The sequence below is a fragment of the Peromyscus californicus genome, unplaced genomic scaffold (genome assembly GCF_007827085.1).
Source record: "Peromyscus californicus insignis strain IS unplaced genomic scaffold, ASM782708v3 Scaffold_5__1_contigs__length_169319896, whole genome shotgun sequence".
NCBI lineage: Eukaryota > Metazoa > Chordata > Mammalia > Rodentia > Cricetidae > Peromyscus > Peromyscus californicus.
Window position 1 is genome coordinate 154,832,780 of NW_026294573.1, and position 144,179 is coordinate 154,976,958.

Genomic DNA, 144,179 nt, shown 5'->3' on the forward strand with positions numbered 1-144,179 from the left:
ACGAGGATGTCAAAGAGCACTACCAGCTGTGAATCAAGTTTTCAGACATTCGAACCTGTGAGGGCTATTTCACATTCAAACCACAACAGTGATGAAAGATAGTAACCATTCTCTTTAAAACCTGTTAATCATCTGTAAGTTGAACTTTATACCCTGAGTTGTATTTGTTTCTTTCCTTTTTGACTGGGTCTCACTGTGGATCCTAGGCTGTCCTCATACTTAGAGTACTTTGGTCTCAGGGTCCCAAGATCTGAGAAGACAGTCATAAACCTAGCTATGAGTAGGTTTTCTTAAAAATGAAAATTAAATGAAATAATAGACTGAAAATGAAAAAATGTTAGTGATTAACACATTGTAAATGCCAAATATTATATTAAAATAAAGCCCCTATATTATTTTATTTATTTTTTTTAAATAACCACACTAGTAACAACCATGATTTAGCCTAAGGTGGGCATGCAAATTGGAGACATGCACAAATTTTTAAAAATGTTCTACAGAATTGAAAAAACACAAGAACAGTAAATATAAAACAAATATTTACTAAATGAATGGGTAAAGTGGATGGATGTGTGAAGTCACAAGTGTCAAGAGTATGTAGTGACCATTTGTTATTCTAAATTGCTAGAAGTAACAGGCATAGAATCCAAATGAGTGCTGTAGAAAACTCAACAATTTAAGATAGCAGGGAAAATGCTAGAACATAAACTTTCCACAGAACACTGTGCTGTGTTCCTGCTGATAAAGTGGTCTTGTTGCATCATGGGAAGTTCCTGGAGCCCCTTGTAGGAAAGCTCTTTGAATTGGATTAAGGTTAGAGTCTGTCTCACCTTGTCTGGAATTTTATCTAATAATATTGCATACTTTTCTAGCCTCAAATTTCAATTTATGTAATACACATTCAGTGTCTTGCCATAAACAGAACTCATTAAAACAAAGGAAATGTACCAGGACAAGGTGTTCCTCATAAAAGCCAGTGGCTTCCGTAATTCTCTTTCTTTTCTGAGTCTCAAGGCTCTTACTGAGCACAAGCAGAATTCCATCCAGAATTTCATTGACTTCTGATTACAATCTTATCACAACAGTTCTGTATTTTTAAAGGAAAAACGTATCGTTGAAAGATAATATTTTCTTTTGTTCACAGGAAGCACTCAAAAATGTTTTTCACTAAAAAATCCTGGCTTACATACTTTCTGATGTCATCCCTGCCCTCAAGCCCACTTTCCTTTTGGAGTTTTTAAAAGGCTGGATGGCAAGTTTTGTAGATGTTGTAGGTTAAAAAGCAGAACCCAACAGTTAAGTGATCTTGTCTCCTGGAAATGGCAGGGAAGCTTCACTCATGATAGCTCAATAACATGGCTGCCTGCATAAGACCTGAACAAGTACAACCCCAATAGACAAACTAGAAGAAGAAAACCTCATGGGGTCCAATTCCTGCACAAAGAAGTACAAAAGACTAAGAACCAAAGAAATAGTCTTCCCTGTGATGACCCTCCCCAACTGATTATCTAATACCAAGTAGTCAGTTCTGAAATCATATATGTACCAGTAACAATAAAGAGACAGATTAGGTTGTATTTATATATTCAGGCACATCTATCTTCCTTCCTTCTTTGCTTGCTTCCTTTCTTCCTTCTTTGCTTGCTTCCTTCCTTCCTTCTTTCCTTCCCTCCTTCCTTCCTTTCTATCTGTAAAGAAAGAGGGATCATGATTTCGAGAGGGAGCAATGGGGGCACACTGGAGGGGTCAAAAGGAGGAAAGACAAGGGGAAAAATTCATGCAATTATATTTTGTTAAAAACAAGCAGTAGCTGGAAACTGTGATTTTTTTTAATGCTTATTTAGCAGAAAGTTTCTTCAGGTCAGTGTAAGGGAAATGACATAAAGCAATTACTGATTTGTAGGAAGCCCTCTTGAAAGAAGTAGAAAAGTTCTATTTAAATATTTTAAGCTGAAGGCTGAATCTTAGAGCTATGGCTTTGAAGGAATTAATATTGTAGCTCCTCTCACTTCAGAAAAACTGTTGAAAGATTGTGGGCTATTTCTATGGTTCAGGGGGAAAGGTGTTCATGGAACAATGCTATTGAAAAGTCAAAGTCACTGAGTCCCAAGTGCTGGGGAATATTATTTTAAGGTGTGTTACTTTTGTTTATGTTGCATTTGTTTAACTCTGTGAAGCTGTGTTACTGTGCCTGTCTAAAACACCTGATGGTCTAATAAAAAACTGAATGGCCACTAGCAAGGCAGGTGGGGCTGGCAGGCAGAGAGAATATATAGAAGGAGAAATCTGGGAGGAAAAAAGAAATAGTCAGAGAAGGAGGAGGACTCCAGGGGCCAGTCACCCAGCTACACAGCAAGATATGAAGTAAGATATACAGAAGTAAGAGAAAGGAAAAAAGCCCAGAGGTAAAAGACAGATGGGATAATTTAAGAAAAGATGGTTAGCAACAAGCCAAGCTTAGGCCGGGCATTTATAAGTAATAATAAGCTTCTGTGTGCTGTGGGATGTTCTGTATGTCAAGTGTGTTGCTGATTGGTCAATAAATAAATCACTGATTGGCCAGTGACCAGGCAGGAAGTATAGGTGGGACAAGGAGGAGAATAAAGCTGGGAAGTGGAAGGCTGAGTCAGAGAGACACTGCCACCGCAATGACAAACAGCATGTGAAGATGCCGGTAAGCCATGAGCCATGTGGCAAGGTATAGATTAATGGAAATGGATTAATTTAAGCTGTAAGAACAGTTAGCAAGAAGCCTGTCACAGCCATACAGTTTGTAAGCAATATAAGTCTCTGTGTTTACTTGGTTGGGTCTGAGTGACTGTGGGACTGGCAGGTGAGAGAGATTTGTCCTGACTGTGGGCCAAGCAGGAAAACTTTAGCTACATCTGTGTGTATATTTGGGAGCTGGTTGTTGGGCCCACCAAAAGAGCAAAAACAAACAACACCACCCAAGGGACTTTGACATTCATCTACACTGTACATGTACCAGGAATTCCTCTAATTTCTAACCCCACCCCCTTGCTCTTTCCCTTTGAGACAAGGCCTTGCTATGTTGCCCAGAGTCATATGGCATAAAATAAGGGTGCCCAGTGTGTCCCCTCTTATTCAATGTGATATTGATTTTTAATAAGCTTTTATAAATATTCATGAGATGGATAACTTATTCAGAGAGGTAAAATGCCCCCCTCCTTCACCTCCCAAATCACAATGGTCCAAATCTCACTCTTCAAGGAGTTTCTTGCCACAATCTTGTTAAAAAGCCCACAAGGTGGAATGAAAACCACAAAGCACATGATGTCACAATGAGGATGGGTCTTCTGAGGCAGCAAATCCTTCATCTGCATGTGTGGCAATGGGGAAGAATGTACCTGCAACATCAAGGATGTTTAACCACAAAGGTTCATTCTGTCCATCAGAGACACAGCTTCCAAGATGAAGCTACAGTTTTTCTTGGCACCTTGTAGCTAATTCCTTGTCTACCCATTCTCACTATCTGCGACAAAAGTAGACAAACAGATAAATTATGAAATAAGTTATGAAATTTAGAGAAACTGTCCAAGAAGACAATTACCCATTTATCTTTTGTCCTATTCTGATAAACAACAGTGCCTTCTTTTCTGTTCTGGAATTTGACAACTTGTATATATGAATGTATGTATGTATGAAGTATGTATGTATGTATTACGCATGTATGTATTATGTATGTATGTGTGTATGTATGTATGTATGTACATATGACTAGCTTGTGATTCACTGCTCCATCTCATATATTTGTTTGTAACATTGCCACCTGGATTGCTGTCTCTGTTACCAAAAGGTAGCAGTTGGAATTCTTCCTTGAAATCTGTTCTTTAAGCAGTAATTATCCTGTCTAATAAACTCTCAGTCCAATTGAGACCTGACTCGGTCCAAGCATGTAAATATCTATGGCACATGTGTCTGTCTTCTTATTTATGATTGTAAACTTCTAAAATGAAGGGATGCATTTTGTTACAAAGGCGTAACTTTCAAAATGCTAAAACTGTGACTCTTAGCCAAATGTAAAATGAACATGTATTAAAGATTGCACTTATAGCTAATTGGAAATTTGGTAAGATGTGAAAACTCATTCGAGATTGTATGTGTGTTTTCCTGAAACAGGGTCTTATGTTTTAGTCTAGGATATCCTCAAACTCATTCTTCTCCTGAATAAGCATCCCAAGTGCTGGAATTTAAGTGTGTATTACTATGACCAGCCTCTTGAGCTTTAAATACAAAGTAGAAAAAAATGAATTTGTATTGACATTGTGCAGTTCGACTTTTTATTACTATAGTAAACTACCTGAAACAAGCTCTCTATTACAAAGAGTTTATTTATTATAGCTTGTAATTCTGGAAATTCAAAGGGGCCCACATCTGGTGATGGTCTTTTTACTGGCAAGGGCTTCAGGTGGTACACAACATTATGTGCGAAGGATGTGGAGTATGCATTCATGTATGCCCTCCGTCCCTCCGTCCCTCTGTCCCTCTGTCCCTCCATCCCTCCATCCCTCTCAAGCCACCAGGATTGAAACATGGGTGCTACACCCTGATGAACTTATCAAATTCTAGTCACTATTCAGGGCCCCCCACTTCTAATCACCATGGCCAACCAAGTTTCTATCCTTTTAATATTTAACAATAGTAACATATTCAAACTATGTCCAGGATACAGCAACCACAAGCAAAGCAATTTGCAGCATAATCTGTCTTCCACAACTATCCACACAGAGTTATAAAAAGCCTGGACATCAAATAACCAAAAATTTGAATAAATTTCTCCTAATACTTCTGGACAGGTTTTCCAAATTGTGTTTAATTTCTTTGCTAAAGGGATTACTATGAGGTCAAATGTCTTTTAGAAGCTTTTGGATAAGAAAAAATTAGCCGCCCCCCCCCCCCCACACACACACCGCAAATGAATCATTTGGAAGTAGTTTGTTTAGGTTAATGTGGGAACTACCAAATGTTCCTCAAATATACTTTACTCAACATTCAGAGAGGTGGGGGGTGCTAAACCATACTGCAAATCTCTTGGAAAATGTGACCCTTAGTGAAAAAGTCGGCTTCAAAAGACACCATATTTGTGTTTGGCCTTGGAGTTCCTAGCCACAGAACTGCAAGAACCATATTTTCATTGTTTATAAATCACATGGATTCATGGCATTTGATGCAATAGCCCCAGACAGACTAAGAAGGAACCACACCTCTTAATCATAGCATGATCTCTTCCGTTCTTCACTCTTCTCCATGTCAATACCTTTTCCAGCTATGCCATTTATTTTGAAGGAACACTCTTGGCAAGGGTGGGAAAGACTCTAAAAGGGGAAAAATGATCTGTGCTGACACTCCCTAAATAGCTTGGCCAAGTTCATGTTGAACATGAATTTTCCTAGATGGAAAACACTGAAAGTTGAGGAAATGCTACTTTCTTTGCCCTACATGTAATGAGGATCCTATACACACAGACATGCTCACCACGCAAAACTATGCATTAATTTTGACAGCTAGTGAATACCAGTCATGTAACAAACACAAAAGTGTTTTTAATATCTATATATGAATTACCATGGTTTTTGTTGTTATTGTTTTCTTTCTTTCTTTTTTTTTAGGCTATGCCAGAACATTGTCTTTTCTCTCTTCTTTATTTCTAAATGTTCCATTTAAACAGCAAATTCTGTTACTCCATAAAAGTCCTGCTGTGGCTCTAAGATGACTCTAAGTTCTATAGGGGTGGTGGAGAAGTATTAGTCTATGTCTTAGTTAGGGTTTCTATTGCTGTGAAGAGACATCTCGATCACAACAAGTCTTTTAAAGAAAACATTTAACTGGGGCTGGCTTACAGTTCAGAGGTTTAGTCCAGCATCATTCTGGAGGGAAGCATGGTGGAAAGCATGGAGGCACACAGGCAGACTTGGTGCTAGAGAGGTAGATGAGAGTTGTACATCCCAATCAGCAGGCAGGAGAGAGAGAGAGAGAGAGAGAGAGAGAGAGAGAGAGAGAGAGAGAGAGAGAGAGAGAGAGAGAGAGAGAGAGAGAGAGAGAGAGAGAGAAACTCTAGGCCTGGCTTGGGCTCTTGAAACCTCAACTCCCACCCCCAGTGACGTACTTCCTCTTACAAGGCCACACTTACTCCAACAAGGTCACACCTCCTAGTCCCTGTCAAGTAGCACCACTCCCTAATGACCAAGCATTCAAATCTATGAGCCTAAGAGAGCTGTTCCTACTCACACCACCATAGTCTAGTTACCTCTTGCTCCTCAGATACATTTTTGTAAACAATTATTCTGGAGAATGACTCATCCACTTGTTCATATATTCAGTAATACTGACTATTATTATGTGCTACTTGGTGTCCCAAGGAAATATAAATATAGTCATGATATAATTTCAGTCTACGAATACCTCACAAAATAACTAGCTTTAACAGTATGTCAAAAGTGTCAAAGAGCCAGACGGAGACAAAGACCAGCAGACATGATTGTTGACTTCTGGTAGGCTCAGGATTCTTCCTCTTCCCCCAACCAGGTTTGCTAGCTCCTCCTACTCGTCCTATTTCTTCACCTTCTTTGGATACCTGCATTAAGCCAATTATGTTCCAACTGACACCTCTATAAAATTCGATGTTCTAAGCGAGCAAGCCCAGAAGTACTACTGCAAGAGGGAACGAAGGAAGCAGAGAAAGGACACTTCAGAGCCTGGCTCTCAACCCCTGGCTCTGACTAGGAGCCCACCTTCCAGGGGCTCCTGCTCTCTGCGGAAGGAGAAGCCTGAAGACTTTAGGGGCTGGCTCCTAGGTGACTTACTCATTGGAGAGGGAAGACTTAGTGGGGACAGACACTCCAGAGGCTTGCTGCACAGTCTCATCCCTGCTTCACCTCCCCCGGACTCCACCAGGGGCTGCAGAAGAGGGATTCTTCCCTGCCTCAGCCTCCAGGAGTCTGCATTTAGCGTCAAGACAGAATTCATCCCTACAGCTGCTCCCAGTTTTCAAGATCTGCTGCTCCTGAGATATTCAACGGGATTCAGACCTGCTGCTCTGGAAGCTTCCATCCTGACCTGAAAGCTGCAAGGGGCTGCTCTGAGCTGGCACCTCAAAGCTCCTGAGAGCTCTTGAGTTGAAACACTTTCTCAGAAAGCATCTCACTGCTGTTTCTTTTAAATCCTGCCTGGCAGTCTGTTTTCCATCATTTTGTCACTTTAAAGCCTGTCCTTCCTGAAGTGACAAATAAAATACCTCCTGTTTGTACTGTTTGCTGTCTGTGCACACCACCCTTGAAGGAGGTGGGATGGGGATCTGTAAGAGGCAGAAGACAGTCTTCACTGACTGCCTCAGGTTAAGAAATTTTGGTGCTAAAGGTCTGACAGTATTTGAATCTATGTGGGTCTGGGTCTGGACTTTTTATATAGGAATTTTTATTTATTATTGCTTCAATCTTGTTACTTGTTATAGATCTGTTTAAATTATTTATTTCATCTCAGTTTAATTTTGGTAGGTCATAACCATCTAGAAAATTATCTATTTCTTTTAGGGTTCTCTAATTAGTCAAAATAAAATATGTTCTAAACTTTTCTCAGTTTCTTTGATGTCTGTTATAATGTTACCCTTTTCATATCCAATTTTATTGTTTTGCATCTTTTTTATGTTTTGGTTAATTTTGTTGATCTTGTTTATCTTTTCAAAGATTCAGCTCTATTTCATTAATTCTTTTTAGTTTGCTTTTTCCATTTCATTGACTTCTGCGATGATCTTAATTGTTTCTTTTTGTTTACTGACTTTGGATTTGGTTTGCTCATGTTTTTTCAAGTCTCTAATAGGCACTGCTATTTATTTGAAACACCCCTCTCTCTTAAATACAGGTGCTTGCACCCATAAATGTCTTCCTTAGACTGCCTTCATCGGATTGCATCAGTTTCAGTACACTGTTTTCATTTTTATTTGATTGTACTATTTTTAAAATTCCCTTATTGTTTCTTTGAACAAGCTATCATCATTCAAGAGCGTGTCATTCAGTCTCCATGGCTTTGTATACATTCTGCATTTTCTCTAGCTGTTGGTTTCTCTTTATTCTATTGTGGTCAGGTAGAACATTTTTTTTAAAAAATTCAGTTTTCCTATATTTGTCAAGACTAGCTTTGTGTCCTTTATGTGATCTGTTTTAGAAGAAGTTCCATGAGCTGCTGAGAAGAATATGTATTCTACATTGTTTGTATGGTATATTCTGTCAATGTCGATGTCTCTTGTCTTGTGTGCATTTAATCTATGGTGTCACTTAACTGAGATAGTTCTCTCTTGATTTTTTTTTTTTTGGTTGGGGTGATTTGTCTATTGATGAGAGTTGGGTTGAGGTTTCTCACTTTATTGTATTGAGTGAATCTGTGTCTTTATATCCATATTTGTTTTATGAAATTTATGAAATTGGGTGTATCTGTATTTGGTGTCTTATTTAAAATTGTAATAGCCTCTTGATGGACTGCTGTCTTAATAATGTGAAGTGAGCTTCTTCATCACTTCTTGTTAATTCTGTTTTGAAGTCTTGCTCAGTTAGGGTTGCTGCTAACTGTGATGAAACACTGTGACTAAAGCAGTTTGAGGAGGAAAGAGTTTATTTGGCTTACACTGTTCATCATTGAAGGAAGTCAGGACAGGAACTCAAACAGGCCAGGAACTTGGAGGCATGAGCTGATGCAGGGACCATGGAGGAAGAAATGCTGCTTACTGGCTTGCCCTCTGTGGCTTGCTCAGCCTACTTTTATAGAACTCAGCTCATGAGTGGTCCCGCCCAAAATGGACTGGGGCATCAATCACTAATTAAGAAAATGCCCCTCAGGCTTGTCTGCAGCCTGATCTTATGGAGGCATTTTCTCAGTTGAGGTTCCTTCTCAGATGACTGTAGCTTGTGTCACATTGACATAAAACTAGCCAGCACAAATCTCATTTGTCACCTATTAGAACAATCACTCCTGCTTGCTTTCTAGTCTCCTCTAGGGCTTGGAGATGGAACTCAGGTCTGGTTCTTCTGACTAGTAATTGAAGTCCTACAGTTTCAACCTTTAGTTTTACAGGCTATTGATTGTGGGGTAGGGGTCCAGTCCCAGTGCCATTCAAACTTCCTAGCATCTAATTAGGTGCTTTCTGGAATCCATTTACCCCTACTTCCTTAGTGAAACAGAACTGCCTACACTTCCAGCCTCTGTTGAAGTCAGCTAAAGCCCCAGGGTGAAGTGCTGCCGATTAACTATAAGTAGAATAGCTGAGTAAAGATCTTTAAAGGGATATTGTTCTCCTTACCCCTGGGTCGGATCTCCAGGAGGATCTTAGACTATAAGATGCAGAGTAGGATGTAAAAGGAATCAGATGATGACAGAGCCTGGTACAGGGACCAGCTGCTTAACTCCACACTTATTCTATGAGAGGAAGAACTGTCACCGGCTGCTATATCTAATCCTAGCTGAGGGATACATTTTTTTTGAAACCTACTTCCCATTCCTCTGCTTGCTTCTGTGAGTCTCTTCCTCACTGTTCTACTGTTCTTCCTATTATTCTTGATCCTCCAACTCAATTTTCTTTTATCTGTCCCTTAATCATTATCTCCAAGGATCCTTCCATCATCTGTGCTTACTCTAAGTGTTGTATATCAATGCCCACCCTTTGGACAGCTATATTGTACTGTTGACACAGAAATACAAAACTCCATCCTTTCTTCAGCACAAATTCACGCATATACTTGGCCTCTGAATGAATTCAGCATTCTCCTTGGTTCTTTAACTCAATTAATGGCCTCACTAAGCAGTCTTTTACCAAGAGAGAAAAATCACTTTTCTTCATCCCTTCAGCGGTCTTAGCTCCAGTCTTCATTTATTCAAGCAGTCTTCTACATTTCTGCTGACATCGTTATTCCGAAACTAAGCTCATACTTTCGGCTGTGAGCCTAGCCTTTATTGGCTGAGCCATCTCTCCAGCCCTCCAAAACTATCTTGATCATATCACTTCCGTAGATCTAAACCCTACAAAGGCTTTACATTGTCTAAAACTTCAAGCCCATTCATTTTCATGATGCATAATAGAAACTTGAGAAACTGTGTTGTGTCTCCCTCCAGGTTCATGTTTTATAATCTTCTTCAAATTTCAAAGCTCCACCAGTGTTGAATTATTTGAGGCTCCAAAATCAGCTGTCGTCTTTCCTTGTATGTAGTATGCTCTGTAATGCAGTTTTTCTATAGGGCACATAATCTTTCCATTTCAGAAAAAAAAAATCCACATATCCTGAATTCAACCCAAACACTCTTCCCTTAGGAAAAATTTCCCTGAAAAGAGCATATATGCTGACATTTGTCATCAAAGGTCCTAATGACTTCTTCAGTATATGCAAAGCCTCATTATATCTGCTCTGGTGTCCACCACTACTGCTTCTGCCTCTCCTATTTCAGTAGGAGGCAATCCTCCCATACTAGGCGTGCCATCTTCTTCCAGGCACACTTATGTCCTTCCATAAAATGTGGAAAGTGATCATTTGAAAAGGTGGAGAGACAAGAAAAAACATTGTTCTGCTTTCAGCTACATGGAGCTAGAGCAGAGTTATGCGCTCACCAATAATGATTACCCCAAATTGGAGTTGCCTTGAGGCCACCATTACTTTCTGAGAGGCCTTGTTGATATTGCCTTCCCTTGTATGGTCTGCTCAAGTCCTTGGCATTTAATCCAAGGGCAGAGATGCTAAATATATCTTGGCCAAAAGGATATTCCTTTCCCAAGCATTTGAAAATGAATCGAGGTGTGAAGAAACGAAGGTTTCTTAAACTGAGTCATTGATGTCCAACAGAGAAATTCCAAACAAACAATTGTGATCATGTCTCTAGATCTGTTTCCATTTCTTTTCTCTTCATTGACTATGTATCCTGCTTTTCCTTTTTTTTAAAAAAAAAATTGTTTGTCTACCTTTGAGATTGTAATTTAATTACAACATTTCTTCCTCTCCTTTCCTCCCTCCAAACTCTCCCATATACTCTTCCCCATTATCCTTCAAATTCATGACCTCTTTTTTCATCAACTGTTATTTTCATCAATTTTTATTTGCATGTAAATATATATTCCCAAAAAGGAACTGTTGAGTCCATATAATGTCACTTGTATGTATGTTTTCATGGCTGACTGTTTGGCACTGGACAACCAATCATTCTGAAAGCAGCCCTTTTTAGCACACTCCCTTGCTTCCCTAAGTTGAGTTAAAGTCAATTTCTTTGACTTACAGATAAAGCAATCTTAATCTAAGCATTAACTACAAAAGAACTACATCACTGGCTGATTTTGTGCTGTGAGAATTAGTGTTAGAGTCTTATTAACCTATAGTGTGAAGCTCATTGAGCAGAGATTTCATATCTATTAAATTAGATTTAACAGAAACAGAAACACAGCACAGATAGAAATTCACAACAGTATTTCCCCACAAATCACACAGACTCAAGTTGAATAGTTTATTCTAAGTGTCGTTTATTTAATGATTTTCACAAAAGAATACATTTTTCCCTTTCAGAAAATAGACTTTCTATTTGGACATACCTGTAATTCTAGCACTTGGGAGGGAGATTGAGAGTTTGAGGTAGTGATTTATGAGTTTGAGGCCACACTGTGGCTATATAGAGAGATCCTGTCCCAAAAAAGTGGGAGGGGGGAGGAAGAAAGATACTAATAGACTTTCCATTTCAAATTTAATGTTCTATGTCAACTTAGCAAATAATTTTGGCTTATATTGGTCTCTCAGTAACAATCAGGACAAGTTAGTCTGACTTACATAGTATCTGATGTTTCCGTAAGAGCCAGCAGTGAGCCTTTCCTCACTAATTAGCTTAGAGGAGCACTGTGACTTTTCCTTCTACACAATAAGGAGAGGTTTTAAGTTATGGTCCTTTGTAAATATAACCATGTGTGATAGTGTACTGGCAGCATTCTACAAACTAGAGTCATCTGGGAAGAGGGATTATCAATTGAGAAGATGTCTCCACCAGATTGACCTGTAGACAAGATTGTGGGGCATTTTTTAAATTAATGATTGACGTGGGAGGGCCTGATCTACTGGGAGCTATGACTTCCCTTGGCAAGCAGTACTGTGTTGTATAGAAAAACAGAGTGAGCCACAAGAAGCAAGCTATTAAGTAGCATTCCTCCACAGCCTCTATTCTAGTTCCTACTTTCAGCTTCCTGCCCTGCTTGAGTTCCTGCCTTGGTTTCCTTCAGTGGTAGACAGTGATCCAGGATGTGTAATCCAAATAAACTCTTTCCTCTCTAAGTTGTTTTTGGTTATGCTTTCTATCACAGCTGTATAAAGCAAACTAGAACAAATAGGAACCTCCAAATTTATCCAAATAAAAGAGAAAGGAGAAATGCATTCAGACAAATTGTTAACTTCAAACTGAGATTTGGCAGAACATTGGGAAGAAAATATCTTCCACTCTTTTGATATCACACACATATTCAGCAGACAGAAGCAATCCAAGGTTTTGTAATACAGTTTGCAGTAGGGGACGTCCGGCACCCAAGCTTGCTGTATATTGTCACAAGATATTTTTAAATACCTATTTAGAGGACATATCTGTCTGTTGATTCAGCTCCTCTACTTCCTGTCAACAAGGATATTATTCCAATTCTTCACATACTCAGCAGCTATTTAACAAAGTAAATGCAACTCCCAAGAAACAATAATCCATCAAGCTAAAAAGTACACTGAGAATTCAAAGCAACATGACAAAGTGCAGGTGCTATCGCCTGCTCTGATCCCTGGGCACTCTTATTTTAGAAACGATTCTAAGTAAAAACTCAGTCTTATGGCACCCAGTAAACAACATCTAATGGGATGCAATTGGCAAAGGGAAGGAGAAAACTTATAAATAGTTAACTACTATAACACTGACAGTGAGGATCCACTGATAACACTTTTAAAAAGATGGATTAGACTACTTTTGTAGACAAATGAGTGCTTGTCCACAGTCATTTAGACACAAGCAAGCTGCTATGGACAGCTTAGTAAACTCAGAAGCAACCTTGTTTTATTTATGTGAGTGGGGCATACTGACCAATTAGGAAGAATTCATATTCTGTGTAGAGGCTTGTGTTCAAGAAAGTAATGAGACAGTCATTTAAATTTTTATAAGAGAGAGACTGGAGAGATGCTTAGCGGTCAAGAGCCTTTGCTACTCTTCAGAAGACACAAATTTGGTTCTCAGCACTCATGTCAGGCAGCTCACAACTGCCTGCTACCCCAGTGCCTAAGATCCTCCCCACTCCCTGGCTTCTGTGGACACCCACATGCATGTGTACATACACACATAAATTAAAAAAATTAAAACCCTTAAATTTCTATGAGAATACACTATATTTAAAATTCTATCAGATTTATTTGAGGCATAGAAGGGAAGGAGAGTGAAAGAAAAGGAGCCATGAGTCCCAGGAAATAAAACAGATGTAACTAAGGGCTTAGTTGTCATGGTAGCATATAGTGTCATGAAGGACTTGAGAGTGCAGAGAGGAAGGAGAACTGGAAGATAAATAACCGGAATTGCAAGAGAAGCTCAGAAACAGCCCCAGGGTGTTTAGGAAAGGAGGCCTAGACTAGTGACAGGAAAAATCATTGTGCAAAGGGAACGGGGGCAGCATGATGCAGGTGGATAAGGAAGATGGAGTTCTCACTGTTTAGAATTAATCTACAATACCTGTAAGTTTGGAATAAGCTGAAATAATTTTATTCTAAATAAATCATTCGACCAACCAATCATATATATCAATTATGTATGTGTCTATTTGCAATATCAACATCAAGCTTACCATTTTTCTTAACAAGTAGGTATAATTCTTTGAGCAGTGCCATGCTATGAACTAGAGGAGATACAGACCAGAAAGGAGGCAATGTTCCCTTTCTTGGTATGTTTAGCTGAATGAGTGAAATTGCCACAAGTCCTTGTAATGCGAGGCTATCCCAAGTGGGTACAAATGGGTCCTTTACTGAGCACCTACTTTATGCTAGGCTGTGTTCTAGCCTTTAAACATATTATTTAATTCTGATATGCTAGAAATCTCAAAACCTATACATACTTATGTCACTTTCACAGATGGAGAAACTGAATCCAAAATATTCAATAACTCTCCTTAGGCCTCATGGCTACTGAAATCAGAAGTGAAAGATCCAAATTCCTCTGATTCATAGATTCGCTTTCCTTTCCATTCTAATCAATTAATTTATTGGAGTTTGGTTGTATTTATTTGCTTCCTAGCCAACAAGAGCTGAAGTATTTATTATAAGGACTTTATCAGCTGGGCTTTGCCTGGCAGAGTGAGGGCAGTTCGTTTTGAAAGATGGATCAGTGAGAGGCTGAGAAGAGAGAGGCTGCTCTGAGATTGGACATCTTCCAGTTACCGTAAAAGGAGACTGTGAAGAGAGGTTCTGTTCTCTGAAGTAATCAGTGCTTTGGTCTTTCAAACCTCTGTTCTTCTATATAACGAAGAAAACAGTGTTTTTGAGGTATTCCCCTATTGGGATATTTTGCCATGGCTATCAAGTAGATTCTAGTGAGTACATGAAGAGATATATAAGCACACATCCAAAATACTTTCATCTTTTACGACTCAGGCCCCATTCCATAGGCCTTCCTGTTTATGTATATACCACAGAATTGGAGTCACTCAACTGGTTCATTAGGGAATGGCCTTCTCGAAGCTCTTGGCTTGCAATGAGGCCTATGGAACTGGTTTATTATTAAGGTGCTTAAGCAAAGAGGATGCCATTGAGAAAATAGTGCTGATACATGATCTGTGTAGTTCAAGCATTCCTTACCCTGAAAGAAAATTGCAGTTACAGAGTTCACAGGACTGCATCCATGTGACGTTCAGCTTGTATTGGAACATTGCTTTTTAATCATAGCCTATGCCTAAATGAGTTCATATTGAAATCTCCTCCCTTTTCCCTTCCCTCCTTCCCCAAGAGTTCCTTATTTAAGTGAACAAAACCGTTCATTGATGTGTTTCTAGCTAACACATCTCTCCACAAAATCCTAGTTGGCAGGGGTAACGTCAAATTTACTGCAGATGCAGAGTGATTGGGCTATTGTCCCCACTCCTACCCACCCAACTCAGAGACTACTGTGCTTAAGGCAGGCCCTGAGTCCCACTTTTGCCTCCTCTGGGGCAGTGGTCATTTGTGGTGCTGATGAAGTTATTGCCCCAGATGGGAATTTGTTTACTCAACAGACAAACAAACAAAAATGATTAAATGTTACCTAATAATCAAAAGAGATTGACAGCACATAGTAAACATGAGACTCCCAGAACACTTATCTATGGAAATCTTGATACATATTCCTCTAGCTCAAAAGCATCCTGTCTGTACATCTGTTCTTGATGGAAGGAAAGGTTTGTGGCTTTGAGTTGGTGCACAAACATTGGACTAAGTGATATCAAGGGCTTTGGAATTAACCTTAAATGCCATTTGCAAATGTTTGAAATAATGTCTATCCTTCTCTTTTTTCTTACATCATTTGTCTTTTGCTCCTTAATATATTCATTAATTGTTAATACTGAAAGCTTCTGCTCCAATCTGCTTGCCTGGAACACTTTGAAAGAGAGATAATATAATTCACTGAATAAACAGTGCAGGCAATGTAAATCTCTCTTGAGAATTCACTCTTCCCCTTCCCCACTTTAAATGGATTCAATCAGAGGGAGAGTTAACCAGTTATTTACATATTTTAGAGTCCTGTGAGGTTTTTTCTTTTTTCTTTAGCTTGTACTCTTCTCTCATACATTATATCAGACCACAGTTTCCCCTCCCTCCATTCCTCCCAGTCCTTCCCCTCCCCTCCCCTTTCCCCCACATCAATTCCCCCTCTGTTTCTCTAGAGGGTCCATAGTTGCTGCTTCAGGCTTGGTGAGCCCCTATGAGCCCTGCTTAGTTGATTCTGTGGGCTGTGTTTTCCTAGTATTCTAGACCCCTCTGGATCCTACAATCCTGCCTCTTCTGTGGGGTTCCTCTGGCTCTGCCTAGTGTTTGGCTATGGGTCTTTGTGTCTGCTCCCATCAGTTTTTTGTGGTGGATGTTGAGTGTTTGAACAGGCAAGCAAACTAGATTGAGGGTCCTTGTCAATTTTGGATTGGTATTTGCAGAAGGGGTGAGACATCATGAAGCACTCTCAATGAATTTACCTGTTCTTTCAGTGATCTTCTGCAGATACTTGTGTTTGTAGATCATGGGAATAAGGCTTTACTTAGTTGAATAGTTTCTAGCTAACTCATTTCTATTGAATCTTGACTGGTAGGATGTTGTCAAATGTCCCTGTAGATACAGAGTGATCTGGTTATCCCCAACCCCCACACTCAGTGAATACCATGCTTAAGGGAGATGCTTGATGCAGTGGTCAGTTGTGATGCTGGTGAAGTAATTGGCCCAGATGGGAATTTGTTCACTCAACAAACACATGATAGATGCTTACTTTGTGGTGAGCGGTGTAGTAATTTGCAGTTATTCATCAGTAAAGAAAACAGTGGGGTCCTATGGCAAACCATCCTGGGGTCCCGAGGATGTATTTCTCTGTGGGCACTGAGTAGGAGAGTGGTAATCTTTGGGTTTCAGTTCCTTTGCCTTCCCTACATGGGGGCAGCAAAACGTTTGTATGCCAATAGAAATGTATAGGTCCATTTGCCTAGCTATGCTTTTGCCTTTTCTTCTATGATTTAAATTAAACTTTATAGTGGGAGTAATCTGTCCATTGTTCATTAAAATATATATTAAATGCTACCAGATACAAGGTTCTGGGCCAAATACTGAGTGTACAGTAGTAATCTAGAATATATATTATCTTCTCTCAAAGAACATGGTTAGATAAGCAAGACCAACACTATAAAGCAAAATACCAGCTTTTACAAACTGAGGTTGGAATTATTAGTCAAAGACAGAGTGTTCTGAGGAAGGTGAGTACAAAATACCTCCTTACAATTGGAGGACTTTTTGAGTGGGCGTTATGCAGTGTTGTTATGTAACTGAGACTTGCACAATTCCGAGACATGAGTGGTATCCTCTAGAGTTGGGCAGCATGGTAACTCAGTGACGCTAAAACCTAAGGGGAGGACTGGGGAGACAGCTCGGCAGATAGAGCTGCTTGCTGTACAAACCTGGGTGATGTGTTTGACCACTAGGGTCTGTGTATAAAGCTGGAAGGAGAGAAACAATCCCATGAAGCTGTGTTCTGACCTCCACACACTTCCCCGGCAGGTATAGCCATCCACCCATGCACAGCCATATGCACACACACACACACACACACACACACATACACACACACACACACACACACACACACACACACACACACACACACACCAAAACCCCCTTAAAAGTGGGGAGAATACAGAGTAAGAAATTCCAACAGAAAAGTGATAAAGAACATGTATGATAGCCACAAAATGAGCTCAGGGGATTGTCAATCTCAGAAAAAAACAGTAAGAGTGAAGGTATGGGCATGGGGAAGCCAAGCGGAGAAGAGAATAAAAATGCAGGCAAAGAACTGACTATTCTTAGCCGTGTTCATTGTGATAAATATTTGATTTGATGTTAAATAAAATGGGAAGCCATGAAAGAATTTTAAATAAGGAAGTGACAGAATATTGGTTTTTTAAAATTCCTCTTGGGTGTAAAGAGGACAATGCGTTGAAAAAAGAAAGAATAGACACTACTTAGAATTCTGTGGCCCTAATTTAGGCAAAAGATGGTAAAGAATTGGATTTAGGTGCTAGATTAAATAAACATTTTGGAGGCTGAAAAGATGGCTCAGCAGTGACTGCTCTTGCAGAGGACCTGGGTTTGATTCCCAGCACCCGCACGGTGGCCACAACCATCTATGACTGCAATTCCAGGTGATCCGATGCTTTCTCCTAGCCTCTGCGGTCACTGTACATACACAGTGCACAGCTGTACTTGCAGGCAAAACATCCATACACATAAGAAAAAAAAACAAAGAAAAAACAATTAAAAAATGAAAATTTTTTTGTTAGTAGAATTGAGAGCACGGTGGATTTTATATGTTGTGTTTATTGTTGACATTTTGTCAATGTGATATAAGCTAGGGTCATCTGGGAAGAGGAAATCTTAATTGAGAAAATATCTTCATCAGCCTGGTCTATAGGCAAGCCTGTGGGGCATTTTCTTAATGACTGATTTGGGAGACTTCAGCCCACTGCAGACAGCCCCACCCATGGACAGGTAGTCTGGGATGCTATGAGAAAGCAGGCTGAGCAAGCAATGGGGAGCAAGCCAGTAAGCAGCACTCCTCCATGGCCTCTGCAACAGCTCCTGTCTCCAGGTTCCTGATTTTCTGGAGTTCCTGCCCTGACTTCCCTCAATGATGGACTGTTACCTGGAAGTTGAAATAAAATAAACCCTTTCCTCCCAAATTGTTTTGGTCATGGAGTTTACTTCATCAATAGAAACCATAACTAAGACATATGGTTAGTAAGAGAGATTTATGTCATAGCATAATTCTTAATATTTACAACTTAAAAACTCAATAAACCATTTTTTGTAGCTAGCATTACACAAAAAATTATGGTTGAGCAGTTAGAACATTGTTCTGAACTAGAAGTCCTCAGTTATACTTGGCATATACCCAGTGCTCAGCAAATGCACAAATATTTGTGAGGTGAATAATTAAAGTTAGTAATATCCCTATCACTCTAGTAATTTACAAGAAAAAGTTAAGATCATATTAAATAATTATTCCTGAATTCTTAAATATTAGTGGACTAATAAATATCACGATTGGAAAGGCTTATCTGAGATGCTTTGGCAGCCCCATTACCAGCAAATCTGCATTTTTGTTGCTATTGGATGCGAGGGACTCCTCCCACTGGGCTGGGTCCTCAGGAGACTGTGAGCTGGACTGCTGCTGACCTCCCTGACACTGTGTGGGAAAGGCAGAGATGATAGTTTTGAAGCCTAGGTCCAACTGTAACATGAGAAAACAATTTTCTCTTTTACTTTAGGTTCATCTAATAGGACGTCTTATTTTTCACAGAATCAATGATCTTTGGAGGCTATGACTTACAGATGAAGTCTACATTAATAAGACTATATTAATATTTACATTTGGAAGAGTCAAAACACTTGACATCTAATTTCATGTTAATTAAAAAATCTGTTTATTTTCGTCTAACCTTTGTCTGAATGTTATGTAAAGGTTAAAGTGAACATTCACTACTTGTGCTGTCTGGTGAAACTGTCCTTCTGGGTGTTCAAGGGCCAAATCCTGGAGGTCAAACAGGATAAAGGGACTGGAAGGATGGCCAGTACTTGGCCTCTTTCCTTGTAAAAATAGGAGGGACCCAGGAGATGACAGAACTCCTCTAAAGGGGTCCTAAAATTCTGATTTCACCAGAGAGGCAGTAGAGACCCCAGAGGCTGAACTTACAAGTGCACACCCTGAAAACCAGTCTCTGGAGGGAGAAATGCGCCCCCACCCCAAGGTGAACCACATGGTCAGCAAACTGCTGATCCATTCCAGTCAATGGCATGACTAGTGGAGGAAGCATTAAAGGAGCCAATATGGGTTCCCAACAGTAACCCCTCTTGGAGACCTGACTGACAACAGAACAAAAGAAGTGTTGGTTTGGCTCCTGTCTTAGTTACCTTTAAAAATTTTTTTATTGATTTTTGTGGATTTCATATCATACATCCAGATCCCATCCATCTCTTTGTCCCCTTGCTTCTGCCCTTTGCTCTTGCAATTCCATGCCCCCTCAAGCAAAAACCCAAAATTTAAAAATAAAACCAAAAAACCAAAATGAAAAAACAAAATGAACAAATTAGAAAGAAATCTCGGCATGGAAGCCGTAGTGTGGCCTAGTGAGTCACAATATTCCCCTAATCTATACATCTTTACTTGTAAGTGCTCATTGCAATGAGTCATTGGTCTGGCTTTTGCTACACCTTGTCGTTCTCACTGGGGCTCCTCTTAGATATCCTATTGTTGCCTTGTGTCATGGAGATCATGCAGCTTTTGATCTGCAGGTCCAGCCCCTTCACAAACTCCAGCAGTTCACAGATCAGGTGGATGTTGGGGTAGGCTTCCTCATAGTCCTGGATCTGGGCCTGGGCGGTAGCTGGGTTGGTCAGTCTGCTAGCTTTTCCTTATTGTCACCACCCAGGCCAGCTCTCCAGAACTGCCTTGGCTAGCTCACCAAGTGCAGCAGACAGCAAGGAGCAGGGCCAGCTCTCCTGCTCTCACACCCTCAGGTCCAGCTCACCACACTCACACCACCAGGGCTGTGGCAGTCTGTTGGAGTCCAGCTCTGACCTGTTGAAGGGTTCTTGGGGAGATGAGAGAATGAGGAAATGATAGATAGAAAGATAGAAAGAGATGATAAGAAAGGCAGAGACACAGGATAGCTTCGGGAGGGCCCTGGGTCAATAGCCAGTCACCTTGAGGTTTATTCCAAAGGGGTTCTTGTATAATGTCAAGGGGAGAGGCAAAAGACCTCCCCATTTCAAGATCAAAGCACAATGCACACCCAAGTGTAGACCCTTCAAAACACCTGGTAACCACGCCCCTGACCAAATCATCCCATTATGCAGCTCTGCTGGGTAGAGCAAGCTCAGATTCTCTGACCTTGAGTAATTAGGGCCTCCACATAAGGCCAGCTCCACCATTTTTCCCAGGTGAGGTGCAGGGCCCTCTCTCTGGATTGCTGAGGTTGGTTCTCATGCTCCTGAAGTCAGCTCTCCTTCCTGTCCAAGGTAGCAAGGGGTGGGTTGGGGGGGCATGTTTCCCTTATCCTTGCTACCCCATGGCATGTGAAGGAGGGGGCAGGAGCAGCTCTTCTGCTCTCATGCCCCCAAGCCTGGCTCATCTGTGCCCCTGCCAACAGGGTCAGCTGTACTGTACAACAGGGTTAGCTGAGGTACAGGGCCTGCTCTCCTGAGTGCTGCTGCCAATGGCAGGCAGTGCCAATTCTCCCATTCTCATGACCTCAGGACCAGCTCTCCCACCTGCCACAGGTTGTGAGGAGGGAGAGAGGAAGGGGGATTGCTCTCCAGAGTGGTGCAGTTGGTGAGGGGCAAGGCCAGTTCTCCCTAATGCTGCAGCCAATTCTGTGCAACCCTGTCCTCCCTGCTTTTGGTGGTAACAGGAGCCACGGACATCGATATAGACCCTGGCTACGGTTAAGCCCTGGACCCAGACATGGCCTATGGCTGCAGTTAGGGACTGGACAACACCTCAGCACAGGTCACCCAGGTCTGTATGGCCCCAGTGGTAGCCTGACCCTCTTAGACTAACATGGCCTCAGGTGTTGGCCTGGACAGCATACCTCTGCATAGCCCTTGGTGGTAACAGGAGCCATGGAAATGAACTCAGAACTACAGCAGGGCCATGAACCCAGACTTGGCCCCCAGCATCAGTCTGGGCCAGATGTCACCATGGTCTTGGGTGGCAGCATGGGAATCCTGGATAGGCATGGCCCCTGTGAAGGAATATCATATCTCAAGGATATGATGGAAACTAGCCAATAGTGATGAAGTTTCCTGGTCAGTACTAGCTTGATTCATCCATGTCCTATGATTCAAGTATGTGGTGTCTTTAGCAGTAGGGTCTTACTATCATATTCTGGATAACCAATAAGCATTGATAATAGTCTGCAAAGTCTGGGAATCCTCATTGGCTGATGTCTCTGAAGTAGGCAACCCATTTCCAGCACTGGGATTTTCATCTGTTAGGCTGTGGTGTTTATTAGGGGTGTTGTTGCCCAGTTATAGGGCAACTTCATTCTCTGTCTTTTTTTTTCTTTCATGTTTTTTGTTTTCATATTTTATTTTTCAAGACAGGGTTTCTCTGTGTAGCCCTAGCTGTCCTGAAATTTCCTTTGTAGACAGGCTGGCCTCAAACCCAGGGATCTACCTGCCTCTACCTCCCAAGTTCTGGGATTAAAGATATGTGCCACTGTACACAGCTAAAGGGTTACTCCATTTTAACTGTCTGTCTGTATATCTGTCTGTCTGTCTGTCTAGCATGGAACTATAACTGGTTGAGAATTACTGGCAGTTGATAGGTGCTAGGAGAAAGAAAGTCAGTTTTCTTTAACATTGCATTCCCTGAGGGGTGGGAGAGATGGCTCACTAGTTAAGAATACTAACTGCTCTTCTAGAAGGCAGGAGTTTGGTTTCCACTATAACATATGAAGCTTTGACCATACTAGTTAAGTTTTCATATGAATTTTTAAAAAGGTATTTTGTATAAATACCCAGAATAAAAGTATAACCAAAAAACAAAAGAAAACAAAACAAAACACGTTATATTACAAAAAGTTCTACTACCTTCCAATCAGAATTCTCATCCTGACTCTCTTCAGCCAGAGAATCACACTCTTAAAGACTCCCAGAGACAATCATCCAGGTGACCAGCTTCAACTTATTTCACAGGGATCTTTTTTCAGGTCATATTAAATACTCCAATGGCTGTCAAATTACCCCAGTGGACTATTGTTTCTAGCTATGATATCCTAAAGACACTCGTCAGCTTCTAATGGTATTATGTTCCATTCAACCAATCTTAAATTGAAAATACTACAAAGCAAAATGTATCTGAACAATGTGGCTTAGCCACAATTCCTGTAGAGTGTTGGCTGTTGACAATGCTGACTGGGAGTTCTAGTTCTGTACCTTGTCTGGCATCATGAGAACTTATCACCCTGGCTGAGAGAATGCCAAAATTCAAAATTTGGTTTATGGCTTCCTTTCATTTTTTTTTTTTTTTTCTGTGCTGGAGATCAAACCCAGGATCTCGTGTAGACTAGGTGTGGGTTTTACCATTGAGACATACCCTAACCCCCAACTCTGTTTTTTCCTGATTGCATATCACTCATAAAGATGGGAAATAACTCCTTCCTTGGTACTGTATCTGACTCTCCAATGCTGCAGGCCATTCAGACAGGTCATTCAGAAGTTCCGACTGCAGTCATAATCAGCAAGCTACAAGAACTTCCAATGTAAATGATCTTGCTAGAGAGCTAGGGAATGCCCTGTTCATGGAGGTTTGAGTTATGGAATGAAAAGCCATAGCAGAGCTTTCCACATTACTTTCTCTTCTCTTTCAGAACACTCTTATTGCAGTGATAGCTGGTCATTTTGCCAAGGACTGTGATCCTTTGGAAGATGCCTGCTTTAAATGTGGTAGAGGCAGTCATATTGCCAAGGACTACAAAGAACTCAAGAGAGAGGAAAGATTGCCACAACTGTGGTGAGTCCATCCATCCGGTTCATGGTCTTGACCACATGGATGAGCAAAAGTGCTATTCTCATGTAGAATTTATACACATTCAAAAAGTTTGAACCAAAAGGAAGTGCTGTGGCTGTGGGGTAATGGAGCAAGGAGCCATCAGTGACTCCGTGCTACCAATGTGGTAAGTTAGGGCACCTTGAACTAGAACGCACAATTGAGACTATAGGCTAATTATTTTCCTTTGCTGCTCTCATATTTCTGACTGATGATTGTATTTTATCATGCTGTTGTCACGGAATCCTGCTCCCTGGTTGAAGTTCAGTAGAGAGAGAGGCTTTATTCAGGTCTGTGGACTTTACTTGCAATGTAAAGAAAAGAAAGGGAAGGGGAGCCTGACTTTCCTTGTTCCACTCTGTCCCACTGTGAATAGAGAGTTTGAATGAGAAGAGAAGAGTTGAATCAGGCCAGTAGCCAGTTCTGTGTTTCTTGACTGTGTTCCTATGTAGGAGGTAAAACCAACTGTGAATCTATGGGTTTCTATAAATAACCCAAGTTTAGCATAATGGTGGCCTTGGGTTGTCTGATTTCGAGCAGCTATTCAATAACAACAAGTAACATATGTCCCAGGTCTTTATAGAAAATGCAGCTTAGTGGTGGTAAACAAATCAGAAAAGCAAACATGCAAGGAAAATGCCAGGTGAGAGGAGTCGGAATCATTGCAGCCTTGATGTGGGACACAATGATGGCAGAGGTTTAGAACATACTGTTTTCAAAGCCTACATCTAATCCCCTGAGTAAACACTGATGCCTAGAGTAGCATAATTTGGATCTACTCAGGAACTGCAGAGAAGTGCATTTTCTCAGAAATCATGATGTTATTTTTGTATACTATATTACTTAGACAACTGTATTTCTTTTTCTGTAATCAATTTTTCAAAGTCAGGTGGAATAAACAACTGAAGTTCTAGAAAAAATGGAAATGTATTTTTAAACTATTCCAATAATACTTAAGTAGGGCAAAAGGTGAAAATTCTAAGTTGAGCATTGTTAAGTAAGATGTTCTCTACATTTCTAAACATCCATTTGTGCCTATATTTCAGCATCCTAATTCAGTTACACAACTTATTTCTTGATTTTGTTATGAAAGATAGCTATGAGGAAATAAAGTTTTTTTTGCAAGCTATATTGAATAAAGAAACAAAAGATACTTGGAGTAGTATACTAAGCTTGTTAGTTCAAGATATGACCATGGGAGCATACTGGTGGATAATAGAAACATTAAGCTATCATGTATATTGGGCATGGGGAGATGGCTCAGTGGTTAAGCACACTTGTTTTTCTTTCAGAGGACCTGGCTTCATTTCTGAGTGCCCACATGGCAGCTTACAACTGTGCATAACTCCAGTTCAGGAGGATCTAATGCCTTCTTCTGGTTTATAAAGGCACTGCACACACATGGTGCACAACCATGCATGTAAAAACACCCATACACATGAAGTAAAAATAAATAAATCTTTTTTTTTTTGAGACAGGATTTTTCTGTGTAGCTCTGGCTGTCATGGAACTCACTCTTTAGACCAGACCAGCCTTGAACTCAGAGATTTGCCTGCTTCTGCCTCCCAAGTGCTGGGCTTAAAGGTGTATGCCATCACTTCCCAGCTAATAAATCATTTTAAAGATGAAATCACGTATGTTAATGTACTCATGGAGATATTTTGTTGGTTTTTAGTTTGATTTTTTGCTATAAGACAAAGAGTGCCTCATTTTGATACAGATAATGTGATGAATGCTAATCTCTCAAGAATGTGCAAACACATTGTGAAGGATGAGTGTTTTGAAGTCCACAAAGGGTATAATAAGAACATAAAAATGGCCCCTGCTGGTCCTGATATCAATCTCTTGGGAGAAAGCCTTGTTATTAATTTCTTATCTTTCTTGGTTGAAATGGCTTGGATGTTTTCCACATCATTGCATATGAATAAAATGATACATTGGTCCAGCACTCTCGGGTGGACACAGAAGGTAATTCAGGTTGGTGGATACTAAAGGCAATAGCATCCTGAGAGCTGCAAGATGAACATCTCTGCACCCTGCAACCCACAGGAGGAACAGCTGTGTGCTTTAACACAACAGCTGAAATACTCTGGATTTAAAAATAAATGTGTCATGTATTTTCCCATTACTGTTTTTTTAATGAATATTTAAAGAGTCCTTTTCTTAAATTCTGACTCTGGGCTTACACTTGACAGTATTACTTGATTCCTAAAAGTTAATGGGGCTGTTTTCACTTTTTTTTTTGTCTAAAAAGAAAACCTCTCAATTTATATCAGTTTATGCAGTAAGTAGACACTTTCTATTTAAAGAGACTGCTGTTCTGTTGTGTCTATAGCCATATCCAGAGGTAGAAATCACTTTCTGTTAGGGTTTTGGATCTGAGATGAGTCTTTCAAGCCCAGCAGAGTGCTCAAGTCCTTGCTTTCAGGGGCCCTTTGATGCTGAGCCACAGCCCTGACCCTGACTTCCTCAGGGGCTGAGTCTGCTTGCTCTCTGACAGTGCCCTTGAGTTACATTTAAAGGTAGCCTTCATTTTCTTGTTCCGAGTATATTCTTCCCTAATTACATAAAGTGCTTACACTGTAATAATTATAGCCTAGGGGATAAATATGTAGGAAAAGCCCAAAACTGTAAGAAAAAGGAAAAGGGAAAAATTATTAAAGTGTTAAGTTGACTTAAAAGAGATTAATGCTTTTCATTTGACATCAATGAGATAGATTTTTGCCTACTTTCTTAAACTATCTCTTCAAGTGGGCAATTCTCACAGATCTAAGCTGGAGTTTTTGTTCTTGTTTTTTGAGTCATGCTCTGCTGAGGTTTCTTCTGAACTGAGCTCTGCTTTCTGTTTTGTTTTTACAGAGGCTTTCCTTTTTTCCTTCCTGCTGGTTTCCACATTTTCAAACCACTCCTGGGTTTAGTTCAGCTTCTCTGTGGGGCTCGGGCGGGGTCAGCAGTGTCCAGCTGCTACCGATTTGGACCAATTACTGTCTCTGCAGTCTTTCCTGAAAGTGGCCTCACCCAGGACAGCAGAGGCCACTTCCTCAACACGGAGGCTTATGCTGCCCTCTGGAAATAGATGGACTGAAGTTTCTAACTGCTTTTCCTAGATTTCTAGTGTTTATTGAGGAGGTCCCGTGTCTGTCCTGACCATGTCCTACTCTCTCACTTGACGCATTTTGCTCAGCTTTAAGCAAATAGATGACTGTTAAGATGGAACTGCTTCATCTCTAGGTTAAAACAAGGCGGCAGGGGAAAGCAACTTTCTTTTTCTACCGACAATAAAGCCCTGAAAGTAATTTTACCCACTTTATTATTCAGTTCTAGAGATAAGCTTAGGAAATATCTCTTATGAGCATTTATCTTAACCAATTCACAAAATTTCATTATTATTCTTGCCAAAACCAGGACCAGTGTATACATCAATTTTAAGCAGCAGCTTGTAAGTACTTTGAATCATAATTTCAATTTAGTTTGAGCTCAAAATGGTTGCGACCTCCGCCCTCCGCCCTCTTCCTGACTGACTTGCTTCCCTTTGTTGGCCAGGTGTGGAGTACTTTTCCACCTACACAGGGGTTTCCTCCTTGAAGCCTGCTTGCTCTGCTCAGTAGATAAGAGCATCTTACCCTCGGTTAAGAAAAGTATATGGAGTGCTTGCATTTGATTTACTTTTGGGTGGGTGGGGGTTACAAATGCCACAGTGCAATCATGGAAGTCAAAAGACAACTTGTGGAGCCCGCTCTCTCCCCACCACCATGTGGGGCCTGGGCATTGAACTCACCCTTGTACCTACTGAGCTCTCTCACAGGCCAATGATTTTTACAACTAAAATCCTTTCCATCCATTTCTTCCTAAAGTGAGATTTTTCTTCCTTCTTCAGCCTCTGCAATTGAGTTTTCTACCCTAGAGTGCATAAATAGGTCAAAGATTTTATGCAAAAATTTGTGGCTATAAAGAAGATATTCATTATTCTAAGAGACTATGTCTTAGTTGTCATCAGATTCCTAAACTACATGTGAATCCAAATTATTAAATTCTAAGGACTGATGTTAAAATGTTCATTGCTAATGTAAGGCTAGTATCTCATAAATTACACCCAGAACAGGGTGTAAACTGTGGTGTTGATTCAGCATGTACTACAGATATCATACAATCAGGGTAAATCAGAGGATCTAGACTGTTGGAGTGAGAGTCATGGTCCTTTGCCTTCCAGGTCTCTTCAAATATTGTGAACTATGCTAATGAATTAAAAATCTATCATGAACGTTACTAAAGTCTGACTGTGGATGCAGCTCTGTGGTGCAGCGCTTGCCTCACATGCACAAAGCTAGTTTGCTCTCCTGCACGGCCATACCAAGACAAAACAAAGCAACAGATAAAATCTAAAATGAAACAAAAACTCTGCAAACCCTCAGCTCTGCTTCCTTTCTCTTTTTAAAATATCTTTTGTCCCAGTGACCTAATGGACAGAGGCCTGGCCTCCTAAACTTTCTTAATTTTAAAAATTCATGATGATATTACAGAGATAACCCAAAAGACATTAGTAACCTCTCTTGAAAAACAAAATTGTTTTAAAATCTAAATTCAAACAACCCCAAATGTAAAGCAGACAGCATATTACATGGTGAGTCATGCATTAATAGCCAAGTTTACTTTGGATAATTGGATGCTTTAGTTTTAGAAAACCTACAAAAGCAAATAGAGTGTGTGTGTGTGTGTGTGTGTGTGTGTGTGTGTGTGTGTGTGTGTGTGTGTAGGGGGGGGGGGTCTCTGCAAACACCATGGCCGACAGCGTAACGATCTGCAAGAGGCAAGAAGGGAATCCAGTTCAATACTACTTAGTTAGCCCTTGTTGGTTCTAACTTCTAGAGTCTGAGGCCAGGCAGTTTATTTTAGCCATGTTGAAGTACAGCACAATTTTGGAGAAAAGCTTCCTAGTGACAATTATCCCAACCCCATGTGCACAAGAAAGTTTGAGGCATGACTATATCAAAACTCTTTTGCAAAGCACATGTGATCTCTTCCATAAAGATGAGTTCTATAGCTTAAGGACCTAGGATGTTGTGTGGTCTCAGTCATACAGATAGTATAGAGGTAGAGTTCACCAAGCTACAAAGTACATGTGACATCTCCCCTAAGCTTGGGCTCTATTGACTGAGAAGCAATGCTCAAGATAAAGGTATGGGATAAACTTAATAGTTTCTGAATTTTGGTGTGGCCTGGCCCTACATATAGCAGATTACCTATTAACTACATCCACTCCCAGCCTTCTAGGTGGAAAAAGGTATACACATCTTTTCCACGGAGACAAGTCTAAATGTTTAACATTCCTGGTTTCCCTAGTGCTATCTATGAGCATGAGGACCCCATGCCCTTTACAAAATAGAAAAGTATAAACTACTGAAAATGTGAAATTACTGCTCAAAAGGTTAAAAAAGGTGTGTGGCTCAGTGGTAGAGCATATGTCTAGCATATAATATCAATTCCCAGCACTGACAAAATAGACGTTAATGATGACTTTCACTGATGAAGATTAGGAGTAGTATTAGTGGCTCTGCTACAGTCATGTTATTGCTTATAAATCTTGTGCTGTGCTATTGTTTGTAAGAAAGCCATGTGCATGTTATTGTTTATAAGAAAGGTACATGCATGCTATAGTTTGTAACTAACCACTAGGACAACTAGTCTTTCAGGAGCCGAAGTCAGCTATTATTGAGGAGTTCCTACTTTGCTTCCCATGTGGTCAGTGATTACAGGTATTAAATGGTACTTGTGAATCTGGTAGACTCATCATTGTCTGAGGAGTATCTCCTTTGTAAAGTACTGGTGCCCACAGTGGGCTCACATGGACCTTCTTACTTATTCTCTTTCCTTTATAAAAACAGTTCCAATTCACTTTCCCTAGTGTAGGTATCCAGGCATCATCCTCACTGAGCCACTTTCTAGTGGGTTGGACTTCAGTTAGCAGTCAAACCCTTAGTCAGTGGTAGAAACTGGAAACTACATCACAAGGTGACTGAGGACAGAAAAACAGGTGAGAAATAATTAATGAGAGCCCAGATGAAATGAGATGTGAAGAAGAAATGATTTAGGAAAGAAGATTTGTCCCTTAGTGTAAATTTTGTGTTTTCTTTTTGTGTATATAGAAGATATGTTTTATGACAATGTTATCATCCAAAATGACATCAAAAGTCCTGGACTCAACTGTTGTAAAGTATATAGGATAAAATCACTTAAAATGATGTCCTCTGATAAGATCATATATACTTCCTAGCAATGTGTGTGTGTGGAGAAAAAAATGACTAAAAATAAATCATAATATGATTCTCACAATAGGGAGAGTTTTGGTTGAAAGTAACAAAGCCAAACAAATAAGTACAGCCGAATTATATTCCAATGCATCCCATGTCTTTCTTTTCTGTGGATCTAAAACATTTCAAAGTGGTAATCCCGAGTGTTAATATTAAAGAAGCCTTCAGAGCTGATTAGCATGTGGTCACCACTGGCCAAAGGTTTCTCTTGTTCTCCATGTCATCTTACACTGCCACTGTGCTGAGCAGCCAGAGAGATGGGGCACATTAGCCTGGTTGCTTTAGACTGGCCAACCAAATGCCTCCATTGCCAAAAGCACCATCCTTAAGTCAAGCTTCCCAGGCCTCCTCTACTGCCTCATTCATTGTTGTGCATCCCTGAAGCACCAGAACACATTATATGATGGTGTTTCTTTTTCGATGTTCAGTAAATATCTTTACATGCACAACTGCTAAACCTCATTTTAGTCCTAACGGGTTTCTGACCACAGATAGTTGGAAGGAGGTCTTGTAAAGTCATGAAGGCAATGCTAAAAGGAGCAAGGAGAAAAAGGGTGTGAGTAGTCTGCAGAAGATATGAATCAGAAGGTAGGACTGGCTGCTGATTGAAAGGAATCTGAGGGTGGAATTCACTAGACTACACTACTGCAAGGTGAGGTACAGCAGATGACAGAGAGAGAAACTGAGAGGTTAATGAAGTGTTGGCAGCAGCACAGGGAGAAGAATGGTAAAGGTGACAGCTTCAAAAACAGAATATATCAGTTGTAGTGGCATACGTTTGCAATCTGAATACTAGGATCCAAGGGCGTGGAGATCAAGGGCAAGCCATGGCGCCATATCAAGACTGTCTCAAAACAAACACAAAGATGGAAATAAAAAGCCTATGCAGCCAACCAAACCCCTTCACTTAGAATAGGAAATAAATTCTTGTCTTCTTGTTTGCTATGGTTCACTCTCTTCTCAAGACTCAAGACAATCTACTAATTGTAAGCCCTACAAAATAAAATAACCAAGTTACATATGTCCAGTATCTAATGGCGTGGAATAAATGTTTCCATTTCAAAAATGAAGAACAGAAGGATATAAAAGAAATGCTGAAATCCAGAAGGGAAAATGCCAACCACTATTTCCCCATATCCAGCATCTGAGGCTGATGATAGAATAATTTGGGCTCCAATGACTTTTGGCATCCCTGCCTCTCCCGTTCCACTGTCTCCAGCACCTATGATCTCTGACTGGCTGCACTCTGTCTATAGCTTTCTTCAGCAGATATCCCATAATCCTCGAGTCTACAACATCCTAGTGACCCCATTAGAACCTCACCTTTACCTTCCTTTCACACAATTGTCTCTCAGAACCTCCTTGTAGGGGAATGCATCCCTGTAAAGTTTTGCTTGGCCTCAGTAGATTTCTAGATCATTGGTGCAAGAATCCCTGGCTCTATCACTTTTATGTATTTCATGCATACAAACTGATTTCTTCTAGCTTATGAAGTATCCTACCTGGCAATCTCTGGCCCACTTTTGCACCAGTCTCTCTGTACCTTTGAGATTGATCCTGAGAAACAAAAAACCAAAAACAACAACAAGAGAACCCAAACAGTTCCCCAGGGAATTGGTTTGAGCATAGAGTCCCTTCAGTTCTCCTGGAATTCTCAGCGCAAACATATTCCTTTCAAATTAACTTTAATTTTCACAGATGGGATCCTTTGACCATTTGGATCTTGCCCTCAGGGCACCTTTTTAATTGTCCTAGTGTAGAGCAAGAGGGCTCCCTTTAATGGTGCTACTCTTTTTAGCAAATATAGCTGTGTTGTCTACACCTATCTTGTCTGTAATTTCCAGTTTTTTCATACTCCTTTTTACCCTGAATGCATGTTTTCATGTCTTTCTGTTCTTGTTGCTTTCTCTCATTGTAGACCTTGATAAGAGCAATGAGTAGTAACCATGACATGGTCTGAATGTTGTACTTTCCTGAAATTTCTCCTACCAAGAGAACAGTCAAGTCCCTTTGAATTCAGCTTCTGTCACATTTTTATGACACAGGCAGAATACAGCCAGATTCCTTAAAACAATATCACATGAATGGCTTCTAGCCGAGTACTCATTAGAAACCACATGAGATGAGGACTCTACAGTCTGGATTTCTCTTAGCATTCTGTTTTTTCAAACTCATATCAGAATGGCCTATTAAGTGCTGTTTAGAATATTCTGGGGCTGTTCTAGAGGAGAGACTCATGGAGAGGAGATAGATATGACTTACTTTTGTATAATCTAGATAATGTAAGACACAATCCCTTTTCCTCCCTTAATAACTTCTTTTCAACAGGCATAAGTTTCTGCATTTGACGCCTCATCACTGGCTTATGAAATTGGGATGTAACTGTTGATTTTAGTTCGATGTTTCTGTGAGATGCATCCATAACTTCCCAAATCTATTTCTCACACAAACCAACTTTAAAGGCCCATGAATCACATAATAAAGTTTATCATAGCCACTTCAGTATTAATTTTCTGTATTAGTTACTTCAATGTGTTGCTGTTGCAAAATACCCAATGAAACAACTTAGAGAGGGAAGGGTTTATTTGGCTCACAGTTTGAAAGTACAGTCCACCATGGTTGAGAAGGTATGGTGGCATAAGCGTGAAGCAGCTGGATACATTGCACCTGTAGTCAGGAAGTAGGCAACTTGGCTTTCTTCTTAGTTCAAGAAATCATTATTTTTTCTTATACTTATAAATGATTTTTCTACAGAAAAATGTTGTGCTCCTTAGTTTATACATGCTATTCTAGACAGTATGTTTATATACTTTAAGTATGCTTATACAAAGAAGGTTGAAATTAGCTCAGCATGTTTTTTTTTATTTTATTTTTACAATTGTTTCGTGTGTGTGTGTGTTGCATATATAAAGGTTAGAGACAATCTTGTAGTACTGAGTTACCTTCTACCATGTGAGCTCCCAGGGATTGAACTCAGGTAGGTAGACAGCAAGCTCCCTTACCGGCCGAGTTGTCTTGTTGACTGAGCATATTTAATTCTTGAAGCATAGCAAATACAGACTATATTTAAGAACACTCTTGCTATTTAGAGAAAAGATTGGGGACATATTTTGCTATTTTATTTTTCTGAGCAGCCCTCTCCACTGGTTCCAGGCTTTATGAAGCAACCATACTAAATCTGTGACTTCTTTCTTCTGAAGGAACAAAATACAATTTGTGGAATTTTCCTCTTGAAAACAGTGTGACAGACCACAGGTATAGGTATCCATATATTTTGTTTATCTCTCTGTGTCTCTGTCTCTGTGTCTCTGTCTTTCTCTGTCTCTCTGTCTCTGTCTCTCTGTCTCTCTGTCTCTCCCTCTCTGTCTCTCTCTCTATATATATATATTTGTGAAAACTAATTTATTAGCAAATTTAGCAACTCTAACATCTTGGAACTCTGTCTTTCTCAGGCTTACCAATTCAAGTGTCTTGGGGGGAAAAGAAGATAATGTTATTCACCAAACGTGGTATACATTGGCTACACACAGCTTTGCAGTTTTGTGACTACAAGGAAGGAACCTTCAGTTAAAAAGTAGATCAGGCACTCAGTGTTTGAGTTTGGGGAGAAGAATCAAAAAGGAAGAGTGAAATACCCATTTAGGTAGAATTTTAACATAACTAAATGAGAGCAGGAAAATACTACAGGGTCAACTAAAATGACTGTGTAAGGTCAGTGAGCAACGAGACATAAATGGGCAAAAATGATTAAGGTTTGCTGAAAATAAAAAGAGAATACTTTGTTTTAAGTTCAGTTTACTAGACTTCCAGGGGACGTGCAATTCATGGAGAGGAGATAGGTAAGACTTACTGTTGTATAATCTAGATAATGTAAGACACAATCCCTTTTCCTCCCTCAATAACTTCCTTTCAACAGGCATAAGTTTCTACATTTGAGGCCTCATCCCTGGCTTATAAAATCGGAATGTAACTGTTGATTTTAGTTCGATGTCTCTGTGAGATGCATTCTGCTATCCACACGATATTTCTCATCTCCTGCTCCTTCAACTTTACATACGCATAAAACACACCATAGTGGAATTGCCTGTTGAACGCCAGCACATTCATTTGCACCTAAGGAAGGAAGAAGATGACATGGACCATCAGCTGGTCTACAACATACTACATTTATGAAGTAACACACAAGCTAGAAGTGTTTTCTGTTTCTATGGTGCTCATTTGTTCTTAAGTATAAGTTAGACCAATAGTGGGAGCAGAGGTAACTTAACACATCTTAAGGAAGTGTCACATGGACAAACGTAGATGGTATCAACTTAAAAAGTAAATTTATGGACTAACAAGATAAGCTTTGCTTCCTAGCACTGCAAGCAAGAAAGGTATGTTTGGGGAATGTATGTTAACTTTGCAGTATTATATATCTGGCTTTCAGTTGGTGGGCTAACCTAATTTAGGTAAAGTATTCCTTCTTGGCCACCACTTTAAAAAATCTGAAGAGATGTTTAAGGTTGTCTACTTCTCAGGGCAGTGTAACAGTGTTCTGAATTCAGTCTGACATTGTGAGCTTTATTTTTAGGTGCTCTGTAACTATAGTCCATGCAACTGCATTGCTTTGTTCTACAAAATTAAGTAAGCAAAAGAAAATGAAATTCCTGAAGACCAGAATAAAGTTGCAAATTGAACAGTTTTTTCACTTTTCTCCATTTTGATATTAGGATGGAAAGAAAGCAGAAGAGGTAGGTGGTCCATCTTGCTGCTCTGCAAACCCTAAGCAACACAGTGAGAAGTGGAGGCCACCCCTGTTCTGTACAACAGACACTCATTTTTCCTGAGAAGAGCAGCTTCCTTGATGGCCCCTTTGTGGTGCTGGTACAGACTGTGTAGTTTTTAAAGATCTCTAATACGTTGGATTGTTTCTATTTCTTTCTATGAAAGTGGGCTGCTGGAAAATGCCCAAAGTCTAGGTATAGAAAAGTTCCCAAGATGCACACAGTGACATCCCAACTCTGAAGTCTGCGTCTTTATTAATTTCAATCAGGTAGACATGGGTGGGCCTTCAAGTGAATATACTAGAAAAATTCTCTAGATTTGTGGAAACCAAGTCGATTGGGAAAAAATAAATTTTTTTTTTATTAAACAGTGCAGTAGCTAAGGACTTGACTACAAGTGATTAAGTAATCTGCATTTTTTAGGGAAAGGGAATAATCTAGGCTCTGCATTTCCATATGACTAATTTCCAAGTAGGTATAGTTGTGCTTGCATTTTAACTATATATAAACGCTTCCTACAGGTGACATGGATTAGGGCATGAGAGGAACTAAACTGAGAGGAGTTAGTATCTGTGAGGACATTCTTGCTTTCCTTTTGGAGCTACTAACTATGGAAAAAATCACTTCTAAAGCTTCCACTAAACATACATTCTGTCCGGGAATATTTATGGGAAACTATATATGAGCTGCAAGGCTCTAACCCTCTAAGGAAGCGATAATGCACAGTGTTAACTGAAAAGCATCAATTGTCCTGATGAAGTATTGTAAGAAACTCCAAGTGAGAAAACATTTAAAAGCCATGATAAAAACAACAAAAGCATCTAAACCATAACATTTCCACTTCTGCCATACCTCTCGCTCATAGAACACATCTTCCAATGTCTTCCCCCCACTGCCACCTACAGCCTCAAACAAAGGCTTGTAAATCTAAAAAACAAAGACAGGAGTTTAAATGTAAAGGATATTTCATTTCTTACAAATGCATAGAAATACATTTTCTTAGCAATATAGATATTGTGTGTGTGTGTGTGTGTGTGTGTGTGTGTGTGTGTGTGTGTGTGTGTGTGCTTTAAAGAAAATTTGTACTGAATGCTTTTGGTCAAGGCTTTCACTTTTTGACACCCCCTATTCCCCCTCTCCCTAAATCCAAACAACCAAAGAGGTGAATAAAGTTCTCACTTTCTCACTTGTGGGCTGAATGGACTACAAGCACTGGGAAAAAGCTATGTTTTTCTCAATATACATTGTCATTTTCACACATTAAAAACATTGAACTTAGTGAACTCTTACAGTTTGATCAGTATAGGTTTGTGAGTTCCTTGAGATGGCAACTGATACACGTCATGGAATCTCAAGTGCAGAAAGAGTGGAAACTCGGGAGAAGCTCCAATTTTAACATTATACTAAAGCGTTGCCCACAATTATAGATGAAATACTAAGGAGGTTTATGTCTACTGTTTGCTGACTGTTTTACTGGAAGGATTCAGAAACCCACAAGGAAACACCAGGGTCATTCTTAAACTGAGGAAGTGAACTGCAGGATATACATGTGACTACCCGCAAAGCTGAGGAAGTGGGTCTGGGTGAGAGGAATAAGCATGTGTGAGGAACTCCAGCCTGTCTTATAGTGCTGAGGAGAGCAGGAAGAGGGAAAGCGAGTGAGCGGTTCTCTTCCTCTCCCCGTTTCTGCCACTCAGCAAAGGGGTTGCGAAAACCCACACATATTCCATATTCTTATATAGTCCCTGCTCATGTAGTCTTGTGTTCTGTTCTGACTCTGTTTCCCCAGTGGGTACTTGAAAGGAACACTGAGGTCAGGCTGTTTTATGTAACTTTGACACGAACTCTCACTTCCAGGAAATTGCTGCAGTCTCTTGGGGAAGTTGCTTTATAAGGTACTTCAAGACGTGCTCAGATAACCACTCCTGGGAGATTTAAACAAGGGCTTTCTTGGCAGGACTCTTAAAAGGCACCAGCTTGGACTGGAAACTTGAAGTGTTTCTCTGGGAGGCATAATTACAGCGAGAGGCACTGCTTGCTGCCATCTGGATATCACTTTGGATGAGGTGTCTGAATGGATGTGTGAGCTTCTAAAGGGCCTGTGCTGAAGAAATGCAAGGCACTCAGGGTGCTGGTGAAATCACTTACTCCATAATTATCTGCTACTCTCTTCATCTGCTCAAAGTCTTCAGCTTGAGCTAACAAACGCAGCCCCTCAGGATAGAGCTTGCCACAGGTGGGGAAGAGGGTCTCTCTGTCTTCTTTGCTCAATTCAGTGCCAAATGAGTTCAGAGTGATGATTAAAGCACGTCTGTCGGCCTCAAACTGAAAGGGAAAGACACGAGAGCAGCAAATCTAATAATCTTTTACACCACATGCTACATGCAGACTTGCATCTCTGAAGTGATCCACTTCCCATGTCTAATTACAGTGTAGGCATGTGTTACTAATGTCCCTGTAGTCTTGAAAGCGAGTAATTTGTTTGCTGGGGGAAAATTGCACAGCCCTGTGATGGTCTTGAAACCCTACCAAGCTTTATTTCCCAGGCTTCCTGCAATGAGTTACATGTTGCTCTCTCATGTAGGTCACAAGAGTATAAATGTGTCTTCCATAAAAGTGGTAATAATGCCACTCAAGTGCAGCCATGGAAGGGATAAGGCAATGCGGGTAAAAATGTCTGCCAGGGTGTTTGAACAACAAAAATGTGCATCACTACATATTAGTAACCCCTTCTAATTGTTCCTGTCACTATGTTGGTATTATTGTTACTGTTTGTGAGGCTGATGATGCCAATGTTAGTTCCTGCCAAGCTGGCTCAGTGATGCAACCTGCGCACCCCTTAAAAGTGTCAGTCACAGTTCTCTACTTTTGCCCTCTTGCCTGTTCTGTCTGTCTGTCTGTCTGTCTGCTTGCCTGTCTCTCTCATGTCCGCAATCTGAGACAGCCTTTTTCTCTTTCACCATCCTCATCCCCCCTCTCCCAATAAACATCTTGCACTAACTCTGCTGCATGTGGTGTGTTCTCTTAGTGGCATACCTTGGCAGGGCCCATTGACAGTACCCACTTCACAGTGTTTTATCCTTCATCCAATTCAGGGCTTCATGCATGTCATACCAGCTCTACCATTGAACTACATCCCTAGTCCTATTCATTTTATAGAATTAAACTTTATACTATAGACCATCTTTATTTTCATGGTTTAGAATTTTTTTAATGACCCACCATCTCTGATTCTGTAGCTAAGAAACATGTAGCTTGGGATGATTTATCTTATTTGTAAGGCCTGATTCTTTATGATCCTTAAGTAGGTTAGTGTGTACTGATGACCTATGTTGAACACCATAGGCTGCTAAGCTCCTGTTCCATCAGTCCTGTTTCCTGTAATCATGCTGTCTTTCTTGAGATTTCTTTCCTATTCCTTTGTTCTCCATGTTTCTGCTGTTTCTCAGTTTTTCTTATATCCACATTAACTCTTCCATCTTCCTCTATTCTTTTTATCCTGAAATATATATCTATACACACACACACACACACACACACACACACACACACACACACACATACACATTTACCTTTCGACCTGCTGAGTCCAATTCGTGCTTTCCATATATGAATGGATGTGCGGTCATCCACCAGGGCATTGGGAACCTACCAGTGGCAACGCCATACTCCTATAGAAAAGTAACTCTATTCTCCAGCAGCCACATCAACCACCAATAGCTCTTCAGCTAGGGGTTGGACCTCAGGTACTCTTCTCTACTCCACCCTGGGATTTTAAATTGAGATGATCTCACGCAGGTCTTGTGTAGGTAACCACAGCTGCGGTGAGTTCATGTGTATAACAACTGTCATGTTCAGAGGAAAGCATTTCACTGCACACTTCCCTATCTACTGGTTCTTACAATCTTTCCTCCTAGGCCCCTTTCCACTCCCCCAAGGGCCCCTCCTCTTCTTATCCTGGGTATTGGTGGGCTCAGCAGAGGCCATGCCAGAGGAGGTCGCTGCAGAAGGGAGCACATGCCATTGGGAGGATGGTTACAGCTTACACACCTGGGGAAACCACTGGAAAATTGGATAGACGGGTAGATGGGGAGAACCAGGAAGCACTTCACATGCCAGATTAAAGAGAGATGGCTCTGACTATCATGGATTATCCAAATAATCCCTTCATTTCCTATCCCTTGCCTTTGTAATAACAAAGTTTATTTCTTATCGTTTATTCCTTAGCTTATAAGCACACATTCCATTTCATACCTCTGCATGCTCAGGTCCTTGAAGTACTTCATACTTACTATGTCATTCTAAAATCTGTTCCTGTACTTTTCCATCCCCTACTCTTAACTATTGGAAGAGTCCTGGTTTTTGTTGTTGTTGTTCGTTTTTGGAGTCGATGTCTATCACATAGGAGCATTCTGTCTACTGAATCTAACAGAACAACCTGTCTGATTTCATCACCTTTGAATTCTCTACAGTATTTTCTACAGTGATGCTACTTGAAGTTGTGCCTCAGTAGCTTTGACATGAGTGAAAGTTTACTAAAAACGCAGAATCTCAGGCCACAGTCTAAAGTTAAACCTACTGAACCACACTCTGCCTTTTGAGAAGATTCCACGGCTGTCCACCAGCAAAAGAAAGCGGCAAAGAATGGCTCTGAGCTGTCCTTTGTTACTTTCCACACTTACAAGCTAATGACAAAGCCACGCTTGCAACAGCTCTCCTGGAAGGCTTTTGTTAGAACAGGTGTTTCTTATCACCAGGAGAGTACGCATTCCCACCGGTCCTTTTGATTGCTCTCATGGAAATGATGGGTCGGTCAGAAGCAGGGTAGCCTTATTTGGAAGCAAAGGCAGTTACATTCTGGCTCCTGCATATAATCAGTCCTGTAAATCATTTTAGAACTTCCAGGGAAAAGAGAAGAACTGCAAATGGGATTGTTCATGGCAATTAGAATCCTTGAAATGAAAGTTAGGGTGGGATAAGCAACATGCAGGTAGTTGTCCCAGATGTGCTTTGGTATTCTTTCTAGTTGTAAGATGTTAGAATTTTAAGAGGAGAAGTATGACAGGGTAGGCAGCATTGCAGACATCAAGTCAACAGAGACCATGCCAGAGGAGGTTGCTGCAGGAGGGAGCACATGCCATTGGGAGGATAGTTACAATTTACACACCTGGGGAAGCCACTGGAAAATTGGATAGACGGGTAGATGGGGAGAACCAGGAAGCACTTCACATGCCAGGTTAGGGAGAGATGGTTCTGACTGACTATTATGGATTATCCAAATAATCCCTTCGTTTCCTATCCCTTGCCTTTGTAATAACAAAGTTTACTCCTTATCGTTTACTCCTTAGCTTGTAAGCACACGTTCCATTCCATACCAATGCATGTGGAAACACTACCTGCACTGAGCGGGAAGGAGTGTTCTCATCGAAAGCTGTCTTTATCATAACACGTGCTTCTATTTCCGGCCTACTTGGAGATGAATTCTTTTTATACTTTAATGTTCTTTATTCATTTTGTCTGAAGGCTCTTGGTAGGATGTGTAGCCTCACTCTAATTTAAAAAGTTTAAGTATATTGTCCTTTGATCACCCCTAAGCAAGTCTTACAGAACATTCCTTTTATTTTTCAAGAGGCTTATAGAGCCACTGAGAGAAACGTGCTAAACACTAAGTGCAATCTGTGCCCTGGGATGAACCCTAGCCTCTCTTGATGTCCACCCCAATCTCCCATGCATCTATGGGTCAATCTTCTGTCAAGAGGACCTCTGAGCATGGGTGGCATCTGAGGTGATAAAGACAAAATTTAAAAGGGTGTTAACATCAACTCCAGAGAAGACACTGACATGGTGTCCCACACATAATCAAATTCCTGCTCCTTGTGTGCTTTGAACTATATTCTTTTTGCTGGAAGCTAAAATGGTGGAGGACTGCTTAGGTAGAGTAGCCTTTGTTTTAGGTTTTTATAAGGATGATGTCACTGTAAACAGAGCTATAATGGACTGTAGTGTCAACCCACAGGGGATTCCTGCTGTTCAGTGTTCCCTCTTTGGAGGGAATTTGAATGGATATTATGAGAATATTTATAACTTACAGTTGCTAGTAGTATACAAAATATTTAGTGAAATGTAACCTATTTTCTACATATCCATCAACATGAATCATACCCACACATTTATAGTTATTTTGTCTGGTTAATTTTTGCATGGCTAGCAATGGAATCCAAGGCACCATGTGTTCAACCACTGAGCTACAAAGCTAGCTTCCAAGGAAACACTACTCTTAGGACATCAAATAATGTTGCTTATTGAATTTTCAGATAACTTCTGAGATAAAGAAATACAACATGGTCAAAGCAAGGACAAGTATGTAAACTCATTTGGCAAAGACTGAGCCAAAGAGTCCTTCTTACCTCAAGAATGGGGCACATAATTTCGGCTGTGACATCACCATGATCCTTGCAGAATTTGTAGAATGCCTCAAGGTAAGACTTAGAAAGAAGAGAGATTATAAACAAGGAAATAAGTAATTTTCCCTCTAGAAATTTCTAGATCATCTTTTCATAGCTTATGAAATGCTCCAATGGAAATGGAATTGTTTCTCTCATAGGAGGATATTCCATAGTAAATTTAATAGAGATTTAATATACCTGTGGCCCAGACTAAAAAGAACTCCATAAAAGAACGAAATTGCACTTATCACAGTGTCTAACTACTTAACAAGCATTTATGTAGTTAATTCCAGCTATTCTAACAAGAGTGCCAAGTCATTTGCTGAGCTCTGCAAATGATTTAGTAACTCTAATATTAAATCTCGTCAGACACATTGGCTTTGACTATGTGAATATATTGGAAAAGCAGAACCTGGGTTGTAAGGTTAGATTTCCTGGGTTTGTATTCCAGCTCTAATACTTAACTAACTCAATACTAAGTTATTTCTGTCAAGGAAGCCTCATGTCTCTACATCTTTCAGGTTTATATGAGGAATAAGAACTATATACAAATCACAGCTTTGCTATTAGATTGAGTGAGTTAAGGCCCATGAACTGCTTAGAACACTATGTTCTGTTATATCCCAGGAATGCCTCCTTATAAGTATCTCTTTATAAAAACAAAAGTGCCTATAAATGAAATGCTTTTGAGGGGACTATGTATTTGAGCTTAATACACTATTTACATACCACAGTGGTGTATATTAATTTATTGTATGAGAGGGTCCATTAGCAGATTTTCTTGCCTTATAGTACATAACCTAAATCTAATGGTGGTAACACAATCCAGACAATCTGATGTGCAGCAGCACATATGACATAGTATTTACCAGTTGTTAATGCTCTCACCGGCTTAAAATTGCATGGACAGATTAATTATAAGACTCAAAGTTTTAGAACCAGATCTGTCAGGGGCCCGCTCCCACTTTTATCCCAGGGTATTCTTGAGTAGGGAGAAGTAAGAAATATTTAGATAGAAATATAGAGGGGAGAGAGACAGATAGAAACACAGGATAGCCTTGGGGGGGGGGGGGCTGGATCAAAACCCACCAGCCCCTTCTGTCTCTTCTAACCGGCTATTTATAGAAATGTCAAGGGGTGGAGCAAAAGACTTCCCCCTAGCACAGCCAAGTGCAGACCCTTCCAAACACCTGGTAATCATTCACGTGGTCAATCTTAGGCAGCCTTGCTGTGTAAAGCAACCTCAGCTCTCACTAGGAAACCTTTGTGGACTCTCACAAAGATCTACAGCAGAGATGGATGATATAAAACAGAATGCCTACTGTCTATGCTGTTTGCCTATGATATGGTTTTTCCCACACATTTATCTGCCCATCTACCATCATTAACCAACACTTTTTGCATTAAAGCATTGTACTTAGAGCAAAGGATAGGAGAAAATGGCATGCATGCATATAACTATAAATGAGCCCAAACAATAAAAGCTATATTCCAAATATGCATTGCTTAATAATTGTAGAAACTGGCCAATGGGCAAAATAACTTTGTTAATAAAGAACTCTGTTATGTTATATTGTGTAATCAAGAAAAATACATCTGGGAAGAGAATTACCTTGTATAGTTTATTGCGCAGTAATTCAATATTCAGTTCATCGAGAGTATTTTCAGACATACAGTCTTGGAAGAATGGAGCTGAAAGCAAAGGTATATGAATCACAAGTGAGACTACAAACTAGAGGAAATAGCATAGCACTACCATCCTGTGCTCACTGCAAATGAGAACTTGGTGCAGTAGCAATCCACACTGGGTAAGACAAACATTGATTGGGGTGGTAGAACTTGTTATTCATTAAGCATTTACTGCGTATGAACCCTAGACACTGCTTGCTGTACCAAAGACTGGATACACATTAGCTTATTTATTTTTCACAACCTTGGAAACAGTCACTTAAGGCTTACTTTTTGCAGTTCCTTTCACAACCTTATAGAAATATTTACCATCTGCAACCCAATTTATACCAGGCACATTATTTTACTAAAATTATGTTTAAATTCATTTTCAAAACTGTTATGATATGAAATGAGGAAAGTGGGGGTAAGCTAAAGTGTCCAAGTCATTGTACTGGGACCTTGCAGAGCTTGCCTTTGGATTCACGGCTCACTCATTCCAGACTCACCTTGTTTCCACCAGGCTGCAATATCCAAGCCACAGATATTTAAAAGTGACCCAGCATTTCCCTTACCTTTATAAAATACCTGTTTGAAGGGCAACTATTTTGGCTCAGAGTGTGGGCTCATGGGTAGAACGTGTTCTTAGAATGCAAAATACCCTGTGTTTAACCCTGCTCCCCAAATTATTTTGTTTTTTATATTTGTATATGTTTGAGTATTTTGCCTGATGTATGTCTGCACCATGAGAATGCCCAGTGCCTGCAGAGACCAGAAGAGGCTGTTGTACCCCCTGAAACTGGAGTTACAGATAGGATGAACCACCACGTGGGTTCTAGGAATTGAACCCAGGTCCTCCAGAATAGCTGCCAGTGCTTTTAACCATGGAAACATCTCTTTAGCCTCTAGTCCTCAATTTGAAATGAAATCTATTTTGCCCATGACCAACAATGAATTGCTACCATCTAGAATTTCTGACAGTGATAATGCTTGAAATTTGTCTTGTTAACATTTTGAACAATGGCATTGTTATCAGCGCTAAGTTATAGTGAAATTAAGTCACTTCATAATTGATCTAGATAATTTGATAGAGGCTCCCAAGTAGCACATAGCAATGACATTTCTAAACTTCTTAAAACAAAATGCTCCCTTGGTATGACCTGAATTAGATAAGAGTTAAATATGAAAGACTAAGGATCACAGAAAGGGAACCTAGAGTTTGAGAATGTACAAGTTCATCATTTCATTGCTGTAACCTGGTAGAAAGCAGGAAGATTTGGTGGTTGGGATATTAGCCCCAGCTCCTTCCCTAACTTGAATGGCTTATAAACGACTGAGCCCAGATTGGCTCACTTGTTGTCATCTGAGAAATGAGAAAGCAAGGCTAGATGATTTTTTCTGTATGTGTGTATGTTATATTTGTGTACATACTTTTATGTACATAGGTGCCCATACACATGTGTGCTGTGGGATGGTCTGTATGTCAAATGTGTTGCTGATTGGTCAATAAATAAATCACTGATTGGCCCGTGGCCAGGCAGGAAGTGTAGGCGGGACAAGGAGGAGAATAGAGCTGGGAAGTGGAAGGCTGAGTCAGGAGACACTGCCAGCGGCCATCAGGACAAGGAAGATGTAAAGTACCGATAAGCCACAAGCCACGTGGCAAGGTATAGATTAATAGAAATGGATTAATTTAAGCTGTAAGAACAGTTAGCAAGAAGCCTGTCACGGCCATACAGTTTGTAACCAATGTAAGTCTCTGTGTTTACTTGATCGGGTTTGAGCGGCTTGGGACTGGCAGGTGAGAGAGATTTGTCCTGACTGTGGGCCAGGCAGGAAAACTTTAGCTACAAATGGCGTCCAACGTGGTGGCAAGAGATTCCACCTAAAACCTGAGAAAAAGAGATTCTAAAACGGAGCTAAAAACAGCTTCCTAATTGTCTCTCTCAAATGAGCGGCAGCTGCTGGTTTGAGCTACTGGCGGGTTCCTGGCGTGCGTGCTCGACCTGCTGCCGTATGGCGGGAATGAGGCCTCTGCAAGTGGCACATTAAGCTGCATTGTGGATTTAGCCTTTGCTAGTACAAAACAACAAAAAAAGAGGTTTCTGGGCTACATGCTGCTTGGATAAAAGCATAGACCCACGATGGCTCCCAGAGCTGGCGGTAAGCATGCTGCCATGTTGGGAAGCTGAGGTGGGCGGAGCCAGCAGCCACAGCTGCTGCAGCTTAAAGCAACAGATTCACAATAAGACAGATTCAGATGTAATAGTTTAAAATGTGTGTAAAATATACGTAGGCTTAAAAGAGACAAAAAAAGGTGATATATACAGTATAGAAACAAATACATAGTTTTAAAAAATAAAGTCTTTAAAGAGACAGTAAAATTAATATAAAAATAAGCCACGTGAAGATGAATATTGCACAGAGAATCTGGATTGTGTTGTCTTTGGGATTTTTAACTGCAGAAAAACATTTGATTGTAAAAGCTGTTGAGTTATGCCAAAATGTATATTTTAAAGGTACCTTGACTTCAAAATTTGGATGTAAGGATATGTTGCTTTGGAAAGGAGGCTCTGCTTTTGTTTCCACAGAAAGCCAGAGGCTATGGATTTGTTCCAGATTAAGATACACCAGGTTTGAACAGCCAAGACCCCCTGAAAGGTCTCTGATGACACCATGGCCCAGATGATCCAACATCCAGAATGGTTTCAGGCAACTGGCTCAGACAATACACTCTCATGGATTATTCCATAATCCTAAAATATTCTTTGTTTCCCCATAAGATACAGCGCCCCCCCTCCAGCAGGAAGTAGTAAGAGAAGCTACGCCCAAATTCCCAAATATACCAAGGAAGATGTAAAGTACCGATAAGCCACAAGCCACGTGGCAAGGTATAGATTAATAGAAATGGATTAATTTAAGCTGTAAGAACAGTTAGCAAGAAGCCTGTCACGGCCATACAGTTTGTAACCAATATAAGTCTCTGTGTTTACTTGATCGGGTTTGAGCGGCTTGGGACTGGCGGGTGAGAGAGATTTGTCCTGACTGTGGGCCAGGCAGGAAAACTTTAGCTACACATGTGTGTGCACACAAGCATAAGTCAGAGGACAGTTTAGGTGCCATTCCTTAAGAGCCGTCTACCTTGTGTTTTGAGATACAGTCTCTCTCACTGGCCTGGAGCTTGCCAAATAGGCTAGGTTAGTGGTCCATCAAGTCCCATCCAGTGCTGGGATTAGAAGAGTGTGCCACAACACTTGCCCCCCCCCCCCCCCCCCCCGCCGCTGCTGCTGCTGCTTCTTCTTCTTCTTCTTCTTCTTCTTCTTCTTCTTCTTCTTCTTCTTCTTCTTCTTCTTCTTCTTTTTCAGAAGCTATGGCTCAAGCTCAAGTTCTTATGTTTGCAAGACAAGTGCCTCACCGACTGAGCTATCCCCCCAGGCCTGGATGATTCGTTAGGTGCTGTTTGTTTTTATGAAGCAGGGTCTCTCTGTGTAACCAAACCAACCTCAGGCTTGCCAACCCCCGCCTTAGCCTTCCACAGATGTGTGTGTGTGTGTGTGTGTGTATGTATGTGTGTGTGTGTGCCATCATGCTCAGCTTAGATGTCCTGTACAAAACGATGGATCTGTATAGTATAAAAATTCACAAAAATGTTTCATATTGAAGGTACATTTTCTAATGACTGTGCTAACATGCACAGGCCATTCTACACATAAGTGTTCATACCTAATGGTGTTTCAACCAGCACAGCTTTGAAGAGATCTGAGGTGGTCTCTGCAATGTTGACTGCTTCCATCTCTGTGAAACGGCCCAATGGGTGACACTTGGCTAGAACTTCTTTCACAGATTTCTTTTGCAATGCCCCATTCATCAGTAGAATTACATTGTCTATCATATAGCTGCATCTGGAATAATACTCAAGCATTAGAGAAACATTTAACTGGGTGGTATGGTGATTTGTAGTTGAGCCCTGAAGAAGTCCACAGATCAGACTCCCTGGGAGATGATATTCAAGCTGAAATTTGAAGAATGAGTGGAGTTTTTGATGTAAAGGGCTGAGACCTGGAGGACAGAGTTTTTTAAGGTAGAAGAAAGAACATTTGAGATAACACACACATACAGACACACATAGAAATAGACACACACACACACACACACACACACACACACACACACACACACACACACACAGAATGGATCACTGAGGTAGGCCCAAGGTTGCCTCTGCTAGGTCATGATGTATAAAGGGAGGAGCTTGGGCATTAAGGACAATGGTGGATACTGCATGCTTTTCAACTATAGGGAGTGTTTTGGTCTATGTATTTAATATTAAAATGGAAGAAGAGGTAAATACACACCTATAGAATGTGTTGCTTTACAAAATTTATTTTATCTGGTCTCCATAACATCACTGTAATGTTGGTACTATTGTTGTCTCAATTTTCTAGATGAGGAACCAGAGACCCAGATGGATGTAAATGTAGTCCATGATAGCAGCTATAGATAACAAATGGGACAGCTGAGAACCAAACTCAGGCAGTCTGCTTCAAGGACACTATTTTTTAATCTGTGTGTTATGCTGTTTTTAGTGTTTAGGACCATGAGTAGATTGGGGAGTTCTTGGTTGAGAAGAGACAGTGAGGGGAAGAAGACATTTGCAGTATATGTAGATATTCTGGACAGAATGAGTTTAAGGTATGCAAGAGATAACCAAGAAAGAGCTAGAAAACCTCAGAAATGCAACCTAAAGATAGCTAGAGGCGGGGAGAAGGCAGTTTAAAGCTAAAAGCCAAAGCCCTGAGAGGATTAAGATCACTTCCTAGAGAGTATGTGTGCAGGCTAGTTTTATGTCCACTTGACACAAGCTATAGTCATCTGAGAGGGAACCTCAGTTGAGAAAATGCAGCCATAAGATTGGGCTGTAGGCAAGCCTGTAGGACATTTTGTTACATACTGATTGGTGTGGGAGGACCACAGCTGGGCTGGTGGTACTTACTGGGTTCCATAAGAAAGTAGGCTGAGCAAACCAGTAAGCAGCACTTCTGCATCAGTTCCTGCCTCCAGGTTCCTGCTAAGTTTGAGATCCTGCCTCGGCTTCTCTCGTGGACAGAGATTCAGGATATGCAAGCCAAATAAACACTTTCCTACCCTATCACAGCAATAGAAACCCTATCTAAGACAGTATGCAAAAGGGTTCATTCTGTGCAACCACAGGAGGAACCTTAACATTTAAGGGCTAAAGGATATAAAGAAGCATGGTCAGATGGGAGGAGAGCCAGGGGAGTGAACCCCAAAAAGTTCTAGAAAGCTATAAGGAGATATTACAGAGTGTCAATGACTACAGGTACATTAAAGTAGACACTGACATAGACATCCCTAGGCTAAAGAAACTAAGAGACCATCTAAGGTAGTAAAAGCACTCAGTGGAGTATGTTTGTGGGAGAGTAAACGGGAGGGGGAAAGACAGGGTTGATCATGGATGGGAAATGGAAAGAACAAAGAGAGAGAGAGAGAGAGAGAGAGAGAGAGAGAGAGAGAGAGAGAGAGAGAGAGAGAGAGAGAGAGAGAGAGAGAGAGAGAGAGAGAGCGCTCATCCCACAAGCTGACCTTAATGTAAGGGGAAAGAAGCCTTTCATTTAGAAGGTTACTATTTGTTTCAGGTGAGAGAGAAGGGGGAATGTGTAGTACCAAGCAGGGAGAAGCAGTGGAAAAAATGAGGTGACAGGTTGGAGGGGGGGAAGGGACAGTCCACTCATGAATGAACAAAGGTCCTCTAGTTAAACAATGGTGGGAGACTACACTGTAATGTAGACTTGGAAAGTGACACCTTGCAGTGGATTGCAGTGAACTTGGATATTGGAAATACTATTGCAGGAGCCTGGTGCATGGGTTACAGGCTTACTGAGCACCGGTTCATTTCATGGTGGAAAAGCAAGTCTGCCTTGCTGTGGAAAATCTACAGTCTACCCCACTGAGAATTCTAACTAACATTCTTGAAGCAATTATCCTTCATACAAGGCACTTGACTGTAAAGTTTCTTTGCTTCCCAAACAGCAGCACCAAATTTACACATTATGAAATTTTAGAATCCACTTTGTCTGATGAAAATAATACTACCATGATATTGTTTCTTTAACTGTCCCTTTAGGCTCAAAGGCAATTATCTGACAGAGGATTTGCTACCACTTAATAGTCCTTGGTAAGCTTCAGGCACTTGATGTTCCCCACAGCACGTCTGTAATGTAACAGCATATGCACCCTTGACATTCTGCAACTTAAGTCAATGCTGTGAGGAGGATTTGCCTACATGTAATGGCCTGCAGAGGGTGCAGACATGTGTATATTACATGTGCTTATGTTTTTGCTAATACAGAAGTTGGCTTCCTATCACAAAGAGCAAGAGTAGTACAGATTGGGTTGAATTTTATTTCAACTCATTCTTTGAGTGTACTTGTTTATAAAATAACAATAACACCAGTTCTCATAGCATTGTTTAGGAAATGAATGGTTAGGAAATATCTCTTTCCTGTCCCTGCCTTCCCTCCTTGTCCCCATCACACATATATACACCACACATAGGTATATCAATACCATCCAGCTGTTGGAGGTGGGACATTGCTTAGAAGATAACTTTCTCCTGCCATAATATCCCTAAAGCTCCATGGCTATGAATATGGTGGCTAGCTTCAAGTCACCTGGTTATCTACCTACTTCAAACTCTTGCTTTACATAATTTTGTTCACAGATAAATTTAGATAAAGTTGTTGACAGATCCAGGATTAGTACTTACTCCGGCAGGGTAATTTTCACTACTACTCATAGTCTACACCAACATCCCTGTTTTTAGCCCCTTTTCTAATAGTTGATTCTATTCCTCCTTTATCGGCATCTGGGGAAATCATAGTCTAGTCATTCAATTTCAAAACTACTTTAAGTTGTTAGAAGTACATTTTTAGGCTGGGCATGGTGGAACACACTTGTAATGCTAACACTTGGGCGATTGAGGCAGAGGACCACAAGTTTGAGGCCAAATTGAGCTATATAGTGAGACTCTACTTCAAAAATTATAAGTAAGTATTAGTCATTCCAGAGTTTGTATTACGTGGCAAGCATTTTACATGTTCTCATCCAAGCCTCCTGACAATTTACTGCTGAGACTTCACAGATCTGGGCACCGAGGCTGGGGCTGGGGAATATGTACCTTCAGATCACCCTGCTCCAATCTGACAGGAATTTGTTGGCAGTAATGTTACCCTGCCTCTCTGTGAAACCTCTTTTCCATTCCAAGTACACATCACTTGCTCAGGTTGTATACAATGCCCACACAGTACCAACTGCAGTAAATAACCCCTTTCAAAGCCACGGCTTCAAGTCCTTTGTCCAGTTCAAGTAAGACAACCAGCTCAAACCAGACAATACTTTCAGCACTTCCCTTTGGTCTTAGATTTGTTCTCTGCTCTTGGTCTTTCTTTAACTTGTTTAAGAATCTTGAGAATACCTAAAACGTATTTTTGTACAATAATGACCAGATTCTGAGCTGGAAGGACAGTTGCTGAAGGTCAGCTAAGAGTCACAATTTACTGAGTTAGAGAAACTTTCTTTTATGGAAAAAATTTCAATACTTCAGTGTCATTAACAGCAACTGTGAAATGGCTGCCATTTGCTAACTGCTGAGGGCATGAGATAGAAAAAGGTGAATGCTTTTCAAGAAAGACACAGGTCAGTGATGATCTGCAGTGTCTAAGAACTTGATAATTTCAGGAGTACTAATCAGACGTGGCACAGGGATGCCTCATTGCTAAAATCTGTCTTACCAGCAGCTCAGATTATGGTGACTTGGAGGAACATCCATAAAGTATAACTTCCATTGCGTTCTATCAACAGTAGATGTTAACATAATTTGTCATTTTGATGTTGACCTTGATCTTCTGGCTGAGATAGCACTTGACAGATTTCTCCAAAGTAAAATTGCACCATCCATTCTTTCTATGTTCTGCCTCTTTAAAGTTTCTACATGCAGCACCCCTGAGAAGTGTTGATGATGATTATCTTCCTTCAGCACAGACCTTCTACAATAGTTATGGGGATGTTTCCCATATTCTTTCTCCTTTATTTATTAATTAATTTAATCATTTGTTTGCACCAGTATTGACCCATGGTATTTATTTTATCCTGGGATGACAGTTCAGTGCCTCTTCCTTTAGTGTGTTGCTCAGATTGTTGCAGTTTTGGCCACTGTGAGCTCATTCAGTTGGCCTGATGCTCCTTTCACATGCCCGTGCCATTGTGGTTTGGTTCTTAGCACTTGCTCCTGTCCTGGCACTATAAGGTGGTCCAGGCTAATTTTGCACATTTCCTGTCCCCATTCTAGAATCAGCTATTTCTCTGCGGAAATCTTTTCTTCCTATTTATGAGCTAATTCTGCTAGAGCCACCGTCTGGGCACTCGGGCTTGCTAAGAAGTTTGGCCATCTCAGCTGAGGGAGTGAAGTGCCTGTGTGTGTTTGCACCAAAGAGTCCAGACTAGTGCAGTCACTCAGTACCCACCACTCAATGACATCATCCAAGGCCATCCTAGTGCAGTCACTCAGTACCCACCACTCAATGACATCATCCAAGTCCACATTTTTCTTCTGTTGTAGAAACAGAATATTGACAAATCTCAGTTCTGGAGAAATCTCTCATGAGTCTCAAATCTATGGATTTGAGAATATGTTCTTTGCTTCTTATAAGCACAAATAATTTTATTATGGATTTATAATGTAAAACTAAATAGATGCATGCTTTTAATTTATATATTGTTGTTCTGGAGATTGAAGCAGGCTTTAGAGATGCCGTGGCAGTCTCCTGTCACTGAGCTGTGTTCCCAGCAGGATCCGAACTCTTGTACTTCTTTTGGGTGCATATGACCACTCCTTTTCCCACAGACACCACAGTCACATCAACCACAGAGACATACAACCCAAATGCCTCTGATACATTCCTCTTCTCTTTGCAATCTCTATTCTTTATCAACAGCACCACTGCTTTCACTCTTAAAGCAACAGCAACCTCCTTCTTCCTTCAAGGTCAAGCGTATGTTTCCATTCCTTGTATATGGGCACCTTTTAAATTGGTCTATGATGACCTCTTCAGTAAAAGATAAGATAATTTAAACTAAAATGTTTTTTTCATATGTAAGGATATAGCCCAGTGGTGGAATGCCTGCCTAGCATGTACCAAGGTCTGGAATGTGGCCCATAGAACTGAAGGGGAAAAATAAAGTACACAGTTTAGGAGAGAGAATAGTCAGGTGGTGGTGGCGCACACCTTTGACCCCAGCACTGGAGAGGCAGAGGCAGGCAGATCTCTGCAAGTCTGAGGCAAACCTGGTCTACAGAGCTAGTTCTAGGACAGTAAGGGCTACACAGAGAAACCCTGCTTTGAAAAAACAAAAGGAAAGAGAGAGAGAGAGAGAGAGAGAGAGAGAGAGAGAGAGAGAGAGAGAGAGAGAGAGAGAGAGAAAGAGAGAGAGTAGAGCAGATGTCTGAGGAATGTTCTGGGGCAGAAATGAGACTTGGTAAGAGGCTGAGAAAAGGTAGGAGTGCTAAAAGGAAGACTGTCATCAGAGCAAGTGGCCTGAGGCAGACACCTGCAAATGCTTGGGTGAGGTGGGAGCATGCTCAGCACCGCAGCAAGATGGAGTAGGGTGCAAGACTGAAGGGGGAGTGCAAACAAGTGTCAAAACACAGGGAAGTAGAGCATTCTTTTAAACAAACCTGGCACCAGAGGACAAGAAGGGGCAGACTTGGTAGGGCCACAGGGCAAACTAAAGTAAACCATGCATATCAAAGCAGTTTGTAAATCATAATAAGATTGTCACATTAGAAGGAGCCGAGGCTTGGGAATAGATAAACATGATTCTAAGGCCAGTTCTGCCACTTAAAAGCCAGTTCACAAGCACTCCATTTCCTCAGCTTAAGAATGGAAATATTTATTCAGTTTTGAATGGTTGGCCTCAGGATTAGTCATAATAAGAACACACAGGAGAGTGCCTTGTATTAAAGATGGCCATGCACTCTGAGAAGGGATTTTCTTACAAATTGGTCTCTGTAGACAAGAAAATAGGAAGTGTAAAACCACATCTTTAATATGAAAAAGTTTACAATGTTTATATCTTTTTATTAAGCTTGGGATTTCCTCATATGTGGTTTTACATTTACTTCTAAATAAAAGAATCTTTTCTAAATCCACCCTTCCTCTTGGCGGGTAGGAGGTGGGGATGAGAAACGGGGCAGTCATGTAGAAGGCTGAGACATTCGGAAGACCATGAGCCGCGGTGGTGAGGCAGTTCAGGGGCTTTTACCTGAGTTCAGTCTTCGGAACCCACCGTGGAAGGAGGGGATCAATTTCCCAAAGTTATCCTTTGACATCTACATGAGTGTGCCTGTATTCACACGTGCACACACTAATAATAACGGAAATTTAAATTTTAAAAAGGACGTGAGCTGGTAATGCTTTGGGAGACTAGCTTCAAGTGCTTGATTTATAAACAGGTTGAAAAAATCAGTTGCAATTTTTATTCTCTCCCTCTCCCTCTCCCTCTCCCCCCTCTCCCTCTCCCTCTCCCTCTGCCTCTCCCTCTCCCTCTCCCTCTCCCTCTCTCTCTCTCTCTCTCTCTCTGGGGGAGGGGGGAGGGCAATTCTGCACCTTCAACACCTTTGAACTCTTCATGTCTTTGGGTGGTCATTGTTCTAGATGACATTTTCTTTAAGTAAATGTTCAATTTTTTTTTCCCTTTGGCAATGAAATCATTAACTTCAATACATTATTGAAGTATATTATATGCATAAATGAAAATGTTATAATGAGCTCATTATACTTTGTAATTAAGTTATGTTAATATAAAACCCCCAACCCCCAAATGAAAACAGTGTTTACTAGTGTGTTGTTGGATGTTTTTGCTATTTTGGGGGCCTGCCACCTAACCCCCAAATAAATCACATGGAGACTTACTATTACTTTTTTTTTTTTTTTTTGGTTTTTCGAGACAGGGTTTCTCTGTGTAGCTTTGCACATTTCCTGGGACTCACTTGGTAGCCCAGGCTGGCCTCGAACTCACAGAGATCCGCCTGGCTCTGCCTCCCGAGTGCTGGGATTAAAGGAGTGTGCCACCACCGCCCGGCAACTTATTATTACTTTTAAATGTCTGGCCTTAGCTTGGCTTGTTGCTAGCTGGCTTTTCTTAACTTATCCCGTCTATCTTTGGCCTCAGGGATTTTTACCTTTCTCTATTTCTGTATACCTTTTCTTTCCTTCTTACTCCATCTCTGACTGTGTAGTTGGGTGGCTGGGTGACTGGCCCCTGAAGTCTTCCTCCTTCGTCTCTCATTCTTTCTTCTCTCTCATTCCTTCTACCAGATTTCTCTTTCTATTTATCCTCTCTGCCTGCTAGCACTGCCTATTTCTCTCTCTCTACACCCCCCCCCCCCCAATTATTGGATTTTCAGCTCTTTATTAGACCATCAGGTGTTTTAGACAGGCACAGTAACACAGCTTCACAGAGTTAAAAAATGCAACATAAACAAAAGTAAACACACCTTAAAAATAATATCCTATAACACTAGTGGCTGTTCTAAAGGACAGTCACTTTTGTATATAAAAAGACTTGAATTCATTTTTTAGATGGAAGCCCTGAAGACTCAGTCTGAACTCCTTCCTTTGGCCTCAAGTGAACAGTGTCTAACTTGGTGATTATACTAGATATATGGTCTAAAGGCATGTAACTATGATGTGGCTTGATTCTGGAAGTCGCATCTTTATTACACTGATTTATTTTATGGGTTAGGGTTGTGCATGCTATGGTGTGTGTGGAGGTCAGAGGACACCATGAGGGTGTCAGTTCTCTCCTTCCACTTTGTAGGTTCTGGGGAGAGAACTCAGGTTATCAGGATTGGTAGACAAGTATCTTTACTCAATGAGCCATCTTATGGACCTGAAAATCACATCTTTACATCAAGCTTGATTGCTACAGTTTCTTCCTACCTAACAGGGCACATCAGCATCCTTCCATCTGGACAGTATAATGCATTCTGTGCTTAATGACAGTTGTTCTAGGTGATTGGAGTTCTTAGGTATGTTGGCTAGGTCATGTTTGCATATATGGGAAACAGAGAGAGGAACATACCATATAATTTCAGGTATAAATATTCACTAACAGAGGTTTGGGGTGTGTGTGTGTGTGTGTGTGTGTGTGTGTGTGTGTGTGTGTGTGTGTGTTAAGTTTGATTCATTTTAAAAACAATTTATTTTATCTCCCAGTGAAACTCCTCAGTGAAAGGTACTGGTTCGCTCATACAGGCTGACCTGTCATTCATTCTGACACAGACAGTAAGGGCCGCGTTGTATCTCTCGGCTTAATAATTTTCAATTTAAGGTTTGACTTGATAAACATTTAATTAAGTCATGGAGTTGCTCAATCCAGACCTAACCAGATGTGCTGCATGGGGAAGTCCTGACATTTTGTATGATTTGCAAATACACTTCTGAGATTCAGAATACACACAAACATTCTGTTCCCTCTGCAGTTTTAGTAACATGTTTTTGGTTCTCTGAAGCTTCTCTTTTTTAAATAGAGGAAGTGAAAATTAATTTTTCAGAATGATTTAATTTTTGTTGACACATTCATTTTTTCTTCTAACAAAATAAAATATTGAAAAATTACTCTGCATTTAGCATTGCCTATAACAGCAAACATCAAAATGAGAATGTATTTTGCATATTGCCCAAACTCTAGAACTGTTAACCTCTTTAGTATTTACAATAGTGACCAGACTTGCTGAAAATTTCTCAAACTTATTTGCCTTTTTCTATACTGGTGTCATGTTCTTTGTCTTTTCTAGATGCATAAAGATGCTAAAATTTCAAATCCCTCTCATCCTTTCAGGCAATAGGCAGATACATTTTCATTTTAGCTTTTTAAATGTTTCCAACTCAGGGCTGGTTAAAAGCATTTGCTACTCTTAAAAAGGACTGGGGTTCAGTTCCCAGCACCCACATGAGGTGGCTCAAAACTGCCTGTAACTCCAATTTCAGGGGGTTCTGACACGTTCTTCTGGCATGCTCTAGAATCAGGCATGTACTTGGTATACATACATAGGCATTCACACATCCACATAAAATAAAAATAAATCTTTAAAATGTCTCTGGCTAGAAGGGGTCTCTGTCTGTCTGACTGTTTATTCTCTCTGTCTCTTGGTCTCTATGCATGTATACCGGCAAAAGCAGTGATGAATGTAAAGAATACTCAGCATATTCATTCACAAATATTTATTACATATTTAATGGATTATATTATCTGGAGTCTATTACTATTTCTGCCATTTCCAACTGTGTGCTCTTGGGTAAGTCATTTCATGTGTTCATTTGAAATATAGTTATCCGTAGTTCTTACCCATCTGCAAAGACAAGGACTTTACTTACTATGTTTTCGTGTGTTCTGGGTTTAGAGTAGAACAGGGATGCAACGAACATTTTTTAACAAAAGTAAATGAAGTAACTGACTTCCTGGTACCTTATCTGGAGTTCTCTCTCTAAGAGTGAAAATTGCTCATTTCATGCCTTTTCTGTAACTTTTCTATCCATAGAATGATCCTAATATTAAAAAGATGGCTCTATTCTTTTGCCTCTTCTAGCATACTTGAAGCATTTCAGGAACTCAGAGAAAACTACCAATCGATAGTGGGGTGTTTCTGGTCGGTTAGGTCAGTTAAACATGTTAGAGCATCTACTATAGCCTGCTTCTTGCAGTAAAAAAACAATGGCACCTCATCTTTAGTATGTTTAATTATCACTCAGAGCAGGTTTTATAAATTTTTTTCTTTCTGACACAGATAAGAAACAAATCCTAGTGGATAGGAGAGGGTCTGCTATATTAATATCTGCTTAATATAATATCTGCTAATATTAAAATATAAATATTGAATATCTTCTGACAAAGCAATTTCACTTCTGAGAATCTATACTAAAGAAATTTTGTCACATGAAAGAACAGGCATAGCTGAAGTGAGATTGATTACAGAGTCACTTGAAATGCCAAAAAAATGAAACAAGCCGGGGCGGTAGCCCATGCCTGTAATACCAGTGCTCTGGAGGCTGAGGCTGGAGAACTGTGAACTCACGGTTATCTGAGATTTACAGAGAGAACTTTTAAAATTGATCAATCAATCATTCAATACAGACAGATAAAAAGGAATGATTAAATAAATTGTGGTGTACCCAACATAATAGGATATATTATATTCATTGTATAAAATACATCTACATGTATTTGGAAAATTCATAGTAAATATGAAATGGGCAACACAGACAATGTCTATAGTGCAGTACTATTGTCTAAAACAAACAATAAAGCTAATGAGATAAATTTGTCCTTTATTGTAAACGTGTATATCTGAAACTTTTCACATGGAATATGTAGGAAAGATACAATCAAAACATGTGCATGGTTATGACGGAACTTCAGGACATAAGTACTTAATATGTTTCTTTATTTCTAAAAACTCAATAATGTTAGTGCCACTCAGTATGGTTATTGTGAGAATTAAGTGAACCAATACATGTAAAGTATTTATAAATGCATTGCCCTGTAGTGAGTATTAAATTCTAATTAAAAACTAGTTTTTAAAACATACTGATTCTTTGCAATAAAAACGGAAGATAAAATAAAACTAGGACATCAGATGTCTGGATCACTGCCAAGGGAGGTGTCGGTCTGTCTCCTGAGGACCAAGGTTATGAAATAGCCTCAAATCTCTTGAAGCAATTGTGAGGAAGGAGAGTTTGGAAACCAGGTTACCAGGATCCACCCGCCCCCTGGTGGACAGTTAATGGTTAGGCAGCTCATGGACAAAGCCCAAAGGAAAGATCATGCTTTTGGCCCAGATTTATATCCCACTTGAAGATCTGTTGCAGGGATGACATCCTAAGCTCCTCCACACCACTTCCTTAATACCCTTAATCCTCAGACGCTAATTTTGCTAATTTAGGTTGGCATCAGCAGCTTAGCAGCAGTATTAAACTGGTTTCTTTTTCGTTGTTCGACTCACCTGGGTCTAGCTACTTTCTAATAGAAATACCTCTCTTCCTACAAGCCTGGGCTTGGGCATTTGCTGCCTTTGTGCATCCTTTCCTCACTCTCCCATGTGAACATTGTGCTGGCTTTTGCAAGTAAAATTTTCTACATTTTTTGCACATTTGAACATTTTTGAGTGAAGGTAGACTGGATGTGTTTACTTATTGTGTAAGTACATATTTTATGGATGATTTTCACAAATCTATGATTTATGTAACACCCTAGAGACCCACACTTGGTTTATTTATACCCCATTTTCTCTTGAAATTATTAAACATTTTTAAACTGAAGACCCTGCATTTTACTTACAATTGCTATCACAAAATACGTAGCTGATCCCTTTTTAGAATTAAACCCACAACTCCGTATTGTATAAAATGACCTTTCTTCCTTAGATGGAAAGCAAGGCTTTGAATGACTAAAGTCTTTTTCTTGGGGGTCCCAAAGTAGCATAGTGTAGAGTCATGTTGGAACCACTGGTTGTGAGAGTTTCCCAACCGGAATCAGGGTCACCTGCAAAGCTTATTAAATAAAATGCAGATTCATAGACATGTTCCAAGACCCACTAAACCATGAGTTTTGGAAGCACAATCTTGAAATCTGCAACTTTAATAATTCTTCCACAGTTAGGAAATAAAACCCTTATGAATTCATTTTTAATCTTAGAATCTTGCACAAGTCTTCACTTGCAGTAGTCACTTAATACATGTATTGTGATGATCAAACACATACCATCCAGTTCAGGCAGACCAGATTTTGATTCTGCAGAATAGCACTGGTGTTTTTCAGTTCTTATAGGACTGGGGAGGTTTAAATGATAAGGCCTTATCAGCCACTGCAGCTGAGACTGTTTAGCCACATCCCTGCTTCCTGTGGAATTTCTGGAGACAGTACATCCTTTCAGGCAGAGCCATGTGGAAGATTGGTAGAAGGACTTTTCTGGTTGGAAACTCACAATCAGGAATGAGCAGTGGTGCTGAGGTAAGTGACTTTGCATCACTGTGACTGACTGACTCAACACTTCAGAGGTTTTACTCAACCATGGTGGGAAGGCAGGGGCAGAGCAGAGCCTTTGCATTCACACTAGCCCGGGAGCTGGATCAGCTGCAGTTGCTTACACAAGCTCAACTCAAACCACTCACACCCTTTGTGAATGGAGAAAGGCTCGCCAGAAGTAAAACTTGCTCTACCTGCACTTGAATGATACTCATCTGATCAGCATAGCCTCTCAGGTGACAACCGTGACATCATGAAGACAGGAAGGAGGCAGGAAAGGCATGCCCTGAGAGACACTCCTCTTACTTCCTTCAACCAGGACCAGTTCCATCACCTTCCAATAGTTTATTCAAAATATTAATCCATCCATAGATTGAACTATTGATTAGATCAGAGAGAGCCTTTAAGTTCTAGTCATTGATGGAAAAAAAATCTCTCTTACACCCACCTATAGGTGTGCTTTACTTATTCTTGGCATCTTTCAGTCCAATCAAATTGATACTCAGGATTAATTGCCACTATTGTCAGTCAATCTCAAATATTATTGGAAATAATTTGACTGTGGAATAGGACATAATATGCACTAAGCAGAGTTTGGGGAAGGGAAACACAAAGCTTAACGTATCTAAATGGTCTGATCCAGAGGGAAGGCTCTACAGTCTCTTAGAAATAATGTTAGAAAATTATTTATAGCAGAAAAAAGCTGACAGTGAATGTAGGGATTCTAATATTCCAAATCAACAGTGACTTTAGTCTTTTAGAAATGTAGAAAGATGTCAGGTAATGATGAGATAAATGGTAACTTATTTTTATTATATACTTTAATTCACATTGATTTTTGAATTTCTACAGAGAAAAAGAAAACCTTGGCAAACCACCCCTTCCTTTTGCCTAGACCGCCAAGGAAGCACTGCTCTTTTCTTTCTCTCACTCATCACAAATCCAGATACTAAATTCTGAGACATCCAACTCCCAAAAGCATCTAACCACCTTGCCATCCTCCCCTCTTTCCCATCTCGACTGTCAAGATTTTCAGTGCAAATTGAAGAAATAACTTCTTCTATATCTTCTATTCTCATCTCCTGAGCACATCTTTTATAATAACAGAATTATCTCCCTAAACAGATCATTTCACTCACTTTGTGAAGTAGGAAGAATTAACAGGTAAAAACAAATAAATAAATAAACAAGAAGGAATACAGCACATTTGGAATCCGGCTGCTTGGAGCATAGTACTTGGGTGCTCACTTACCAGCTCTGCAGACTTAGGCAGATTATTTTTCAATGTCCCAGTAAATAAGTCTGATAGCAGCATTGCCAGTTACTGAATGAGCACTGTGTGCACAGCAGTCCTGTGAACTGGTATTCTTCCACTGGCCATATGAGAAAAGAGCATAAAGTCATAGACATTAGATTGCTCAACTATCCAGCCAGCAGTGGTGGAAGCATTCAATCATCCCATCTTATGGTCTCACAGCAGGAAAGTACTCCTTGTCATCCAGGGTGGTGACCATCAAGTGAGGGGTACAGATCGGCCCAGAGAAGCATGTGAACTTGGGCGTCTTTGTGAAAGCCCCTCTCTCTTGGATTTTACTTCGGATCAAAGGCCTGAACCTGGCCAGGCTCTTTTCTCATCCCTGCCCTTCTTTCTCTTTTCACATCTAGGTCCAGATCCATATGAAATGAGTTCCTGTTTCTAAGCACAAACTCTTTTCATGTCTCACAGTTATTCCTTCAACGTATTCACATTTTAAATATTGCTTGAGTCCGGCCTTGTCTGCAGAGCCTTTAATGTCAGAGCTATTGCTCCAAGCCTGTAGGCACCCCTGACTGACTGAATGCCCTAGCTTGTGACAGTTGCTACCTAATCCTGTCTTGGCTTTTCACCATTCAAGGACACATCTGCTTGCTCCACTCGGATAGGAGTTCTCTGAGTCAAGGTATTCATTTCCTGTCTACACTGCTGAGGACTTGCCTGATTTTAGTACTAAAAGGCCCGAGTCTGCAGAACCTGAACACACAGCACAGGACAAAGCCTGCAGATGATCTGTAGGCCATCTCTGGGATAGTAAGGAACTTTGGTTACACCTTATAAAAGAATGTTTAAAGGTTTCTTCAGATTAACCCGAGATTCTCAGTATCTTTCATCTTTAACTCAAGACTTATCATTGTATTTATCCCTGTGCCCATGGTGAGGACTGTTCCAGATCCCTCTCCAAACATCCAAATTCCCAGACATTCAAGTAGGTAAAAATGGCATAGTATTTGTATGTAATCTGCATGCATTGTTCCATATATTTAATGTAAATTCTAGATTACTTCTATTAACCAATATGATATAAACGCTATATAAGTTGTTGTTATAATTTCAAGCAGTGTGACAACAAAAGTCTGTACATGTTCAGTACAGTAGGTACAATATTATCAGAATATTCTTGAGCTATATATGATGGAGGTCAGGACTGCTGCACAGGTCCTGAAGGGTATATTTTTCTGGTCATTGTATTAAAATGTTTTATCTAGTAGAAGAGTAGAATACTTTAAATGCTGGAAAGATTATTTTTAAAAGGTTGTTCTGCAAGAGAGATGAGCAGTTGAAATGCTTCTGTAAAATGCTGGGTAGGAAGGAAGAAAAACAAAACAATCTCGCTCTGTACTAAACAGTCTTCACTAACATGCTGCTGGATCTGTTCCTTTGTTTCATAAACTGTGCATAATTATGGTATGCAAAACCTTCAGATATTCTTGCTATGGAGGATTTAAAAATATCTGCTCCACATTTTCAAAATAAGTTTCTCATGTACAGTAATTATCTCATATAAAATGTGCAAAGCTTAAGATAATCAATTTAAATTTAGACTGTCTCTCTTAGGGTTGACTTTGACAGTGCTATAGTGTTGCCTCAGGGTATTTCCTACTAGGGCAAAATAGAATCTGATTGTTGGAAGTTCATTGGGGCTAGATAGGCACTTGACTTCACAGAACATTTTGGAGGGAGAATAAGAGAAGATATTTCAGAACTGTGGGACACCATCCCCCGATTCGTACACAACTGGTTATTGAAATAAATCTCTAATCTCTGCAGAGAGCAGAAGGCTTCTGCCAGAACTGAAAAGTCACACCACAAAATGATACGATGGCATCAAACACAGATGGCTCTGTAGGAGCCAGATGTAGTGGTGCACATCTGCAATGCTAGCACGCAGGAAGCTGAGGCAGGTGAATTAAGAGACCCGAGCCAGCTTGGGCTGTATAACTAGTATAGGACCAGGAGAGCCACATAGTTTGACCTAGTCTCAAAATATTAAGGGTTGGGGAGGGAGCTCAGTGGTATAGTGCTTGTCTAGCATTCAATTCCCAAAAGTTCAACAGTCATAAGACCTAGTTGTACATTCCTGCAATCCCAGATACCTGTGAGGTTGAGTCAAGAAGACTAGAAATTGTGTGCACAATTATAAAAATAAAGATTACTGGGCCTGGAGTGTAGTCAGTGGTAAAGCACTTTGCCTAGTTTGTGTGAGGTCTGTTGGAGCCCATTTTCAGGTTTTCTAGTGGCTTTACCCAGCAGGTCTGCATAGAGAGGATGATTGGACCACGGGCCTGAGTGCAGGTGTCTGAGATGCTGTGCTGGGGGGAGGTCTTTTGTGCCACCCCTTGGCATTCCTATAAATACCCCAGGCCCATTTGGATTAGGACCCAGATCATCTTGAGGCTATCCTGTATTTTCTGTTCCCCCCCCCCTCTACCCTTCTAACCAATATTTCCTGCTGCTCCTACTCAAGAGTACTCTGGGAAAATGTGGGGGTGGTGGGTAGTTCTTCCACAGAGGTCCTGAATTTGGTCTTCAGCACCAAAAGCATACAATACTGATGATAAGTATTATAAAATTAAATTGCATCAAATAAAAATATAGCTTTTTAACACATTACTGCTAAAAAAGACTACTATACTAATTTACAAAGTATGCAGCTCAATTAAAAAGTTCTATAAGCTCTATAAAAATAAGTAAATAATTTAGTGTTAAATAAGTATGGAGTAATCAGTTTTACTCATAAGGAACTGAAAATTACAGGGAGAGATTTAGAGCTCTTAATCTATCAGCTTGTCAAAAATTTAAAAAGAATACAAAATGCTGGCAATTGTATAAGAACACAAGCCTTCCTATGTACTAGTTTGGAGATTCAAATTGGTGTTATTTTTGTTATATTTGTGAGCAGTTTAGCAACATCCACTAAAGCTTTAAATGCACATTTCTAACAGGAAGCAAGGGGATCATGAGTTCAAGACAAGCCTAGCTACACAGTGAGTCTAAGGCTGTTTATTTAGATATAGAGAACCTGTCTCAAAATGAAGCAAAGCAAGAAAAGCACATTTCTTTGACTCATCACTTCCACTGCAACAAACTGAACCTAGAAATGAATTCAAGACATGCCTAGCTGGCTGGGGATGTGGCTCATTAACAGAGCATTTACCTTTCTTTGCAAATATAAGGTCTTGGAATTTGATCCCATGCACTGAAATGTCTTCACAGAAATTAGCTAATTTTTGCAATGTAAAGAAATGAAAATAATTTAGTTACTTGTTGAGAGATGATTGATAAATGGAGTGATCTCATATTTATAACATAGAATTATGTGGTTATTTAAGGAGAGCAATGTTCACAGGGATATCAGTAAGAGAGAGAGAGAGAGAGAGAGAGAGAGAGAGAGAGAGAGAGAGAGAGAGATCCAGAAAGAAAGACACTGTCTGTATACATCTGAAATATGGAGTGTTGGTGGTTAGGGTATGCATTATTAGACATACATACATGTAAATGTTTTATGAAAAAACACAAGAAATTAAGAAGTGGTTCCCCTGGGGAGAGGAACTGGGTGGGAATCAAAAGCATATGTGGAATAGGGCAATTTTTATTTTTTTCTGAACTCTTGGAAAGTTATAATCACGCCCCTTGACCTGCACTCCAATGCCCACTTCATTTGATTCATAGACACTCTCCTGATTTCTGTCTATTGCTGAACACAGTGTTCTATACAAAGTCCTGTTCTTTTATTTCATTTATCTACTTTTAGACCCATGCAATGCAGCATTTGCATCATTGTTAACATCTTTCTATGAATACATTGCATGTTTGAGTGCCAAGCACTTGGTAGAACTTGGGTCTATTAGTTATAACTTTGTCCCTTGTAATTAAATTTGATCTATATAATGCCCAGCATATCTATTATAAGTCTTTGCTTTTAGTTAGGATAGCTAGAGTGTCACAAAGCTATTTCAAATGGCTCATGTGAGCACTGGTGTTACTGAAGTGCCATTTATTACTATGTGAGCATTGGAATTTGTCTTAGAATGAAGAGCACACACATCAAAAGGTGGAAACCACTGATAAGGGACAAGAATAAAACATGCAACTATGACAAGAGGCAGTTGTACTGTGAGAAAGGGACCAGGAAAGGTAGATGTGACCTTTAGAACAACTTGTGTGTCTTCCCCCACCCTGCAAATGATATAAAACAGTCACTTAAGATTTACCTCAGTACTAACACTTCAAGGAATAGCCCCACTCAGTATTCACTACAACAAAAACACTTGTATATGGAGATATCACCACCTCCACAATCGGCTTCATAATCATGAAGTCTTCTCTATTACAAAAATACGTTGTGAATTTATCCATCACTAAAATCTGTATGCATTCAAAATGACAGACAATGAGGTCTAACACAGACACTCAGGTCCATTCTTCCATTTATAACTGTTAGGGGCCATCATTCATCACACTGGGGTTTAGCAGAGCTTCACTTACGTCATGAAGGTGAAAAACGTGCTCAGGGGCTCCAATGAATGATTCCGGAAATAGTCAAACTCTCTACAGAGCTTTTTCCTCATCTCTGTGTCAATTTTGGAAACAGTGAGAGGGTTTGTTTCATTAGCCAGGAAGTTGCCGTACTCAGTGGTCTGGAGATGAATTTTCAGATCTGAAATGCAAAGAACCCCAAGTAAAGTTAAACTTGGAGAGGTGTTTGTGGTAACTTTAAGGTGAAGACATATTCACTATCTTTTTAGATTTTTCCATAGGTGTATACATCATTAGACTAGAGTGATGATCTCTAAAGAAGTGAACAGTCAGCAGAAATAGCGATATTGTAGCACACCATAAGAATTTCAAATTACCCAAGAAACAGTATTTCACACAGCTAAAAACAAGCAAGCAAACAAAAGCCCCTAGACCAGAGCCGTTAATCTTAAATGTCAGTTTAACAGGTTCTGGAATCGAGAGAGAGAGTCCTCCAGGCTGATGATTTCCAAGTTATCCAAGAAGACTCTTCCCCACCCTAAGTTGCACCTTCTGGTGTAGGCTCAGATACACAGAAGACTGAGGAAAAGTGTCCTTTGCTTGACATCCTTCACTTTATGCTGGTGATGTGTTGTCTGTTCTGTTGCCGCTGTTGACCACCACTGCTGTCTCCCTGTTAACCCAGGACCAGGGGACTCTCTAGGAGTCTTTTAGGCCTTTAGCATCACATGGGAACTGCTGTGGTGTCCAGTTTCGTGGCCTGAACAGCAACGGGGTTTTCAACCTTACCATCATGCAGAGGGCCACCCAGACCCCATGGGTTATAAGCCGTTCTAGTGAACTTCCTATTACAGTATGCACTCACTCTGTCAGTTTTGTTCCTGTATAGAACCCTCACTGACACAGATCGCTTTTCATTGGCCAATTTTAATCTTTAGTAAATAGTTTGAAAAACTTGAGAATGCTAAAGCTCTGTCCAACTTGAGGAAAAGAGAGACTAGTAACAGCAGACATAGATACAGGGTGGGATGGGCAGCCCCCATGGCTCACTTTTAGTGTCCTCTAGCTACAGACGAAGAAGCAGAAGTCCAGAAGGCCAAAATGGGGGAGTTATATGGAGGTTGTACTGGAACTAGAAGACATTGTACTCACAGAATCAAGCATCACACTGCACCATCCACTCTTTTCATGTCAATGGTTTGTGTTGCAGAGAATTGAACTCAGTTCCAGCTTCATTTTATTGTCTATTCTTCCTCAAAAGGCCATGTGCCATGCTTTTGTTACTGTGGATCCCACTCTCTAGAATCATGTAAGTAAACTGGGATTCAAAGCCATGTTTAAATGACTTCAAAGCCATTTAAAAGCTATAATTTGCTGTCGATAATACAGTAATTTATCACATACTCTGTAAAGCCTCGATTTCGCTGACCTGAATTTGAAAACACTTTGTTAATACTTCTGGCATAGCACCTGCTGTATTTTGAATATTTCCTATAAGGCTAACCTGTCTGAATATTGGTTTCCTAGCTGGTGGTGCTATTTTGAGAGACCAGAATTGTGGCCTATTTAATGGAAGATGGTTACTGGGAGTGGGTTTTTTGTTTGTTTGTTTGTTTTTGTTTTGTTTTGTTTTTCGAGACAGGGTTTCTCTGAGTAGTTTTGGTGTCTGTCTTGGATCTCGCTCTGTAGACCAGGCTGGCCTCAAACCCACAGAGATCTGCCTGGCCCTGTCTCCCGAGTGCTGGGATTAAAGGCGTGTGCCACCACTGCCCAGCTTGGGAGTGGGCTTTGAAGTTGGGACCCGCCGCCACAATTACATTTATTATCTTAGCCCTTCTTACCATCGTAGTTTGTCGTAGCTCTAATCAAGCTTACATCCCTCTCTGGTTCTGGTCTAATCTCTCTGCTTCCTGATCCACCAAGATGTGAACAAGCCATGACACAATTCCGGGGGCTCCATCTAAACTGCTTTCTTCACTGTGGTGTGCTGAGAGCTCAGCAAGTTAAGAGCATTTGTTGTTTTTGAAGAAGACCAGAATTCAATTCCCAGCAGCCACATGAGGGCTTACAACTCTCCATAACTCTAGTTCCAGGGACTCCAATGACCCCTGTGTGTACCAGGCATGCATATGATACACAGATATATATGTAAGCAAAACACTCTACACATAAAATAAAACATGTAAATCATTTAAAAAGAAGCAGTAGAGTCCTTGTGGTAGAGAACTATGGGGACAGGAAGATGAAGCTTCTGCTTACACTGCATCTCCCTCCATTTAGGAAGCAGCGAGATGCTGGTACTCAGTTGGCTTCTTCCTCCCCCTGTCTTTATTCAGCTTGGGATTCACTCATAGGACAGCAGTACCCCAGGAAGAGTAGGTCTTCCCTCCTCACTTAAGTCTCTGGAACCCCTCAAATACAATTTCCTATGTCTTTTAGTCAACTCCAAATCCTGTCAACTTGACAAGGAAGATTAAAACATCACAAGGAGATAGATATACTAAACAAATAGTGACCCCACTTATATTTTTATGTAGTTAAAAACAAACTTAATTCATACAAAATATGTACATCATAAATAGAAATTTTAATGTGTCACTTTAAAAAAAGATTGTAGGAGAGCAGAATTGAAGCTCAAGAAATAAGCATGTGTTGTCCCAAGGAAGACTAACAGGGAGCCATTCTGAGCTATGGGTGGATGCCACTCATAGCTGGGGGAGGGGTGATGAGGTTCTTGAGAGGTTGAGATATAGGTCATTGGATTCTTCTTCAGTGTCTTGAATAGATTTTTGCATCAAAGTTGTTCTTTACTGAATCAATTACCTGCTTAACTCAATTTTAAGCAATTACACTTCGTTCCATGCCTTGTTTGTCTGTCATTTTGATGGTGCAGATTTTTATGTAATTTTGCAGTTTGTATTTTCACTACCAAAGATTATTTGCCAACAGAAGCAACACAAATGATGGCATTTCTTTCAAAACCATGATATTTTGCTCAGTGACATATGTTTCTTTTAAGCTAAATAACTTTCAAACCTTTTCCCTGCCAATGAGAAGTTGTAGTGAAATACCTCCTTTGCTCCAGACCCTGGAGGAATCTTAGCATGCTGGAGTCCTAGAAAATGGAATAAGTGACCCATTTCCTTCACCAGCACCAATATGATCCATATCCAGACATTTGCATAGTGCTCAGGGTTGTATAGTTTTCAAAATGGGTTCACTATTTTTCCCTTGCATTTCCTTAAATGATCATCTAAGTAGGGTGCCAGCAATAGGCTTTGCAATCAAGTTCATCTGGATAAACAGGCTTCTTTACCATAGGAACTGAAAGGCTTTACTAGAATAATTTAGGGGTGCTGTGGGTATCATTCTGTATAAATAAAACACTGATTGGCCAGTGGCCAGGCAGGAAAATTTAGGTGGGACAAGGAAAGAGGAGAATTCTGGGAAGTAGAAGGCTGAGTGAAGGAGACACTACCAGCCACGGTGAGGAAAAGCAACATGTTAAGATACCGGTAAGCCACAAGCCACATGGCAGCTTATAGATTAATAGAAATGGGTTAATTTAAGATATAAGAACAGTTAGCAAGAAGCCTGCCATAGCCATACAGTTTGTAAGCAATATAAGTGTCTGTGTGTTTATTTTATAGGTGGGCTGTCCGGACTGCTGGGGATTGGCGGGACCCGGAGGTTCTAGCTACGTAGGGGATTATTTCTTTGTAAGGAGCAGGACACATACCTTTCAAGCCACTAAGAAACAAGAGAGCTGCCCTCAGAACACATATGGGGAGATCAAACTACCATTTTATTAATAGAGGTAGCATGGTATTTTCTTTATTAAATGAGGAAATATGATGTTTTACAGACTGTGGCATCCCTATGTACTTAATGAATATAATAGTTTCTAAACAGCAATAGAAAAGAAATCCATTAGGCCATTTGAATGAATGAGAGTACTTTATGACATAAAGTGGTAGGTATTTATGTATGCCTGAATGCATGTTTGTCAGGATGTAAAATGCTTCTTTTGAGTTTGAAACTACCCCTATGAAGGGAATGATCCAAAGCCAGGTGGATAGTGAATGAGACAGTATCTTCATTATTACCTTCTGTGGTGGTTTAAATAGGTATGGCCCCCATAGACTCATGTTTGAATGCTTGACCCATAGGGAGTGACACTAAGAGCTATGGCCTTGTTAGAAGAACTGTGGGGGCGAGCTTTGAGGTCTCATATGCTCAAACTACACCCAGCATGATATCCACAGTCTCCTTCTTCTACCTACAGATCAAGATGTAGAACTCTCAGCTCCTTCTCCAGCACCATGTTTGCCTGCATGCCACCATGTCCCACCATGATGATAATGGACTAAACCTCCGAAACTATAATCCGGGACCAATTAAATGTTTTCCTTTATAAGACACATGGTCATGGTGTCTCTTCATTAGCAACAGAAACCCTAACTAAGACACCTTGTGTTCATTGATTGGCAGATATTTTGGAAAATTATTTTATCTTGTGAAGCTTGCTATTTGGACCTGATTTTAATATTTAAAATTGAAAGTTGGGTGTGCTAGTACATGTCTGTAACCCTAGCACTCTGGAGGCTGAGGTAGAAAGATCAAGAGTTTGGGACCAACTTGGCTTACCTAGGGAGATTCTAAGTCAACAAACAAACAAAAAGGAACTTCTCTTCTCTCTTGGAAGTTATGCCAAGGAGGCAACTTTAGACGCACCTCTCATCCAGAGTACTGCTGCAGCCATTGGATCCTTCCCATCTTCCAGCTCTGCTAGTTCTGAGCTTAAGGGGGCCTGCTGATCTTTCTCAACTCCGTTTTCTGATCCAGAAAATATTAGAAAGCTCAAATGGCATGAGTAAGGCCCTGGGTATCACCTCTTGTACACACACAAGCACTTACACACACACATATACATACATACACACACATATGCATACATACACATACATGGCATGGGGGGAGTCTATACAGTCAAGCTATGGCAAGGGCTAAATAAAAGGATATCTCTGGTTTAATCACCAGCTTAAAAAGGCAACTGCAGTATATCAAGAGGCAGTATATAGAGACTACTTCAAAATGTTAATTTTTCTCTTTTGTGTATTCATCTACTTCCTAAACAGTTTGATTGTCTAAGAACTTTGACTTTTATTCTCTAAGTGGGGAATTTCCCAACTGGTGTACTCAGTTCCATCACTAGGTTTAATAATTATCTAGATTTGAATACCTATATCTGTTATGGTTTCAGTATGGAATATCCCCCCGCCCCCCGAGGCTCTTGGGTTTGAATACTTGGTGCACAGATGGTGGTGCTGTTTGGGAGATTGTAGAACCTTTGGATGATAGAGTCTAGTGGGTAAGTCTAGCTGGTAAGCCTGTTGGGAGAAGTCCTAGAAAATTACAGTCCTTTCTCTGCTTCTAATCCTAAAAATGGGAGCAGACCATACCCAAGCTCCTGCCACATGGACTGACCCATTGTGTATTCTTTGCCAAGATGGACTGGTCATCCCTCAAACTGTGAGACACACTACTTCTTTCTTTCCTTAAGTTGTGTATATCAGACATTTTGTCACAACAATGAGAAAATAATAATATAAAGCCATGCACTTCTTCCTCTATTTTGCTAACTTAATATTATTCATATGGTATTAAAACTTCATAATTCCCTTCAGTCCTTTAGTATGTCAAATCTTGCTGTGGAACGTCATTCTGTATGCTGTGAATGTGTTGCTCTGCTTGGTTGATAAGTAAAATGCTGATTTGCCAGTAGCCAGGCAGGCAGTATAGGCAGGATAAGCAGACAAGAAGAATTCTGAGAAGAGGAAGGACTGAGTCAAGAGTCACCAGCCAGACACAGAGGAAGCAAGATAACAAGGCAGAACTGAGAAAAGGTACCAAGCCACGTGGCTAAACGTAGATAAGAATTATGGCCTAATTTAAGTGTAAGAGCTAATCAGTAATAAGCCTGAGCTAATGGCCATACAGTTCATAATTAATATAAGCCTCTCTCTGTTTACTTGGGTCTGAGTGGCTGCAGGACCAGGCAGGAGAGATTCATCCCGACTGCAGGGCCTGGGTAGGACCAGAGAAACTTCCAAGTACAAATCTTCTTTTCTTCCCTCCCACCCTCCCTCCCTCTACCCCTCCCCCTCTTCCTCCTCCCTCTCCTCTTCTCCTCGTTCCCCCACTCTCTAACTCTCCCTCTTTTGCTTCCTTTTTCCTCCCTTTCTAGGGTCTTGAAGTTTTGCACATGTAGGTAAGGCTAGCTTTGAACTCAACCCCCTTCTGCCTCAGCCTCCCCACTGCTGGAATTATAGGCATCTCTCACATCTCTTTGCTGATTTCCACTCCTACCTTTTCTTGTTTTGGATGATCATCTGACACTCAGGTTCTTTTGTCAATCTATTAATTGATTTTCCTAGGCTCTTTGCTGTTAATGAGCTCCTCGCATAAAATTTACTTTTTCCTAAGAACTGTTTCAATCTTGTCCTGCTCTTACAAGTGGCTTATAAGAGCTGCTTGGTGTTCTAAGCAATTTAAGACAGGATTTATAGATGTATAGAGTGTTTTATCACTAATAAGATGGTTTTAATATGTGTCATCTCTTAACTTTTAATTGATCCCCATTTCATAGATGAAGAAAATGAGGCCTGGAGAGGTTGTGTGTCCATATCTGTTGCTGGACCTAGATGTGACTCTTATCCTTACCCAGTGTTACCAACAGCATCCTGACCTTCACAATCAGACTTTCAAGGCACCTCAACATTTTTCTCAACTTTAACTCCAGCCTCATCTCCAGTTGTTGCAATGCTACTGCCAGACTGATTCACTTGACTTTTGCTTCCTTTAAGTCACTGGCTCCCCAAATGCCCAGAATGTTTATCTGTTTTAAGCTTTCCTCCAAAGTCATCTCCATGAGTATTCCTAAAATACTATTTTTCAAGTTTGGTTCACTGTCATGTGTAAACTGGAACTATTTTTGTAGTTTTAATTTTTAGTGATTTTTTTTCCTTACCAATGATATCCTGAGATAGATATCACTTTGGTACTTAATAGTCTTACTATTCTTCTTATTTTTCACAGCACTTAATTCAAATTTTTTCAAATGTATGACCCTCAAACATTATATTTCATTTGTGATTGAAATCTGGAACCAGAAGACTAGTGTACAGCACCTCATTATAAAGTCCAGTGAGGTTTTTGTTTGCTTGTTTGTTTTGAAAAAGGAACTTGCTCAGGCTGGCCTCAAACTCTATCCTCCTGCCTCAGCCTCCTAAGTACTACAATGCAGACATGTGGCACCACACAGCCTTCTTCACTTTCTTATTCCCAGGAATGAGAGTGTCCAAAATCAGTTCTCACTGAAGCAGAACAGAATCAACAGTCGTGTGTCAAATACGAAGAATCCAAACCTGGAAATGGGTGCTATCTCCGGACTTCCGATCTAGCAGAAGATCTAGAACCAGAATCTAATGCTTGTTGTATAGGCATTGCAATTCAGAGCCAGTTTCACAGTTCACAAACATCTTCAGGTATTTCTGGTTCTTCCCTGAATTGGGAGATAAATCTGAGAGGTAAAATCTAAGTATCAGATAAGGAAGTTCCAAAGCCAAAGACTCCATAGCTTGCTTCCACCCCAGAGCTAGGAAGCATAGACAGGCCGGATTTGTGCTATACAGAACAGTCTTAGGCTTCAGGAGGCTGGAGAAGGAAGGATGTAAGGTATACTTTCTGCCCATAGAAGCTTATACTACAGTTAAGAAGGTAGCTTAGTAGTAGAGTGCTTGCCTGGCATTTGTTTAGCATGTCCCAGGCTCAGGGTTCAAGTCCCAGTAGTGCCAAAAAGAAAAGGAAACTCTCTCTCTCTCTCTCTCTCTCTCTCTCTCTCTCTCTCTCTCTCTCTCTCTCTCACACACACACACACACACACACACACACACACACACACACACCATAAAATAGCTTATGGACAGGAGATGGTTGTAGTTGGAATTTTCTTTGGGTCACCAGCCAGCTCCCAAATAAAGACACAGAGGCTTATAAAATTATGAATGCTCAATCTTAGCTAAGGCTTGTTCCATTAGCTCTTTTAACTTAATTTAACCTACGTTTTGCCTCAGGGCTTTTTACCTTTCTTTCTGTATGTCCTACTTTCCTGTTTCCTCCATGTCTGTCTATCTGGCCCCTGGTGTCTCCCTGGCATCGCTTTTTCTTTCTTCCTTCAATCCTAAATTCCTCCTCCTACTTACTCTCCCTGTCTGAAATTCGCTCCTATACCTCCTCCCTTGCTATGGGTTGTTCTGCTTTTTATTAAATCAATCAGGTGCTTTAGGCAAGGTAAAATAGCAACACATGTTTACATAATTAAACACATACAACACATATTTACATAGTTAAACACTTATTCTGCAGCATAAAAAATGCAACACATTGGGCCGGGTGGTGGTGGCGCACGCCTTTAATCCCAGCACTCGGGAGGCAGAGCCAGGCGGATCTCTGTGAGTTCGAGGCCAGCCTGGACTACCAAGTGAGTTCCAGGAAAGGCGCAAAGCTACACAGAGAAACCCTGTCTCGAAAAACCAAAAAAAAAAAAAAAAATGCAACACATCTTTGCATAGTTAAACAAATGCAGCACATCCTTGCATAGTTAAACAAATGCAACACATCTTTACCTAGTTAAACAAATGCAGCACATCCTTGCATAGTTAAACAAATGCAGCACATCCTTGCATAGTTAAACAAATATTCTGCAACAGATGGTGCCTTATTTCCCCACGAGTTGACACTTTAGTCTGCAGTAGGACAGGTAGGACAGGTAAATGAGGTTTGTGTCCTTTGGCAGGTGATATATGCAAATGTCATAGATGCTGCACACAAGATTAGGTTCACTGTAAGTTATGGACCACAAAGCTGAACCTTGCCAATTCTGTGTCACCAGGGATACAGTAGCAAAGGGCTTCTAGATGTAATGTCTTAAAATGAGGGTTAAAAGGGGAACAGGCATTCTCCAGGAAAATTAGGTGGAGGGAATTTGTGATTGAAGAGATATGTCTAAAAATGTCAAAAGCTTCTGACCCAAAGCTTGAAAGATGGACAGGCAGAGGTCAGCTGATGTCTGTTTGGCTTAGTGGGAGCCACTGGTGTAGCATGGAACAATGACAGTGTTGCATATTCATTCTAAATATAAAACAAAAGTAAGTGCTAGAATGAAAGGCACGAATTGTGTCTCACGATTCAGAGAAAAGTCTTCATAATAACAGTCTTCCTCCTATATGTAGTTTTACTTTTCACAAAATTTAATTTTTAATTTGTATGTGTGTGTGTGTGTGTGTGTGTGTGTGTGTGTGTAGGTGTCCACAGAGGTCAGAAGTGGGCATTCACTCCTCTGGCACTGGAGTTATAGACACTTGTGAGCTGATATGGGTGCTGGGAACTAAAACTTACTCCTCTGCAAGAGCAGCAAACACTCTTAACTGCTGAGCCATCTCTCTGGCCCCCATATTTTAAATTTAAAAAGAATGTGTATGTGTGTATATACAGTGAAAATTTTCCAATGTTTCTTATCTGCCACATCAACACTACCCATTACTTATTCTTGTCTTCAGGTAATTGTTATAATAATTGTATTTAGTTTCTTTTAATTAATTACACATTCTTTGCATCTAGATAATCATATAAAGCCATTTTTTTTAAAAAAAATCTATCACCTTTTACGAAGCTAAGACATCTCATGCCACGCATGGTCCTCTTTTTGCTTAGCTCACTCACTTCATGTGCCTTGGTAATCTTTCCACTTCCACTATCCAGGAGTTTCTCATTTTAGTTTTCATTTTTTCCAGCTATAGAATAATCCATTATAAAAATGTCCCCAAACTTAATGAACTAGTTTCCTACAGAGGGACATTTGATTGGCACCTGTGGGGAGGTTTGGATGAGAATGTTCCTTATAGATGCACTTGAATAGTTGGGGGGGAGGAGGTGGCATTGTTACAGGGACCTTAGGAGGTGTGACCTTGCTGTAGAAAGTACCTCCTGGGGGTGGGCTTTAAGGTTCCAAAGCCTCAATGCCCTTTCTGATTCCATTTCTTTTCTTCCTGTTTGGTGTTCAAAATGTTAAGTTCTCAGATTCAGCTCTAGCTGCCACACTTCTACTTTGCCATCGTGGACTCATCTCCCTGGAATGAGAGGGTCAAATAAACCCTTCCTTCTATAAGTAGCCCTGGTCATGGTGTTTTATCACAGCAATACAAAAGTAACTAATACAACATCCATTTTTTGCTCTTCCAAGTAATAATACAATGAAGACCATTTGTACATATGTCCTTTCACGTGTGTGCAAGCCTTTGGATGGGTTGTGAGATTTCTAGGCACTGCTTTTATGCATTTGGAATTTTGATGGGTTCTGCAACTGCCCTCTTTAAGGGTTCTTATTTGCCTAGCCATTTCATTTTCTAGAATGAGAGTCCTTTTAAGGCAGGAACTACGTCTTATCCATGTTTGCTTCTTGGGCCTTAGCCAGAAAGTGTTTGATGTATGCTGACTGCATTAGTTCCTACTTGAAGGCACAGTTGGGGGAAAGACTGGAGATCAAGTCCCTTTGAAGAGACCTAACAATTAAGAATATAAAGTGAGCATCTTGCATTCCCTTCAGAAAACTCATGGCAAGGAGAACAATGTGAAAATCCAGTCCAGAGTACTGTCTACACCCCAGAGCCAGTACATACTTTCACCATGTTCAGAAAAGCCTACTCATTATTAAACTTCAGGTATGGGTGTCTCCATCTAAGAAGTAAGAATATTTCCACAATTATTTGCAGTTGAGATTCTGATGAAAACAGTATGTTGTTTTCAAAAAGAGTAATAGCTTCCTTCTTTTGTTCCCAGGAAAGACTGACTCGCAGTGGCTCCCATGACTAGTTCATGCTTGGGTTAGTCAGGGTCAGACTTGAAATGGGTGAGTGTTTCTGACCACATTTGCCCCGTTATAACACTCACAAGCCAGCACAATCCTGAATATGAAGACTTCCCAAAGTTTTCCTGGGCAATTTTATTTTCTGTCTTCTAAGTTTACTTGAAATACTGTATGCCCTTTGTAAGTGGTTCTAAAACAGTCTGCTGCTATCACATCAGAACACGTTTAAAGACAACAGGTTTTAAAACAGTGAAAGAAAATTCAATCTTTGCTAAGTCAGCTTTTCTTTTGCAAAATGCACCTGCTTCAACATAGTACTGTGACAGCACCGTTTGGCCTTCTCCTCTTTATCCCCAGTTCACACAGTGCGTATTCTGCAGAAGTAAACAGAAGTCCTTAAGTCTTTATCTTCTCTCCCACAAAATGCCCTTGATTGATTCTTAACCCTGAGTTGGCTCAAAAGGTACCTCCGTATTAACAGAGCGACAAATACATTGCTTTCCAGAGCTGTTTATTTCCTAACACCCTAGAAATGGACTAAGTGGGGCAGTCTGTGTTATTTCTATTAGCAAAACAGAACTGACATCAAAACAGCATAGTTCGATTCCTATATCTGTGTGTGTGTTGCTGGAAATGCTACTTAGAACCTCACGCATGGCTAGGCAAGTGGCAAGCACTCTACCGCAGAGCCAGATCTCCCAATATATCCAATGTACCTCTACGTAGAAATTAAGTGGAAAAAGAAACACCCATATCTCTATTTTCTGTTGTTGGTAGCATGTAGGTTGCTCACAGCCATTCTAAGCCTCGGTGTCCTCAGCTGTCTGAGGACAAAAAGTTCTTATTTAAGGAGCTAGAGGTATGGTTCAGAGATGAAGAGCGCTTGCTGCGCTTGCAGAGGGCTCTACGTTGGTTCTCACCACATTAGGTGGTGTGCAACCTTCTGTAACTCCAGCTCCAAGGCGTCCATGCTCTCTTTTGACCTCTGTGGACACCTGCACACATGTGGCATACACACATCCACAAGTACACATTTTAAAAATTTTTAAAAAGTTTTCTTGTCTGGATTTTTTTCAGCATCTATGATACCTCGAATGTGGTTTACTGATTTTTGATAGCCAGTATTTCTGGGTATCTCCTAATAGCAGTCTGTCACACAGATTCACATATGGTTGGAGGCAGTCCCTATAAGCTGTCATGAGGTTCTGTTGGGTCAGCTCACCCTTCTGAGTTCTGAGTCTGTAGACAGATAGTTATCTGGGAATTGCATAATTGAAAAAATTCATATTGAGAAGAAAAATAGAAAAATCATGAAGCATAATGATAATAAAACAATGATGCATTCAGCAGGGTTTCCTAACTAGGCCAGATACATGCTGTATATAGTTCCTTCTTCTCTTCCATTTCCTCTTTCAATAGAATCTTTTGGTGAAAATGCCCCACAGTAAAAAAAAAAATCTTATAACTTTAAAAAGAAAAAAATCAGATTTGTTTCATTTTTAATTATGTGTACATGTACGTGTGCGGGGTGGGTATGCATGTGTATGTGAATGGGGGTGCTTTTGGAGGCCTGAGGCACAAATGCCCCGGTACCTGGTGTTATTACACAGATGGCTGTGAGCTGTCTGCCCAGTGCAGGTGCTGGGAACTGAATTCAATCGGTGCTTACTCTTAACCACTGAGCCAGCTCTCCGGTCCTGGTGGTAACTTTTAATTCTTGATTTGTAGCTTCTTCACTTTTTATGTCTTAGAATTCTTTCTCTGACTTTGATACAACTTCTTTGATTTCTCTGTGATTTGAACAGTGTTTGGTATCAAAAGGCAGCTTAATTGTTGCTTGCATTTAAATTAGCATTTTTTTATTGCTTGTGGAGGCTTGATTCAAAAGTAAATAGAATTCATCCAAATGACTGACTTCTCTCTGAAGCAAGTATTCTGTCCTGTGTTAAGGGTTTTTTTTCTACTTTAATTTATGCAGACATTTCTATAAGCAATTAACATTCTCTAGTCATCAAACTCCTAACTGAATATGCTGTATTTGGAATTATGTATCATTGTTTGGAGTCAATAGAATTACTTACCATCTGAAAGATCTGTTTATAAAGTAAATCAAAGGGCAGGTCAAGGCTGATCCCACCTTAAGCACTTAACTCTGGCTGTAACTAGTCACAACTATACAGCAGTAATCTCAGCTCCCTCCAGGCTCACAGGGAAGCTAGCAAAGTCACCTTCAGAAGCTGTTTTTTAAATATGGTTTGTCCCCACCCCCACCTCCTGTGTGCCACCCAGTTAATTCCTTTTCAAACAGTTTTTCCCTTATTGCTCTCTTACTTCTAGAATAATCTGGAAGTTTCTCAAGAATGAGTAAGAAAAGCTGTTTTTAATAACAAAATGGTTACAGATGTGCATTCTTTGTTAAAGTTTGGGAAAAGATGTGATTTAAGAAAAATTATCATTCACTGGGTGTGTATCTATTTTTTTCTCCTTAATAACTAAGTAGGAATTCTTTCCTCATGTATAAGGGAGGCCTTTTGAGGCTCAGCGTCTTTGAAGAATTGGGTCACCAACTTAGACACAGCAGAGGTCAAAGCCAGGACTTTCAGCCCACCACACTCCTGGCTTTTCTTTCTCACTTGTCCTTCAGTTAAAGGAAAATCTCAAACAAGTTCTCTAATCAATACTAAAAAACTGGAGCTAGACAAACATCTCTCTACACTCCAACTATTAGCTGTTCCTTTCTCCGTAGACTCTAGCATGTTTGGTGAAGGTCCTTACCAAATAGTGTTTATAATTATGTGGATAGGACAACCAAGGAAACACAGTATTTTAAAGCACAATTATCAGGATATATCAAAAATGTGTGAGAAGTACTCTTTATTGAGACATTACAAATCAAGGTCAAAGGATTCATATAGAAACAATATATTTGCAAATATCTGCAAGAACTTCAGGGGGACAGGTGGGGGTTTCTTGGGTGGGTATCCCCTGCATTCATTATGGAAGGGAATGTTAAATTGTGTCTAGAGAGTATGGATACAGATCTTTTCTCCTCACATCCAAGGTCTCCAAACCACAGGCCTCAGGGCGCCTAAATTCCAGGACTAAAAACCTGTTCCTGCCTTCTGACTAGAACATCACAGTCCCTTTCTCTCCCTTCCAGAGAGCAACATCATTTTTGTTTGTGTGTTTTCTTTTAATGGGGTAAGGTGAACGACTTACCTTCCAAGGTCTCACACTGCACTAGGTTGACATAGTCCTGCTGAGTTAGGAGGCCGGCTTTGCATCCTCGCACCAGGCCCTCCAGGTAGCCATGGTCCACATTGAAGTACAGCTCTGCAGTCTCAAACATACTGCTCAGGCTGAAGCGGCAGACACAGAATGCTGGCCCTGGTCTGATCGGGAAGGTGTGGGTGTCGCAGTGCTCAGCTGATAGTCAGGGTGCCACTGACTAGTTTACTCCAGTCTCAACAGCTTTCAACACAGTGCCTGGGTCTTGTTTTTACATCAACAGTGAGTCAGCCAGATGGTCTAAGTACACCCTGGAGAAATTCACTGTCAGGACCAGAGGAGGGGAGAGGAGGGGTCCTGGTCGTCTCTTCCCTCCCACAGTCAAGGTCATGTCCAGTTTTGCCAATGACAAGGTAAATATACCTTTTCTACATCTGAACTTTAATTATGTTACATTTATTCCATTTTTTTAGGACTGTTAATGTGAACGAAAGTTTCTTTTTTAAAACTCTTTTTAAAAATGCTGGGTGTGATGGCCTCCAGTTGTAGCACTTGAGAGACTGAAGCAGATTTGCCATGAATTTGAGGACAGTTTGGGTTACAGAATGAAACTGTCTCAAAAAATAGCATAAGCAAAAAGCATTAAAAAAAATGTTTGCAGACAGAGGAGATAATTCTGCAGTATAGTGTAATTGTTAAACAAATAATTAGTAATGCCTTGCACTTTGCCCAGGGCTGCTAGCCATTTCTCAGGCAGTAGAGGATCAGAGCCTTGCATTTATACAACAATACACCACTCCCTTTGCACAATTCGGCAGATGATAATGCACTCTTTATTTATTTATTTTTTCTTGTGGTTACTTTGAGACACATGCCATGACTCCCCCAGTCACAGATAACGAATCAGATCTCAAAAGCCATGAGGGTCCTCAGAAAGCACAGCCGGCAGTGCTGTGGGTCTCAACCAAGCCGGCACCTAATTGCTGAGTTTCATGCTCCAAAGGGTCCCTTGTTTCCCCAACATACTTGGCTCACAAGCTGACTAATGTCTTCAGCGTGGAATTCTTAGGTAGGATTGCCTATGAGTTCTGCCAAATGCTCACATAGAGTTAAGGGTCAGAACTTCTCCGGGCTTTCTCAGTTTTCCCACACTGACTGGGAATAGAAAAGTTCCAATCAAGGTAAATGCTGCTGTAGTTTTTGTAGAACCACAGAGAATCAAAGTTAGCTTTACACAATGCTCACATCTGAAAGTCTGCAACTGATGGGCGACCGAGGTTTTTGTAATATTGCTATGGTCGGCCTTCCCCCAATCCCACCATCTATAAACATCCTGAATATGTTTTATTGTGAAGCTTATGAGCTTATCTATCACTTTCATAGGTCTGATGATGATTGTATGTCATCATTTCATATAGTTAAAATGGATGGAAGTGAGAAATAATGTATAACAACAAAGTTTTTATCATATTATTATGTTTCACTATTTATATGCTGGAGGTTATTATCTCTATGGTAATTTTTCTGATTTCATTCTTTTTTTTTTCCAGTGCTGAATACTGAATCAGACCGTGGAACATGCTGGGCAAACTATACCAATGAGCTGCACTGTCAGCCCAACAGAAAACATCCCATCTAACAGTGTGCTCCCTTGTATCTCTTCTTGGCCTACTCTGCTAGGGGTATCTATCCCATGAAAACAAGAAAAATAGACATTTTCTTTTAGTATTTAAAAACTTACAAAAAGATTTATATATGTATATATTTAAACATTTGTATATATTTAATATATGTATATGTTGTATTCATACACACACACACACACACACACACACACACACACACACACACACATATGAATGTCTGCTGAGTGTGTGCAGGTGCCTGAGTAGACCAGAAGAGACATTAGATCCCCTAGTACTAGAATTACAGGCAGTTGTGAGTCATCTGATGTGGATGCAGGGAACTGAACCCTAGTCCTCTGCAAGAGCAGGAAATGCTCTTAACTTCTGAGCCTCCTCTCCAGTTGCAGTATTTAAAGGCTTTTTATGTGAATCAGAAAACAATAACAACAACACATTCACATTCTGTAGAACAAATGAAGTTCAGAATATGCTGCCATTGTTCCACTTTTAGTACAAGTATACAATACACTATTATTAACTATAGTCATCACATTATACATGAGCATCCCAGAGTTATTTACCTTATGACCAAAACTGTACCCCCAGTGGCCAGCATCTCCACAGCCCTTCAGTCCTCATCCCTGGTAATTCTAACCCTTGTTTTTATAAACTCAGCTTTTCAGATTCCACATATAAGTGAGATCAAACAGTATTTGTGTTCTCAATCCCACAACTGGATATATATAGCTAAAGAAATTGACATTAGTGTTTCAAAAGGATATTTATACTTCCATGTTCATTGTGGTGCTATTCAAAATTGCCAAGACTTGCAAACATCTGAGGTATTCATCAACAAATGAGTGCATAAAGAAATTGATGTGTGCTTTTATTATTATTGTCACAAAACCAAGGAAATCCTGCCATTTCAACAACATTGATGAACCATGAGAAGATCACCCTTGTTACTGCAGTCCAGGAAAAGGCCTTGCATGTGCTGTGTAGTGTGTGTGCTTACATGCCTTTCTGGAAGCTGAGGTCAGTTCCTGGGTGGCAGGTTTCTTGAGCAGATATGCTCAGCTCCTCTGGAGATGAGTATATGATTGCCTTTCCTTAAATATCCCCCTATTTAAAATTGAACATATCAAAAACAGAACAAACACCCCCATCCATCTAAGGAAAATGTCCTGCTGAAATATTGACTTCGACAGACACACAAACTTAACTTTTGCATTTACTTCTTCAAGGATCTCAACTAGATTAAAGTGGGTTCCAACAAGCAAACCCAGAAAACACATGCTGTGTTCAATACCAGAAAGATAGCAGCAAACTAAACCAGCTCTCTGGACACTGGTTTCAAATAGTTATCATACTGCAGGCAGAGGGCACTCCTGGATCAATGGATCTTCTGTGATCAGATCATGGGCTTTATAGGCCGCCTCAGAAATGCTCGTCCTTCTGAGGTTGGAAACAAGAACACTTACACTTAGTCAATTTTGGATAATTTTAAGTGTTAGAAAAGTGTTGATATTATTTAATTTTTTCCCATTCATTGAGAATTTCATACATTTATACAATGTATTTGGATTGTATCAGCCCCCGACTAACCGGAAGTTCTGGATGTCCTAATGTTTTCTTCTGAAAAGAAGAGGAAAGACTTTCATATTCAGGTTAGCTGTTAAACCTGCTCTGTCAGTGATTACAGGGAGACTTGATCTAATGTTCGCTCACCTTTTGTATTTGAACAAAATATTACGTTTTGTTTGTATATTAATTAAAGCTGGGGCTGATTAGGTTCATGCCTTCCCTCATGGCAGCTCAGCACTCTTCAGTGAGACCATGGCATGACTTGTTAGATGTCTGACAAGACATCTCAGTCTTATGAGAAAAGGAGAGGAAAGAAATCATGTATTAATAGATACATATTTATGTGGGCACAACGACAAAGCAAAAGCAAGACTTTCAAAATCCTCAAGTATCTGTTTACTTCAAAAACGCAAGGGGCCGGGCGGTGGTGGCGCACGCCTTTAATCCCAGCACTCGGGAGGCAGAGCCAGGCGGATCTCTGTGAGTTCGAGGCCAGCCTGGTCTCCAAAGCGAGTTCCAGGAAAGGCGCAAAGCTACACAGAGAAACCCTGTCTCGAAAAAAAGAAAAAAAAAAAAAAAAAAAAAAAAAAAAAAAAAAAAAAAAAAAAAAAAAAAAAAAAAACGCAAGGACGTTCTTTTTCATTTAATCCAGAGTCTGTATTTTGTTTTACTGGGATTTATTTATTTTGAGACAGAGTCTTGTCCAGCCTGGCTTCAAGCTTATGCACTTCCTGCCTCTGCATCATGACTTATCAGACATCTAACAAGTCATGCTGCTCTACCACACTTGGCTCTTATTGTCTCTTTTGCTCACTAGAGCAAGGGATACTCTTTTCCAGTGTGTCAGTAGTTTCTCAAGGGACCATTTTGCTTTTGAGCCACAAGAGGTCATCAGAACATTGGAGCAAGTGAGTCTTTTCATTTGAGTCACCTAATCTGTAAACTTTTATTCTGAAAGTTGGGACATGAGAATTTTCACAAGCAGCTCTTATTATTATTATTATTATTATTATTATTATTATTATTATAATATTATTATATTATTAACAGTATTAAACAATGTCTTTTAAGAGCTTCCTTACACATCTCCCACTCCAAGAGTTCTGCTCTTCATGTCTCTCACTGTTTTCTCTAAACCACAATTGTCTTCACAAATTTGAGCCTGTTTTGCTTACCGTCTCAAAAGCACATAGCTTTTTACCTTCTACCTGAGAGACAGAAAAGCCAATGTGCACATTACCAGAGTGCTCTCAGGGAATGTTCTCTAATTAAAACTGCCTAACTTGAACCCAATATTTTCCAAACGTTTGATTGGACATAGTCCCTCCCGTGGGCAATTAGCACCTTGAAAATCTGAAAAAAATAGCATTTTTTGGAAAATGATTTAAAAATTCTGATGTATAACAGTTATTTTTAAAGTGTTAAAAATGCATGCTATTTTATTTAACTTTATTATTTTGAAGTTTAGGTTAACATGCAAAGAAAGAAATTTCATTATCACATTTCCATATATATGTATCATTATATTTTGATTTTATCCACTCCCTGGTAACCCTCTCTCATCCTCCTTCTCCCTGCCTTGCTGGTCCAGTTCCTGCCTCCAGTTTTCCCTCTATTTTCATGGCCCTTCCCTCCTCATAGTTTCCTTTCAACTTTCATATCATGCTATTTCATAAATATTCAATTAATTTTTATCTTAAATCATCTTTTTAATTCACTTGTGCTTTAAAATTTAATAACCTAAAAAATGTTTTCTTTTCTCAAGTGCTGTTTTGTTGGCAGTGATCCCAGGGTCTGTCTTGCTAGAGGACTAAGTGGTATAGTGAACTAGTAGTGAGAAATTTACCTACAGGGAAAGTAAATGGCATTAGTATAACAAGAGTAGTGTTTATAAAGAAAATATGAACTAAAATAATTTATTTCAAGCAGAGGGGTCATTATTTTATAAGACTAGGAAAAAAATGTTACAAAGGAAAGGTTTGTAGGCAGAAAAGTTTTATACTAACAATCTACAGTGTTTGCATAGGATGAGACTTCAGCAGTCATGTGATATGATGTCACATTAACTACAAGAGTAGGAAGAAGCTGTGGTTCCTTTGAGGTTGATCTTTGTGTTTTCAGATACTTAAAGCATAAGAAATATCTGTTTCTTGGCAAAATAAAACACTTTCCCATGGAAATGAGAATCTGCTGCATCTATTCTTCAGGATATAAGAGTTTTTTTATTTATTTAAGATCTGGCTAGCCAAATTCTCTTAAAAATCACTATAAGGTGGCTTTAAGATATTTGAAATGACTGGGTTTTTTTCTGAAAATAATTTCCTAGTTTATGAGTACTCTAAGTCCACATGCAAGAACTAGAAATTTGGAACACATGGAAACAATGAAGAACTTAGGATAGTATAATAAAAACTAGCCTTCTGACCTGAAAACACAAGAAAAAAGTTAAACAGGCAGAAATGTGAAGAAAACAAAAATGTTATTATTCCAAGTTTCTGACTTATTCCGTTACCTGAAAGTGATTCATAAGGTTTATGCAATTTTTTTAAGAATAACTATTACTCAGTTTGACTTAGAGCTATGTTTAGAGTTTTCACCACTCCTGTAGGTGGGGGCTGTATTTCTCTATTTTGAACAATAAAGAGAAGGCCAGTGAATAGTGTGGATGTGGGACTTCACATAAGCAACCAACAGGTTGGATATGTGGTTGGCAAGAAAACACAAAGTAGCAGGGACTGACTAGAAAGAATTGGGTGAGTGAACTTTATAGGGGACAGTGAGGTCACCACTGTCCTATTGTACATTATTAAAAGCAGTGAGAACCAGTTTAATGACTTGTGACCTCTTTGATGAAATTTGTGAATCTCACATGTGAGCACAAAATGAGAAAAGTTTTTTTGTCAGAAGAACTCAGACATTTATTGCACAGTGCATCTGAGCATTAGAAAGCCCTTCTCAATAATACACAAAAGGCAGGAACAATGGAGGGAAAATGGAATGATTTCTATATAAATGTTAAGATATCTGTGTTTAGTAACTGCAAACCAAATAGAAAGGAAAAGAGTAATAATATTAGTTTTGATTCCATAGACTCCATCATGACAATCAGCAGGCCTGAGCAGGTCAGACAAAAATGAATATTTTTTATAAAGAACAAATTAGGGCCTGGTGATAGATTCACAACATGCCCCCATGGTTGGGCATGTCTAGCGGACCTAGACACTTCTGCCTAGGCAGTTCCAGGGCAAAATAACCATTTCCAGGCCAAGGCATCTCGCATAACCAGGACCCTGTGGCTTTGCATGGTTGCATAAGAGCACACAACGCAACCATGTGATCTACATGCATGCATGGAGTAGCCACATCGACCTGTGTATGCATGCGCCACCCAGCCTTTATAAGCCGGTGCCATATTCCCAGCAGCTTCCTTCTTCTCCTTCTCCTTCTCCTTCTCCTTCTTCTTCTCCTTCTCCTTCTCCTTCTCCTTCTCCTTCTCCTTCTCCTTCTTCTCCTCCTCCTCCTCTTCCTCCTCCTTCTCTTCCTCCTCCTCCTCCTCCTCCTTCTTCTTCTCCTTCTTCTTCTCCACGCACATGTCTCTTTAACAGGCCTGAGCACCCCTGTCCTTTTCTCTTATCTTAATAAAACTCTTGTTAGTGGATTCTGTCATGTTTTGTGACATTTCCTTGCAGGGTAAGAGAGCTGCCAAATAACTAACATCTGGTGTCGTGACCAAGTGGGCGCTTTCAGGTGCCCTGTGCCTGGAAACCCATAAACCAGGGACTGCTCCACACAAACTGGGGACTCTGCTCCGTACACGACAGACCACTCTCCATTAGCCTGGCCGCATGCAAAATCCATCCAACACCGCTTCTCCAATTGGTGAGTCCCCCACTTTTCGGCCAGCGTAAATGGTTTCCTGAATCTGTGAGAACAACCGTTGAGCATCCGGAGCCTCACTAAGTATTCTTGAAACCGGGGCAACCCCCGGCCACGGTCTTTATTGGCTACGGTCGGCCCCTAAATTTCTAGCCATCTCCCATGTCTGCAGCCTGAGATATTCCTCGTGGTTGGACCACCGCTGTTGGGTGCGTCTTGGGGGCTGTGTGAGGGCGACACGTTCTTCCGGCTTGACGAAGCAGTAGATGCTGTCTGGATTCCCAGAGAATCCTTGCCTCATGTGGCGGGGCCCCTGCTTCTCGACTGATGAGCCATTTAACAGCCTGTGCTCAATATTCATCCTTGGCCTTGGGGACGCCTGGGGCCTTGGCTCCGGATCACATTTTTTTTTTTATTTTTCTGCCTCTCTGCTGCAGACATGGGAAACAAGGCTTCCAACCCTATTAGTCCTTCCTCTCCCTTAGGCTGTCTTCCTGAAGCTTTAAAACCTCTCAGCTTAATGCCTTACTTAAAGATTCCTAAGCTGATCCATCTCTGTATTAAGAAATGGCCTAACATGTCTGTGGGAGATTATCTTGCTCACTTTAATTGAGTTGGAGAGACCTGCCCTCTATGGGTGGCCCCATTCTCTAGGCAGGAGAGTCTGGACTGAATGTAAGTGCAGAAAGCAAACCAACCACATCATTGCTCTTTGCTGTTGGCTCGGACCATAATGTGATTAGCTGCTTAACAATACACGTTATCTCGATTTTTCTACAATGACAGAGTGTAACCCAGAATTGCCAGTCAAATAAACCCTTTCTTCCTCAAAAAAAAAAAAAAAGAAAGAAATGGCCTAAATATGCTTTAGAAAATAACAAAAAATGGCCACCGAGTGGCTCCTTAGATCCCAATATTTTACTGGAGTTCTCTAATTTCTGTCAGTGAGCAGGCAAATGGAAAGAGTTGACCTACATAATAGCTTTCTTCTTTCTGAGTGCTAAACTGTCTCTTCTGGATTCCTTCTCTCCTGCTCATATGCTCTTAGCTATGCCTAAACCGGAGGATTCTCTGACTCCAGAATCTCTGACTCTAGATCCTGCTAACAAACCTCCACCTATCCAACCTCCGGCTCCCACCCCTACTCCTAGGGCGACTGTTCCTTCAGCTTCACTTCCGGATTCTTCTTCCTCTAAAGCTGATCCTCCTTCGGCAGCAGCTGCTCGTCCCTCGGCAGTGGCTGTTTCCAAAGGCCCTGCCCTGGCTCCAACCTTCACTCCTCCAATGACCCACTCTCAAACTGCTAAATTTCCTGATTCCAGCCATCCAAACCCTTCCACTGTTCTCCCTTTGCGAGAGGTGGCTGGTGTGGATGGACTGATTAAAGTTCATGTTCCATTCTCTCTCTCAGAACTCTCTCAGATAGAAACTAAGCTGGGTTCTTATACTTCTAATTCTGTTTCCTTTATTAAACAGTTTCAATATATAACTCAATCTTATAGTCTCACCTTTCATGATATATTCATGATACTTTCTAATAATTTACTTCCTGAGGAGCACAGGTGAGTATGGAAACAGGCTAGGACCCATCAGATGAAATTCACCAGACTAAACTCTCACATCCCCCAGGAGCTGAGGTGGTTCCTGACCAAGAACCACACTGGGACTATAACACCCAGGGTGGCTGTCTAGCCAGAGATATGTTTATTACCTGTCTCCTGACAGGCCTCCGCAAGGCTGCCCTAAAACCAGTAAACTATGAAAAACTAAAAATGGTAATCCATCTCACTTCTTAGAGTGGCTCACCAAGGCTCTACTTCAGTTCACTAGCTTAGACCTGGAGAGCCCTGAGGGCAGGCAGCTCCTAATGATCCACTTTGTCTCACAGAGCTTCCCTGACATTAGGGATAAACTTAAACATTTGGAGAACGGCCCTCTGACTCCACAGGCAGATGTGCTGGTGATAACATTTAAGGTGTACCATGGGAAAGATGAGAAGGCCCAAAAAAGGAACTGCCAGATGCTGGCAAGCACCATCTGACCGGTTCCCCAAAAGCCATCTGGTCCCTGTTTCAAGTGCGGGAAAGAAGGCCATTGGGCCCGGGCTTACACCACTGCCCCACAAAGGGCACTGACAAGGCCTTGTCCAAAATGTTGCCAAAAGGGTCACTGGTCAGCTGACTGTCCTAATGTCCCAAACGACATAGGAACCACAGACGAAGACCACCCTCCGGCTGACTTTCTAGGCTTGGCCGGTTCCTGCTGCCCGGTTCCTGCCCTGGCCACTCCCATCTCACACAGGGAACCAAGGGTAACAATAAAAGTAAATGGGTGCCCCATCTTGTTCCTTTTGGACACTGGAGCTACCTACTCTGTCCTGAGAGAGTTTTGGGGGCCCACCTCTCCTGCTTGTCTCCCTGTTGTCGGGTTTGGGGGACAGCCCTACCTGCCTCATCAGACACCACCACTTAATTGCATTTTCAGAGGCATCCCTCTCACACACACATTCTTAGTGGCGCCAAGCTGCCCTGTACCTTTAATGGGAAGGGATCTTCTAGCTAAAGTAGGAGCGTCCATTTCTTTCACTCCACATATTCGCCTCATCCCAGATGTGCCAGCAGCTCCCCTCCTCCTTCTCCTAGCCACTCACTATACTGACTCTAACAATTCTTTTCCCTTGCCAGCCTCTCAGGTAGACCCAAAAGTCTGGGATACTCAAAACCCTTCTATTGCTAGACACCATCAGCCTATTATTACCCAGCTACAAAATCCTACCAGATATATCACCCAAGCTCAGTACTCTCCTGTCCACTACCCCTTCGGGAACTTCTCACTTCTCAGTTCTAGATCTCAAAGACGCCTTCTTTTCTATTCCTCTCAGTCCTCAGTCACAAAATATCTTTGCTTTCACCTGGACTGACCCTGACACCCACCGGTCCACACAGCTGACCTGGACTGTTCTGCCACAGGGATTCAGAGACAGTCCACACCTATTTGGTCAGGCTCTGGCCTCTGACCTGCTTTCTCTGTCTCACCCTGGCTCTAAACTAATACAGTATGTAGATGATATTTTACTCTGTAGCCCATCCTTACAGGTTAGCCAAACTAACACCTCTGCTCTCCTAAATTTCTTATCCAGCCGAGGTTACAGGGTATCTATCTCCTTCTAAAGCTCAGCTGTCAATTCCCCAGGTCACCTATTTGGGTCTATCCATTACTCCAGCTCACAAGGCTATTACTGTAGACAGAAAGCATCTAATCCAGTCTCTAATAGTCCCTTCTACTAAACAGGAGATTCTGTCTTTCCTAGGAATATCTGGCTTCCTATGGTCTTGGGTTCCATCCTTTTCTCTCCTTGCTCGCCCCTTATACAAGGCAGCTCAGGGCTCGCCACATGAGCCCCTCCTCCATCCTGTCACTAAACCTTTCCAAAGGCTCCAACAGGCTGTTCTTCAGGCTCCAGCACTCCATCTCCCAGACTTAACCCGTCCCTTCTCCCTCTACGTAGCAGAGAAGGAGGGATTTGCCCTGGGAACTCTAGGGCATCAGCTGGGACCCTCCTTTGCACCTGTAGCCTATCTGTCAAAGAAGTTAGACCTTACCAGTCAGGGCTGGGCATCTTGCATCTGTGCCTTAGCAGCTGCAGAGCTCCTTATTTGGGGATCAAAAAAGCTAAGCTTTGGGTCACCCTTTATTGTGTTTTCTCATCATAATCTGTTCCATCTTTTAACTTATAAAGGCTTACAAACTTTACCTCCTTCCCGAGTTCTTTCTCTCCAGGTGGCATTATTAGAGGATGCCACGCTTACTTTCCGGACCTGTCCACCTCTTAATATTTCAAGCTTCCTCCCTCAACCTAATGCTGACTATTCTCCTTCTCATTCCTGCACTGAAACCTTAGAGGAACTGTTACCTCACCCTTCACACATACAGGAGGACACATTGCCTTAGGCTACTTATACCTGGTACACAGATGACAGCTTCTTTTTATATGCAGGGACCCGTTAAGTGGGTTATGCCATATTGTCAGATACTGAGATAGTAGAGGCACAGGCATTACCCACACACACCACCAACCAACAGGCTGAGCTGATAGCTCTCACCCGTGCCTTCCAATTGGCACAGGGACAATCTCTAAATGTTTACACAGACTCCAAATATACTTTTCATATTCTCCTGTCCCACGCTGCTATTTGGAGGGAGCGTGGCCTTCTCACAGCAAAAGGGGGATCCATATCTAACTCAGGCCAAATAATGGCCATGCTGGAGGCTTCCCACCTCCCCAAGGTTATAGGAATTGTCCACTGCCGGTCTCATCAGACCAATAGCTCCATCATCTCTAGGGGAAACAACCGGGCTGACCAGGCAATCAGGACAGAGGCCCTCCAGGGCCAAGTCTCACCTCACCCACAGGGAATCCGTACAGTACAGCCTACACCCTCACAGGGAACTCCAGACACTAGACAAATTCTTTCCTATCTACACCAGCTCTTTCATCCTAATAATCTTGCTCTGTCTCAATTCGTAAAAGCTCACCTGCAGCCCATCTCTGAGAACTTACAGTTCTTAAGAACTATTACTGCCTCTTGTGAGATCTGCCAAAAAACAGATCCCAATACCAAGTATAGGAGTCAGCCTTTTCCCACCCACCAGGTTAGAGGTTCCCTTCCAGGGACTGACTGGCAGCTCGATTTTACCCATATGCCCACCGTCAGGAAAGTTAAGTATCTCCTCGTGATGGTGGACTCATTTTCAAATTGGGTGGAGGCATATCCGGTTTCTAATAAGTGGGCTCAGACAGTTGCAGACCTCCTTCTCTGAGAAATTATTCCTCGGTTTGGGGTTCCTGCTTCTCTTCAGTCTGACAATGGCCCGGAGTTCACCTCTCAGATTTCTCAGACACTAGCTAAGTCTCTTAACATTCCTTGGCATTTTCATATCCCATACCGTCCTCAATCCTCAGGAAAGGTGGAGCATACCAACCAGTCTTTAAAAACTATTCTTACTAAGATGTCACAGGAACTTCATCTCGACTGGGTAAGATTATTGCCTCTAGCTCTTCTCAGGCTCAGGGCTCTTCCTAAAAAGCCTCTTACAATTTCTCCATTTGAACTAATGTATGGAAGGTCAGTTCTAACACCAGGTCTTTTATCCAACCCTCCAACTGTTCCAGATAGCCTGTTAACTCCCCTTTTATGTCACCTAAGGTCTATCCTATGGAGCTACAAAGACTGTTCATTACCTCAGCCGTGTAACAATCATTGTCCACCTCCAATACACATCAGGGATCAGGTTCTTCTCTTTCCTCCAGGCCAGCGCCCTTCACCCCTTTCCCCTAAGTGGCAGGGACCCTTCAAGGTAATTCTTGTGACTCCTACAGCTGCTAAACTCGAGGGCTTTCCTCACTGGGTCCATCTGTCTCATCTAAAACCTTTTATTTCACCTCCATCCCAGAAACATCTCTCTTCATATACAGTAAAACAAACAGGGCCTTGTACTCTCAAACTCCAGAGGACATCACTGCCTTGTCACCAATTCCAGAGGAATAAGGTATCACCCCTTCCTTTCCCAACTAGAGCCACATAGAGCCGGAGGCAAAAAGGACCATCAAAAATATCCAGGCAGTAAGGAAAAATATAATACAACAGTCTATCATTGTTCAATACTCAGCAACTGATCACCTGTGTTTCCTAAATGCTAAACTAATAAAGGAAACAGGTGCCTTAAATAAACTACCTCTAATAAGGCTTGTCTCAGATAAAAATTAAGCAGAGTACTCAGGCCAGATCTACCTCAGATAAATGTCGCATGTCTCCATCTGGGCAGGCCAGATCTACCTCAGATAAATGCCAACTCCAAAAATAAAATAATAACGATTCTTTTTTCTCTAAGCTTTTTCTATGTCACCAGTATCTTGTCAAACAGAAGGTTCCCAGCCACAGCATGGATGGACAGCTGCAGAACAAGGGGACGGCAGAACTTCATTCCAGCACCCCCCACCACCATCATCCCAGGACTTCACAAGCTACCCTCCCCATTTCCCCCCAAGAGCCAACCGATGCCCACTATTCAGTCGGAAGCAGTCTTTGAGAGAAATGTCGCCCCATACCCACTCAACCACAATTTTTTTTCTTTTTTTTTTTTTTTTAAAAAGAAGAGTCAGGGATGATAGATTCACAACACGCCCCCACGGTTGGGCATGTCCGGCGGACCTAGACACTTCCGCCTAGCCAGTTCCGGGGCAAAATAGCCATTTCCAGGCCAAGGCATCTCGCGTGACCAGGACCCTGTGGCTTTGCATGGTTGCATAAGAGCACGCAACGCAACCATGTGATCTACATGCATGCATGGAGTAGCCACATCAACCTGTGTTCGAGTGTGCCACCCAGCCTTTATGAGCCGGCAACATATTCCCGGCTTCCTTCTTGTTCTTGTTCTTGTTCTTGTTCTTGTTCTTGTTCTTGTTCTTGTTCTTGTTCTTGTTCTTGTTCTTGTTCTTGTTCTTGTTCTTGTTCTTGTTCTTCTTCTTCTTCTTCTTCTTCTTCTTCTTCTCCTCCTCCTCCTCCTCCTCCTCCTCCTCCTCCTCCTCCTCCTCCTTCTTCTTCTCCATGCACGTGTCTCTTTAACAGGCCTAAGCACCCCTGTCCTTTTCTCTTATCTTAATAAAACTCTTGTTAGTGGATTCTGTCGTGTTTCATGACATTTCCTCGCAGGGTAAGAGCGCCACCAAATAACTAACACCTGGAGCTGTAGCCTAGCTGGTAGAGTGTTTGCCTAGCTTTCAGGAAGCCCTGGATTTGATTCCCTAGAACTGCATAAACCAGGTGTGGTGGCACATGCCTCATAAGTCTACCATTCAGGAAGGAAAGGCAGGAGAATCAAAGGTTCAAGGTCATCCTTAGCTACAAAAAGAACTCCTAGGCCATCGTGTGATACCCAAGAGCCTGTCCCCAAAACAAGTTAGCTGGATGTGGTCATGCATATGGTAATTCCAATTCTTAAGAGACTGAAGCAGGAGGATCACTGAAAGTTCCAGGCCAGTTTGGTCTACAAAGTGAGTTTCTGGCCAGCCTTGGCTAACTAATGAGACCTTGTTTCAAACTAATCGAAAAGAAAATCAAATAAGAACTGTTGAAGACAACCAAAAAGGGGTAACAAATTCTAAAGGGAAGAAAAATTAACATAGAACAAACAATTGTAATGGGACAGGAAAAGGAAAATCAATATCCCCTCCCCCAAATATCCAGAATAATTCACAAAAATAATTTCAAATAGTCAAAAATATTGTACAACTGTACATTTTTTGTTTGAAAATGGATCTCTTCATGCTACCCAGGCTGTCCTCAAACCCATGATCTCTCACTTCAGTCTAAGTATCCCTCTATATTAATGCATGCATTCCTTTTTGCTTTCTGTTGATGTGATAAACACCATGGCAAAAATCAAGTTGGAGGGAAAGGGTTTAGTCAAGCAGGAGGGTCAAAGTCTAGATGCCACAAGGGCAGCAGAGCCCAGGTTGGCATTGGAGGCCCGAGTGTCCTGTAGGATACAGTTTTGACTATGGAACCAGGTTGGACTCTCAGGTCCTTGTCAGGTAAAGGGCCACGTGGAGCCTGGGATTTGAGAAAGATAAAACAGTGGCAAAGACAGCCTCAATGTTCCTTTTAACTTGCCTAAATACCTAACGAGTTTTTTGAGATTGTAGACTTTGAATGCCCCTGAATTCTGTCTTATCTTTTCCCTTAGTGAAATACAAATCTTTTGAATCATCAAGAAAGATTTGATCCTACCTTCCAGTGTCCATGGGAGGAGAGAAGCCAGGCTTCTGGAAGATCCATTAGCTAGCATGGATATTAGAATTGAGAGGATGTCCTTCCCTGTGTGACCTCCAGGGCTTTTGCACCGGCTCAAACCAGCACCAGAACTGACTCTTATCTTTCTTTTGAATGGAGTTGATTTGCTCCCTTTCTCTTCCTGGAATAGTCTTTATGCTGTTGAGAAAGTGTGGATACAGGCTTTTTTGTTGTTTTTAACACATCCAGCACAATTATCATTGATTTTTTAAAGAAAGTAGTGCAGTGATAAAGGAAGGGAGAGCAAGAAATCAGCAATGAGAGGGAGGAAACTCCTGTCCTTGGAGTTGAAAGGAGGAAGCAATTTTCTTGCTTTCTAGAGAGTATTTTAAGTACAACGATGACTAGGAACAGTAAGTCCAGTAGCAGCTAAGCTTAGAGAAGAGCAATGGTGATTGATGGGACTGGAACTGAGTCAGTAGTCATGGGGTCTTATAAAGACTGAGTTAGCAAAATAGCCCCTCTGGTCATCTGTAATCAGGGAGGGGATTCTACTGTGTGGATATCCACCCTCTCAATATCACCCCCTTGCTGTGGGATGTCTTTCTGTATACTGTGAATATATGTTGTTTCCATTGGTTAGTAAAGAAAGCTGTTTTGGACTATGGCAAGAAAGCTTACAGCCATGTGGGAAATCCAAGTGGAGGGACAGAGAGAAGGGCAGAGTCTGAAGAGATGCCTAGCTGCCACCCAAAGAGAAGCAAGATGTCAGCAGACCGGTAATGCCATGGCCACATTGCAACTTCTAGATTAATAGAAATGGGTTAAATTATAAGAGCTAGATAGCAAGAAGCTTGAGCCATAAGCCATCCAGTTTGTAATTAATGTAAGCCTCTGAGTGATTATTTTATAAGCGGCTGCAGGACCACGGGTTCAGATGGTACCTGAGAAACCTTCTGGCTACACTCCCACTTACTGTAAAGGGATTTCAACAGATTAAGTGTTTCAGAAACTAATGCTTATCTTTAATCTATGTTGAGTTGAGCCCCCAAAGCTCAGGCAACTTGCCAGTTTGGTAGCTAAAATGTGTCTTAGGACAAACACACCTTCCTGTCATGATTCCACTTACAGTGCTTACAGAATAGGGATGACAGAACTGATCTTTTTGCTTCTGTGTGTGGTATTAGGGATGAAGCCCAGAGTCTTACACATACGAAGCAAGTACCCTGCCATTCAAATGTATCACCAGCCTGATGATAAAATGTAAATCTGACTTTATTCATTTTTATTTTAGGGAACTTATTTAATGGCTTTTGTCTAATGGAAAGGGATATTATAGTATTTCCATATCTAATTTTAAAAATCCGTGTTGAAGTCCCTGCTTAGAGCAGCTGAAGTGATATTTACAATTTTACACAAACTCTGGGATGATTGTGCCATGTATGAATATTGTGCCCAGATCGTGACCCCCAGAGAGACCACCAAAGACGAGCATGCCAGAATGCAAAAGCAAGGTTTAATTCTGGATATCCAAAAGCAATACAAGCCTAGGCAGGGACTTCGTCCAATACATCCAACACAGTGGAGGCTGGAGGAAGTGCCTGCCTGTCTGCAAGCTCAGTTTTTAAAGGGAAAAATCACAAGGTTACATAATTTAGGGGTGCTAGTACGGGTACAATTCTGATTGGCTCGCTTCTAGGAGCTTTCTAGAAATCATGGCTTAATCTTACTTCTAAGGGAGTGGTTGCCCGCCACCATTTCTCATTGGCTGCCCTCAGGTGGGGGCATTTTATGGTCAGTTACCCTGGAAACCCAGGAGAGGACATTCCATAGTCTGGCAGGCATTACCTTGTGACTCTGTACTTTTACACTTCCAGGTTTCTGGAATCTGAACTGATTGGTTTCAGTAACTAATGGCCTATTCCCAAAAGGAGAAATCTTAGGCCTTAATTTTAGGGTGAAAGCATTTTGGTCTTATTTCTAAGATGGCTCGTTTTGGTCTCACATGAAGGTGGCCTTGAGGCTGCTTTATGGGAGATGGGGATGGAGGAGAAGAGATGGAGGATCTGGAAAGACACTGTTGCATATTCCCCTGCTTGATTCCACACCCACTTCGTGTCTTCAAAATACATGTGGTGTCTCAGAAAAGTGTGTATTCAGAAAGCGATTCTCTCATTCAGTGTTTACTGATGCTTGTGTGTGCTGTGCACCACATAAGGTCCTAGTCCTAACTAGTCAACATCTGCTCTGGCAGAGAGGCAGGGGCATGGCTACATTCACAGGAACTTGTTATGAGACATAGCCTCATTTTGTTTATCTGTGTGAGACTATTTATTTCCGCCACTCTAAATCTTGTCTTCAAGCCCACTATCTCCTCCACTGTCAAATTACTACCATTTTTTTTCAGTTATTCAGTACACGAAGCTCCACTTAACAGTGTTGAATAAAGCTCCTTTTATTTGAACAAAAACAGTGTGTTTCTCAGGAGTGCTAGTTTCTTTGATATTTGATGATTAATTCCATGAGCCAAGGAGCCGAATTGCCATTTTAGGGGGAGAGCAATAAATTAGTACTTGCAAAGTGCTTTTATCCACATTAAAGATAATAGAAAACTTGGTCTGAAAGGCAGGAAGATTTGTAGTGTTCGTGACTGTCTTCAGCACCACCCCGGGAGAGCAGATGAATAAGAGACCGAGTTGGATAGTGGAGAGGGAACTTGTAACATTACTAAATTGCTGCCTGTTTTGATAAGGCAATTAGCTAGAAAATTCAGTGCACTGTGTAGAACAAAGCTATTTTCTGTAAATGGACAGAGCCAAACATCAGTTTTCTTCACAGAGTACTGGAATATAAGGAAAAATGACAAATATAAGCTGAGCATAAAGAAATAAAGGAAGACTATTTGGAACACAGTGGTACCTGCATTAGAAACTTAGCCATTGTGTGTGTAATGCAATTACCTTGGCATTTGACGATCAGTCCTTTGTTTTACTTCCCCAGCTGAGATTTTCTCTTTGGGTGGGGTGGATGGGGTAGATTAAGACATGGTCTTAGAACATAGCACAGGCTGGTCTTGAACTCACTATACAGTCTAGACTGGCCTGCAAATTAGTCTTCCTCAGTCCCATATTCTAGGCATCATATATTACACCCAGTTCCTTGGAGAGTTTTTTTTTTTTTTTTTTTTTTTTTTTTGGTTTTTCGAGACAGGGTTTCTCTGTGTAGCTTTGCGCCTTTCCTGGAACTCACTTGGTAGTCCAGGCTGGCCTCGAACTCACAGAGATCCGCCTGGCTCTGCCTCCCGAGTGCTGGGATTAAAGGCGTGCGCCACCACCGCCCGGCGAGTTTTTTTTTTTTGAGCTGAGGACCGAACCCAGGGCATTGTGCTTGCTAGGCAAGTGCTCTACCACTGAGCTAAATCCCCAACCCGAGATTTTTAATAAAGTATAAACATATTAAATTGTGAGGAAGTTTAGGTTCTAACCCCAATTCCACAGTTTAAACAAACAAATTCTACAGTTTAAAATCCTCCAATATTGTGAAGGTGAATCTTCATTGTTAAGTTTGACTGGCTTTAGAATCATCATGGGAGCACACCTCTGGGTGTTTATGAGGGTGTTTCCAGAAAGGTTTATCTGAGGAAGAGCTCATCCTGAATGTGGGGAGCACCAGTCCCTGGCTTGGCATTCTGGACTTAAAGAAGGAAAAGTAAGCTGAGTACCAGCATCAGCCTTTCTGCTTCCTGACTGTCTCCTACACCTGCTGCCACAGCTGCCCCACACACCTGCTGTCACAGCTGTCCCACACACCTGCTGTCACAGCTGTCCCACACACCTGCTGCCACAGCTGCCCCACACACTTGACTCCTATTTCCCATTGTAAAATAAACATTTTCAAGTCTAGCATTTTCTTGACATTCCATCAACAATGATAGAGAAGTAACTTTGATAGGATTTCAAAATGTAAGTGGACATTGCAAATAAAATCCAAATTTAAGAAACCTAGCCTTTAGAATCGGAGTCTATTTTCTAGCTTTTAGGTATGATAATTAGTTTTCACATTATTGACATATGCCCCGTGTGAGACCTTTTCTTGCTTGGAAGTTGCAAATGCAGGAGTGTAGGATGGAGGTGTGCATGGCACAGATGCAGGCTGGTCTGTGGGTCCCACCAGACGTGAGGTCTGCCATTATAATAGCATGGGTGTGCTTACTCTTCTGTGTTACACTCTGCTGTGGATGCTTCGTGCCTGGGGCAGAACCCACAGTCACATTACCAAAAAGAACATACTGCACATGCCCTTGGCATCACTCTTTTCAGAATTTATAGGCAGATGCAAGATTCTTTTATAATTCTCTTCAGCTAGTTGGTTGAAGAATTCTTAAAAAAAAACACAAGTGCTAGAAAACAGGAATAAAATAATGAATGGAGGGCCTACAATCTTGTTTATGCACCAACGGTTAAGTTTAACGGAGGATAGCGGAGCATTGCCAGGCTTGAGTGTACCATGATTTCAGAATTTGTTGTCAAACATTGATGATGATTATGTAACATTTAAAAAATGATTGTTGGTTGCAATTAAAATCTAGGAGGTTACAGGAATTAACCTACAACAACAGTGACTTAGGCACACCTGGCAGATGTGTTCACTTCACAAGGCACAGATGGCCTTGTGCACAGTGTGACTCTAGTAGGGTCTGTGTGGTTATTGCTGGCTTTGGGACACATATTGCTGAGAATGACCTTTTATAACTGAACAGTTTTCTTTATTTCTAATATTGATTAGATTAATAATTGAATAAAGCGATTCGGGCTTGATCCTGGCAATTTGCACAATACACCTGTTATCATTCCATACACCCCCGACACCCTCCTAGCCACTTCCTAAGTCCCCTGGCTGCGCATGCGCTGCCAGGAGCCAGGCAAAATGCTTAGTCACTCCAGGGCCTTACGTCCTACGTAATCTGTGCATGCGCAGCGTGGTGACGTAATCTATATGCATTTGTGGCATGGCTACGTAAGCCCCTGTATGTATGCGCTAGGTTATCCTTAAAAGCAGACTCCACCCGTTCCCTGCCCCTTTCAGCCACATTTCTCTCCGGCGGGCCTGCAGCACTCGCCCCTTCTTTCCTATCCCCCCAATAAAACTCTTAAAGTGGGCTTCGTTGTATCTCGTGGTCTGTTCTCATGCCTGGTCAATAACAATACCTATTTTTTTTAAGTGCACATTTCATAGTATTAAAGACACTGTGGGATGACAGGATATTTTTCCGTATTCTTTATTAGGATTGATTTTTTTTTTTTTTTTTTTTTTTTGGTTTTTCGAGACAGGGTTTCTCTGTGTAGCTTTGCGCCTTTTCCTGGAACTCACTTGGTAGCCCAGGCTGGCCTCGAACTCACAGAGATCCGCCTGGCTCTGCCTCCCGAGTGCTGGGATTAAAGGCGTGCGCCACTACCGCCCGGCTAGGATTGATGTTTTTTAATGTTAGCATACAAATTAGTGGGATTCATAGCCCAAGCTGTCTTTAAACTTGCTATGCAGACAAGGGTGACTTCGAACTCACAATTCTCCTACCTCCATCTCCGACTGTGCCCACAGGCCTGAATTCAGGTGACTTTTTATACCTTCTGTGTCATTATACTTGGTTCTTATTTGTATCCCCCAATCTCCTCCATTCTTCTTTCTGTTATCCTTCCTCCTCCAAAGAGTACCTAGAGCCAGCTTAGTCATGGTGAGCATGGTCTGGCAGGCCTTGCCCTTCTCTTGAATTCCCTTTGCCTTGCTAAAAACTGTTAGTTTACACCCCTAAAGCTAGCCACTAAGGTCTGTCCCTTATTTGGCCACTTCCTCCTCCTGAGGCTGACTACCAAGGTCCAGCTACCAAAGTATTAAAGCCCAGCAATCAGACGTCCCCATTTGGCTGCCCTAATTAACATGCCTAACTAAAATTAAACACCTCATCCTAATATGGGATTTCACCCTTTACCTTTATAAACTGCCATTTTTCTATGGGCCACGTCTGTCTCCTCTCTATCCACAGGCAGTCCTTTGTCTGCCCTCCACCCCCAGGACAAATCCCTCTTCCCCCTCTCCCTTGTTCCCTCCCCTTCTCCCTTGTCCTCTCTCTCCTGCCTTTGTCTCTTATTTCCTGACCTCTGTCCCTCGAGGGCGAATAAATCTCCTGAGTACTGAGAACTTGGTCTTGGGGTCTTGGGCCGATACTGGTCTCTTCAGTCCTTGCTTCTTCTTTCATGTCATGTATATTCCATCACCATCTTTTCCCACCTTTAGTCCCTCTTTGGACCTCTTCTTCCTTCTATCTGCTAATATTTCCCTCTCTTACTTGCACATGAGTGTGTGTAGTACAACAATAAATGTGGATATATAAACAATTGTAGCTGAAGCTTTCCTGGTCCTGTCTGGCTCCCGTGGCCCTGTAGCCGCTTAGACCCAAGTAAACACACAGAAGCTTATATTAACTAAAACTGCTTGGCCATTAGCTCAGGCTAACTACTGACTAGCTCTTACACTTAAATTAACCCATAGTTCTTATTTATGTTTAGCCACATGTCTTGGTACCTTTCCTCAGTTCTGCCTTCACATCTTGCTTCCTCTATGTCTGGCTGGTGACTCCTGATTCTTCCCAGCCTTTTCTTCTCTGCTTGTCCTGCCTATACTTCCTGCCTGGCTACTGGCCAATCAGCACTTCATTTACTAACCAATCAGAGCAACACATTCACAGCATACAGAGCAATATCCACAGCAAACAATAAATATGCAAATATCTCTGTGGTAAGAGAAGAGATGAAGAAGCCATGCCTTTTAGATTGGACCTGGAATAGAGAGATAGTTTATTAAGGAAGGACAAAGCACCCCTAAGTATGGAAGTAGGCTAGTGAGCTGAGGAAGTGAGCTAAGAGCTCAAAAAACACCTGGTCAAGTTGGTCCTTCTCAGACTTTGTTTACACATGTTCTGTCTGTTAGATGATGCAGGGCAGGGAAAGGCTCCTAGTCTTCCTCCACAAACTGGCTTCTTTTACATGTTAATCCTAATGTATGTTTTTATTTTTATTTTTTCATTACTATTTCTACTTTAGACCACCAACAAGTATTTTGCAGGTTTGGCAAGATGGCTTGGTTGATAAAATGCCTGCAGCACAAATGTGAAGTTCTGAGTGTGTGTCGCTAGCACCATCTAATAACCCCAGTAAGGGGATGGGTAGGGAACAGAGACAGTCACATCCCTGAAGCTCATTGGCCAGCCAGCTTAGCAAAAATCCATGGTTTCTGGTTTCAGTGAAAGACTGTCTCAAAAATATAAAATGAAAAATAATAGAGGAAAACACTGCCACCCCACCACTACAAAGCTAACTTCTGGCCTCCATTTTCACATACATGTGCCCGTGTACACCTTCACATACAAACAATAACAACCTATAAAAAGAAATATTTTGCAATAGATTATGATAGAAACCAGAGCAAGAGATGGTTGAGAACCCTGCAAGACTAAGAACAGCATTCTGATGTGGGTGAGCCATTGTTACATAGCCTGCCTCTTGGTGGAGATTGCTAGGTCTTTGACGTGCAGGATTAAGTTTTGCATAGTGATTGAGTTGGCTGTAGGAGGGAAGACCTTTTACCAATTCACTGCTCAGGATCCTCTACTAATTGGGATAGCTTCAGAATCTTCTAGATGTTTGCTTTGGTAATAACTTGTAGGGACCTAAAACCTGGAACTCTTTCATAATGTCTGGGACCAGAGTCAAAAATTCTAATTGCTTTGGCACACCCTGGGATCAAAAGTGCTGAGTAGAAGGTAAGGATATGGTGTAGGGCCCTAGAGTACACAGCACACAAGATTGTGCTAAGGAAACCCCACACCAATACAGTGGACATGTGAACTCTGTGTGATATCACATGTGCTTTCCTTATTGGATCTTTGCTTTTTGATGGTGACAACCACAAAAAGCGTTACAGGAAGATTATGGAAGGCAAGCAAGTTTATTTAAGAGAAGAAAAAGATTACTACTTTATGCCTATTGTGTTAGTCTAGATAAGGTTTCTTGGTCTCAGCATTGTTAACATTTAGGCCTGGATGTGTATTGTGGAGGGTGTATTCAAAATATAGTAAGATTTTAGTAGCAGCGTTAACATCTATCCATTATGTGCCAGTAACATGCCTTTCTCAGATGTGACACCCATGAATATCATCATTGACCTCAAAACAGCAAAGTCTTTAACTACTGAGCTATCTGTAATAGCCCTTAACATGCACTGTCATGTACACAAGGGAGGATAAAGAAGACTAGGCCACGGAGAACCAGTCCCATATCCACAGAGTTACCTCTCAGCATTATCCAGAAGCAAAGAGTTGGGTTTTCATTTTCACAGTTTGTGATGGTCAGCAGAGTTAGTGCTAGAGGTAAAGTCTTGGGAGTAACTAGGTAAATGAGAGAAAGATAGCCAGATCTTAGAATTAAGTTCTTCAAAGCAGCACATCATGCATATATACAGAAAAAAGAGCCCCAGAATCTGAATGCAGTAATGACCTGTTCTCCCAGAGCTTCCATAAGTTGCTGGATAAAAATCTCTCTGGTCTCTTTGATGAGGATTCTGCTAGGCTCTGGTCCCAGCACACTCTGAAGGCAGGACAAACTTAGGTCGAAGGTTTTGGGGCATCCCAATTCTTCCATTCGAGGCCTTGCCTGGTTATAGAAAATGGCCACTTCAGGCTCAGTGTCCCCCATTACTAGGATTCTTTGCTAGCGTTACTCTCATAGATTCTATGAAGTTTCCATTTCACTAGGTTTTCACCTTGGCCTCTAAATGCCCCCCCCAACTCCAGTCATTCCTCCAAGTATTTTATCCCTACCTCACTTCATCCCTCCTGTTTAAACCCAACTCACCCCAATCCACCCACAAAATTTATACTATTTCCCCTTCTCCCTCTAAACCTTCCCTGTTACTTAGCTTCTCTGGGTCTGTGTACCATAGCATGATTATCTTTTACTTTATAGCTAATATCCACTTATAAGTGAGTGTATATCATGTTTGTCTGTCTGGGTCTGGGTTACCTCACTCAGGAGGATTTTTATTTTATTTTGTTTTATTTTGGTTCCATATATTTGTCTTCAAAGGTTATGATGTCACTGTTTTTAACAGATGAGTAATACTCCATTGTGTAAATGTACCACATTTTCCTTACCCATTCCCTGGTTGAGGGACATCTAGGTTGTTTCTAGTTTCTGGTTCTTATGAATAAAGTGGCTATGAACATAGTCAAGGAAGTGTCCTTGTGATGGGATGGAGCATTCTTCTCATATATGCCCAGGAGTGATCAAGCTGGGTCTTGTGGTATATTGATTCCCAATTTTCTGAGAAATCACTATATTGACTTCCGAAGTGGCTAAGCAAGTTTGCACTCCCACCAGCAATAAAGTATTGTTCCCCTTGATCCATATCCTCCCAGCATGAGCTGTCCTTTTTGTTTTTGATCTTAGCCATTCTGACAGGTTAAGACGGAATCCAAAAGTCATTTTGGTTTGCATTTCCCTGATGGCTAAGGATGTTGAACATTTTTAAAAAATGTTTTCAGCCATTTCAGATACCTTTGTTGAGAATCCTCTCTTTAGATGTGTGCCCCCCCATTTTTTAATTAGATTATTTAGTTTGTTGATGTCTAGTTTCTTGAGTTCTTTACATATTTTGGATATTAGCCCTCAATTGGATGTGGAGTTAATAAAAATCTTTTCCCATTCTGTGGGCTGCCATGTTGTCTTATTGACAGTGCCCTCTGCCTTACAGAAACTTCTCAGTTTCATGAAGTCCCATTTCTTAATTGTTGATCTTACTGCCTTGGCTCAGGAAGATGTCTCCAGGCCAAAGTCTTCAAGGCTATTCCCTACTTTCCCTCCTATCAGGTTCAGTGTATCTGGATTTATGTTGAGATCTTTGATCCCTTGGACTTGAGTTTTGTGCATGGTGATGAATATGGATCTGTTTTCATTCTTCTACATACAGAAATCCAGTTAGACCAGAACCATTTGTTGAAGATGCTTTCTTTTTTTCCATTATATATTTCTGGTTTCTTCATTAAAAAAAAATCAGGTATCCATAGGCTTGTGGGTTTATGTCTGGGTCTTCAATTCAATTCCATTGATCAACATTTTTTTTATGTCAATACCATGTGGTTTTTATTACTACAGCTCTATAGTACAACTTAAAATGAGGGATGGTGATACCTCCGGAAGTTCTTTTATTGTATAGGATTGTTTTAGCTCTCCTGTTTTTTTTTTTTTCATATGAAATTGAGTATTGTTCTTTCAAGGTCTATAAAGAATTGTGTTGGAATTTTGATGGGGATTGTGTTGAATCTGTAGATTGCTTTTGGTAGGATGACCATTTTTACTATGTTAATCCTACTGATCCATGAACATGGAAGATTTTTTTCCATCTGCTTACATCTTCTTCAATTTACTTCTTCAAAGACTTGAAGTTTTTAATCATATACATATTTTAATTGTTTGGTTAAAGTTACCCTAAGACTTTTATATTACTATTGTGTAGTCTATTGTGAAGGGTGTTGTTTCTATGATTTCTTTCTCAGCACATTTGTCATTTGTATATAGGAGGGCTACTGATTTTTTTTGGGCTAGTTTTTTATCCAGCCAGTTCCTGGAAGGTGTTTATCAGCTGGAGGAATTCCCTGGTAGAATTTTTGGAGTTGTTTATATGTATAGTGTCATATCATCTGCAAATACTGATACTTTGACTTCTTCCTTTCCAATTTGTATCCCTTTTATTTACTTTAGTTGTCTTTTTGCTCTAACTAGAACTTCAAGTACTACATTGAATAGATATGGGGAGAGTAGACAGTCTTGTTTTGTTCCTGATTTTAGTGGAATTGCTTTAGTTTCTTTCTATTTAATTTGATGTTGGCTATAGCTTGTTTTATATTGTCTTTATTGTTTAGGCATGTCCATTGTATCTCTGATCTGTCCAAGATTTTATTGTGAAATGGTGTTGGATTTTGTCAAAGGCTTTTTCAGCATCTAATGAGATGATCATGTTTTTTTTTTTTTTCTTTCAGTTTGTTAATATGGTGGATTACATTGACAGATTTTCATATTGAAACAGCCACGAATCTCTGGGATGAAGCCTACTTGATCATGATGGATAATCTTTTCAGTTTGTGAGTATTTTATTTAATATTTTTACATCAATGTTCATGAAAAAAATTGGTCTGTAATTCTCTTTCTTTGTTGAGTCTTTGTGTGGCTTGGGTGCTGGGGATGTCTTTCTGTATGCTGTGAATGTGTTGCTCTGATTGATTGATAAATAAAACTCTGATTGGCCAGTAACCAGGCAGGAAGTATAGTATAGGCAGGATAAGCAGAGAGGAGAATTCTGAGAAGTGGAAGGCTGAGTCAGGAAGATGCTGCCAGCCACCGCCGCCATGAGAAGTAAGATGTAAAATATCAGTAAGCCACAAGCCATGTGGCAACTTATAGATTAATAGAAATGGGTTAATTTAAGATATAAGAACTAGATAACAAGAAGCCTGCCACGGCCATACAGTTTATAAGTAATATAAGTTTCTGTGTGTTTACTTGGGTCTGAGCAGCTACAGGTCTGAGCAGGACTGGAGAAAACTCCAACTACACTTGGGTATTAGGATGACTGTGGCCTCATAAAATGAATGTGGCAATGTTTCTTCTGTTTCTATTTTGTGGAATAATTTGAGGAGTATTGGTATTAGCTCTTCTTTGAAACTCTGGTATAATTCTGTGCTAAAACCATCTGGCCCTGAGGTTTTTTTTTTTTGTTGGGAGCCTTTTAATGACTGCTTCTATTTCTTTAGGGGTTATAGGCTTATTTAAATTATTTATCTGACCTTGATTTAACTTACCAAAGTTAAGTCAAGTGGTATCTATCAATAACTTTGTCCATTTCTTTTAGATTTTTCAGTTTTATAGAGTGCACACTTTTGATGTATGATTTTTTTTTTTTTTGATTTCCTCAGTGTCTGTTGTTATGTCCCTCTTTCGTCTCTGATTTTGTTAACTTGGAAATTCTCTCTGTGCCTTTAATTAGTTTGGATAAGGGTTTGTCTATCTTGTTGACTTTTTCATAGAACCAACTCTTTGTTTCATTGATTCTTTGTATTGTTTTCTTTGTTTCTATTTTATTGATTTCAGCCCTGAGATTGATTATTTCCTCTTCTTGGGTGTGTTTGCTTCTTTTTGTTCTAGATCTTTCAGGTGTGCTGTTAAGTTGCTATTATAAGATCTCTCTAATTTCTTTAAGTAGGCACTTAGTTCTATGAACTTTTCTCTTGATACCTCTTTCCTTGTGTCCCATAAGTTTTGGAATGTTGTACAATCATTTTCATTGAATTCTAGGAAGTCTTCAATTTCTTTCTTTATTTCTTCCTTGATCCAGTGGTAATTTGGTAGAGTTGTTTAATTTTCATGTGTTTTTAGGCTTTATGTCATTTCTGTTGTTGAAATCCAGCTTTAATCCATAGTGGCCTAATCAGGTACAGCGGGTTCAATTTTCTTGTATATGGTGAGACTTGCTTTGTGACTGAGCGTATGGTTAATATTAGAGAAAGTTCTGTGAGGTGCTAAGAGGAAGGTATATTCTTTTGTGCTTCAGTGAAAAATGTTCTGTAGATATCTGTTGGTTCCATTTGATTCATAACATCTCTTTACTCCATTATTTCTCAGTTTAGTTTTTGTTTTGATGATCTATTGTGGTGATATTTCATTTGTCTATCTTTGACATGGAGGTATGTTTCTTGTATGCAGCAGAAGGATGGATCTTGTTTTCATATCCATTCTGTTAGCCCTTGTCTTTCTGTTGGGGATTTGAATCCATTGATATTGAGAGATATTAATGACCAATAATAATTGATAGTTGGTTCCTTTTATTTTGTTGTTGTTGGTGGTGGTAGTAGTAGTAGTAGTGTGTGTGTGTGTGTGTGTGTGTGTGTGTGTTTAAATTTTTAATTAACTTTTTATTTATTCTTTGTTTATACCTACAACCAACTTTATTTATTAAGGTAATTACACTTAGAGGTCAACTGTATCATATGGCATCTCCGCCAAGATGACTAAACGTATAAGATTAGGGACACTGAGCGTTTTTCACATGGGACTCCAGAGCTGAGGTCCCAGGTCATTCCTCTGCCATGAGGAATGAGTGGAGAACACACAGGATGCATTGAAGTTGTCTGCAGGATGCACTCTTCACCTACTGTCAGCAGCTGATCCTGCTTTCATCATCACACTGGCCCTGGCAACCAGGCAGATGTACAAAAGTGTCCCTCAAAGAATTGGAGAAATAACATCTGCAAGATGACCTGGCAGGCAAAGTCCTTTCTCCCAAACCTGCTGACTTGAGTATGATCCCTAGAAGCAGTGTAATAGGGGGAGGAAAGAACCAACTCCACAAGGTTGTCCTCTGACCTCCTGGTGCTGTGGTACATAACCAAACAAAACCTCAGATTCAAATATATACAATTCATGCAATACAGGGCCATTGATAGAAAATGTTCTTCATCTGTTTAAATTCACCTATGATTTGTATACCATTAGGAGAAGGGTTTATTGTATATCCTTCTAAGATGTCTGACATAGCATGCTCATGTTTATTAGCCATGACATCATTTCTTTCTGTTTCCTTATTACCACCAATTCTGTCATCCTGCATTTGCTATGGTTATCTCTTATCCAGAAAAGAAGAACAGAAGATTCAGTATTTTCATTCCCACTTGCTCTCTCTCCATCATGAGCAGAATTCTGCTAATGAATATTATAGCATATTTAATTAGGTCTGCTTAGCCATAATTCCTATAATTTAGTTCCCGTTCCTATGGTTTAGTACCTAATCACCTAGAAATGTGATGCTCAGTAGTTTCTAATAACTTTTTTATTTTAAAAGATATTTATGGAAGCATTTTCATGGGTATAAATTCTCTCACGAAATCGTCTTCACTTTCTGCTTGATCACTTCTCCATCTCATCTGACCGAGCTAAAATTGAGTGTGTGTAAATCCTTAAGCCTAGTCCCAAGCACTGAGTGTTTTCTCAGGGAACAATGGTGGTGGTATGCTTCATTTTGATGGTGTAGATGTAACCTTTAGATGTTGATCATGGGATCTGAAAATCAGCCTTGCTGCCTACTTCCTGGACAAAGGTGCACTTCCTGTTACTATCAGGGAGATCCAGGGAGTTGAGAACTATTGGCAGGACAGCTTTAGAGGCCTAGAAGCATCTGGGCTGAATATTAGATCTATCTTTTTTTTTTTTTTTAAATCAAGGCCTCTGAGGCTTCTGTTAAAGGAACTAGTTCTCAATGCATGTTATGTATAAAAGAGTGAATAAACTGTTGACTTAGGGTTCAAAAGCTAACCTGCTTATTTTGCTCACTCTTTGAACCTGGAGAACATGAAGAACTCTTTTTAAATCTCTGGTGCTTCAATAAGTGGTAAGTTGTGGTGATATATTGTGTCCTGCAGTATATTGTATACCCTAATAAAGCTTATCCAAGGATCAGAGGAAAAAAGCCAGCCACTGTATTAAACATAGAAGTCAGACAATGGTAGCACATGCCTTTAATCCTAGCAATCTGGATTTCTGTGAGTTTAAGGCCACACTGGAAACAGAGCCAGGCGTGGTGGCACACGCCTTAAATTCCAAGACTAGTTAACCATAAAGGTCTGGAGGTTTGTACAGACAGACAGGAAGTGACAGAGCTGGGCAGAAAGAGGAAGTGATGTAGCTGGGTGGAGAGAGGAAATGAGATGGTAGAATAGAAAGGCATATAGGCATGGGTACACAGGAAGTAGGTTTCTTTGGAAACTGAGGTATCAGTGAGGTAAGGTTGTCTGTGGATTGTCCTATTCCTCTGGTCTATCAGTTTTAACCCAAATATCTGGCTCTGGATTTTTATTAATAATACCATTTAGTAATTCATCTTACAGTAAGTACTCAAAAAAAATGTAAACACTACTGAGTCTTCTTTAAATTACAGTGTTTTGGCCAGGTATAGCACTCAGGATTCAGAGGCAGGCAGTTCTCTGTGAGTTCCAGTCAGAACTACATAATGAGACCCTGTCTCAAATAAGTAAATAAATAAGTTACAGCATTTCCCTGGTTGATAAAGAAATGAAGGCACTGGAGAGACCCAAGTTAGGTTTCCAGACCTGCATTGCATGACTCACCATAGTGTGCATTACAACTCCAGGGGATCTGACGCCCTCTGCTGGCCTTCACAGGTACCTCCCCTCACAAATACACATTTGCCCCCTCCATATGTACATAATTAAAAATGAACTAATAATAATGAAAAGAAATAGAAGTACCTTATTCTTCATGATAAAAACTTTCATTCAAAAAAATGTCCTCTTTAGGAGCCTTCCATAAAATTGTTGAGTTCTAATATTGTAACGATCTGTCACCTATAGTATGTCCATATGGATTCAATTTTCCCTTCCACCTTTTACAAACCCCAAATAGATGGAACAGTTGTAACCTGATATGGCAAAGTTTGTCTCAGCTTTGAAAAAGGTGAAACACAATTAAACGTCTGCTTTGTCAATTGGGAAAGAAGGGGGTGAGGTGGGGAAATGAAACATACATGACATAGGATGACAGATAGAACCTCCAGCTGTCTGAGATGAGGAGGAATGCTGTTTGCCTTGATTGTTGTTAACAAAGCCATGAGGAGTTTTGTTGTAGAATATTATTTTAAGATGTGTTTCATTTGTTTATGCTGAAGAACATTTGTTTAATGATGCAAAGATGTGTTGCATTCTTTTATGTTGCATTTGTTTAACTCTGTGAAGCTGTGTTACTTTGCCTGTCTAAAACACCTGAAGGTCTAGGAGCTGAATTGCCAATAGTGAGGCAGGAGAAAGGATAGGTGGGGCTGGCAGGCAGAGAGAATAAATAGAAGGAGAAATCTGGGAGGAAAAGAAGAAGGAGCAAGAGAACTAGGAGAGGAGGATGCTAGGGGCCAGCCACACAGCCACACAGCCACACAGCCACACAGCCACACAGCCACACAGCCACACAGCCACACAGCCAGCCATGGAGTAAGAGTAAAAAGTAACTTATACAGAAGTGAGAAAAGGAAAAAACGCAGAGGCAAAAGGCAGATGGGTTAATTTAAGTTAAGAAAAGCTGGCAAGAAACAAGCCAAACTAAAGCTAGTCATTTATAATTAAGAATAAGCCTTCATATGTGATTTATTTGGGAACTGGGTGGCAGGCTCCCCGAAGGAGCAAAAACAACCAACAACAGAGTTTTGTGTACCTTTTGGCGTATTTCATAAATTTAATCATAAAGTCTTGAGTCACATTGTGTAACAACTGTGCCCATACATTAAAATAGGAAGGAAAACCTGAGCCAGAGTATCAGCACCAGGAAAAATATCTATATTTTGAGGCAGAGTCATACTACATATCTTGGGCTGGTCTCAAACTTGTGCTTCTTCTGCCTCAGTGTTGGGATTACCAGTAGGAATTATTAATAAAACTTGGTATTTTGAGGGAAAAAAGCTACTTTCAGAGCTTTTAGTTCAAAGACTTGAGTAAAAATATACATTTGAAAGAATAGATATTTGAACTTTCCTAAAAACTCAAATTCTACCAATAATTACCTTATATTTCAATAATTCTATATTAGCAAATTATAACATTAATTATAATCCTCCAAGCCACAGGTTTGCATCTAGAATATTTGAGACTATCTAGATTGCTTTTGTACTGACTTTTATTTTATATTTTAATCTTAATATTTTTTGAAGCAGAATATTGCAATGTAACCACTTAAGCACTTAAATTGAGAACTTGGTTTGTCTTTGGGCCACACATTTGTTTTTTTTTTTCTTTCATTTTTCTTTATTAAGAAATTTTCTACTCACTCCACATACTATCCACAGATTTCCCCCTCCTCCCTCCTCCCACCCCCCAGCCCTCTTTCCCAAGCCACTCCACATCCCCACATCCCCCAAATCGAGGTCTCCCATGGGGAGTCAGCAGAGCCCAGCTCACTGAGCCTAGGCAGGTCCAAGCCCCTTCCCACTGCACCAAGGCTGTGCAAGGTGTCACACCACAGGCACTGGGTTCCAGAAGTCTGCCCATAGACCAGGGACAGATCCCGATCCCCCTGCCTGGGTGTCCCCCAAACAGTCCGAGCCAAACAACCATCTTCCGTGTCCAGAGGGCCTAGTCCAGTCCCATGAGGGCTCCACAGCCACCAGTCCACAGTTCATGGGTTTCCACTAGTGTGGTCCGTCATCTCTGCACATCCTCCCATCATGATCTCGAAGTCCCTCGCCTGCAGTATCTCTCCTCTCTCTCATCAATTAGGTTCCCGGAACTCAGCCTGGTGCCTGGCCATGGATCTCTGTATCTGCTTCCATCAGTCACTAGACAAAGGCTCTATGATGACAGCTAGGTTGTTTGCTAGGCTGGTCACTAGAGTAGACCGGTCCAGGCACTCTCTGGACCACTGCCAGTAGACCAAGGTGGGGTCAACTTTGTGGATTCCTGAGAGCCTCCCCAGCATCCTGCCTCTTCCAATTCCCATGGTGTCCTCATCTATCATGGTATCTTCCTCCCTGCCCTCCCACTCTGTCCCTGTTCCAGCTTGACCCTCCCATTTCCTTATGTTCTCATCCCCCACTCCTCGCCCTCTGCCACCCCCCCCACATCCAGTCCACTCATGTAGACCTCATCCACTTCTCATTTGCAGGGTCATCCATGTGTCCCTCCTAGGGTCTTTCCCTGTTAGCTAGCCTCTCTGGAGTTGTGGGTTACAGTCTATAGGCCACACATTTATTTATTTATTTATTTATTTATTTATTCATTCATTCATTTATTTATTCATTCATTCATTCATTTAAATTTTTTGCATATTCTCCAAGATGCTTTTAAAACTATTTATTTTGCAAAATGAAGAAAAAATTTTATCACAAGGGAGTACCAAGATAAACTTCTTTTCTAACAAAATTTAGATTTGGGGATATTTCTAGCCAAAACAAAACAAAGACTTTTGTTCCCTAACTCCACTGCAAATACAGGTTGCTAAGCGACAAGGCTTGTGGTAATGAAATGCATGAAAAAACCCACAGGCCTTAGTGTAAACACCACCTGCAATTAGCTAGTCTTTGACCTTAGTTCTGTGGCTCCTTCCATCCTGGACATTGCTAACAGTGTCTGAAAGTAATGAGAGTCCTCTGCTGTCCAAAGAGATGAGGGCTACAAATTTAGGATGCAGGTTCCGAAAGCTAGGCTTCGGAGTCTCTGTCCTGGCTCTGAATTACCCAGCAGCCACCACTTCCTGTATATGAAAACTAAACTAAAACTATTTGATCAAAGTTGTTATGTGTAAATGGTGTTTCTGAAGTGTATCTGAAAACAATCCCTAGATGACACTATGTTGCATAGGAAAAGCAAAGTGATTACCGAATTATGGTCATATACATCTGCCTGAAACATGGTACTTTACAGTTTTTGTTTGAAGAAAAGTTTATTATATTTCTTCTTAGATTATAAAAAACAACAGAAATGTTTATATTTGCTTGAATTTCTGAGAGCCTATTTTTATACATTGAACAAGACACTTTTAAAATCGGAGAAGATGAGGGTAAAATGATAAACAAGTATTTATACCTGTTTATCATGGCTCATTGCTCTGTTGTAAAAGATGAAAGTGTTGGACAGGTGTTCTATGTCATCTTTGTTCTACCACAGATGGGGTCCCTATTACAACGTGGGTTCTGTGAGTGATTTGCATTTGGGTAATCAGAGAGGTTTATGTGAGAATTAGAAAAAACTAGAGGCAACTGCACTTGGTCCATCTATATGTAGACTTTCTTGCTTTCCTGAGGACACACATTTATCATGAGTAAATCCAACTGGTTTGAAAATTAATGCATAGTTTCCCATTGCTCTGTGGCTCTGCTTTGTTTTCAGTGCAGATGATCAAATCTAGGGACCAGAGCATGCTTTGTGTGTATTCTACCACTGAGCTGCACCCCCAACTCCTTCAATCATCTTTCTATTGCATTTCTCTAAATCAAGTCAATGTGCCCACAAAAGACTGGTGAGAGAATTAAACTGAGAATTTCATAGTAACAAAACAGTAATAACAAAACTCTGTGGAATATTTTATCCTTCCAAAATCATCCTGCAGTATTTGACTTGATTTGCTCTGAATAGCAATATGAGGATCATGATTTTTTTTTAAGGAACTAGAGATGCAAAGGCTTCAGAGTTGTGTATGTCTAGACTCACTGTGCATTTCAGATCCACTCACCTCAGTTAAGCCTTTTTATAATGTGTTAACAGGCTGGCCAAGGGCAGTGTTGTCCTGAGACTGCTGAGAAAAACCAATGGGGGCAAATTTTGAAGCAAAGGGTGGGCACCATCAAGCCTGGGAGGAGAAACTACGGATGTGTTAGTTACTTTTCTCATTCTGTGACAAAATACAACTTGGTGGAAAAGGTTTATTTTGGCTCACTGTCTTAGAAGAAGCAGTTCCTTATGGCAGGGATAGCACAGCAGCTAGAGCAGCTAAAACCTGTGGCTGTGGGAGCTTCTCATGCAGCTTCTTGGCTATCTAGAGAGTAGAGGGCTCAGGCCAGTACCAGAAGCAGGGATTGCCTCCCAAGATCTGTTCCTAGTGCCATACTTCCACCAACCAACCCTCACCTCTCAAAGATTCCACCTTTAATGGGTCATCACATCATCACCAAACACTGAGCCTGGTGGAGACATCTCACAGTCACACTACATCAGTAGGGAAATTGCACCTGACACGGAATACCGATGGCTGCACCGATGATGATGTCTGCAGGTTATAGTTGGTTCCAAGTAGGAACTTGATTCAATGTGTAGTCCTTTAGTTTGTTTGGTTTTAGTACTAGTGGTTGAAAAATTTGGACATACTCAGTTTTTATTAATTTTTAGAATTCATTCATGCAAGTGTATTAGCTATTAGTTTAATTTTAGTTTATTAAGTGTAGATAAAATACCTTTGTAATTGAGAAGGTAGAAATAAAATAGAAGTTCATTTTCTTCCTTTGCCTGCCTTCCCTTTTCTAATATGTAATATGACACTGACTCATAGGTACTCTCTGATTGTTCTCTATGGCTCAAGATGTCTGTAATTTATAACTCATGTTTGAATAATAAGCTGTGGCTGAGTAATTTTTTTCCAGTGTACTGGGTTACCTTATTTTCTGAAAATGCGTTTTTAATGTACGTTCATTTGTCGACATTTTAATGAGCTCTCCATGTGCCTTGCTGCACAGATTTTCTGTTGTCTCCAGACAGATTCAGTTGCTTGTCCTTAATGTTATCTTCCAGATGTCTGACTTAACCTTCATCTAAATAGTCTTGATCCCAGATAAATGTGTCTGGATCCAGGGTCACATAGATGTCTAGCCACAATCTGAGGGCACGGCATGTGTTAGCCCCAGCTGTGCATTGTCTAGACTTCCATGTTTAAGTAGTTAACAAATGCATCAATTTATTTTATGCAATAAATATTTATTGCAAAACCCTGTATTTTTGCAATAAATATTTAATAACTCATTTACCTAAACAAATAGACTTCACTTGTATTTTGTTATTCAAGTTCTAGGTTAATAGCGTTCTAAAATTAAATTATGTGACACTTTTCTATATAGTCTGATTTTTCCTGGTCCGAGGACAAAGACAGTAGATTGTAATCTTATCTTTCCTGTGACATACAACTTTAAAAACACAGACTTGTTAGAAATTGTGCTTTAAGACAAATGTATATGTAGTAGTGGGTAGCTGTTCCAGCCTTGACCTTGAAACACTGCCTCTAGTGTGACAGCAAGTAACTGCCACACCTGTCTGTGGCCTGCCCCTAGGGCATGGCTGAGAGGAGACCCCTTAAGACCTGAGGTGTGTAGAGCTTGGCTCTCTCTTGCTTTCTTGATCCCTTGTGATCCTGGAGGCTGGACTGTACCTCATCTCTCCCGGATCCTGTAACCGACCCCTTATTGGTTGTAAGTTACGCCCAAAATAAACCTCTCTTGATTACCAGATAAACTACTTGGAATTGTCTCAATGCCGGGGACCAGCCTCAGCAGTTTCAGGAGTCTGAAGGACGGGATACCTGGAAGGCGCAGTAACGACTCAGAGATAATGTTTGTGCAAGCGGATAGGTCATGTCGGGCTTCTGCAGTTGCTAAGTAGCTTCTCTGCTACAGCTTCCTTAGCTTCCCTAGCTTCTCTAGCTTCTGCTTTTACCCTGGTGACCTCAGTCTTTTATTATCATAAGTAAAGGGGAACAGAAAGAAAAGGGGAAATCACCCAATACAGAATGTTCTCATGATTCCAAAGGTTATTCTTAGAAAATCACCAATATATTCTTCATCATCTTTTACTAAACACAGGAACTATCCCAGACTTAACACCAAAGCAAGCATAATCTATTTTTATTATTAATGATTATACAATCTTCTGAGCACTTGACCCAGAGGCTAGCAACATGCAATTTTGCAAAAAAAGGTAAAAATAAGAACAGTGGTTAATATACCAGACAGTCATTTCCTTCTCACACAGCCTGCTCTGACCTCAAGACCCCTGCAGCTGCCCAAGTTCCTCCTCAGCCCTCCTCAAACACCAAGCCCCATGACTGATGGGCCACAATGACCTCAGAAAAGAAATCTGTCCCTACAAATCAGTGACTTTTGTCCTTTATCCCAACAATTCCAAGGAAGACCTGATCCAATTTTCAGAGCTTCCATGAAAGGAAGCTCACCTTTCCTGGCAGCTCTTTTCAATCTAGGAACCCAATAAAGCTTGTAGCAATCATTCCATCAATTGTCACATTATCTCCACACTCCTTCAGGAGAAATAAAAAGTATCTGAATTAAAGTTGCCATCTCCCTTTCTTGGTGGAGGCCACTATTCTCCTCCTATTCTAGGTTCTCACACTTTTAGTTTGTCATCCCATCTACCTGTTACTCCACAGTCTTCAGCCAATACCCCTTAGGGTCTCAAGTTTTACACAATGCTCTTGGAATATCCTCAGTAACTGAACTGCATAACTGCCTTAACGCCAGCCTGGGTGATCATCTCTGTAAAATTTCCTGTGAAATTTACTTCACTCCTTTCCTGTATCACAGAAATCACCATTGATCTAGGAACACAGAACATGAAGATCAGATAGAAGAAAAAGACTAGCATCATGTGCATGCCATAAAGCATGACCTTGGGACACATAGGCATTTCTGCCTTGGCCCTCTAGAGGCATGCTAAGCAGAAGATCCAGAGGGGAACGCACAGAGGGTTGATGGTCCACAATCTTGGGTCCCTTTTCTCCAATCTCTGCTGGCAGCATGTCAGGCATCTTATATGCCGTCCCCGGCATCTCAATAATTATAGTGATATGTATAGGCAATCAATTTTGTCAATGTTTATTTTTTGGAGGATGTAAATTCAAAAGTATATTTTTTCTAAGTATATGTTATGTGCTTATCAGAAAAGACTTAGGTGTGAAGCAATAACCTGTTTGGGTCCACTTTCACAAGAGCCACAGTGAATTGCTCCCATGTACTTAAAGCGTAAGCAAATGGAGTAAATACTGGGCGATTAAGTACATGAGATATCAGGTAGATTTTTGTGCCTATTGTGCTGTGTCACAGATCTTCTGTATACTGATTTCCATTTGTAGACAGCACAGTACGAGAGTTCAGCCCTGAGTGTTTGAGGAAATGCCCTGTAGGAGGCGGCTTCACCAGCTGGCCCTTCCTGTTAGTCTCCTCTCTATGACTGTGGAGGTATGTTGAAGGCTGACTGAGTCCAGATTAAATATTGAAAGAGAAGAGAAAGTTGATGATTGCCCAGTCTCTTCCACTTTCCACTCTGGTTCATTCTCTGGGTCACAGGGACTCTATGTGCTAATGGGTGTCAAATCATATCTGGTAATGATGTAGTTCTTCTAAAGTCTGTTGCTTCAGTTTGTCCACCTTCAGTGAATGTGATACAGGAATTTGCCAACAGCAACATGCTGCATAGGTGTCCATAAAGTACTTATCATTTGTAGGTCAAACTTTGGAATGTAATTTACCTTTTTCATTTGCTATATTGCTAAAGAGGCTTTAAAAAAATTCTTCTCTTATATATTACATCCTGACCACAGTTTCCCCTTTCTTCCCTCCCCCAGTACCCCGACACTTCCCCTCTCCTCAAATCCACCCTGTTTCTGTCTGATTTCAGAAAAGAGTAGGCCTCCCAGGGACATCAACCAAACATGGCATAATATGCTACAATAATACCAGACACCTACCATATCAAAGCTGGATGAGGCAACCCAATAGGAGGAAAAGGGTCCCACAAGTAGGTAAGAGTCAGAGACAGCCTCCACTCCCACTCTTAGAAATCCCACAAGAACACTCAGTCATAACATATATGTAGAGAACCTAGGTCAGACCCTATAGGCTCCCTGATTTCTGCAAGCCCTCATGAGTCCCAGTCAGTTGATTCTGTGGACCCTGTTCTTATGGTGTCCCTGTCTCCTTCTGGTTCCTTTGATTCTTCCTCCCTATCCTCTGTAGGACTCCTTGAACTTTGCCTAATGTTTGGCTGTGTGACTCTGCATCTGCTCCTACCAGTTACTGAATCAAGTGTCTCTGATGAGTATTCTGCTAGGCTCTGGTCCAGCACACTCTGTAGGCAGGACAAACTGTAGGCTGAAGGGTTTGTGACTGGGTTGGTGTCCCAATCCTTCTACCTGAGGCCTTGCCTGGTTTTTTCAGCATCTAATGAGATGATCATGTGGGATTTTTTTTCTTTCAGTTTGTTTATATTGTGAATTACATTGACAGATTTTTGTATATTGAAACATCTCTGCATCTCTGGGATGAAGCCTACTTGATCATGGTGAATGATCTTTTTGATATGTTCTTGGATTCAGTCTGAAAGTATTTTATTTAGTAATTTTACATCAATATTCATGAGGAAAATTGGTCTGTAATTCTCTTTTTTTGTTGAGTCTTTGTGTGGCTTGGGTATCAGGGTGAATGTGGCCTCATCGAAGGAATTTAGTAATGTTCCTTCTGTTTTTATTTTGTGGAATAATTTGAAAAGTATTGGTAGTAGCTCTTCTTTGAAAGTCTAGTACAATCCTGTGCTAAAACCATCTAGCCCTGGGCCTTTTTTGAGTGGGATTATTTAGTGACTACTTTTATTTCCTTAGGGATTATATGTTTATTTAAATTATTTATCTGCTCTTGATACAATTTTGCTAAGTGGTATCTATCAAAAAATAGTAAATTCCTTTAGATTTTCCAATTTTGTGGAGTACAGGTTTTTGGAGAATGACCCATTGGTTCTCTGGATTTCCTCAGTGTCTGTTGTTATGTCCCCCTTTTTGTTTCTGATTTTGTTAATTTGGATATTCTGTCTTTGTCTTTTAGTTAGTTTGGATAAGGGTTTTTTTCTATCTTGTTGATTTCTCAAAAAAACAGCATATTGTTTCATTGATTATTTGTATTGCTCTTTTTGTTTCTGTTTTATTGATTTCAGCCATGAGTTTGATTATTTCTGCCATCTACTCTTCTTGGGTGTGTTTGCTTCCTTTTGTTCTAGATCTTTCAGGTGTACTCTTAAGTGGCTAGTATTAGATCTCTCAAAATTCTTTATGTAGGCACTTAGTGCTCTGAACTTTCCTCCTTGACCCACTGGTAATGCAGTTGAGAGATGTTCAATCTCCACGAGTTTGTAGGCTGTCTGTTGTGTCTGTTGTTCTTGGTACCCAGCTCTAACCCATGATTGTATGATAGGATACAGGGGCTTATTTAAATTTTCTTGTATCTGTTGTGACTTGCTTTGTGATAGAATATGTGGTCAATTTTGGAGACTGTTCTATGAGGTACTAAGAAGAAGGTATGTTCTTTTATGTTTGGGTGAAATGTTCCATAGATATCTGTTAGGTCCATTTGATTTATAACATCACTTCATTATTTCTCTGTTTAGTTTTTGTTTTGATGACCTGTCCATTGGTGAGAGTGGTATATTGAAGTTTTCCACTATTAACGTGTGACATTTGGTGCATGATTTAAGCTTAGTAATGTTTCTTTTACAAATGTGTGTGCCCTTGCATTTGGGGCATAGATGTTAAAAATTTTAATGTCATCTTGGTGAATTTTTCATTTGATGAATATGAAATGTCCTTTTCAATTTCTTTGATTAATTTTGGCTTGAAGTCCTTTTTGTCAGATATTCAAATATCTACACCAGCTTACTTTTTAGGTCCATTTGCTTGGAAAATTTCTTTATAATCCTTTACTCTGAGGTAATATCTATATTTGATGTTGAGGTGTGTCTTGTATGCAGCATAAGGATGGATCATGTTTATATATCCATTCTGTTAGGTTGTATATTTTTATTGGGGAATTGAGTCCATTAATATTGAGAGATTAACTAGCAAATATTGTTAATTCCTGTTATTTTGTTGTTGGGGTTTTTGTGGTGTGTGTGTGTGTGTGTGTGTGTGTGTGTGTGTGTGTGTGTGTGTATGTGTTTCCTTCCTTTGGGTTTTGCTGTTGTGAGGTTGTTTATTGCTTGTGTTTTTGTGAGTTTAGTTAAACTCTTTGGGTTAGGATTTTCCTTCTAGTACCTTCTGTAGGGCTAGATTTGTAGATGGATATTGTTTACATTTGACTTTGTCAAGAAATATCATTTTCTCCATCTATGGTGATTGAGAGTTTTGCTGGGTATAGTAGTTTGGGCTAGCACCTGTGGTCTCTTAGAGTCAACCAGACTTCTGTTCAGGCTCTTCTGGCTTTTAGAGTTTCAGTTGAGAAGTTGGGCATAATTCTAATGGGTCTGGCTTTATATGTTACTTGGTCTTTTTCCTTTGCAGCTTTTTAATATTCTTTCTTGATTCTGTAAATTTAGTGTTTTTAATATTATATGGCAAGGATGCTTCCTTTTCTGGTCCAAGCATTTGATGTTCTGTAAGTTTCATTACCTTTATAGGCATGTCATTCTTTAGGTTAGGAACATTTTCTTCTATGGTCTTGTTAAATATATTTTCTTGATTTTTGAGCTGGGATTCTTCTCCTTTTTCTATTCCTATTACTCTTAGGTTTGGTCTTTCATAGTGTTCCAGATTTCCTGAATGTTTTGTGTTTTATTCTTTTAGATTTAATGTTGTTTTTGAACAATGAACCTACTTATTTTATCATATCTTCAATGCAAGAGATTCTTCCATCTCTTATATTTTGTTGGTGATGCTTTCATCTGTAGTTCCTGTTTGCTTACCCAGATTTTCTATTTCCAGAATTCCCTCAGTTTGTGTTTTCTCTATTGCTTCTATTTTGATTTTTAGGTCTTGAACAGTTTCCTTCACCTGTTTTTTTTCTTTCCTTGGCATTCTTTAAGGGATTTGTTGATTTCTTCCAATATTTTGTTTATCTTTACCTTAATTTCTTTAAGGGATTTTTTTCATTTCCTCTTTAAAGACATCTATCATCATCATAAAGTTGATTTTTAATATCTTGGAGAGGAAAGAGTTTATTTCAGTGTGTAGTTCCACAGTACAGTCCATCACCGAGGGAAGACAGGACAGGAACTGAAATAGAGCAGGAACCTAGAGACAGGTTCCTGATGCAGTAGTGGAGTAGTGTTGCTTACTGGCTTGTACTCATGGCTTGCTCAGCCGGCTTTCTTATAGAACCAAGGAGCACTAGCTCAGGGATACCATTGCTCACAGTGACCTAGAACCCTTCCACATCAATCATCCATCAGGAAAATATAACACGGGCTTCCTCACAGAGCAATCTAATGGGGACATTTTCTCTATTGAAGTACACTCTTCTGAAATCATGCTAGCTGTGTCAAGATGACATGAAACTAGCCATCATAATTATTTCAGCTTAGAAATTATAGTCCATATAGTTATGGAGGCTTAAAGCAGGAACTCATGGCAGGAACCTGGAGTCAGGAACTAAAGAAGATGCCACGGAGAAGTGCAGCTTATTGACTTGTTCCCCTGCTCAACCTGTTTACTTATGTCACCAGGGACCACCTGCTCAGTGATGGCACCATCCACAATGAAGCTGGCTCCTCTCACATCAGTGATTTATAATTTAAAAAACTCCCCACAAATTTGCCTATAGGACAACCTGATGGAAGCATTTTCTCCATCGAGGTTCCTTCTTCCAAAATGACCCAATTTGTGTCCAGTTGCCAAAATCGTAACCAGAATAAGCCCATATAAAGGTGAAAAGAGAGAGCCAACATCTAGAATTGTCCTACCTCCATTCCACTAACAATAAAATTCAAAACAAGTATTGGAAGATATCATGAACAGACAAGATCTAATGAGAAGTAATATCAGGGATGCAGGACAAATTAAAGGCAACAATACATACAGTCACATGTAAAGAAAATAGAAAAAAAGGGGCATGGCAGAAAATGAAGAATATAATTTACAGAGGAGGAAGAATGACAGTTTTAATCGTGAAAGCATAGGAAAGAAGAAATTTCATGAGACAAATAAATAAACCACAGGAAATGGGAAGAATCTATCATATTCCAGTAGAATAAGCCAGCAAAAGCTTAATGAGGAAAAGAACAAATAATAACATAATTACTAGAAAAACAATGACATTATTTTCTCTGATAAATCCACAAGAAGCCTCTTACTTTAAAAAAAATCTGTGAGTATGCCAAAGAGACTAAACCTGAAGTTTCACAGGGTATAAAAAACTGAGATTAAAATCTAAAACATTACACAATGTAAAGCAATAGCATTACAGCAGAAAAATGGCCCAAATCTAGGTCAAGAAATAGACAGTCACTTGCAAAAATCTCTCCATGAACTATTATAGCCAACATGTCAAAAGTATCAAGTAAAGACAAAGTGTTAAGAGCTGTCAGTGAAAATCCCAACTCACTAAGAATGTAGATGTTTCAATACTATTGACCACACATCAACAACCTTAGAAGATAGGACATGGGCTGCTACATTTCATGCCATGAAAGTAAATAATTGTTAACTAAAATTGCTATATATAGAAATGCTATCTTCTATGTGCTACCTTAAAAACTAAATTAAAATAAAGTTAAAAGGGGTAAATTCCAAACTAATTATTTAGCTAAAACTGCATATGGTTTGATATGTGATAAAAGTGCTGTGATACATTTTTTTCTAAATTCTTAGAAAATTATGTAGGCTGGAGGGATGGCCCAGTGGTTAAGAAAGTCCACTGCTTTTGCAGAGGGCCTGAGTCTGGTTCTTAGCATTCATGTCAGGTGGCTCACCATCTGCATGAAACTCCAGTTTTAGGGAAGGTGCTTTCAGTCATGTGTGTACCCCAAAAGTGTGCCACATAACATAATTAAAATTAAAATCTTTAAAAAGATTCATAGACTGAAATATTATGATTTTCATCTGTTGACCACTTCTATGGATGGATAAGCATAGCTGATAAATAATTCACTCCTTAATATTACTGTTATTATGGAAATAGGATGGTAGATGATTGACTATATCAACAAAGTCATGTTAACACCCTCTGTCAGGCTCTTTATATCTTAATCTAAGTGAACTGCAGATACATATAGCTACACATGAAATAACTGTCTCTGTGCTGCATAGAAATGAATAAATAAATAATGCCGTAAGTAGTTCTATATTCTTATGTTTTTGGAGACTTGCATATGCCATGCATACTGTACCACTGTGTCTCCAGCAATATTTTCTTTCTTTCTAACTTGTTTTTCCTTTTGTCTCTCACTATAGTGCTGTGATAAAAAAAAATGACATCTATGTACCAGAACATCCATACATCGACAGTGAAAGGTAACTTTTTATTATGTCACTGCTGGGGCATTAAGCTTATAGTAGGAGGCATACGCCATTGTTTTTCTTTTTGTTTTTCTTGGATGATCTTATTTTTAGGATTTGGTAATTCCATATCAATCTCCCTGTTAAAAGACCTCTACATGATCTGGATGATGGGTCGTGTATAAGAATCACTGAACTATGTAAAACCACAGGAGCTGATGGAACAATCTCACACACGCCTATGAGGAACATCAAATAGTTTCTTTTAAAAATGTAATTCTGTGTAGTGGTGGTGCATGCCTTTAATCCCAGCACTCAGGAGGCAGAGGCAGAAGGATATCTGAATTCAAAGCCAGCTTGGTCTACACAAAGGACAGCCAGGGCTACACAAAAAAAAAACCTGTCTGGAAAATACACCCAACAAGAGAAAACAAAAAGCAAACAAACAAACAAACAAACAAACAAACAGAAAAGTGATGCTGTATGCATCTTCTACACTAGACTATGGGTTAATTCCTTTAATATAGAGAGAACACATAAATTAGTCAAATAGTATCAAAACCGGCAAATGTTTTGACAAGCAGTTCACAAAAATACAGATGGCTAATAAGTGCATAAAATGTGTGATTTTATGCAAATATATAACATAAAATTAAAATAACAAAGCGGTTTTTTTCTCTTGTGTGTCTGTGTGTGGGCACGTGTGTTACTGTGTGTATGAAAGTGAGGGGACAATGAGTGGAGACTGTTCTCCATCTCATGAATCAAGCTTCAGTCTGCAGGCTTGGCTGTCAGTATCTTCACCCACTGAGCCACTGATGGGCTGTGACAGCATTTTTTAACCTACCAGATTGAAAAAAAAATACATCTGGGACAATACAGATGGTGGGACTTTGTAGATTACTAGACACTTAATGGTGCCATGTCCTAGAGATGGGGGTCAGGTTGGCAGCAGTGTCCATTAAATTAGTAATGTCTCTTAACTTCATAGTGCACGTTTCTATAAATTAATGCGAAAATCTATAAGACATTATTACCTATGTAACATAAATAATAAATTAATCAATGTAAACAAGGTCTCACAAAAGTGCTACATCCAGGAAAATGGCTACCATTTATGCAGATATTAAAATGATAGAATAAATCTGTATATTAAATTGTGTGAAAGATCATTGCTTTAAATGAAAAAAAAAAGATGTAGAGGAGTACTGCATTATGACATGTGCTCAGAAACTTTGAAAGGCTGGTTAAGAATTTGATCAAACCGGGCGGTGGTGGCGCACGCCTTTAATCCCAGCACTCGGGAGGCAGAGGCAGGTGGATCTCTGTGAGTTCGAGGCCAGCCTGGTCTACCAAGTGAGTCCCAGGAAAGGCGCAAAGCTACACAGAGAAACCCTGTCTCGAAAACCCCCCCCCAAAAAAAAAAAAAAAAAAGAATTTGATCAAAACCAGCAATTACTTCTAGAGAAAAGTAGGAAGTCATGTGGGAGGGAATCGTTTACTTTCATTTTACCGCTAGTTCGGAAAATTTTTAATTGATTTATTTGCTTTAAATCTACAGTAAAAAGGAAATGAAACTAAAATCTGTGAGTACCAGAAAGGCCATGATTGGCACGGGAGAACCTAAATAAACAGCCTCCAGGATCCTGATGGACAGTGTTCACTGTTGTCCCTAGTGATACCCCAGGGTACAGAGAGCAGCCAAAGTTTGTAACCCAAGGATGTCAATCAATTTAAAAACGATGTGTGTGTGTGAAAAACGATGTGTGTGTGTGTGTGTGTGTGTGTGTGTGTGTGTGTGTGTGTGTGTGTTCACAGGTGCTGGCAGAAGCCAGAAGGAATTGGACCTTTGAATTGGGAATTACAGTGCTGTAAGCTACCCAATGTGGGTGTTCAAATCTGAATTCTGGTCTCATAATTGAACAGCAGCAAGCACTCTTAACGGCTGAGCCATCTCTCCATCCTTTAAGCTGTTTGTAATAAAAAGATTTTGGCAGTTCTCAATGGTTATCAACCTGTGGGTCATGACCTCCACAGGGGTGGCACATCAGATATTCTGCATATCAGGATTCTGATGAATCATTTTTTTATATTACGATTCATAATAGCAGCAAAATTACAGTTATGAAGTAGCAATGAAATAATTTTATGGCTGAGGGTCACCACAGCATGAGGAACTGCATTAAGCTGTTGCAGAACCACATTGGGAAGGTTGAGAACCACAGCAGTTCTAATTAACAGTTAATAAGACATACTTCTCAGCATTGCTAGGAACCCAGAGCAAAAATTTGGAATTTTGACACCACTCTACCATCTACTGGTAAAATTGGAGAATGCAATCTAATTTCAAAACACTGGATTTCTTTAGAGAATGGCCCCCATAAGCTCATATATTTGGGAAGGATTAGGATGTATAGCCTTGTTGAAGGAGGTGTGTCTCTAGGGGTGGACTTTGTGGTTTCAGAAGCCCATGCCATTTCCACTTACTTCTCTCTGCCTCTTGCTTGTGGAGCAGAGGTACTCTGTCAGCTACTGCTCCAGCAGCATGCCTGTCTGCATGTTGCCCGGCTCCCCACCATGATGGTCATGGAGTAAACCTCTGAAACTATAATACCCAAATACACTTTCTTCTATAGGTTGCCTTGTCTGGCATACCTTATCACAGCAATAGAAAAGTAATAAGCCATGGAATAGCTATAGAATTGTGACCATTTTACATATTCTTCTAAAGAAATCTGTTAGTTAATAATAAAAGTAATATTTCATGAAACATTGAAATGGGATTCCCCAAGCCAATACCAAAGACAACAAAACAAGGAAGACAATGATTTGAGGAGCCAATCCTAAAGTAAGGTATCAAGTATTTTCTCCAGATACACAAACCATAGGTGACAATTTTCATCAGTAATAATTACTACTATAATTTGAATCTGGAGACCCCAGCCAACTCATAGCTTGAATGGTTGTTCCTCAGCTAATATTTTGGAGGCCTGTGGAGTCTTTGGTATGTAGGTCTAGCTGCCTGAAGTAGATAGCTACACCTGAGTTTCTAACATTATAGTCAGGCCCTAGGATCCAGCATGGCTTTCTGCTTCACAGTATGCAATGATGTGGACAATCTCTGTCACATGTCCCTGCTACCATGAACTAAGCTGCTCAGCCACATCCTTTCTGCCATAGTGAACTGTAACACTGACCTCTGACTTAAGCTGTGTCACAGTTTCTATAGTCACAGAAAATACACTTGCATTATGATCCCTGAAAGATATGTCCAAATAGAACCTGTGTCATCATTGGGAATGATTTTTCCCTCCAAATGTGGTAAAGGTAATGATCTACAGATAAGATCATCTTGAATTAGGGTGCCCCCTAAATTTAATGGTAAGAATCTTTATCAAAAATAGAAAAGAACGCTGGATATGTAGTTCAGTGATAGAACAATTGCCTAAGCATGCACACGGACCTGGGTGTGATCTCTACACTGAAAATAAAAGGGGCAAAGGATATACAGAAAGGAAGGTCAACTGAAGATGGAGGCAGAAATCTGAAGGTCACAAGCCCTCCAAGCCACAAACCAAATGATATCAAAGTTTGCCAGCAACAACTGGAAGCAAGGACAGAGGTTGGGAGCAGGTAGACTCTCCATCAGAACCTCCGAAAGAGATGAAACGTAACAAGAGGTACAGCGGCCTGAGAGAATCAGATTCTGAGTACTTATCACCAGTGTGTAGAAACTTCTTACAGCAGAAGCTCTGGTGGATGTACTGTGGGATAACACCCTTGTACACTGGTTTAATAAAACACTGATTGGTCAGTAGCCAGGCAGGAAGTATAGGCAGGGCCAGCAGAAGAGCAGAATTCTGGGAAAAGGAAGGCTGAGTCAGGAGACACCAGCCTGCCATCCAGGGAGCAGCATGTAATGACACACAGGTAAAGCCACGGAACATGTGCTGATATATAGATTAACAGAAATGGGCTGAGTTTAAGTGTAGGAGCTAGTCAATGGTAGGCCTGAGCTAATGGCTAAGCAGTTTTAATTAACATAAGCCTCTGTGTGTTTACTTGGGCCTGAGCGGCTGCGGACCAGTCAGAACACAGGAAAATTTCAGATACATGGATGTGTGCCCTAGATCTCATGCAACTGTACATTGGTTCACATGTTAGGTTTCAGAACCTTTGGCAGTGAATTTAACACTGCCAAGCCTGAACACCTGAGTTGGATCACTGGGACCCATGTAGTGGAAGGGACTGGCTCCTGCAAGTTGTCTATTGACCTTTGCATAAGTGCTGTGTCATGAGCTTGCACACACACATAAATAAATTCATTTTTCTTTTATTAAAATATAATTTATTTTAAATTGTATATTAAAAGTCTTCATGAGATTAGGCCAAACTCAAAGAGTATTAAATAACTAAAATCATACTTGACAAACCAAGTAAGTGGTCAGTTCTATGGCCTTGTCACTCTTACAACTGACATGTTCAGAGACATTTTTGTCACTTTTATGTGTGTATATTGCCCTAGATGTCAAATGTTAAGCAACAATCCAAATTAAAATAACCAAAGATTGATATTTCAACCTCCAGATTACTATATCAGTCAACAGAAGTAACTGTTTCTAAGATATACAGGGTGGCACATTGTAACAAATAAGAAGACATGGAGTATAAACACACAGCCCAAATCAGTAGCATGGTTCTCAACAGCTTAGATGTTTCTGAAATACATTACAAGGAGATGACTACAGTTTTATTGTTTGAGAATTTCATACACCCATACAATATGTTTTGATAAAAGCTATCTCTCTCTAATCCCTTTTAATTCACCCTCTTTCTTTCCAACCACTTTCCACTCCCAATTTTATGTTTTCTGTTTCTCAAAGCACTGAATCCACTTTGTGCTACATGTGTGCATGAGTGTGGTAACCATCTGCTGGAACGTGGGTAGCACACCAGCGTTTACATGCCTGAAAAAAAAATGGACTCTCCGTCTCCCACAACCACCAATTGTCAGCATCTCCTAAGATCTGGAATAGAAAGAGCTTAGATAAACACACAGCCATAGAGATTCTACTCAACAAAATTCTAGGGAGAAATTCCCCAAGTCCAGAGAAAGTAGACATCTAAACACCAGAAGCATTTGGAATCACAGACAGGAGCAGACGAGAATCTCTTTCTAACGTATTACAGCCAAGTTATCCAAAATTCAAAACAAAGACACAGAATTAAAAGCTGTAATATAAAAATGCCAACTTCCATATAAAAACTAAAACATCAGAACAGCATGAGCTCTTTCATCAGAAACCCTAAAATCAAGGAAACCATGGAATGATGTGTTTCAAGCCCTGCATTTACATAACTACCAACCAAAATTGCTATATCCAGAAAACCTACTCTTAAAATTTGACAGGGAAATAAGACATTCCAAGACAAGTACAAACAAAAGCATCCAAAGACCAAAGGACCAGAGCTGCAGAACATGCGCAAAGGAATGCTATTAACAGAGAAAGTTTCAATCTTATGAGCAGAGGACAAAAGTAAATGTCATGAGAAGAATATGTAAAAGAAGACTTAGGAGTGAATCCATCATGTGCAGCACACGAAACTAGAAAAACCACAATGCTGAGGTTGAAAGTCAATAACAAACAGTAGCTCAGCTGATCAGAAAACAACCAACCAAATTACAGGAATTCGAAAACATCTCTCAATAATAACCTCATATGGTATATCCAGTGATGTGAGGCCTGGACCATTGTTACCACTGTGGGCATAAAGTGGTTAAATGTCATAATGTGTGAAATATGTCACAATTTCCTTAGTACAAATATGCACTCCATGAACCTATTATTTTTATAGTCACATCAACTTCATGAGTGCAAACTTTAGCTTTTTTTTTTTCTTTTTACCTCCTCCTCGACTTTGGAAATAAGTGCTGTTTTCTTTCCTTTGGGGCTTCTTACCATAGCCCACATGTATATTTTTGGGTCAGTGTGAAGCAAGTGATCTCATTTGTTTAACGACCCTTTCTTCTTTCATCAAACACATTATCTCTACATTTGAATCTCCATCATTTTACTTTCTACTGGATCTTTTCTGTCTGTGTGCACATGAGTATGCATGTGTGTCTCTGTTTCCAAGGCTTCTGCAACCAAGTATGGCAAACTTGGTACCTTGAAACTAAAATGTGCTGTTTCATATGTCTCAAACCTAGAAGTCTAGAAACAAGGTGTTAGCAAGAGTGACTCCTTTGGAGGCTCCTAAGCGGGTTATATGCTTCTAGCAGCAGGTGATTGTTGGTAACCTCTGGCATCTTTCAGATTGCAGATTAATCATTCCAACACCTGCCTGTCTTCACGGAACATTCTCTTCTATACGTATACTTGTTTCTGGCTTTACTTTGTATATGAAAGTCACTGAATGATTAGGGCCTTTATTATTGTGTGAGTCTGAAATTTCCTTCACTAGCTCACATTTTTAATACTTGGAACCCAGTTGGTGGTGATATTTTAGATGGTTCTAGAGACTTTGGGAAGTAGGCCCTGGATAGACTAGGTAGGTCACTGGGAGTAAGGCCTTGTGGGGAGGGATATTATCTTTAGTCATTTCTTGTGACTCTGCTTTCTCTGATGTGAGCAGCTGTCCTCAGCCACATGCTCCTGCTGACAGGATATTCTGCTCAAGCACACAGGGCCAAGCATCATGTGATAATCTCTCTGAAACTGGGAGTCAAATAATCAGTTCCTCACTTACTTAGTTTTCATGAAGCTTTTGGACACAGCTCTAATTCCCAACAAGATAACAGTCTCAGATGCTGGAGTAAAGACCTGAACAGATTTTTTCAGAGGATACAACAGTACACAATCCTGAGATTTTTCTCATCAGACATTCATTCTACTTGGCCATTTTTCTTTCCTCTACTAATACATTACCTACTTACTCCTGTTTGAGGCAAAACCTCTCCAGGGTTTGTATTTTTGTTTTTTTAGTCATACCAACTCCTTCCACTTTTTGTTTGACAGTTGTCTTTGGAATTTAAGTCAGGGATGCATTTGCTTCTGGTATTGGCACAGTTCACCTGTCAGCCTTCCATGAGGCTTTTCTCACTGCTGTTAGTATGCATCCTCTTGGGATAACCTTGGAGCTCCTCAGCATCTCCTCTGACGTCCTTACTGCTGCTCCCCTTTCTGGTATAATGCTTTCGGTAGAATTTCTTTGTCAATACAACATTTTTTATGGTTTTTCACATAATTTTAGTTTATGGGGGGTTTTGTTTGTTTGCTTTTTGAAAATCCTGCCTAAATCTCTTAAGTGTTAGGATTGAGGGAATGGGGCATTGTTTCTGACTTTAACTTTTGTGAAGTACATATTTACTGTTATGATAATATATTTCTTTGAGCATTATTAATTAAAATAAATTTTAGTTACAGTGGTATCAAATTGTCTTTTGCGATTCATCGATTTAGTTATGAGTTAAAACTTCTGCTTTTCAACCAACTACAGTGTTTCATTGAAATAATAAAGCAGTTGCACAGTTTTTGGATGATGAAGTAACATTTTGGTACTGTCAAAGATATTTTTGCTCTATTTCTCACAGCAAATTTATGACTAAAACATCTTAGAAATGATTAGATTATAAAAATTTTGTTATTTAATTGATGCCATCAATACTTTGATTACTTGCTTTTGTGTTTTTTTTCTAAATGAATCTGCTATGTAACTTGAAGTTACTAGGTTCCAGTACGTGCTCAGAGCGCCTGAGGAGGGCCCAGATTCTGTGCTCTGTAGAGACAGTCATTGCTTTGTCTCCTGTGGTGTAAGGGGAGTGACTATGCTGGGAAGATAAAATTGTTATTGCAACAGTCTCTGTTTCTTGACTGTGAAATGATAAGTAAACATATGCTTGGAAGTTCCTTACATAAGGGGATTAGGGAGCTTGCAGAAGCCCTGGAGGACTACTGTCTTAGAGTTTAGGCTCTGCTCTCTCATAAGCTCCATGTCAAGGAGACCAGTGGCCAGTCTTCTATCACAGAAGAGAGTCTATTCAGCCTGGTGGTCCTGTCTGACACCTGGGCTCAACTGGACTGCACAGCTGGAGTAAGGAGGAGAGATCCTGGAATTGAGAACTCAGGGCCTGGAGCCTTGTCTTCCCTTTCCAGAGGCATTGGTGTACGGTCTACTGCTGCTGAGGCCTCCTGGCTCTGGAGACTCTCCTTAGAGAAAACATTGTTTTGGGCGAGTGAAAAACTACACTCTGGGAAGGAGAGACTGTTTTCAGTTCTAGCAGATGCAGGAGGCCTGATGGGTGTAAGCCTTAGCCCGTTCATCTGCACCCAAAAATCGTGGTGTCGAGAGGGGAGCCTTTTCAGCTGTTCATGTCTGGGACCAACTTTGGGGTGAAGGAGAGGAGGAACAGGAAAAACAGTCTCACCAAGGATGTGTCTCCTTCCTTCTGTGCGGAAACACTGGCACATATGGCTGTGTCCTGCGCCTCTCAATCTCCAACTCTTCACTTCTGGGCCCAGTGACACTCAGTTACCCTACTGCTCTCAGCTCCTAAGGTGGGGGGAGGGGGGGCGCGTCAGAGATAGGACTTGATTGCTGGGCACACAGCACTGGTGTCTGACTAATAGCGGGCAGGTCATAAACATCCACTTACCGTCTGCAGAGGCCTTCCACTTGCCTCTCCATCTTGTTCTTCCACCTGCACGGGACAACTTCATCCACCCAGTTAGTTAAGCCGGAAGGCCCAACGTCAGTTTGGGCAACTCCTCTCATACCTTCCTATCCTAAGTATATCTTTGTCTAAATACTTTTTTGGAGCAATATACGGAAACATAGACCAAATAGCTTATAAACAATAAAAAATTGTGTTTTACAGTTTCAGAAGCGGGGAGGTCCGAGATCAAGGCAGCAGTGCATCCAGTGTGTGGGAGGAGCTGCCTTCTGGTTCACACAGGGAGCCTTCCCTCTGTGTGCTCACGTAGCAGAAGGCCAGGCAGCTCTCCTGGGCCTCTTCTATAAGGCCATCACTAACCTTATTCATGAGGGCTCTGCCCTAACCACCTGTCCTATGACCATTAGACATTAGGATTTAACATAGAATTGGAGGATCATAAATATTCATTCCCCTGCAATCTTCAGTGTTCCCGCATCTTCCTTTCCATTTCATGTCCGGATCAGACTTGCAGTTTGCCTCACTCATTCGTTTCATATTTCTGTCTTTTTCTTGCACCAGCATTGTTGAGAGAGAAGTCAGACTGCATTATTCTCTTGCCTCCACGGATTTCCCTTCAAATGCTTTGCAGGCTTCCTTCAACCCCCAGCCCGTTATTCCAGAACTATGAAAATCTCATTCTACTCTCTCCTGATTTATTAGGTTTCCACACATGGGTCTTCTTGTTGGGAAGGGAGGAACTCTTACAAGTTGTTTATTTTAGGTTGCAGCTTGAGAATTCTCTGGAATATTCAGTCTTCAGGAGCTTGAGCATATCTTGAAGTAGACTAGGTAAGTTGAAGCTGATTTGTGACCTTAGATCTTCTTCTACCTGGATATTTGTATTTTTCTCTAGATTAAGAAATTTTCTGTTCTTATCTCTTTGAATAATCTTTCTGTCTCTTTGGCATTTTCAAGTTCCTCTTTAATCCCAATAAACCAGATCTGTGTTCTTTTAATGTTGTGCCAATGTGTGTATAAATTTTTTTCATTTTTTTCTTCATCTTATTTTGTGGTGGTCTGCCTTTGAGCTATTTAATTCTTTGGATTGATCTGTTACTGCTATCTTCTATCACAGCTGTTAAAATTTCACTTAGTGCATTTATAAGAGTTTGATATTTTGAAATTGCTTTTATCTATGTTAAATATCTCTTACAAAAATACTATTTATTTGTGTCTTCTTGATGTTCATTAAATTTCATAATAACAGCTGTTTTAAATTATTTTTCTGAAGCTATTTCCAATTGACAACTGCTCACAAAAGAAAAATTAGATTTCTTCAATGGAGTCACACTGGGCATACAAACCAGACTTATCAGTACCATACCCAGCAGTATATGGCCAACACAAAGTAAACTCATTGATACTTTTGGAGATATTTTGTCTTGAAGTTCCTTGTTTGATCCTTTTTTAAATCCTTACTTGTCTTTTGCTTATCTATTATTACTTTTTATGGGGTTTATGTCCCTGCATGTGGATGTGTTTCTTGTGGTTTTCTTTCTTCCCCCCCCCTCTATTTGTGTGTTTGTTTTATTCTTTTTTTTTAATTGGTGTATTTGTTTTCTAAAGAGAGAGAGAAGGTGGAGAGGAGAAGCAGGTCTTGGAGGAGATGAGGAAGAGAAGCTATATTCAGAGAATACTGGTTGAAATTTATTTTCAATTAAAATAAAATAAACACGTCTTCTGAGTGCTCACTCATATTTGTTACTATATGGTCAGTTTCTGGCACTTATTTTATTCAACAGGTAAGGTTCCCTAGAAGTTCTTGAATCTTGTTAGTTTACAACATTGTACATTGAATGATTAGATATTTATTAAGTATTCATAATATGCTTTTTCTTAGAATGTTTAAAATGTCCACCTTTCCAGAAATGGTTGCTTATTTCTCATCTTATATCTCTCTAATTTCATCATAAAAATGACATCTCATATCTGGATTTTCTCAAGTTCCTTGTTAATGTTATTTGAACACTAGAGGACACTCCAAGCCCAGGTTTGTCTCCATTCCACAGTTTATGTGCTCAGCTTTCCATCATAAACTGCAGGAACATCTTAACACCACCACTACCAATAACAGAAGACAAAACATTTCTGCAAACCACTTAGGGGTGAGGGATGGAGCAGGCACTATGTCCAGTGTTGGCCTGTGGTCAGTCACCATAGACGAATTCTGCCCAACTGACCTGTCAGAAAGGATACTTATTAGCATTATCTCCTTGGTACCTGGTATTTATTTATCCCTCTAACATGTGATTAAATCATATCAACTAGAATGGATCCCATCTCTGAGATGAGAGACAACTGAGATCCAATAACCAGATGGTTACTTAGTCATGTCATCAGAAAATATTGTTCAGAGATAAGGGGGGAAATTGTTAAAATTGAAATGAAGTCCCATGAGCATGGTAGCCTTGGGGTATATTATAGTGATATTTTATTTGTACTGAAATGTGATTTGTATGTTAATAAATAAAGTTGCCCAGGGGTCAGAGCTATTAGCAAGTCATAGCGAAAGCAGGCAGCAGTGGCGCACGCCTTTAATCCCAGCACTTGGTAGGCAGAGCTAGGTAGATCTCTGTGTGTTCAAGGATACAGCCAGCATTGGAGACGCATGCCTTTAATCTCAATACCAACCATAGAAGACCTGGAGTTCTGTACAGGCAGGCAGTGATGAGGCGGTCATGTGGTTGGGTTTACAACCAATGAGAAGGCAGAACAGAAAGTCTTTATAAAGACAAACACACAGGAAGTAGCTCTCTTTTGGAGAGGTAGGACCACCATGAGAGGAAAGGTAAGGTTTTTAGCTCTTAGCTCTAACCTCTCGGCTTTCTTCTTTGCATTGGTTCTGTGTTTCTTATTGAATAAGACGGTTACTTCTACAGTATATAGTATATATGGATATAATTCTAGCACTTGGCAGGCTGAAAAAGAAAGATGATTAGTTCAAGGGTAGTCCAGGTACATAGAATGACCCTGTTTCAAACCAACAACAGAATGGTATTGCTTATACAAGTAACTGAAGCCAAGAGGCGATGCAGACATGCATAATTATTTGACACTAAATGTGTGCTAACCTTGGTCCTTCTTGTATTCTGTTTGTAATTGTTCCATGCGTGGACGTTTTTCACCTCAAAATCAAGACATTAAAACAAAGAATGAGGAGGAATAACTGTCCCAACAGGAGTAAAGATATGCTAGAGACACTTAGGCCCTTTTCCATCTGCCAGACTATTGAAGCAACAGACATCAATAAATCAGAACTTCCCTAGGAATCAGGTTGAGAGGGAAAAGCCAGCCAGGCATGGGACTTGGTGTCAGGAAAGAGACTTGCAAGCTGAGACAATACTGGGCCAATGATGGGCAGGACCACAACTGGACTGGGAATACTTAGCTGTGCACAGCTCTGACTCTGTTCTCCAAACCTACTGCCAGGACCCCACAGATGAACTTAGACTGAGGGGGGTCACCTTCAACAGTTTTTCCTCTTTTCATTATTAATTTCTCCCTTTAATAGGGTTATTGAGAACAGGTAGCCAAGCTGACTTGTTAGGGATGCCTCAGCAAGACTCTGATCCTAGTTACTCAGTCGCAGAAGACCTGGAGCTCTCACTGCAGAGACCAAGTGAAATCTGGAAGCAGCAACATATCTTCACCTATCTTCTTTTCTTTTTCCTCACAGGAGTTCAAGAGAGAGAGGAATGTGACAGAACAAGCTTTAAATTTATATAAAATAAAAACAAACAAATAACAAACACAACAACAACAAAAACCCCCACAAAACCTAAGAGAGAGTTCCCACGTCGTTCTACAATTTTCTCTGTGACTAATACCTTACCTTTTTTGGGCCCACTTGTTAAAATTAGTGACACATCATGATTAATCAAAGTGCACACTTCATATAGACTTCCTTTGTCTCTACTTAATGTCCTTGTTCTATTTTGAGATCCAGTTCTATATTCCATGTGACATTTGCTTGATGTGTGCCCTTAAGCTCTTTGCAAGATGGCCTTGATTTGATGACAAGTACTGAGCAGGATACTCTTTTATTCCAGTCTATCTGATGTTTTTCTCGTAACCAGGTTTGTGGTTACAGAGGAAGCATGACTGTTTTCTGATATTGTATCAAATGTGCATAGGATTGACATGATGTATACCTTTTTTGTGTTGTTTGGTGACTGTTGGTGAACTCTTTTTAAAAAGAGTAATTATTCAGTTTAACTTCTTCCTCCCTCTCCTCCTACTCTATACATGCATGTGTGCCTTGCCTCCTCCCCACACCCCAGTTGTGTGTGTGTGTGTGTGTGTGTGTGTGTGTGTGTGTGTGTGTGTGTGTATGATCTGTGTATGAAGGCATGTGAGTACTGTGGATCTACTTACTAGAGGCTATTTGTGCCCTATCTGATGAGTAAGAACATTTTCATTAAAAACCAATACCATGGGCCAGCACTAGGGAGGCAGAGGCAGGTGGATCTCTGTGAGTTTGAGGCCAGCCTGGTCTACAGAGTGAGTTCTAAGATAGGCTCCAAAAAAGCTATACAGAGTAACCCTGTCTCAAAAACAAAACAAAACAAAACAAAAAACCCAAAAAACAAAAAACAAACAAACGAAACCAATACCATCACACATTCAACGAAATTAACCATAATTCCCAATATTGATGTCAAATGGGAAAAATATTTAAATCTTTTCAAAATTATTTTATAAGCTTTTGTGTGTACCAAAATTAGGTTTAATCCATCCTTAAATACTTATCATATTTTCTTGTGAAAGTCTCTGTACCTCAAGAAATTTACTCCAATGTATTAAAATGATGAAATCAACTTCCTCAGCTCATTAAAGCTCTGATGATTTTACTTGATGCCTGCCCTGGCTGCCCTTGTTCAAAACACAGGTCATAGCAAAGAAATTTCTTTTTCTCCCTCAGATCTAAGGTGAGAATCTATGCTCAGGAATATGTGACACTTGGTTTCCTGTCTGATCCTCACAATCCTGTGGGTAAGAGATTAGTATTTCCACAATGGTGGGGATAGTGAGGCCTTGAAGGTTTGTGGAGGGCCACAGGTTAGTAAGATCCACTGGTGTCCTTTGGGATCATCTCTGAGATTGGGTCCATTAGAAAACTCCAGTCGCTCAGAGTCCAATGGAACAGTTGTAACCAGGACATGCCCATGTGTCAGGATGGTTAATGGAGAGATAGTTGCAAGGCTATCCTGCTTGTATAAAGGCATCCTGGATGAGGCCCAATTTTCAGGAACTGGGAGAATTCTGTGATTGGCAGATGACCTGATACAACTTATTGCCAGAAACCTCCAGATGAATCAAGAGATAAGTGTCTTGATTTAGAAGCCTCAAACATCATCTTGTCTATCTCTTCTCCAGTGCAGATGCCAGAAGAAATCTTCTGGCTGCTAACAGCCATATTTGGGAAAGGGGCATTAGGCCTTCATAGTTTTATAAAAAGCTATTATTATCTGTTTAAATTACAGAAAGATTAAATATTGTCTTTAAGAATATAAACAGTGGATAGTAAGATAATTCACTTAGTAAGAGTGTGCCTAGCATGCATGTGACCCTAGGTTTCAGTTCCAGAACCATGTCAGCAAGTTTTGTAGTTTATGCCTATAATCTCAATACTTAGGATGTAAAATCAAGAAGATCAGATGTCCAAGGTCATCCTTAGTGTAGCTTTTACCCACTACTACTATGTAGTACTGAGTCCAAGAATTACCTGGGCTTCATGAGATACGGTCTCAAAAACTAACTAATCAAACAAACAGGAACAGATGATAGACTCATTGTGTGGATGAGTCTTTAGGAAGAAATGGAAACCTAATATTTTGTGCCTGAGTTGAGAGTGTAAATTCTAGTCTCTCCCCATAACTCTTACCTCCCACTGCTCCTCAGTTTGAATGGCCATTCCATGCTCCAGCTCCCTGAAGAGCTGCTTTGTCTTTTGCTGCCCCTAACTGTGGTCACAATTCTCTCTTGCAGGCTTGCTGCTCTGCTGGTGTGGACACTGATAGCATTATAGAAAGACCCTCTGTTCTACATCCCAGAGTGCGCTTCCTGGGTGGACTGGCCTGCAAGAGTAGTCTTAAGAGCAGAGTCTAAAATGAGATTTGAAACCTGATTGCTGAGCTGTCTGGCCATTAAGATGCTGGCACTGATAGTCACTGGCCTCAAGACAGGCACTGGTTTTTGATAATGTGTAATTGTTCAAATTAAACCTGTAGCAAGCAGGCTATCTGGAGGAAGGTAACTCAGTGTCAAGCATGGAAATGAGTTCCCTCCTACTCCAGAAAAATAAGCAGACAAAAATAAACCTCGAGCAACAGAATAAGTGAAATAATATAAAAAAGAAAACAAAGAAACAGAAAACGAGTCAGTACAGATAGGATGACACGGAACAGTCTGTCTTTGGAGAATATCACCAAATTTCAGAAATCTATGGGAAAGAACGACAGAGTAAAAGAGAAACTGCACTTTGTATATGTCTACACTGAGACAGAAGCATCACCGTAAACTCTAGACATACAAAGGACAATAAAAGGATATTCTGAGAAGCTCTGCAGAAGATACCTGAAATGTCAGATAAAATGGGCAAAAGTTCCTTTAAAAGCCAGATAGGCTCAACATGAAATGAGTAGTGTGACTGTTCCTGGACTTTAAGGGAAGTTGATTTCACCATTTTAACACATTGGGGAAAATTTCTTAAGGTACACAGACTTTAACAAGATATTATGATAAGGATTTAAGGATGGATTAAAGCTGATTTTGTTACGCACAAAGGCCTATAAAATAACTTTGAAAAAAATTGAATATTGTTCCATTTGACATTGTTGTTGGGAATTGTGGTTACTTTCATTGAATGCGGTGATGGTATTGGTTTTGAATGACAATGTCCTTACTTATTTGAGCATCTAATGTGGACTTCCTTTGCAGTGGATGAGCACACACGACAGAGCAATCGGTGGGTATAATTATGCAGCATCTACATAGCTGTTACTTTAAGGAAGACCATGCTTTCTAATCTTTACTCTTTTAATTGGCATGCATAGAGATAAGTGGGTGACAGAGTGTTCACCAGCAGATGAGGTCCACAGTGTAGGCTGTGCTGCAAGGAATCTGGAATTTTTAAAGTCACTGGTAGTTGAGGACAACTATCCCTTATGTTCCATGAGAGGCAGATAAAACATATTTACTTATCCAAATGGTTTTCTATCTAATTCTTGCTTCTAGACAATGAACAAACAAGGGGAAGCTCTTATCTCACTAACCAAAGTTTGCCTTATGAGTCAAGGATGGCCCTCTTCCCAGGGAAATTAGATTTCCTTTCATAGATTAAAACAGATCCCATGGTCTCAGGGCAAGAACTCAACACACCTATTTCTTCCTCACTCCTAGTTTCCCTGTGTGTAAAATTACTGACTGACAAGGTGGTTCATAAAGAGCAAACGATCACAGCAAACTAAAATTTGTATGTAGTAAATGTGCAGTGAGATTCCGTGTGTGTGTGTGTGTGTGTGTGTGTGTGTGTGTGTGTGTGTGTGTGTGTGTGTGTATTTTCTCGAGACAGGGTTTCTCTGTGTAGCTTTGCACCTTTCCTGGATCTTGTTCTGTAGACCAGGCTGGCCTCGAACTCACAGAGATCCACCTTGCTCTGCCTCACAAGTGCTGGGATCAAAGGCATGCGCCACCACTGCCCGGCCGTGTTTTTGTTTTTTAAGTCCATTATAACAAAGTTGGTTACAAGGAGGCTCCTGTTATGAACACTCAGCATTAGCTGAGCACCTGATCCATAATAAAACTCCAAGTCCTCAAAAGGCCTTTTGTAATTATACCCAGAAGATACCAGAAGATGCTGGATGAGGATAGAGTTCATGCAAAATTCCGAGATAGAGTGTAGATAGTGCAGATAGTAAAAAACATTAAGAAGGAAGATAAACACAAGGGAGGAGAATGTAACAACTCACAGGTAAAGAAGGCCAGAGACATGAGAATCTTACTTCAAGTTGTCAAAGGAGACTTATTGGCTTCAAAGCTGCTTAGTTTTTCAAAGGCTACAATATGCTTTCTATTCAGCTATGTATATAACATTTATGGGCAGCAAAATGAATATGTATAACTCAGAAAGTACTTGTGCTAGATGTGCAAATTGTCTCCCACTAACTTCTCTTCTCGTGGATCTAGAACCCAGCCTAAGGTTCAGAGAGTCTTGCTCTGGAAAGCCCTAATATAGGCCTCCTTCCTTACAGTGAATCATGAGTGGTGACTTGGTAAAGGAAGAATGTTTATAACACAGGGCTATTTGGGATAGATGTAAGAGACATGAGAATCTTACTCCTCCCTAGACATCAAAGAAGGAAGTTTCTGAACTGCCTGGTTTTTCAAGGGCTCCAAGAGGCTCCTTTTCCCATTGTGAACACAGCACTCACAGGCAATAGAAGTGAATGCTTCTAACTCAGAAAATACTACTCAGAAGGAGTAAAATTCATGTGCAAGCTGTCTCCCACTAACCTTCCTGAATAGAATGAGAAGACCTTCTCTAGAGTCCTGAGAGTCTTGCTTTATGAAGTAATATAGGCCTTTTAGAATGAACAATAACAAAATAGGGCAAGAGGCAGGGTGCTAAGACAAGATGGTCTTCCTTCATTTCCTCCTTCTTTAGTATCTATGTCAACACAGTACTGCAGAAATGGATGAGACTCTCATCTGTAGTATTGCTAGAGTATGAGAAGATAGGGAGGAGGGCTAACTCAAAAATTCTAATTTTTGTAAACTTCAGGATGCTACAATAAGTATGAATGCTACCTATATTTAAAAAAAATAGGTAAAATCTGCAAACACGAAAGCAACTGAGCAAAGGCATCACTATGGTGTTAATATCCTGATCTTTGTGGTGTACAACCACCACCAAAGTATGGCTTTTAACAACAGATGACTGTCTGTCATGCTCCACCAGGCAGGTGAGTACCATGTCTTCCTCACAGGCAGATCTGTTCACCAAGAGCCAACTGGTCCCATTGTAGGTTCCATCCTTGTTTACTATGAATGTAGAAGCCGCTTCTCTCTAGAACATATTTCCTTTCTCTCACTACATCAGCTGAAGGCTTAGTGACAACCTGGCAAATGACATAAGACTTCATGTCATTGTTGGCTGTTGGATGATCTCCAATGTCTGTGGAACTGAAATAATAGAAGCAGAATCTATGACCTTGAGGTACATAAAATCCAGAGAAGGGTATAGTATTGTAAAGATGTACTCCCCATGTCAAGAGCATCCTAAGGACAAAACTGATGGTTTATGTTGGAGTGGAGCGACTAAGCGTATCTCTCAGCACACAGAAAGTGATCAGGGCATGGTGGTATGAGGGTCAGAGTGAGTGAATTCAGTAATCATAATTCATGGCTGCAGTGGGAGAGCAATAACCATAACAAAGTAAATGGAAAACAATAGGCACTGGAGGAGGGTGCTGATTCATAATCTGTATAATTGTTTCTACTGGCAAAGTTGGAAATAAAAACTCATCTTAAAGTGATGATTATAGCATATAATCCCTTCTGTATTAAGGGTTTGAAAATCCACTGGGAACTATGGCAAATACATACTACCTATGGGGAGATGAGTTTCAATCCATTCTAGCCTCAGGGAAGAGTAAGTTGGTGGTCAGATGTCAGATTGAACTGAAACCCAAGGACATGTACCTTGGATGGTGTCACACAAATTGGCAGTCCCAAGGAGAAGGCCTGTTTGCAAAGAGACATGGACCACATCACAGATGATCTGAGAGTATACAGTTCCAGAGTCCAGCACCACCCAGTTGATGCTGGAGACAGTAAAAGAGAAGCAGCCTGTAGACACCACAATGGTATGGGAATGAGAGAGTTCATTCTTCACTTTCAAACATTTCAGAGTAATGTTCAGTAGAAAGAAGCCTTGAGACCTGCAAGTGAAGGTCACTGTCTGCTCAGGCATGGCCCTTGTAGCTGGTCCACATAGGAAATGGTTTGACTACAAAAGAGCATATAACATGATTGTGATGGCCGCTACTGATGACAAGTAACACAGCAAAGAACCTTCCTAGTTACCATCATCATCATCATCATCAATATCATCATCATCATCATCATCATCTATTGTGGTACTTGGAATTAATGCCAGGGCTTCAGCCATGTTTAGCCTTATTCTTTCACTGAACTATGTGCCCAGCCATTTACTGCTCATTTGGTAAAGTTGCAGGGAGAGTTCTGTCCTCCTCCAGTGATGTTCTTAGTTATGTGTCTGCAGATGTGAGCACACTTGCCCAGCAGACAGTTAGGACAAGCTGGCCCACATGAAATTCCAGTCCAGGGTAGAGTAAGGAAATCATAACCTGTCTGATAGTTTGTCTGAACTGTCCTTGAAGTCATCCTCTGGAAGCTTGCCAGCCTGTGCAAAGTGTTTACAGAAGGAAATCCAGGAAATGTTCTCTTCAGATGAGTATGTGTATATTTATCTTCTGTGCCCCAATGTCCCCTTTGTTAGAACTGCACAGAAGCATTACCCTAGAAGATGAGCTTGAAGGCAAAGCACATCACCTGGCACATTTTAAGTGCTTAACAAACACCAACTATCACTGCAGTTGCTAGTTCTGGGAGTTCTCACCTGTGCTTTGGGAAACAGAAGCTACTGCACATGCTATAAGGAAACATCGTGAAACATCTCCTCATTGTGGACACTGCTGTAAAAACTCTAAATAGGATGGAGAAGAAGCCTTGATAAATACAGTGACAACCTCTTTATTCTTAGTGATCCCACCAGGACCTGAGATTGAATAATGACTTTCAAAGAAAATCAGAAGTGTTTCTTCCAGAGGTCATCTGTACAAATAGCTAAGAACTCTGGGGAGGGAGGAGAGGCAGAGTCCTTCAAGGGCTGGAAAGAGGATTTGCTGTCCACTGTTCTTTGAAGACCCGTCTAAGACAGGAAGGCCCTGCTAAGGTGTATATCACTGTCTTAGTTAAGGTTTCTATTGCTAAGATAAAAACATCAAGACCAAAAGTAACTTGGTGAGGAAATGGTTATTTAACCTTATAAATTGTAAGTCCATTACTGAGGGAAGCCATGGCAGGAACTCAGGGCAGGAACCTGAAGGCAGGAACTGAAGAAGAGGCTATCGAGGGGTGCTGCTTACTAGCTTGCTCTTCACGGCATACTAAGCCTGCTTTCTTATATACCTCAGGACCACTTTCTGAGGGTTGGCACCAACCCCATCCCAATCCTACTAATACCTGAGGTTTACAGAGGAATAGTGAAAGGTTTAAAGTCATGTGGCCTCTGAATGACACAGCTCATACTGAGGTGTAGTGGGTAGCTGTTCCAGCTTTGACCTGGAAGTACTACCCCCAGTGAGGCTTCCGGTAACTGTCATGTCTACCTATGACTGGCCCCTGAGGCAGGGCAGAGATGAGAGCCCTTAAGACCTGAGATCCTGATGTGCCAGCGCTCTTGGTTGCTGGTGATCCTGGATGCTGGATGATAGACTGGTCGGAGTTCTCCAGAGAACCCAGCTGGACTGCACCTCAGCTATAACTAGCTGTAAGTTACCACCCAAAATAAACCTCCTTTCTAACTACATGAAATTGCCTTAATAAATTCTCCAATATTGATGAGCCATTTCCTACAGAAGTAAGACTGACAAAGGTTTTCTAATCACTACTGGACTGATTTTTAGGAGTATCCTAAACCCCTGGGAAATTGAGGTTAAAGTGGAACTGGGTAGTGGCTAGATTCAAAGAGCTGTGTTTCAGCAGCTCCCAGGATCTTTTTATTTTAGTGCAGCTAATGTCTCTTGCTGGCACAGCAAGATACCGATACGGAGTCAAGCCTGAGGTCATACCCACCACTAACTGGTTCTGTGTCTGTGGGGACAACCCTGTGCATGTAAACAAGGTTCTCACACTTGTCAAAGAGTTGTGCTGGGTGGTCAGATCTCCTTCCTGTGTTGACCATCCCAGAATAAGGATGTAGAGGAATCAAGGCCTGTGTCAGGAAATCTAAAGTGAACAACTTGCTGTACCTAAGGTCAATACATATCTCACAGAGATGAAGTCTTATTCAGAGACTTCAGAGTCTGTGAGAACTGGTCCTTGACAGAAGAGTGACAGCTCTTCTACCACCACTAAGCGATCAGACAAGGAACCTGACCATGCTAGGAATCTTCTTATGCTGTGGATAAAGAGGAAATGGGGAAGACATGTCCCTGCTTCCCTCTCCGTCCTGATATGCTTATCCTGATGGGAGGGAGGAGACAATATTTAGGGGAAAGAGCTCCAGTCTGGGTCTCTCCCGGCCATCTCCATGGATTCCAGAATGGACCCTGGCACACAACAGGTCCTCAGTGCTGGGGGAATAAACAGAAAACTCTGCCGTGGAACAGAAGTACCACCACCTGGAGGCAGCATCCTTGTCTCCCCTAGTCACTGGCCAAATCACTGACATGTGAGAGTCCTCATCTGTATAGTTAGAGAGACGAGGCAGATTGAGAAAGATGAGGGCTGTGGAGCAAATTGATAAGGGGAATGTAGTTGTAGAATTTCAACAGATGGCATGTCTTTTCATTCTTCAGCTTCCCTGGTCTGTAGCTGAAGTGATGTCAGATCTTCAGTGTAAGCACGACTATAATACCTGCTTCTTAGCTGTCACTCACAGAAAAGCCATAATCACATTAGGGAAAGGGGGGTAATGCTATACTCACCGTACACAGGCATCTCGGTGCTTCCCTAGACTGAATCCTGTTTCAGAGTGATCTTTCTCGAACTTCACACAGTAGTAGGTACCAGCATCAGCAAGTGTGACATTACTGATGTGGATGGAGAAGTCCAGTTTTTTATTTTTTATAGTTCTGACATTTGAAATATTTATGACTCTGGGGAATCACTCTCCTGGGAACATATATATTGTCTCACAACTGTGTTCTATACCCCTACAACAACTTCTTGGGCTCCACAGGGAGCAGGGAGGTCACAGTGCAGTTCAGAGTGGCTGAGTCTCCAGCAGAGACAGAAACTGATTTCTCAGGCTGAATCACCTTCAACTCCCATGTAGCTGCTCCTGCAGGAAACATCAGTTAGTGCTCATCACATGGGAACCCACAGGCTTCTCAAGTTTGGGATCAAACACCGTTACTTACTAGAGC

General features: G+C 40.5%; 1 protein-coding gene across 1 annotated transcript; it reads right to left on the minus strand.

Moving 5' to 3' along the window:
- Positions 1 to 33,077: 33,077 nt before the first annotated feature.
- Positions 33,078 to 78,684, minus strand: Atp6v0d2 (ATPase H+ transporting V0 subunit d2). The gene is made up of 8 exons (XM_052718453.1): positions 78,555 to 78,684; positions 64,418 to 64,589; positions 46,234 to 46,412; positions 42,455 to 42,534; positions 40,804 to 40,881; positions 36,545 to 36,721; positions 35,249 to 35,323; positions 33,078 to 33,743 (listed from the first exon to the last, which is right to left on the minus strand). The coding sequence occupies exons 1-8, from the start codon at positions 78,682 to 78,684 to the stop codon at positions 33,582 to 33,584; spliced, it is 1,053 nt and encodes a 350-aa protein (XP_052574413.1). The 3' UTR covers positions 33,078 to 33,581.
- Positions 78,685 to 144,179: the final 65,495 nt, after the last annotated feature.

Excerpts from the sequence above, each read along its gene's own strand:
- Atp6v0d2 (XM_052718453.1), bottom strand. The coding sequence starts at position 78,684 with ATGTTTGAGACTGCAGAGCTGTACTTCAATGTGGACCATGGCTACCTG. Across the intron at positions 64,590-78,554 it reads GCAGTGTGAGACCTTGGAAG|ATCTGAAAATTCATCTCCAG; the intron begins GTAAGTCGTTCA and ends TTTGCATTTCAG. Across the intron at positions 42,535-46,233 it reads GCTGGTTGAAACACCATTAG|CTCCATTCTTCCAAGACTGT; the intron begins GTATGAACACTT and ends CTTTGCTTTCAG.